The sequence below is a fragment of the Oncorhynchus nerka genome, linkage group LG6 (genome assembly GCF_034236695.1).
Source record: "Oncorhynchus nerka isolate Pitt River linkage group LG6, Oner_Uvic_2.0, whole genome shotgun sequence".
NCBI classification, from domain to species: domain Eukaryota; kingdom Metazoa; phylum Chordata; class Actinopteri; order Salmoniformes; family Salmonidae; genus Oncorhynchus; species Oncorhynchus nerka.
The window spans coordinates 30,002,209-30,127,038 of NC_088401.1; the positions used below are offsets into that span (position 1 = coordinate 30,002,209).

Genomic DNA, 124,830 nt, shown 5'->3' on the forward strand with positions numbered 1-124,830 from the left:
GTCGAGGATCGGTAGAATAGTCAGTTTTACGAGGTTATGTTTGGCAGCATGAGTGAAGGAGGCTTGTTGCGAAATAGGAAGCCGATTCTAGATTTAATTTTGTATTGGAGACGCTTAATGTAAGTCAGAACCGTCCAGAGTAGTGATGCTAGTCGGGTGGGCGGGTGCGGACAGTAATCGGTTGAAGAGGATGCATTTAGTTTTACTAGCGTTTAAAGACAGTTGGAGGCCACAGAAGGAGTGTTGTATGGCATTGAAGCTTGTTTGGAGGTTTTTATAAGAAGAGCCAGATGTATACAGAATGGTGTCGTCTGCGTAGAGGGAGTCACCAGCAGCAAGAGCGATATTTGATATATACAGAGAAAAGAGTCAAAAATTTAACCCTGTGGCACCCCCAGAGACTGCCAGAAGTACGGATTGCAGGCCCTCCGATTTGACACACTGAACTCTATCTGAGAAGTAGTTGGTGTACCAGTCGAGGCAGTCAATTGAGAAACCAAGGCTATTGAGGCTGCCGATAAGAATGCGGTGATTGACAGAGTCGAAAGCCTTGGCCAGGTCGATGAAAACGGCTGCACAGTACTGTCTTTTATCGATGGTGGTTATGATATCGTTTAGGACCTTGAGCTTGGCTGAGGTGCACCCATGACCAGCTCGGAAACCAGATTGCATAGTGAAGAAGGTATGGTGGGATTCGAAATGGTCGGTGATCTGTTTGTTAACTTGGCTTTCAGAGATTTTACAAAGGCAGGGCAGGATGAATATAGGTCTACAACAGTTTGCGTTTAGTGTGTCTCCCACTTTGAAGAGGGGGATGACCGCGGCAGCTTTCAAATCTTTTGGGATCTCAGCCAATACGAAAGAGAGGTTGAACAGCCTAGTAATAGGAGTTGCAACAACTAGAAAGAGAGGGTCCAGATTGTCTAGTCCAGCTGATTTGTAGGGATCCAGATTTTGTAGCTCTTTCAGAACATCAGCTGTCTGTATTTGGGTGTAGGGGAAGCGGAGGGGACATGGGCAAGTTTCTACGTGTGGTGCAGACCTGTTGGTCGGTGTAGGGTTAGCCAGATGGAAAGCATGGCCAGCGGGCAAAAAATGCTTATTGAAATGATCAATTATCGTAGATTTATAGATGGTGACAGTGTTTTCTAGCCTCAGTGCAGTGGGCAGAGGTATTCTTATTATTCATGGACTTTACTTTGTCCCAAAACTTTTTGGAATTAGTGCAACAGGATGCAAATTTCTGTTTGAAAAAGCTAGCCATAGCTTTCCTAACTGACTGTGAATATTGGTTCCTGACTTCCCTGAAAAGTTTCATATCGAGGGGGCTATTCAATTCTAATGCAGTACGCCACAGGATGTTTTTGTGCTGGTCAAGTACTCAAGTCTGGGGTGAACCAAGGGCTATATCTGTTCTTAGTTCTACATTTTTTGAACAGGGAATGCATTAGAAAGATGGTGAGGAAAGCTCTTTTTAAAAAAGCAACCAGTCATCCTCTACTGACGGGATGAGGTCAATATCCTTCCAGGATTCCCAGGCCAGGTCGATTAGAAAGGCCAGATCTCTGAAGTGTTTTAGGGAGCGTTTGACAGTGATGAGGGTTGGTCGTTTGACCTCGGACCCATTGTGGATGCAGGCAATGAGGCAGTGATCGCTGAGATCCTGGTTTAAGACAGCAGAGGTGTATTTAGAGGGCAAGTTGGTCAGGATGATATCTATGAGGGTGCCCATGCTTAAGGAAAAGACTGTGACTGATAGGTTCGTTGATCATTTGTATGAGATTGAGGGCATCTAGCTTAAATTGTAGGATGGCCGGGGTGTTAACCCAAGAATTAGCTTGTAGACCTCTTCGGCTAGCCGGAAGATGGGTTTAGCTCGAGGCTAACTGGTGCTTTCTTCGGGACAGAGGCGTTAGCCAGCAGTAGCCACTCAGGTTGCAGCCAGCTAGCCGGTGTAATGGTCCAAAGCTTGCGGTAGGAATCCGGTGATGTGGTAGAGAAAAAGCAGTCCGATATGCTCTGGGTTAATATCACGCTGTGCAGACTGGCAGGTATTGACCGAGCTGAAGCTGGCTGGTGTCCGAGTTAACGGTGAAGACCGCTATCAGTGGCTAACTGACTACTAGCTAGTAGCTAGTTAGCTGGCTAGCCTCTGATTGGGGTTCTGGTTCTAAAGTATAAAAACAGCAGATCCGTACCACATTGGGTTGAGGTGGGTTGCAGGAAAGTATATTCAGTCTGTAGATGGAAAGTGAGATTAAAATATATACGAAATATATACGGAAAAAACGAGGAAAACAACTATTTACACGGGACAAGACGGGACAAGACAAACACACGTCCGACTGCTACACCATCTTGGTTCAAGATGTTGCATTATTTTATGGCTGGTTATGACACATGCATAAGAGTGTCAAAACCCACATTTATTTAAAAAAATCCCTGTTAAGAAGTTGGCTTTCATTTGAAAGTTTTTCTTTTATATCCTTTATTTTTGTTGTAATGAATTCATTACAGTCATGTTTTTTTCATGTTTTTTTGTAGAAAATACACTTTACCAAACGCCCTAACAAAAGAAGCTATTTGGACATAAATGGACATAAATGATGGACATTATTTATGGGAGTGCATTCTGATGAAGATCATCATATGTAAGTGAATATTTATAATGCTATTTATGACTAATGTTGACTGCGCAACATGGCAGATATTTCTTTTGGCTGGTTTGGGCTCTGAGCGCAGTTCTCAGATTTTGCTTCTTTTTTTTTTTTCCGTAAAGATTTTTTAAAACCTGACACAGAGGTTGTATTAAGGAGAGGTGTATCTGAAGTTCCATGCATAACACTTGAATTTTCATCAACATTTATAATGAGTATTTCTGTGAATTCATGTGGCTCTCTGCAATATCACTGCATGTTTTGGAACTACTGAACATAACACGGCAATGTAAAATAAGATTTTTGGATATAAATATGAACTTTACCGAACAAAACATACATGTATTGTGTAACATGAAGTCCTATGAGTGTCATCTGATGAAGATCATCAAAGGTTAGTGATTAATTTTCTCTCTATTTGTGCTTTTTGTGACTCCTCTTTTTGGCTGGAAAAATGGCTGTGTTTTTCTGTGAGTTGGTGGTGACCTAACATAATCATTTGTGGAGCTTTTGCTGTAAATCATTTTTGAAATCAGACACTGTGGCTGGATTAACGAGTGGTGCTTAATACTTGTATGTTTGAGAAATTTGATTTGTGAGATTTTTGTTGATTTGTATTTGGCGCCCTGCAATTTCATTGGCTGTTGGCGAGGGGTTCCTAGACAGGTTAACTTGCAACAAAATTTACTTTCTGACTAAATTTGAAACTTATATCTGCAAGTGTAGCTACACTCTTACCTGTAAACATGGATGAACGCTTCACGGCAGATTGGAACTATTTAACTCTGTTTTGTTTGTAGTTACATCTTGTTTGGCCAGTGTTGTGTCAAGTCACTCTGGTTCACCCTGACGGTGGCGTGTGCAGAAAGAAGCCCATCACTTTTTCCAGCTGATCTGTTGATTGCGCCTGCTACATTCATGGCTTCAATGTTTTGAGAAAAGTAGCAAAACTTTTGTTGTTCTCGATGGCTAATGTTATATATATCAAAAACGGCGAGGTAGAAAGAAATGTCAACACATACTGAACAGCTCACATTATAGAGAGAAGCATGCTACATGGCAGACCAATCCAAACTTATCTCCTGGTATGTCCAGCCCAGCCATTATCTCAGCCAATCATGGCTAGCGGTAAGTAAGGTTCCTTGCTTTTTCTATGGCTAAACCAACTAGGCTCGTAATTTAATCATTTTATTCTCATTTATTAATGCAATACAAGTTTGTTATTAAGGCATATGAAAGTTCACATGTTGATAAAAAAATACATGTTTACGTTCAAATGTGAAGTGGTGACGTGCGACATAAGGCTAGTTTCCTGAAACGAGTCACATATATTTTAAAATGCTTATACAAGCAGTAAAACTGATTGCTACATATGACTAATGCATTGGGTAATAAATGTTGAATTGTTTTGCCACTAGAAAAGGTCAAGCTATTACAGGTATTCTTATGTGATGAAAACCACTATGTTTTCAAGCTTGCGCTGTCATAAAACATGAAGTGAGTATTCAATCCCCAGGTTTCTCTCCTTTCTATCTGTTGGCTTGATGAATACACACACCACGCTGATTCCCACGCTCTAAGACGTTGAATTATTAGAGAAGGTGAATACACTCTAGGTCCTGTTGATTGGAATACATTCATACTAAATGTAAACAAAGTAAATAATAGGAGATACTGTTGAATATGTTATCATTGACTAAATCAGCTACACAGGTATAACATGCTGCCTAAATCCATACATTTTTCTACTTACTTCTGGGGATGAGGAGCTTGATGGTAGAAATAAACTTTTAGCTCTACTGTTAAAATGTTTAATTCCCTTAGCAGTTACCAAGTAAACTGTGATGAAGGATGATGGGGTCCTTGTGTCTTTATCTTGATTTGAGTTTTATCATTATCTGGAGACAGCCGCGTTTTTAACAGAAAACAAAATAAATCGTAGTTAGGGTTAAGGGTCTTCCATGGAAACTCATGAAACTCATGTACTCACTGAAAAAATCTTAAACAGCCATAATGTGGAGGATTTTTTTAACAGCCCAAAGAGTAATCTAACAAAACCTCCCAGCATCTGTATCCTCAAAAGCAAACCAAAGAGCCCACAAATAATTTATTTGTCACAGCTGCAAATTATTCTCCTTTCATATCAGGCACTCAACACCTGGTAGGGGTGGGTGTGTATAAAACCAGCCACTTAATCTGTGAAGACAGAGAGTGAGGAAATGAATAACGTATGGCAAAGTTGCTAAGGAACCATAGCATGCATTGAATCCAGGGTAATTAACACTGATTAACAATGCTGGATATTGATTAATATTTTAACGAAGAGCTGGGTTTAGAACAGGAAAGCCAAGATATTGTCTGACTAGGCTCTTCATCGTGTTGACAACACCCTTCATGTTATTTATTTTAGAATGCTGAGAAGCCGGAGTTTGGAGGATACATTGGTACGGGTGTTTTTAGGCCCGAGATGATGTGGAGGATCCGGCAAACAGCACCAATATATCCTCCAAACACCGTCTTTGAGGGAATTATCACATACAACAGTTTACCAACATATTCAAATAGTGATTGACATATTTTCATTTTTATTTTGAGAAATGTATCCATACTATTTCATCCTTCCACGAGATATAGTCCCGACACAAATCTAGGGTTGCTACCCAAGCCGGCTGGTCATTTGTTCTATTGGTTCTGTTGCCAAAGACTGTTGTTACGTTGTTTTGTTTTAAATCTATGTTCTAAATGTTCCATTGCCATGATGGCTGGCAACTTTCTTATCCCTTGCTTGCTAGCTAGCCAACTTTGGCTAACACTGTCACATCAAACAATGCAGTCAGAATAACAGTAAAGTAGCTGTATTTGCATATGTTCAAGCTGTTTTCTAGTCATTTTTGGGGGGATACATCCAGAACAATGAGCTAATGATGTGCGATTTCGCCTGGCACAGAACATTTGCTCTCTCGCCAGGCCACTGTTCAGAAGAGATAGCCAACTACACAGCTAACACAATCACTTCAAACTGAGGCTGGAATGACCGCAAACTAGCTGCATTTCGTTTTTCTATTGACATTTCTTTGTAGATATCCATAAGAAATGCTGATTCATGATTTCGACTGGCTGAGAAAAGCTGCCAGCCTGTATGTCTTGTCCCGAGTCGTTCATTACCAAGGTTATGACATATCTCCGCTGTAAAATTTCTGTGGAATTTCCAACACATAAAAACAAGAAGTGATGCAGTTAGTGTTTCGTCAACTCTTAGCCAGGAGAGACTGGCATGCATAGTATTAACATTAGCACATCTATTACAATGCAGAGCAGGACGTGCCACTCTTTTCTGGGCCAGTTGCATCTTAACTAAGTCTCTCTTTGCATCCCTTGACCATATGACTGGACAATAATCAAGATAAGGTAAAACTATAGCCTTCAGGTGTTGCTTTGTGGAGTCTGGTGTCAAAAAAAGCAGAGCACCTCTTTATTACGGACAGACCTCTCCCCAGCTTTACATTTATTGAATCTGTATGTTTACAACCAAATCAAATTGTATTTGTCACATACACATGTTTAGCAGATATTATTGCTTGTGTTTCTAGCTCCAACAGTGCAATAATATCTAACAATTCACAACAATATGCACAATACACACAACCAACAAGTAAAATAATAATTAAGGAATATATAAATATTTGAATGTGCAATGTCGGAGTGGCATAGACTAAAATACAGTAGAATAGAATACAGTAATAACATATAAGATGAGTAAAGCTAAAATATGTAAACAATATTAAAGTGACTAGTTTTCCATTATTAGTGGGCAGTGATTTCAAGTCCACAGTATGTGTACAGGGCAGCAGCCTCTAAGGTGCAAGGTTATGTAACCGGGTGGAATCGCCTAGTAATGGCTATTTAATAGTCTGATGGCCTTGAGATAGAAGCTGTTTTTCAGTCTCTCGGTCCCAGCTTTAATGCACCTGTACTGACCTCGCCTTCTGGATGATAGCGGGGTGAACAGGCAGTGGCTCGGGTGGTTGTTGTCCTTGATTATCTTTTTGGCCTTCCTGTGACATCGGGTGCTGTAGGTATCCTGGAGGCCGGGTAGTTTACCCCTGGTGATGCATTGGGCAGACCGCACCACCCTCTGGAGAGCCCTACCGTTGCGGGAGGTGCAGTAGCCGTACCAGGCGGTGATACAGCATGAAAGGATGCTCTCAATTGTGCATCTGTAAAAGTTTGTGAGGGTTTTAAGTACCAAGCAGCATTTCTTCAGCCTCCTGAGGTTGAAGAAGCGCTGTTGTGCCTTCTTCACCACACTGTTTGTGTGGGTGGACCATTTCAGATTGTCAATGATGTGTACCCCAAGGAACTTGAAGCTTTCCACCTGTTCCACTGTGAACTGTCAATGTGGATAGGGGCATGTTCCCTCTGCTGTTTTCTAAAGTGAACAGAGAGTACAAGTGGGGGCTGAGCACCCATCCTTGTGGAGCCCTTGTGTTGAGGATCGGTGAAGTGGAGGTGTTGTTTCCTACCTATATGTAATAACAACAACAAAAATATCCTGGCCTAATAATGTAATAAATAACACACTAAAAAAACAAAATATTGCAAAGTTGTTTAGTAGCTAGAAGCAGAGCTGCCCTATCTGCCGGTCCCAATCATTTAGAATCCCTAACTTCTTCAAAGCCACTCTATTTATTACCAGATTCAGCTTAGGTATACAATTTAGGGAATGATTTGTACCAAATAAAATGCTATCAGTTTTAGAGATGTTCAGGACCAGTTTATTACTGGCCACCAATTCCAAATTTGACTGCAACTTAAGGTTTTGTGACTTCATTAGCTGTGGTTGCTGACACGTATATGGTTGAATCATCAGCATACATGGACACTAATTCTTTGTTTAATGCCACTGGCAGGTCATTTGAAAGAGTAGAGGACTTAGAGAGCTGCCCTGCGGTACACCACACGTTTCATGTTCGACATTAGAGAAGCTTCCATCAAAGAAAACACGCTGAGCTCTATTAGATAGAGAGCTCTTAATTCACCATATGGGAGAGGTTGAAAAGCCATAACAGATGCAGTACCAGTCAATGGTTTGGACAACCCTAGGATTTTTCTTTATTTTTACAATTTTCTAAATTTCCAAAACAATGAAATAACACAAATGGAACCGTGAAGTAAGACGCAGTACTCCATGAGTCGCCTTGGTCAAATAGCCCTTACACAGCCTGGAGGTGTGTTTTGGGTCATTGTCCGGTTGAAAAACAAATTTTTGTCCCACTAAGCACTAACCAGATGGGATGGAGTATCACTGCAGAATGCTGTGGTAGCCATGCTGGTTCAGTGTGCCTTGAATTTAAATAAATCACCAGAAAAGCACCCCCATACCATCACACCTCCATGCTTCACAGTAGAAACCTCACATGCGGAGATCATCGGTTCACCTGTTCACCGTCTCAAAAGACACAGCAGTTGGAACCAAAAAATCAGATTTGGACTCATCAGACCAAAGGACAGATTTCCACCGGTCTAATGTCCATTGGTCGTGTTTCTTGACCCAAGAAAGTCTTTCCCTCTTATTGGTGTCTTTTAGTAGTGGTTTCTTTGCAGCAATTCGACCATGAAGGCCTGATTCACGCAGTCTCCTCTGAACAGTTTATGTTGAGATGTGTCTGTTACTTGAACTCTGTGAGGCATTTATTTGGACTGCAATCTGAGGTGTAATGAACTCATCCTCTGCAGCAGAGGTAACTCTGGGTCTTCCTTGCCTGTGGCCGTCCTCATGAGAGCCAGTTTCATCAAGGCGCTTGATGGTGTTTGCGATTACACTTTAAGAAACTTGAAAAGTTCTTGACATTTTCCTTATTGTCTTAAAGTAATGATGGACTGTCACTTCTCTTTTCTTATTTGAGCTGTTCTTGCCATAATATGGACTTGGTCTTTTACCAAATAGGGCCATCTTCTTAATACCACCCCTGCCTTGTCACAACACAACTGATTGGCTCAAATGCATTAAGAAGGAAAGAAATTCCACAAATGAACTTTTAACAAGGCACACGTGTTAATTGAAATGCATTCCAGGTGACTGCCTTATGAAGCGGGTTGAGGGAATGCCAAGAGTGTGTAAAGCTGTCATCAAGGCAAAGGGTGGCTACTTTGAAGAATCTCAAATATAACACACATTTTGATTTGGTTAATACATTTTTTTGGTTACTACATGATTCCATATGTGTTTTATCATAGTTATGTCCTCACTATTATTCTACAATGTAGAAAATAGTACAAATAAAGAAAAACCCTGGAATGAGTAGGAGTGTCTAAACTTTTGACTGGTACTGTACATTTTCTCAACAACAGATCATGGTTAATAATATCAAAGGCTGCACTGTACTAACAGTACATCTCCCACAATCTTCTTATTATCAATTTCTTTCAACCAATCAACATTTGTCTCAGTGCAGTACATGTTGAGTGCCCTTCTCTATAAGCATGCTGAAAGTTTGTTGTTAATTTGTTTACTGAGAAATAGCATTGTATCTGGTCAAACACCATTTTTTCCAACAGTTTCCTAAGAGCTGGCAGCAAGCTGATAGGTCTGCTGTTAGAATCCGTAAAGACCACTTTACCACTCTAGCGAAATGACTTTGGCTCCAATCCAGCGTTGACAAATACTTTCCTCTAGGCTCAGATTAAAGATATGACAGATAGGAGTGGCTGTAGAGTCAGATACCATCATCAGTAGCTTTCCATCTAAGTTGTCAATGCCAGGAGGTTTGTCCTATTTTTTCCACCTCTCCCACACTAACTTCAAAATTTGAATTTACAATGCTTTTCTTTCATTATTTTCTTTTGTATGCATGAATATGATGGCTTACTGTTTGTTGTCGGCATTTCTTGCCTAAGTTTGCCTAAATGATAACATCAAATGGTTTTGTGATGAATAAGCCATCTGATTCGATGAAAGATCAAGTTGAATTGGTCTTTCTGCTCATAAAAAAAGTACTCAAGTCTTTGGACTGCTTAAGCTCAATGATGAGAGCACACTGAGCGAGAAACGCATGACAAGTGCCCGGTTCTCTATCGAAGCGTTCCGGGGGAGGTAAGCGGGGTTCTCTTGAAACTGGGATGACCGGTGAGGCAGCGCCGCTAACAGCTGGGCTACTGAAGGGCTGTGAGATTACCATCGTGGTAGGCTGCCTCCTAGACAACCTGCGGAATTGCTCCAGGAATGAGTTCAACGCTTGATCGTGGTGTTCGGCCAAGGTCTGGACCCCTTCCACAAGGCCACGAAGCAACTCCTCATGCCTACCAATGGTGGCTCCTTGGGAAGAGATGGCGTTGCGAAGCTGGTCCGAATCTGCGGGGTCAGTCATGGTCAGTTCGTACTATTACGTTTAAGGTAAGACCCAGGTAAAGACAGATTCGAAATAACAAAAGTTTATTATTCGAACAGGGGCAGGCAAAAGGACAGGTCAAGGGCAGGCAGAGGTCAGTAATCCAGATAGGTTGGGCAAAGGTACAGGATGGTAGGAAGGCTCAGGGTCAGGTCAGGCAGAGGTCAGTAATCCAGATAGGTAGGGCAAAGGTACAGGACGGCAGGCAGGTTCAGGGTCAGGGCAGGCAGGAATAGTCATAAAGGTGAGTTAAAATAGGATTTTATTTGCTTTACAAACTTATATTATTAGAAGCTGTGCTATTTCAATTGGATCTACTTACACTACACTCTTAGAAAAAAGGGTTCCAAAGGGTTCTTCGGATGTCCCCATGCGAGAACCCTTTTTGGTTGCAGGTAGAACCATTTTTGGTTCCATGTAGAACCCTCTCTTGAAAGGGTTCTACATGAAACCCAAAATAGTTCTACCTGGACCCAAAAAAGGTTCTTCAAAGGGTTCTCTTATGCTCCTATGGGGACAGCCGATTAACCCTTTTAGGTAGTAGTAGAACCCACTTTTGTTTTTAAGAGTGTAAGATCAGACAATCATGGGCAGCTGATTAGCATGTCTCTTGAGGAATCCAGTCTCAGTGAGACCTGATGCAGAGAAAAAACATGAATGATCATCAGCAAAGCTAGTACAAACCTAGCTCTTACAAAACTGATTAGTAGGAATCAATACACATTGAAGATCAGAGTATCAAAAAAAATAATAATAATACATTTTGCACACAACTTACTGTCAATGACTATGGATTCAAGGAGGGGTGGTTCTGCTCCCTCCTTTCCCTGGAATGGCAGAATAGATCACTGGTAACTAAGTGGGTGGCCAAGCACCCAATGTCACAGGAAGGCCAAAAAGATCTTCAAGGTCAACAACCACAAGAGCCACTGCCTGTTCACCCTGTTATTATCCAGAAGGTGAGGTCAGTACAGGTGCATCAAAGGCCATCAGACTGTTAAACAGCCATCACTAACATAGCGAGGCTGCTGCCAGCATACAGACGTAAATCACTGGCCACTTTAATAAATGGATTTAATAAAAGGTATCAATAGTCACTTTAAATAATGCCACTTTAATAATGGTTACATATCCTACATTACTCATCTCATATCTATATACTGTATTTTATAACATCTATTGCATCTTGCCCATGCCACACGGCCATGGTGCATACATATATTTCTATGTACATATTCTTATTCCATCCCCTTACATTGTGTGTATAAGGTAGTCGTCGTGAATTTGCTAGATTACAGTGGTTTGCAAAGTATTCACCCCCTTTGGCATTTTTCCTATTTTGTTGCCTTACAACCTGAAATCAAAATCGATTTTTTTTTGTGGGTTTGTATCATTTGATTTACACAACATGCCTACCACTTTGAAATATATATTTTTTTATTGTGAAACAAGCAAGAAATAAGACAAAAAAACAGAAAACTTGAGCATGCACTATTGAGATTGAACTATTCACCCCCCCCCCCCCCCCCCCAAGTCAATACTTTGTAGAGCCACCTTTTGCATCAATTACAGCTGCATGTCTCTTGGGGTACAGGCTCAAACACAGTCACAACAGGCAGACAAAAAAATCAAAATTGTATCCGTAAAGTTCATAGAAACATGTCAAACAATGTTTATATTCAATCCTCAGGTTGTTTTTAGCCTAAATAATCGATAATATTTCAACCAGACAATAAGGTTGTCAATATAAAAGGTAAACAAGAAAGCCACTTTCTCTGGTCGCGCGCATGAAAAAGCTCTGTGACACGGCAGGGTCCTCTCATTCAGACTGCTCTTACTCCCTAATTTTTCAGAATACAAGCCTGTAACATTTTCTAAAGACTGATGACATCTAGTGGAAGGTATGGGAACTGCAAATTGAGTCCTAAGTCAATGGATACTGTAATGGCATTGAATAGAAAACTGCAACAACAACCAAAATCCTACTTGATTTTTCTCAGGTTTTCGCCTGCCAAATCAGTTCTGTTATCTTTTTATGGCTGCAGGGGCAGTATTGAGTAGCTTGGATGAAAAGATGCCCATTATAAACGGCCAGCTCCTCAGTCTCAGTTGCTAGTATATGCATATTATTATTAGTATTGGATAGAAAACACTCTAAAGTTAAAGTTTCCAAAACTGTCAAAATATTGTCTGTGAGTATAACAGAACTGACATTGCAGGCGAAACCCTGAGGAAAATCCAAACAGGAAGTGGCTTCTATTTTGAAAACTCCATGTTCCATAGCCTCCCTTTGCTCCATTTAAAGGGATATGAACCAGATTCCTTTTCCTATCGCTTCCTCAAGGTGTCAACCGTCTTCAGACATGGTTTCAGGCTTTTATTTTGAAAAATTAGCCAGAACGATAACATCACGTCAAGTGGTCACATGAGTTTTGCTTGCGCAACAGTTTTGATAGGTATTGCTTTTCCCTCTCCTACTGTGAAAGACATTTGAGGTTGATATATTATCGATTATATATGTTAAAAACAACCTGAGGATTGATTATAAAAAAACGTTAGACATGTTTCTGTGGACATTTTGGAAACTATTTGGAATTTTCGTCTGCGTTGTCGTGACCGCTCTTTCCTGTGGATTTCTGAACATAACGCAACAAACAAACAGAGGTATTTTGGATCTAAAAAATTATCTTTATGGAACAAAAGGAACATTTGTTGTGTAACTGGGAGTCTCGTGGGTGAAAACATCCGAAGATCATCAAAGGTAAATTATTAATTTGATTGCTTTTCTGATTTTCGTGACCAAGCTACCTTTTGCTAAGTGTACTTAATGTTTTATTGTGCGATCGATAAACTTACACAAATGCTTTAATTGCTTTCACTGTAAAGCATCATTTCAAAATCTGACACGACAGGTGGATTAACAAAAGGCTAAACTGTGTTTTCCTATATTGCACTTGTGATTTCATGAATATAAATATTTATAGTCATATTTATTGTATGTAGCGCTATGCTATTCAGTGGTGGTTGATGACACTTATCCCGATATTGGGATAGCAGCCATAACAAGTTATACTCACAGACATTATTTTAACAGTTTTGGAAACTTTAGAGTGTTTTCTTACTAATTATATGCATATCCTATCTTCTGGGCCTAAGTAGAAGGCAGTTTAATTTGGGCATGCTTTTCATCCAAAATTCCAAATGCTGCCCCATACCCTAGAGAAGTTAACACAAGGGTATGGTTAGGGTGCAGTGTTGTTCCCTGGGGTACAATAAGATCGAATGTACACTTCACAGCTGCACATATAAACTCACATGGTACACCTCGGTACCTTGTAGGTATGGGAGATTTTTCTACCCAGTATTTAGAAAATAAGGTATGATCATCACTGCACTTTAAAATATAGGTGGGGCAATGTAGTGGTTGAAGCTCATTAGCATATTTGGGTGTGAGGTAAGAAATGTGTATTTGTGCCAACCGTCAGTGGAAGTGTTGGAGCAGTTTAAGCATTTAATGGTAATGGTAACTCCCTTGACATTGTGCTGCAACATCTGCAATAGAATGTGCTAGTAACGAGTTACACTTTAAGGAGGTTATTGTACATTTTCCAGAAACTTAATTACAACTTGTTGCCAGACGTTGCTGTGAATTTGTCATTTCTTACTAGAAAGAACTTGACAGTTGTTATGTTTGATACTGGATCTCTGAGGCATAAATTGAAATCAAGGAACAGCTAACTTCAAAGCAGTGTGCCGATGCGTGTATCACTTTATCAGAAGTACGTCCAAAGCTTTGTTTGGTCACGTGCTTTTTCAAACCGTGTGTTGCAAAATGCGAGATCCCACTGATTTTGCTGTGGTTCCAGTGCTTTCTTCAATTAACCTCTCTGTGATATGTGGGATTGTAGCGTCCCACCTCGCCAACAGCCAGTGAAATTGCAGGGCGCCAAATTCAAAACAACAGAAATCCCATAATTAAAATTCCTCAAACATACAAGTATTTTACAACATTTTAAAGATGAACTTGTTGTAAATCCAGCCACAGTGTCCGATTTCAAAAAGGCTTTACAACGAAAGAACACCAAACGATTATGTTAGGTCAGTACCTAGTCACAGAAAAACTTAAAAGTCACAAAAAGCAGAAATAGAGATACAATTAATCACTAACCTTTGATGAGTTTCATCAGATGACACTCATAGGACTTCATGTTACACAATACATGTACAGTATGTTTTGTTCGATAAAGTTCATATTTATATCCAAAAATCTCAGTTTACATTGGCGCGTTATGTTCAGTAGTTCCAAAACATCCGGTGATTTTGCAGAGGGCTACATCAATTTACAGAAATACTCATAATAAACATTGATAAAAGATACAACTGTTACGCATGGAATTTTAGATCCACTTCTCCTTAATGCAACCGCTGTGTCAGATTTCATAAAAACTTTATGGAAAAAGCACACCCTACAATAATCTGAGTACAGCGCTCAGACAACAAAACAAACCATACAGATATCCTCCATGTTGTGGAGTCAACAGAAGTCAGAAATAGCATTATAAATATTCACTTACCTTTGATGATCTTCGTCAGAATGCACTCCCAGGAATCCCAGTTCCACAATAAATGTTTGATTTGTTCGATAAAGTCTGTCATTTATGTCCAAATACCTCCTTTTTGTTTGTACGTTTAGTACACAATCCAAACTCACGAGGCGGGGGCAAGTCCAGGCGAAAGTTCAGATGAAAAGTCATATTACAGTTCGTAGAAACATGTCAAACGAAGTATAGAATCAATCTTTAGGATGTTTTATCATAAATCTTCATTAATGTTTCAACCGGAGAATTCCTTTGTCGTAGAAATGCGATGGAACGCAGCTAACTCTTACATGAGCGCGCATGATCAGCTCATGCCACTCTGTCAGAGCCCTGACTCATTCAGCTCTCATTAGCCCACACTTCACAGTAGAAGCCTCAAACAATGTTCTAAAGACTGTTGACATCTAGTGGAAGCCTTAGGAAGTGCAATATGACCCCATAGATACTGTATATTCGATAGGCAAAGAGTTGAAAAACTACAAACCTCAGATTTCCCACTTCCAGGTTGGATTTTCTCTCAGGTTTTTGCCTGTCATATGAGTTCTGTTATACTCACAGACATCATTCAAACTGTTTTAGAAACTTCAGAGTGTTTTCTATCCAAATATACTAATGATATGCATATATTAGCAACTGGGCCTGAGTAGCAGAAAGTTTACTCTGGGCACCTTATTCATCCAAGCTACTCAATACTGCCTCCAGCCATAACACGTTTTAAGGGGACAAGGTGGCAACTCTCATTTTAATACACCAATTGTAACATGATATTCTCTTACCTCATTTAAATAAGTACCGCCTTGTAACCAACATCCAAGAAGGCGTGTTTTAAGAGGGGCGTGGTTTATTTAGCTACTCTACTGATGCCAAAATTGGACTGTAGGGTGTCAGCAAATATAATAAAAAGTTAAGCCAATGCATATATGTCAAAGATTATTATACAGTATGTTTCCCATTTCATCTGTGTCTGGTTACTGGCATGCTAGGTCTTCAGCCAGCATGGAACAAAAGGGGGAGGGTTGTTTAAAATTCAGACACAGTTATCAAGTCAACACATCTGTCACTGCTGCTGTGCACTGTATCAAAAGAGATATGCCAAACGGGTGATGTATAAAAAAAAAATTGAAATGCATATCACTGATGCAATTTTAGTGTTTGAGTTGCTTTGTGTATCACCAAATTTGTTAGCAGGTAGTTTATTCTGGGCACCTTATTCATCCAAGCTACTCAATACTGCCCCCCAGTCCCAAATAAGTTAAGCTGCTTTCAGAAATTGACCTCTGGATATCATACTTATACATCTAGTTAGGATTTTGTACATGTGATTACACCTGAAAACTAGCTTAGAAGGTAGAGAAGGGAACTTTGGAACATTCAGAGACATGAGGTTGAAGGCACGCTGTCTTGAAAATAGTTTTACGTGAAACCACATTTTTTCACTGTTGTTACGATCATTTGTTGTAGTTAGTATTTTGTATATTTAGTATATTATAAGCTTCGGTCTTCAGCTTCGGTATTTGAAATACAGTGCAGAAAATGTGGTTTCACATCAAACTATTTTCTAAATAGTTTGCCTTCAACAGAATTTGACCTCACGCCTATGAATGTTTCATAGCTCCCTACTCCATCTGCTAAGCTACCTGTCAGGTGAATTTACGAGTATAAATCCTAACTATATTTGTAAGTACAGTGTCCAGTAGAGGTCAGTGTTTGAAAGCAGTTTGGAATCCAAAAAGCACCCGAACCACAGCAAAATCAGTGAGATCTCGCATTTTGCACAAAAAAAACGGTTTGAAAAAGCACGTGATCAAACTAAGCTTCGGACTTCATTGATGACTTACTTCTGATAAAGTGATACACTTTTTAAAAGTTAGCTGCTTAGTGATTTTGACGCATGCCTCAGAGCTCCAGTGTCAAACGTAACATCACTGGCTGCAGTAAGTTACAGTGAAATTTTACAAAAACCCACTTGCAACTAGTTGATAGCAAGTTATTGAAAATGTAACATAAACTTCCTTTGAACCAGCTGACATTAAGCTTTTGGAAGAAACACCGTAACCTTCTAACAGTGCAGCTCTTGATTGTCACAAGTTCTTACAAAGATTTCAGAACTGACATTCCTCTTCTTCTTTGGGATTTGGTTGGTGGATCGCATCCAACTTTTAGGTGCACACACCACCACCTACTTTACTGGAATGTGAGGCCAGTCACACCCTACCAACATTAAATTATCTTAATTAGTCCTGTTCCTCTAAACAAGTGAAATATCGTCCTAGACATCACCACCTACACTCATTAAAAACCCACTAACTCTTTCCACTACTTTGACCCCATCTGCTCCTGCACCCTGTCAACGGCCTCGGAGGTCAGGGCACCACCCCCCAACACACTCTGTAACTCTTCTGAAGTCAAATCTCACAAACCCAAATACATCTCTGCAGCTGCCACCACTACATCTATTTTCTGTGATTTTGCGTTCCATTTCGGCGGTACAGTTGATAACCATTGCTATAAACGTTAAGAAGCCAACGTTACTGAAACATAAATAATTTGTTGCCCTATCCCTCTGTGTTGGCACTAATCCACTCCTCACTCCTCTACCTTCTTTACTGTCTCAGGATGACACCTTCTGCACTACTCTGACTCTGGCCACTTCAACCTGCCTCTCTCACACCGGATACTTCCGCTCACCAGCAACATGGGCACCCCTACAATTACCACACACAACTTTATCCACCAAAACTACACGATCATCTGTCCCATGCCCTCCAGCACACATCTTGGAATCTCCTTCCTACACACTCCTGCGACATGAACATAAACGTTGCACCTGAAACACTGCAGTGGATTCGGCACAAAAGCTCTAACAGGATAACTGACATATCATGACATGACTTTGTTGGGTAGAGACTCAAAAGGACTGGGAGTGATTCCTCTGTTTCACAACGCTCCCCAGCGGGTCTGCGCTGCACCAAATGACGGGGTCACAAATACCAGGAATCTTCAACTTGAATTTCTTCATCTCCACACTTATCGCTACCCCAGAAATCACTTATTTCAATGGTTCCCTGTTTCTAAGAGCAAAGCAAGAAACAGATCTTGACCCAAATTGGGTGACATGGAGCACCTGCCTCCTTTGATCAGAAGAGACACAAACAAATATCACAAGTCCACTACAGGTTACCTTCACTGATTCAACTGCACCAAACTCCTTCCTTTCTCACCTACCCTGAAACTACAAATGGATCCCCCCAAAATCAAGTGTCTTCTTTCTCCAAAAATGTCTCTCCTACTGGACCAGATTCTTCTTTATCATGTCCAAACTTGGCGGGCCTCATCGCACGTACTTCATCCTCACTCTCGTCAGGTTCCATCTCTGAGCTACTGGAGCATGTATCCCTCTTTTTGCACTTGATGCCAACCTTCCCTACCACACCACTTCCCCCTACACTCAGCTCCTTCTCAGCGGTCATCACTGCACCTGCCACCGCAGTTAATTCACCCTCACACTCTTTACGTTCAACTTCCTTCTGTAGCTCTTCCGAAAGTTCTGGGTTGTCCTTCATTCCATATTCACTCAAAATATATTCCACCTTGTTTGTTGTTGTCTGCCATCAGATATTCCAGAAGGCTTGTGCAATCCCGCACTCCATATTTTCACATAATATCTTCCACTTTCGTCCTGTCCTGTCCACCATCTTACCATCTGATAATACTCTTGGCAAAAGTTCCTTAGACCTTCATCAATATAATGATAAACCACTTAATCTGGTACAACATTTGGACTGCCAGTTGGCACAAATACAACATATTTTAGACCATGCCCCTAAATGTGCTAATGAAAATGCGATGGAAGCCCGTTTAACTCGGTACATGGGAATTAAACGGCAAAAGTACGTTTTATGTGCACTACGTCATCATGCACAGCCTTTTATGCGCAAAAAGTTAGTTTGATAAAAACATTGCTAGTGGGAAAATGTGCATATAGTTTTATGCAGATCTTAGAATATTCACATAAAAATATGTTGCAAATTTAAAGAGTCATGGCCCCTGCAGGTATTGTATAGTTCCAAGTTCATTTCAGGGACGTCCCCAACAAAAATGTTAAAACATTGTGTCATGGTCCCCTGGATTACTTAAAACTCAACCTCACTTGTGAATTGAACTCACAACCTCTTGGTTGCTAGGTACCTGAATGTATTGCTGCACCACCAGGTCTGTGGACATAAGAGATTGGCTGTACATATAATACCAATAATACATTATTGCACTTTGCCTACACCAAAACAATAAACTTTCTCAAATGGTTATACCTAAACTCTTAAGGTTCCTTAACTCTTGCCCAATAAAGAATCTTTGAGTTAAGTGTGGGGTTCTTGACATGGCATCTACGGTGCTACAGAATTCTAAAAGTTTCTTGAAATGTATGGAAGCCTGCAGATGTGTCCCTTTCATAGCACACAGCAAATTGGCCAGTTTTAGTGTAGATCTTTCAGTGCAACATTTTAGTGTTGATTCAATAGTTAAATTAGCACTGTAAAGAGTTAAATTAACACTCTGGTGTAAAAGAACCACCGTGTTGGTCAACACCAGAGTTGAACCAAAATAACACACATCATTATCATATTTACCAGCATGCTCTTTAGCTGGTAGATTTTTTAAAATCGTTTGTTTCAATATCAATGTTTTTGAATGTACATTGATTGATTCATTAATCTCATGCTACTCAAATATAAATAAAATACATGTTTCTAAACTATTCCAATCTGTTACTTGGATTTATTTCACCCATTACTGAAATGGTTGTTCTAGTTTAGATGTTTAAGGTAGTCTCAAAATCGTTTATATGCCTAACTCTGGTGTCCTTTTCAATGCAGGTTGTGGATGTATAAACATTCCATATGTTGCATATTCACACTCCAACAGGGATTATGCATCACTTTGCAAACCAGCATGATGTGACTTAAAGGCCTGATTATAAATAAAATTATACATTTCAGGCCACGGTATTCAGGTAAAACTAGACCCTCAATAGAAGGCTTTTTGAAATATGTATTTTATTGCCTTGCAAAATAAAAAATGTATGGCAACATATTCATGGCAACATATTCACTTAGGAGCTCACTTGATGAAGAAAATGAATGAGTGAAACAACCATTTCTATGTCACGTGCAAACAGTCATTGGTGGTATTGGTAACTGTACAATTCACTCGCTAAGGCACCCTGAGAAATATGCAAATAAGGGTAAAAACCTCACAGCAGGGCTATTCAATTCCCGTCCTGGAGGGCCAAAACATGTCTGGTTTCAGATTTTTGTATGGTTCTTCAAAGAACAATTCCATTTATGGTTCTTTAGAGACCCTAAAATGGTTCCGCTATGGCATCAGTCTCAAGAACCTTATTTGGTTCCAACTTGCAGCTGTATTTTTAGGAGTGTATAAACAACACATTGAAGGTCTTAGTTCTATAAAAGGACAGTATGCTGCTGTATTCTGATTACAATGAGTAAAAAAATCAAATGTACTGTGACCACACTTGGGACTGAGCCTTAACTAGGTTTAGAATTTAAAACAACCGGACATTTCCTGCTTAGGGCTGTTATGGTGACCATATTATCGCCACACTGGTGGTCACAAGTCATGACTGCAGTCAAATTCCAAAAATTCAAGGCCTATCTAAGCTCTGATACTGCTGATGGTCATTAGTAGTCTACCAAACGTTCTAACCGCCTGGTACTCAGCACTCAACTGTCCCTTTAATCATTTTGACATCACTGCAAATATTTTCAAAAATCTAATCAAACACTTCATGAGAGCCCATGAGCTCATGTTGTACAACATTTGTATAGGCTATGCAATTGCATGAGAAAACAGAGTTTTGATGGCCTCTATTAAAAATAGGAGGATCCCATCAGCTTTCTATAGGCCTAGTATATTTATCAACTTTCCTAATAAGCACATTGCTTTGCTTTACAACAGGAGTATAGCCTATCTGGCTTGCATGAAAATTAACCCCCGGGAAAGTGTCCTGCATTCGCTATTTAAGTGCATAGATTACAAAAAAATTCCACACGTCCCTGTTCTAAGACAGTTGCATGATAATAGTCAATTCTAAATCAAAACTAATTTCATACATATATTATTTAGTACACGGTGCATTTGGAAAGTATTCAAACCCCTTCACTTTTCAAAATGTTGTTACGTTACAGCCTTATTCTAAAAGTGATTAAATAAATACAAATTCTCATCAATCTATACATAATACCCCATAATGACAAATGGAAAACAGGTAATTTTTTTGTGTGCAAATGTACAAAAACATAAGACTTGCTATGAGACTTCAAATTTAGCCTAGGCGCATCCTTTTTCCATTGATCCTCCTTGAGATGTTTCTACAGCGTGATTTGAGTCCACCTGTGGTAAATTTAATTGATTGGACATTATTTGGAAAGGCACACACCTGTCTCTATAAGGTCCAACAGTTGACAGTACATGCCAGAGAAAAAACCAAGCAATGATGACGAAGGAATTGTCCGTAGAGCTTTGAGACAGGATTGTGTCGAGGCACAGATATGGGGAAGGGTACCACAAAACGGCCACCCGGCCAAACTGAGCAATCGGGGGACAGGGCATTGGTCGGAGAGGTGACCAAGACCCAGACGGTCACTCTGACTGAGCTCCAGAGTTTCTCTGTGGAGATGGGAGAACCATCCCGAAGGAAAACCATCTCTGCAGCACTCCACCAATCAGGCCTTTATGGTAGAGTGGCCAGACGGAAGTCAATCCTTAGTAAAAGGCACATGACAGCCCACTTGGAGATGGCCAAAAGGCACCTAAAGTACTCTCTGACAATGAGAAACAAGATGTTCTGGTCTAAATGACAAGTGTCACGTCTGGAAGAAACCTGGCACCATCCCTACAGTGAAGTGTGGTGGTGGCAGCATCATACTGTGGGAATGATGATTGAGGGAAAGATGAACGGAGTGGTTCTTGATGAAAACCTGGTACAGTGCTGAGGACCTCAGACTGGGGCGAAGGTTCACCTTCCAACAGGACATCGACCTTAAGCACACAGCCAAGACAATGCAGGAGTGGCTTCTGGACATGTTTCTGAATGTCCTTGAGTGGCCCAGACAAGAGCCCGGACTTGAACCCGATCTGACATCTTTGGAGAGACCTGAAAATAGCTGTGCCGCAACGTTCCCCATCCAACCTGAAAGAGCTTGAGAGGACCTGCAGAGAAGAATGTGAGAAACACCCCAAATACAGGTGTGTCAAGTTTGTAGCGTCACACCCAAAGAAGACTTGAGGCTGTAATCAATGCCAAAGGTGCTTCAACAAAGTACTGAGTAAAGGGTATGAATATTTATGTAAATGTGATATTTCAGTTTTTTATATTTAATACATTTTCAAAAATGTCTAAAAACATTATGGGTTATTGTGTCTAGATTTTTGAGGTAAGAAAGCTATTTAATACATTTGTGAATAAGGCTGTAACATAACAAAATCTTTCCGAAAGCACTGTACATACCCCACCAGACTTGCCACCAGGGAACACTGCACAGACCACAAGTCCAAAGCAAATGTAAGGCAACACACTGTATTGTATAGAGACATAGTCACATTGAACACTCTTCCATCTCAAATTACCCAAGCAAACTGTAAAACCAAAAAAACCAAATAAAACACTACTTCACAGCACATCGCCTCTCCCATAGCTGACCTAAATAACTGTATATGTCTATGTAAAGTAATATGTTTCTCCTAAGTGTTTTGTCAGCACAGGGACTTTTGTACTTCGATACGTATTTTAAATGTATGTAGCTGTCCTTGAGCTGTTCTTGTCTATTATTGTTCTGTATTATTTTGACCCCAGCAAGAGTAACTTCTCCTTTTGCAACAGCTATTGGGGATCCAAATAAGATCCTATGAAAGGGACACATCTGCAGGCTTCCATACATTTCAAGAACCTTTAAGAATTCTGAACAACCGTAGATGCCATGTCAAGAACCCCACACTTAACTCAAAGGTACTTTATCGGGCAAGAATTCTCTAAGGAAGCTTAAGCTTAAGAGCTGTGGAATAACCGTTTAGAACCTTCATATTTTTCAGTATATAGAGAAGATGCTGCACTGAATCAAATGAGAAGATGAGCTGGCTGGCCTGAATTCCTGGTTCCAGCACACAGTATACTCTGGGCACATTGTGTCAGTCTGTTAGGGAGCAGTGGTACCCCCCTGCCACCATCACCAGGTGTGTGGCACACCATTTTCTGAAGCAACATGTCATGCACATCATATTATATTGCATCACAAGGCACTAGACAGCTAAACCTTAAAATGTGTCATTTTTCACAAAAATATTTAACAAGGGTTGCCGTGTCATTGAAAAAGTAGATCGCAATCTTTTGATTTGGAATGGACATCTCGCCTGGTGAAATTCGTATTTGTCCTTTTGAGCAAGGAGTGTCTGTCATCACCAATTTCAATCATTCCAAGAGAATGCATTTGACAGAGGGAGCAGGGCTGGAGAAATAGACTTAACGTTGACCTCTATGTCTGAGTGAAAATAATAAGGATACAGAACTTGTCTTGATTGACAGGGCTAGTGTTGAGAACAAAGAAATGATTATATACAAAGGTCATGTTGGTTCAATTCAGATTTCAAATGACTGTCGCTATGTGTTTTGTGTTTTAAAGAGCTTTCATGGCTCAATACTGTCTGGTATAATATCTCACACTGGGTTGTCATGGTGCACTAGCTAGTTTCTCTGAAAATATCTCCTGTTTCCAATCTTGCTCAGTGGGCAATATTACATTGGCTGTCACATTGACTATACCTGATAAACAGACATACAAAACACAATCTGAAGGGTTAGAGCAATTGTTCGTAACCATGGGTTACAATTTCATCAAAGCTGCAAGAATACAATTGAGAATACCATTTGTCTGTCATATGTCCAGGCTGTTACCGTTTTCTGATAACGTTTTTTTAGAGTAAGTTGACGATTCAGTCATAACCATCTCTCACACAAATATGTGTGTATGACATAGTCAGAAAATCAACATATACCAATTGTCTCTCTTGCGTGAACTCTAACCCAAATCTGGTCTCTCAACTGTCACAGACTGCCATAAGAGGTTAAGACATGTCATGTCTTGTTCAAGCAGCATTATGTAGACTGTTTGACACATAGTTCCAGAGCTTAATTCCCCTCCCCCTTATGCTATGCTGTTGAACGATTCCTTCCCTTAGGCTCACAAATGACTGTGGAAGCTTCCCTGCTGGTGCCATAACGACAGCTGGCACCCGTGCACTCTGCCACAGCAACAGAGGTCATCTGAGCAGACAGTTCCCTTACCTCACACTTCATTGGGCTGCCATAGTTACATAAGGACGACGGCAGAGATGCTTGAGCAGATCACTTTTGTCAGCATTTCAAAGTGTGTTGCATTAGGGTTATTGTCCCACTTGCGACAACATGTCAACTGCATGAACTTTACACAAATCACGTGATCAAAGGTCATGCAGTTTTGATGCTTCTTACCAACTGCACCATGCTGGCATCACCTGCATCGTGGGAGGCACAATTTGTCAACCAATCATTAGGGTGTTTTTTTTTTTAGCAACGTGAATGTGGCCAAAGACATGACTGAAACAGGAAACAACGTTGCTGCATTTCTAAAGCTACAGGGGATACAAATGAAAATTATATTTGAGACCTCTTTCTAACCAATTATTGTACACATTCCATTTTCAGTGTGTGATATGGGGGTATAGAATAGTTTATTTCAACATTTATATTGAAAAACGTTTATAAACAATAGAAGATGTGTTGACACTGCCATGTTGATCTGAGCCTTGCTACAGTGTTTGACTTTCGGCTGTTGCAGATGCACCTCCCCGACTTAACACGCCGACTTACAATTTACAAGCGTAGTGTTCAATGCACAACGAGAGGAACTCCAGGAGTCTCCTGGGGAGGAGCACAGCACACTATGTTTCACCTATCCAAGTCATCCAACCCCAATCTAGAAATTCTAATGCATTGACATACTAAGGACTCATTCTCATTCTAAAAAATTGAGGAAGCGTACACATGTATTATTCATCAAACCTTGATCAAAGCCCTCATTTTGTATATCTATGGAGTTTGCATAATTTGCAAGTTGTTGCAATATATGAGTATTTTTGGTCTTGTGGTTTTCTTTCTCCATAAATACTTCCATGAATCGACCAGTAGGATTCTCAGCTTATTATCTGGGTTTGTTTACCTAGTGTTGTTTTCTGAGCCACAGCCACTGTTGGATTAGCTCAGACCTCCAAATGGGTGTGTGTACTGTATTCCCTATGCTGGTCCAATGCAAAATGCATCGTAATAAACACATTGTCAGGCGAATGTGAAATGAGAACTGTGTGAGTCTGTTTAATTTTGCATGATATTGCTCCGGTTGCTGACTAGGTGAATTTGGCTGGTGTTTCCCTCTGGACTACAACACACACTGCATAACCAAAAGTGTGTGGACACCTGCTCGTCGAAGATCTCATTCCAAAATCATGGGCATTAATATGGTGTTGGTCCCCCCCTTTGCTGCTATAACAGCCTCCACTCTTCTGGGAAGGCTTTCAACTAGACGTTCGAACATTGCTGCCGGGACTTGCTTCCATTCAGCCACAAGAACATTAGTGAGGACGGGCGCTGACGTTGGACGATTAGGCCTGGCTCGCAGTTCGCGTTCCAATTCATCCCAAAGGTGTTTGATGTGGTTGAGGTCAGGGCTATGTGCAGGCCAGTCAAGTTATTCCACACCGATCTCAACAAACCATTTCTTTATGGACCTCGCTTTGTGCATGAGGGAATTGTCATGCTGAATCAGGAAAGGGCCTTCCCCAAACTGTTGCCACAAAGTTGGAAGCACAGAATCATTTAAAATGTAATTGTATGCTGTAGCGTTAAGATTTCCCTTCACTAGAACTAAGGGGCCTAGCCCAAACCATGAAAAACAGTCCCAGACCTTTATTCCTCCTCCACCAAACTTTACAGTTGGCACTATGCATTGTGGCAAGTGGAGTTACCCTGGCTTCCGCCAAACCCAGATTTGTCCGTCGGACTGCCAGATGTTGAAGTATTATTCATTGCTCGAGAGAATGCGTTTCCACTGCTCCAGAGTACAATGGTGGCGAGCTTTACACAACTCCAGCCAATACTTGGCATTGTGTATGGTGATGTTAAGCTTGTGTCCGGCTGCTCGGTCATGGAAATCAATTTCATGAAACTCCCGACGAACAGTTATTGTGCTGACGTTGCTTACAGAGGCAGTTTGGAACTCTGTAGTGAGTTTTGCAACCAAGGACAGACGACATCTATGCGCTACAGCACTCGGCGGTTCTGTTCTGTGAGCTTGTGTGGCCTACCACTTCGCGGCTGAGCCCATGTTGATCCTATACTTTTCCAATTCACAATAACAGGCTGGCTATACCGCTAGTGTCGCGTGCAAGAGCATTGCAAAATAAATGTTGAAATCTATATTATAAAATTATTGCACTCACACTGCTCGCACGCACCAACGAGAGTCTGCGTTGCCAAGGGCTAAAATAGAAGTCAGTTCTATTTCTGACGCAGATCGCGCTGTAAGTCCTGCCTCTCCCATATCCTCATTGGTTTATAGAAGCAGGTACCCACGTGCCATCTCCTCATTGGTTATACCCACGTGGGTGACTGAAGACAAACGAGGTCAGTGGCGGTAATGCACTTAATTTATGAAAGTTGCCAATCGCAATATAAAGTCAAGAGAAGAAAAAGCCTGGAAGGATGAGAGATGACTAGAAACGATTCAGTTGACCGTTTTATGTGTGGATTAATTGGTTGAGTAGAGGACCTTGTGCATTTCAGGTAAAATAACAACTCAATGTTTATATCCCAGGACAAATTAGCTAGCAACAGCAAGCTAGCTAAATAGGACAAATTAGCTAGCAAGTGCAAGATAGCTAGCTAAATTGCCATAAATATTTAATGCTTTTCAAAATTAATATAATTGGTTCAGAGTTTGTTTTGATATTTTAACCTGCGTGTCGTGATCGCATTTGGTGTTGGGGGACAAAATACATTTATGCACGATGGCGCACGCGCACACCCGGTTTGGGTTCCATGTAACTGACTTGTTGGAAAGGTGGCATCCTATGAAGGTGCCACGTTGAAAGTCACTGAGCTCTTCAGTAAGGCCATTCTACTGCCAATGTTTGTCTATGGAGATTGCATGGCGGTGTGCTCGATTTTATACACCTTTCAGCAACGGGTGTAGCTGAAATAACCAAATCCACTCATTTGAATTGGTGTCCACATACACTATATATACAAAAGTATCTCCCTCTCTGTCTCCTGCTCTCCCCCTATTTTCCCCTACTGGAAGGGTGAGATAATTGTATGCCTCAAATAGTGACATCCTGCATCTCCTGTTATATATAAAGCAACAGGAAGTCACATTTCTTAATACAGTCTTAGAAAAGATGGTTTAAAAAGGATTCTTCAGCTTTCCGCATTGGATAACCCTTTTAAGTTCTAGATAGAACCTTTTTCGGTTCAAAAAAAATATATAATAATAATAACCAAAAATAATTCTTCAATGGGTTCTCTTTCTTCAATGGGAACCTTTTAGGTTCTAGATAGCAAAAAATGCCTAAGATTGTATAACTCAAAGTCAAAGAGAACACACAGGAAACTTGAGGTCATTCCACCTGGACTCTGTAATAGAAAGTACTTCCAAAACATTACATATATTAATGACCAATGTGAAGGATGAGAGATGGATCACTTATCACTGTGTCTCATAATGGCAGTCGGGGGAATAACAAAGTAATTTAGATGATCCTAAGCGGATTACAGTGGCAGCGACTGTGCAATTAATCGTAATTTTGGGACAACATATGGCATAGAAAGTACAAACAGAAAAGAACCAATGAGAATAGAGGGAGGGAGGAAGCAAGAAAAAATTACTCTACAGCTCTCTTCTTCTCTCTCTGTCTTTCCTTCTTTTCTTTCTCATATCTCTCCCTCCCATTTATTTTTCTTACTGACAATCCCTCCCTTATGATCTCGGTCCTGCTCTCCCACCAGCCTGTGCAACATTATTACTTTAGAGCACAAAGGAAAGGTCATAGCATTAATGCACAAAATGGCAGGGAATCCATCTCCTGAATTTCACTAGGGCCAGGACAATACTAGTATCACGATAGTCGTTAGTATCGTAGCAAGGAAATCAAACATGAAGCGGATTTAACTTCTTTAGGAAAACAGCTGTAATGTTGGAAACAAACACCATTATGTTGTCATCCTGTCACATGTCTTTATTTTCCAAGCTATAGCACAATATTTTACATACAGCAGGTTTATAAAGGACCAAAGAGTTTGGTCTGCTTCTTGTTTTCATTTATATATTGTGATTATGGCATCATCACAGCCCTACATTTCACTATTACAACTTTGGGAAAGTCTCACATGTTCTAAACATGACAACTATTCTGCTGAAGAAGAAAAAACTTAAGCTAACACGAGGCTTTTGAATGATTTGATATTAATCAGGATTTTACAACCCTTTCCCTCACTCACACACTCGCACACGCACACAAACACCAGCAAATAAGTAGGCTGTAGCCTGAATATGTCCTCATCAGAAGACTACCTATGTATAAAGTTGGTAATAATTTGAAATGCAGAACAATGTCTTTTCAGATGTTTTCTTACTCCATTGCAGGCTCATTAATAAAATATGCCTCTCCAGGCAATGTGTGCAAGCTTTACTTTGATCAGTTGTAAATACACAGTCACGCTCAAACACCTCAAAACAAACACATGCACACGCATATTTCATTGCAGGATTTACTTTGTTGACCAATTTGAATCCAGGCAATACCTCAAACGAGACATATTTGTGCCCAGCAGATGTTGTTTGGAAAGAGCACAGAGACAACACAACACCTCGCTGACTAGAAGAGCACCGCATTAGTGTGGCATAACTTTGGTGATTTATGACAGGCAGAAGTGCTGACCACAGACTCTAAAGGGGATGATAAAGCTAGAGCACAAGGTATGGATCATAAACAAGGTGTCTTATTGACTTATTGACCTTCTGACACCTTTGAGTTATTTTGTCCCTGGACCTCAGATAAATGTTGATCATTGACCTGAAGTGAATTTGTATAGGGAAGCCCTTTTTTAGATCAGAGGTCAATTAGTATATCTCGAAAGCAGTACCTTTATCTGGATGATGCGATGACCTGACACCCAACACAAATTAACATAACATTGGAGCATAGTATGTTTGGGTGTGATAACACAATTTCTCAGAAATCTAAGTATTCCCTTAAGGAAAAACCACATGAATTTCACGTGATTTAATGTTAAGTTAATGTGATGATGTGAAAACATGTGATAATATAAAACTACATGTGAGAAAATGTGAGAACATGATCTCATGTTCAGTTAATGTGAAAACATGGGGATGCAAAATGTAAACGCGATAACATGAAACTACATGTGACATGAGCACGTGAAAACACAATCTCATGTGAAATAAATGTGACAACATAGGTATTGAAAATTTCAACATGAGATACCATGACACTACACATGTGGCAACATTTGAGCATATGTGCAAATACAGGTGTCAAATGTAATTTAGAATATTTTACTTTAAAAGGCATAATTGGCATTAATTAAAATGTAACAGTAATGGTCCACTGCAGGTTTTTTCTATTTCCTGGTTTGTTCCAGGGACATCCCCAAGGATGTTTTTCCGACATTCTGTTTCATGGTCCCCTGGAGGTTTTTGTCTAGTTGCTGTGAAAATACGATAAATCTACAACTAGTTACTATATTTTTACAGCTACATGCAGGTGTTAACGTTAAAGGACAGTATTCTGATTATTCAAATCAAATCAAATCAAATTTTTATTTGTCACATACACATGGTTAGCAGATGTTAGTGCGAGTGTAGCGAAATGCTTGTGCTTCTAGTTCCGACAATGCAGTAATAACCAACAAGTAATCTAGCTAACAATTCCAAAACTACTACCTTATAGACACAAGTGTAAGGGGATAAAGAATATGTACATAAAGATATATGAATGAGTGATGGTACAGAGCGGCATAGGCAAGATACAGTAGATGGTACTGAGTGCAGTATATACATATGAGATGAGTATGTAAACAAAGTGGCATAGTTAAAGTGGCTAGTGATACATGTATTACATAAGGATGCAGTAGATTATATAGAGTACAGTATATACGTATACATATGAGATGAATAATGTAGGGTATGTAAACATTATATTAGGTAGCATTGTTTAAAGTGGCTAGTGATATATTTTACATCATTTCCCATCAATTCCCATTTTTAAAGTGGCTGGAGTTGAGTCAGTGTGTTGGCAGCAGCCACTCAATGTTAGTGGTGGCTGTTTAACAGTCTGATGGCCTTGAGATAGAAGCTGTTTTTCAGTCTCTCGGTCCCAGCTTTGATGCACCTGTACTGACCTCGCCTTCTGGATGATAGCGGGGTGAACAGGCAGTGGCTCGGGTGGTTGATGTCCTTGATGATCTTTATGGCCTTCCTGTAACATCGGGTGGTGTAGGTGTCCTGGAGGGCAGGTAGTTTGCCCCCGGTGATGCGTTGTGCAGACCTCACTACCCTCTGGAGAGTCTTACAGTTGTGGGCGGAGCAGTTGCCGTACCAGGCGGTGATACCGCGTGAAGTTTGTGAGTGCTTTTGGTGACAAGCCAAATTTCTTCAGCCTCCTGAGGTTGAAGAGGCGCTGCTGCGCCTTCTTCACGATGCTGTCTGTGTGGGTGGACCAATTCAGTTTGTCTGTGATGTGTACGCCGAGGAACTTAAAACTTACTACCCTCTCCACTACTGTTCCATCGATGTGGATAGGGGGGTGTTCCCTCTGCTGTTTCCTGAAGTCCACAATCATCTCCTTAGTTTTGTTGACGTTGAGTGTGAGGTTATTTTCCTGACACCACACTCCGAGGGCCCTCACCTCCTCCCTGTAGACCGTCTCGTCGTTGTTGGTAATCAAGCCTACCACTGTTGTGTCGTCCGCAAACTTGATGATTGAGTTGGAGGCGTGCGTGGCCACGCAGTCGTGGGTGAACAGGGAGTACAGGAGAGGGCTCAGAACGCATCCTTGTGGGGCCCCAGTGTTGAGGATCAGCGGGGTGGAGATGTTGTTGCCTACTCTCACCACCTGGGGGCGGCCCGTCAGGAAGTCCAGTACCCAGTTGCACAGGGCGGAGTCGAGACCCAGGGTCTCGAGCTTGATGACGAGCTTGGAGGGCACTATGGTGTTAAATGCCGAGCTGTAGTCGATGAACAGCATTCTCACATAGGTATTCCTCTTGTCCAGATGGGTTAGGGCAGTGTGCAGTGTGGTTGAGATTGCATCGTCTGTGGACCTATTTGGGCGGTAAGCAAATTGGAGTGGGTCTAGGGTGTCAGGTAGGGTGGAGGTGATATGGTCCCTGACTAGTCTCTCAAAGCACTTCATGATGACGGAAGTGAGTGCTACGGGGCGGTAGTCGTTTAGCTCAGTTACCTTAGCTTTCTTGGGAACAGGAACAATGGTGGCCCTCTTGAAGCATGTGGGAACAACAGACTGGGATAGGGATTGATTGAATATGTCCGTAAACACACCAGCCAGCTGGTCTGCGCATCCTCTGAGGGCGCGGCTGGGGATGCCGTCTGGGCCTGCAGCCTTGCGAGGGTTGACACGTTTGTCGGCTGCAGTGAAGGAGAGTCCGCATGTTTTAGTTGCGGGCAGTGTCAGTGGCACTGTATTGTCCTCAAAGCGGGCAAAAAAGTTATTTAGTCTGCCTGGGAGCAAGACATCCTGGTCCATGACGGTGCTGGTTTTCTTTTTGTAATCCGTGATTGACTGTAGACCCTGCCACATACCTCTTGTGTCTGAGCCGTTGAATTGAGATTCTACTTTGTCTCTATACTGACGCTTAGCTTGTTTGATTGCCTTGCGGAGGGAATAGTTACACTGTTTGTATTCGGTCATGTTTCCAGTCACCTTGCCCTGATTAAAAGCAGTGGTTTGCGCTTTCAGTTTCACGCGAATGCTGCCATGAATCCACGGTTTCTGGTTTGGGAATGTTTTAATCGTTGCTATGGGAACGACATCTTCAACGCACGTTCTAATGAACTCGCACACCGAATCAGCGTATTCGTCAATGTTGTCGTCTGACGCAATACGGAACATATCCCAGTCCACGTGATGGAAGCAGTCTTGGAGTGTGGAATCAGATTGGTCGGACCAGCATTGAACACGGGAGCTTCTTGTTTCAGTTTCTGTCTGTAGGCAGGGATCAACAAAATGGAGTCGTGGTCAGCTTTTCCGAAAGGAGGGCGGGGCAGGGCCTTATATGCGTCGCGGATGTTGGAATAGCAATGATCCAAGGTTTTTCCAGCCCTGGTTGCGCAATCGATATGCTGATGAAATTTAGGGAGTCTTGTTTTCAGATTAGCCTTGTTAAAATCCCCAGCTACAATGAATGCAGCCTCCTGATATATGGATTCCAGTTTGCAAAGAGTCAGATAAAGTTAGTTCAGAGCCATCGATGTGTCTGCTTGGGGGGGAATATATACGGCTGTGATTATAATCGAAGAGAATTCCCTTGGTAGATAATGCGGTCTACATTTGATTGTGAGGAACTCTAAATCAGGTGAACAGAAGGACTTGAGTTCCTGTATGTTGTTGTGGCCACACCACGTCACGTTAACCATAAAGCATACGCCCCCGCCCCTCTTCTTACCAGAAAGATGTTTGTTTCTGTCGGCGTGATGCGTGGAGAAACCAGCTGGCTGCACCGTCTCTGATAGCGTCTCTCCAGTGAGCCATGTTTCCGTGAAGCAAAGAACGTTACAGTCTCTGATGTCCCTCTGGAATGCTACCCTTGCTCGGATTTCATCAACCTTGTTGTCAAGAGACTGGACATTGGCGAGGAGAATGCTAGGGAGTGGTGCACGATGTGCCCGTCTCCGGAGTCTGACCAGAAGACCGCTTCATTTCCCCCTTTTTCTAAGTCGTTTTTTGGGGTCGCCGGCTGGGATCCATTCCGTTGTCCTGGGTGAAAGGCAAAACACAGGATCCGCTTCGCGAAAGTCATATTCTTGGTCGTACTGATGGTGAGTTGATGCTGCTCTTATGTTCAGTAGTTCTTCTCGACTGTATGTAATGAAACCTAAGATGACCTGGGGTAACAATGAAAGAAATAACACGTAAAAAAACAAAAAAAACTGCATAGTTTCCTAGGAACGCGAAGCGAGGCAGCCATCTCTGTCGGCGCCGGAAGACTGAAATAATATTCGGACTCAACCTCACTACCTCAAAGTTGCTAGCTACCTGAAGTTCCTGCTGCGCCACTAGGTCTGCGGACATAGCCGAATGGATATTCGCAAGAATACATTTATGCACTTAGCCTAAAGTTGCAGTAATAATAAAGTAAATATACAGTTGAAGTCAGAAGTTTACATAAAGTCATTAAAACTCGTTTTTCAACCACTCCACAAATTTCTTGTTCACAAACTATAGTTTTGGAAAGTCGGTTAGGACATCTACTTTGTGCATGACACAAGTAATTTTTCCAACAATTGTTTAAAGACAGATTATTTCACTCACAATTCACTGTATCACAATTCCAGTGTGTCAGAAGTTTACATACACTAAGTTGACTGTGCCTTCAAGCAACTTGGAAAATTCCAGAACATGATGTCATGGCTTTAGAAGCTTCTGATAGGCTAATTGACATCATTTGAGTCAATTGGAGGTGTACCTGTGGATGTATTTCAAGGCCTACCTTCAAACTCAGTTCCTTTCGCTTGACATAATGAAAAAATCCAAAGAAATCAGCCAAGACCTCAGAAAAAAATTGGATATCTCCACAAGTCTGGTTCATCATTGTGAGCAATTTCCAAACACCTGAAGGTACCACGTTTATCTGTACAAACAATAGTACATAAGTATAAACACCATGGGACCATACTGCAGTCATACCACTCAGGAAGGAGATGTGTTCTGTCTCCTAGAAATGAACATACTTTGGTGCGAAAAGTGCAAATCAATCTCAGAACAGCAGCAAAGGACCTTGTGAAGATGCTGGAGGAAACAGGTACAAAAGTATCTATATCCACAGTGAAACGAGTCCTATATCAACATAACGTGAAAGGCCGATCAGCAAAGATGAAGTCACTACTCCAAAACCACCATAAAAAAAAGCCAGACTACGGTTTGCAACTGCACATGGGGACAAAGTCCGTACTTTTTGGAGAAATGTCCTCTGGTCTGATGAAACAAAAATAGAAATGTTTGGCCAGAATGACCATTGTTATGTTTGGAGGGAAAAGGGTGAAGCTTGCAAGCCGAAGAACACCATCCCAACCGTGAAGCACGGGGCTGGCAGCATCATGTTGTGGGGGTGCTTTGCTGCAGGTAGGGACGGGTGCACTTCACAAAATTGATGGCATCATAAGGTAGGAAAATGATGTGGATATATTAAAGCAATGTCTCAAGACATCAGTCAGGAAGTTAAAGCTTGGCCGCAAATGGGTCTTCCAAATGGACAATGACCCCAAGCATATTTCCAAAGTTGTGGCAAAATAGCTTAAGGACAACAAAGTCAAAGTATTGGAGTGGCCATCACAAAGCCCTGACCTCAAACCCATAGAAAATTTGTGGGCAGAACTGAAAAAGCGTGTGCGAGCAAGGAGGCCTACAATCCTGACTCAGTTACACCAGCTCTGTCAGGAGGAATGGGACAAAATTCACTCAACCTTTTGTGGGAAGTTTGTGGAAGGCTACCCGAAATGTTTGACCCAAGTAAGACAAGGCAAAGCTACCAAATACTAATTGAGTGTATGTAAACTTCTGACCCACTGGGAATTTGATGAAATAAATTCAAGCTGAAATAAATCGTTCTCTCTGCTATTATGCTGACATTTCACATTCTTAAAATAAAGTGGTGATCCTAATTGACCTAAAACAGGGAGTTTTTACTAGGATTAAATTTCAGGAATTGTGATAAACTGAATTTGAATGTATTTGGCTAAGGTGTATGTAAATTCCGACTTCAACTGTATACATCAACTTAAAGGTGTTATTTCTATAAAATGACAGTATGCTACGGTATTCTGATTTTAATTCCTGTATAATCTTGCACTGTGGCCACAATTGTGACTTAGCCTGAAAAGGGATTTAAACTCATAACCTCTTTACAGCTAGCAACCTGAAATGTCCATCTACAGTGCAGCTACACCACCAGATCGGCAAGTGTGAAAGAGATATGGCCACAATCTTATTGGCAAGAATGCATTTCTGTACTTTGCTAAAAGCTGCCCAGAATCAAAGTACATCATTGTCCAATTATCACCACCAAGGTAACATCAATGTAAAACTAGAAGTGCTCAAGGACGCTTGACTTATAGTAGGGCTCTCCAACACTGTTCCTTGAGAGCTACCGTCCTTTAGGTTTTCAGTTCAACCCTAATCTAGCGCATTCTAATAAATAGCTGGTTGATGAACTGAATCAGGTTAGTTATAACTAGTGATGTTAAGTTTGATACTGGAGCTCTGAGGCATGCGTCGAAATCGCTAATCAGTTGACTTCGAAGCAGTGTGCCGATGCCTGTATCATTTTATCAGAAGCACATGATCACCGACTTCCAAAGCTTTGTTTCATCGAACAACCACCTGACTAGTTTGCTATTGGTTTCAGTAAAAGACTAAAAGGCTACTCTGTGCACGTACTACAGCATGTGGGGCATTATTCTTCTGGGCTCTAAATTCTTTTGACCAGCAGGTTCCACTAGTGTACATTGTGTTGATCGAAGCCTCGAGTAATTAACCTATTGTCAACACAATTGGTAGGAAAGCGTCAATGCTTCACAAAGCTTTGTTTCCCCATCACTAGTTATAACTGGGGTTGGAGTGAAAACCTACGGGAGGGTAGCTCTGCAGGAACTGGGTTGAAAAGCCCTAAAGTAGAGTATTCATGAATTCTTTGTGGATTTGAACTTGCAATTGTTTGGTTGATGTTTCTGAAGTGCCACCAGGTTCATACTAATTGCTTGGAACATATATTAACACACTCTCAAAAAACAAGGGTATGGTTAGGGTACACTACAGTGTTTTTATCTGGGGTACAACAACAAGATCAAAGGTACATTTCACAGGTACACATATGAACTCACATGGTCCAATTTGGTACAATGGTACATTTTTCTACCCAATATTTGGAATATAAAGTATGATCATGACTGCTCGTTGTGGCTCATTAGCATATGGGGGCGTGTTCAGATATATGTGTATTTGTGCCAACCGTCAGTTGAAGTGTTGTAGCTGTTTAAGTGTTTGATGGTTATGCATGCATAGGTAGAGCACCTCCTTTGACACAGCCTATTTTGTAGAGAAATTGTATGAGAATGTGTCAGTAATGGGTTCACTGGGAAGAGATTATTGTTCATTTCCTGTAACTTAATGGCAAGTTGTTGCTGTGAATTTGTTATTTCTTAACTGGAAACTTATTATCAGTAAGCTATACTAAGCTACATGGAATGGTTTTAAGAAGGTCATACTAAGAATAATTTTGTTATTTGAGTGTTGACCACTTGAAGAATATAAAACAAATACATTAAAAAATGATTTGATTAAAAAAATGTTTTGGCGTAATGCTATTAGCCCAAACAAAGGCATTAAATAACAGATTCACAATACATGGAACAGATAGTCCCCCCCAAAAATCTGAAGTGTATGTTCTATATCTGAGAGATACAAGTAATATATATATATATATTTTTACATGTATTTAATCCCTTATTTTTGGCACTAAACTGTCTCCATATATACTTTCCATTAATTACCAGTTGGAAATGTTTCCGTCATCCCTCCCTAACAGCATTTTTCGACAGTTAAATGTAACATCAAAACATTTATTAATAAAAAGCAACCTATTAATATGTTTTTTTAAACTCTATAATTAGTTTACAAGCATGATAGCTGTACGTTTAGTTTATGGTTGAAGCAGCTTGTTGGGCATCAGTCAATTGGCATTTTTCCCAACAATTTCAAACCACGTGAATACATCCAACTGGTATTTACGAATCCACAACTGGTAAATTCCCACCTCATACATGGTTACGAATGTAGCTTTATATTTAATATATTGGGTAGAAAATTGTACCATTATACTAGATTATCTGCACATGTACCCTAACCGACCAGTACCATGTGAGAACCTATGTGTACCTCTGAAGGTACCTTATGTTGACCTTTTTGTACACCAGGGAATAATACTGTAATGTAACTGCAACTGACAGTGACAGTACTGGTCAGTTATATGTTCTTGGTAACAAACAACCATCTGGTGGCACTACTGAGACATTAATGCACACCAGACCAAAAGGTTGCAAGTAAAAATCCCAAGATAATTTACGCACACTTAGGGCTAGATTCAAGTCCTTAGGAAACTGTCCAGTTTTTTGTATGTATTATTTCATACATTGTTAGCCCAGAAAACCTTAAATGTTATTACATACAGTCGGGACGAACTAATGGATATCGTAGAGATGTCAACTTACCAGCACAACCAGCACTGCGACCAGGAATACAACTTTTCCAAAGTGGATCCTTTGTCTGCATCTCCCAGGGCATTTGATCTGATTCCAGAGGCCGACCCTAAACAACGCTGTCTGAGGAGAGGGTGCCGGAGCGGTCTTCTAGTGAGGCTTCAGTTGCGCACACACCACCCACCGCATCCGAGTATATTACTCGCTAATGTCCAGTCCCTAGTTAACAAAGTCGATGAAATTAGGGCAAGAGTTGCTTTCCAAAAGATATATCTGGGATTGTAACATACTCTGTTTCACAGAGACATGGCTAGCTAGGGACATGCTGTTGGAGTCCATACAGCCAAAGGGATTTTCAATGCATCGCGCCGACAGGAAGAAACATCTCTCTGGTAAGAAGAAGGGCGGGGTGTATGTTTCATGATTAACGCCTCATGGTGTAATTGTAACAACATACAAGAACTCAAGTCCTTTTGTTCACCTGACCTAGAATTCCTCACAATCAAATGCCGACCGTATTATCACCCAAGAGAACACTCCTCGGTTATCGTCACAGCCATGTATATCCCCCCGCAAGCGGATACCAAGACGGCCATCAAGGAATTTAACTGGAATTTATGCAAACTGAAAACCATATATCCTGAGGCTGCATTTATTGCAGCTGGGGATTTTAATAAAGCCAATCTGAGAAAAAGGCTACCTAAATTCTAGCAGCATATCGATTGCAGTACACAAGCGATTAACACACTCGACTACTGCTACTCTAACTTCCGCAATGCATACAAGGCCCTCCCCCGCCCTCCTTTTGACAAATCTGACCATGACTCCATCTTGTTGCTCCCTTCCTATAGCCAGAAACTAAAACAGGAATCGCCTATGCTTAGGTCTATCCAACGCTGGTCTGACCAATCGGATTCCACGCTTCAAGATTGCTTCAGTCACGGGGACTGGGATATGTTCCGGGCCTCAGACAATAACATTGCCGTATACACTGACTCGGTGAGCGAGATTATAAGAAAGTGTATAGGAGATGTTATACCCACTGTGACTATTAAAACCTTCCCTACCAGAACCGTGGACTGATGGCAGCATTCGCGCAAAACTGAAAGCACGTATCACCGCATTTAATCATGGTAAGGCGACTGGAAACGTGATCGAATACAAACAGTGTAGTTATTCCCTCCGTAAGGCAATCTAACAAGAAAAGCGTCAGTATAGAGACAAAGTGGAGTCGTAATTCAACGGCTCAAACACGAGACGTATGTGGCAGGGTCTACAGACAATCACGAATGACAAAAATAAAACCATCCCCGTCGCGGACATCGACGTCTTGCTCCCAGACAAATGTAAAAACGAATTTGCACGTTTGAGGACAATACAGTGCCACCGACACAGCACACTACCAAAGATTGTGGGCTCTCCTTCTCTGTGGCCGACATGAGTAGGGCATTTAAAAGTGTTAGCCCTCGCAAGGCTGCCACGTCCTCAGAGCATGCGCAGACCAGTTGGCTAGTGTGTTTACGGACATACTCAATCAATCCCTATCCCAGTCTGCTGTCCCCACATGCTTCAAGATGGCCACCATTGTTCCTTTTCCCAAGAAAGCTAAGGTAACTGAACTAAATGACGATGGCCCCGTAGCACTCACTTCTGTCATCAGGAAGTGCTTGAGAGACGAGTCAAGGATCATATCACCTCCACCCAACCTGTTACCCTAGATCCACTCCAATTTGCTTACCGCCCCATTAGATCCACAGACGACGCAATCTCCATCACACTGCACACTGCCCTATCCCATCTGGACAAGAGGAATACCTATGTTAGAATGCTGTTCATCGACTACAGCTCAGCACTCAACACCATAGTACCCTCCAAACCATCAATAAGCTTGAGACCCTGGGTCTCGACCCCACACTGTGCAACTGGGTCCTGGACTTCCTGAAGGGCAGCCCCCAGGTGGTGAAGGTAGGAAACAACATCTCCACTCCACTGATCCTCAACACTGGGGTCCCATAAGGGTGCGTTCTCAGCCTCCCCTGTACTCCCTGTTCACCCACGACTGCGTGGCCTTGCACGCCTCCAACTCAATCATCAAGTTTGCAGACGACACTACAGTGGTAGGCTTGATTACCAACAACGACGAGACAGCCTACAGAGAGGAGGTGAGGACCCTCGGGGTGTGGTGTCAACAATTGAGAGCATCCTGTTGGGCTGTATCACCGCCTGGTACGACAACTGCTCCGCCCACAACCACAGGGCTCTCCAGAGGGTGGAGAGCCCTACAATAACCACCCGAACCACTACCTGCTCACCCCGCTTCCAACCAGAAGGCGAGGTCAGTACAGGTGCATCAGAGAGATTGAAAAACAGCTTATATCTCAAGGCTATCAGATTGTTAAACAGCCACCACTAGCACAGACAGGTGGGTGCCTACCTACAGACTTGATATCATTAGCCACTTTAATAAATAGAACTCTAGTCACTTTAATAATGCCAGTTTAAGAATGTTTACATATCTCGCATTACATTTACATTTAAGTCATTTAGCAGACGCTCTTATCCAGAGCGACTTACAAATTGGTGCTTTCACCTTATGACATCCAGTGGAACAGCCACTTTACAATAGTGCATCTAGGTCTTTTAAGGGGGGGAGCATTACTCATCTCATATGTATATACTGTATACTGTATCCTTCACTATCTATTCTTTACGATCTTTTGCATCTTAGCCGTTCTGTCACTGCTCATCCATATATTTATACTTATATATTCTCATCCAATTCCTTTACTAGATTGTGTGTATTAGGTTTTGTTGGAGAATTTGTTAGATATTAGGTTTTGTTGTGGAATTGTTAGATATTACCTGTTAGATACTGCTACACTGTCGTATCTAGAAGCATTTCGCTACACTCGCAACAACATGTGTATGTGACCAATACAATTTGATTTGATTTTGATCTAAATTATCCTATAAATATCCTATAAAAAAGATCCTATAAATTTAAATGCAATTGCAAGTGAGGCAAGCCAAGTTAATTTGCAGGACGTGCCAAAATGTACCCAAGTGCATTGCGACTGACAGTAAATACAAAGCAAAACACTATTTTATTGTATTTTATTTAACCCTTATTTTACCAGGTAAGTTGACTGAGAACACATTCTCATTAATGTTGAATGTACCAAAAAATGACTAACATTTATCAGCAATGGCTAACAGTGTAGTTTCATATCATCACATGTTTTCACGTGGAAAATCCCATTATCTCACATGTGAAACAGGTTTTTGGAACACTTCACATGATCATGTTTTCAAATGTGCAATTCCATGTATAAATCACTATTCAGCTCAAATATGACCTCACATGGGATTTGAACTCGCAATCTCTGAATTTGAGGTACGCTAATGTTTCTGCTGCACCACAAAGTCTGTAGCATTTTTTTGAACATTCATTACCTATAATACATCTCTGCACTTAGCAAAAGAGTGCCATCTGCACTGCTATTTTAGTCATCAGTTATTCTGACTATTCTTTCATCATTGATTTAATTGACTTATTTCAGCAATTTGAGGGTTTTCTGTATAGATGTCTGTTGGTGTGCCATATTAAGCTGTTTTAATGTTACTCCTGAATCACTATGATATATATAATTGTATTTTTAACAGGGCTGAGATTTACCTTGAAGTCCAAAGTATAGAAATATAGGTCAAATCAATTACTGACGCAGACATGGTGGGATTGCAGAATGATCGGAATGCTGTGAGCCAAGAGGTTGAGTTGAAAACACTATGTTAAAAGCACTGTGTGTGTGTATCATAACAACACATTTTTGTTTGCAAGTCATTATCTTGAATCCACATATGAAAGGTTATGTGATCACAAGTGAAAGTCCACATGTGAAACTTCATGTAAAATAAAATGTAATTTATCACATACATGTTTAGCAGATGCGAAATGCTTGTGTTTCTAGCTCCAACAGTGCAGTAATATCTAACAATTCACAACAATACACACAATACATACAACCTAAAAGTAAAATCATGGAATTAAGGAATATATAAGTATTAGGATGAGCAATGTCAGAGAGGCATAGCCTAAATATAAAGTAGAATAGGCGACAGTATATACATATAAGATGAGTAAAGCAAAAATATGTAAACATTACTAAAGTGACTAGTCTTCCATTATTAAAGTGGCCAGTGATTTCAAGTCTATGTATTTGGGATAGCAGCCTCTAAGGTGCAGGGTATCGTAACCGGGTGGAAGCCAACTAGTGATAGCTATTTAACTATTTATTCTGATGGACCATTTCAGATCGTCAGTGATGTGTATGCCAAGGAACTTGAAGCTTTCCACCTGCTCCACTGCGGTCCTGTCGATGTGGATAGGGGTGTGCTCCCTCTGCTTTCCTGTTTCCTGAAGTCCACAATAGGCTCCTTTGTTTTGTCGACATTGAGTGAGAGGTTATTTTCCTGGCACCACACTCCCAGGGCCCTCACCTCCTCTCTGTAGGCTGTCTCGACCTTGTTGGTAATCAGGCCTACTAATGTTGTGTCATCTACAAACTTTGATTGAGTTGGAGGGGTGACTGGCCACGCAGTTATGGGTGAACAGGGAGTACAGGAGGAAGCGGAGCATGCACCCTTTTGGGGCTCCAGTGTTGAGGATCAGCGAAGTGGAGGTCTTGTTTCCTACCTTCACCACCTGTGGGCGGCCCGTCAAGAAGTCCAGGACCCAGTTACACAGGGCGGGGTTCAGACCCAGGGCCCCAAGCTTAATGATGAATGTAGGATACTATGGTGTTGAATGCTGAGCTATAGTCAATGAACAGCTTTCTTACATAGGTAATCCTCTTGTCCAGATGGGATAGGGCAGTGTGCAGTATGATGGCGATTGCATCGTCCATGGATCTATTGGTGAGGTAAGCAAATTGAAGTGGGTCTAGGGTGTCAGGTAAGGTAGAGGTGATATGATCCTTAACTAGCCTCTCGAACCACTTCACAATGACAGAAGTGAGTGCTACGGGGCGATAGTAATTTAGTTCAGTTACCTTTGCTTTCTTGGGTACAGGAACAATGGTAGCTATCTTGAAGCATGTGGGGACAGCAGACTGGGATAGGGAGAGATTGAATATGTCTGTAAACCCTCCAGCCAGCTGCATACTCTGAGGACGCGGCTATTCACGTTGGCCACGGAGAAGGAAAGCCCACAGTCCTTGGTAGCAGTCCGCATCAGTAGTACTGTGTTATCCTCAAAGCAAGCAAAGAAGTTGTTTAGCTTGTCCGGAAGCAAGACATCGATGTCCGCGACGTGGCTGGTTTTCCCTTAGAAGACCGTGATTGTCTATAGACCCTGCCACATACGTCTCGTGTCTGAGCTGTTGAATTGCGACTCCACTTTGCCTGTTTGATTGCCTATTCCCAGTCACTGTGCCATGGTTAAATGCAGTGGTTTGCGCTTTCAGATTTTTGCGCGAATGCTGCCATCTATCCACGGTTTCTGGTTAGGGTAGGTTTTAATAGTCACAGTGGGTAAAACATCTCCTATACACTTCCTGATAAACTCAGTCAGCGTATCCATGAATCCGTCTATGTTATTCTCAGAGGCTACCTGGAACATATCCCAGTCCACATGATCAAAACAATCTTGAAGCGAGGATTCCGATTGGTCAGACCAGCATTTAATCATCCTTAGGTACTTCATGTTTGAGTTTCTGCCTATAGAAAGGGAGGAGCAAAATGGAGTCATGATCAGATTTGCCGAAGTGAGGGTGGGGTAGGGCCTTGTAGGAGTAGAGCAGTGTAGCAGTGGATGAGTGTTTTAGCAGTGCGAGTACTACATTCAATGTGTTGATAGAACTTCGGTAGCGTTTTCCTCAAATTTGCTTTGTTAAAATCCCCAGCTACAATAAATGCATCCTCAGGATATGTGGTTTCCAGTTTGCATAAAGTCCAGTGAAGTTCTTTGAGGGCCATTGTGATATCGACTTGAGGGGGAATATACACGGCTGTGACTATACATGTGAAAATTCACATCATCACATTTAAAGTGTTCCAAAAACACATGGTGTTTCATGTGGAAATGTTACATGAAATCATTTCGGTTTTCCATAAGGGTTGTGTACCATTACTGTAAATATAATACACAAAGTGTAATATAGAATAAAGAGCACAAGTGGAATGTGAGAGTTTAAATTTCACAAACATTCAGAGCTTTCATTTCATTTAAATTAAAATAATTTTGAACAGACACAAAAGGTCTGGTTATCTGTCAACAACAGGTGTTGCCTTTTAAGGAGACAGATGTGTGGGTTTTCTCAGTAAATATAGATACAATAACACACACACAATGTAGATCTACACAGCAATCTGCTTCCTTTTCCCCCATATCATTATACAGTATTTCGCAGTGAGTCTCTTGAATGCAATTCGTACATTTCACGGTTGATTTCATATTCCTATCTACATTTATAGATATGCTTTTGTTTTTTTGTTGTTTTGTTTTTTTCGCAATCAACTTTAATGGCCCTGAAGATTGTTTTGTTATGGCTTAAAACAGTTACAATGTGTGGTTAGACACAATATATTTGTATTAAAACACCATTGTGTAAGTTGTTATTGGTCTTGGGGCACATCCAACTAATCTTTCAACTTGAGTGTAATATTTATGCATTTCTAATAAAACAGAGGCTACAACCCACACCATATACTCAATTTGACATATTAATTGTAAGTAGTAACTAAGATCACATTAAAGCTGTCAACAGTATCCATATCACAACATAATCATACTCCAATAGCTGCTCTTGTTTTGCAAAACCCTTCAAGCTTATTTCCTCATTTTTTCTGCTTTTTGTTTTTACAGTATTTTTTATATCTACTTTTCACAACATGTTCTCAACATGTTCTCTTGTGGTGTATCTTTCAACTGACTGGTCTTTACAAGCCACCCAGGACGGCTGAGGTTAAAGTTATTCCCATTAGGGCTCTATTTTAACAAACCTAACGCAATAGTAAATCTTAGCGCTGGTGGTAGTGCTATAATTCCAGGATGTGTCAGAAATATTTCTGCTATTTTCACAGCAAGAATTATGGGCGCAAAAGCTAGCGGTGGCGTGAAAGGGCTGGGGTTTGATGAATAACTAAGTTGTAGGTGTGACGAGGGCTTGTCCACTTACTGGCCAATCAACCTTTGGAGCGTTGGCAGTCAACATTGTTTTAATTGTCTTCAACGAATATAGGCATATGTATGTCTTAACGGTCCAATGCAGCCAATTTTATCTCAATATCAGATCATTTCTGGGTAACAATTTAGTATCTTACAGTGATAGTTTAATTCAAATATTTAAAAAATTAACAAAAATAGCTTCTTAGTAAAGAGCAATTTCTCAAGCAAGAATGTTGCTAGGACTGTTTGGGAGTTGTCTGAGTGGCAAGGGGAAAACTAGCTGTTATGGGCTATTAACTAATTTACCGCCTGGTGATGTCAACAGGCAGGCCAAAACTCCATCCCACCACAACAGGCTGACATTTCAGGCAGTCTTTTCAAACAGCTCTTACACTAAAAGGGCATTATCATAATTTTCACAATTTCACAGTATTATTCCAACCTCATAATGTGGAAATATATATAAAATATAGGAAATCACAGTTTTGACTGCACTGGGCCTTTAAAGCATCCCACTTCCCACTGAAATAAAAAATACTAGGCTCGAGTAAAATGTATTGTATGTCTGAATCACTTCTCAATGAGCAAGATATAGGCCTATCCACTGTTGATATGGCATTATAGGACTGAATAATTTAAAGGCCCAATAACAGCTAGTTTTCAGTTTCCCCTCCCCACTCAGACCACTCCCATACAGTCCTAGAAAAATCCTTCCTTGAGAAATAGTTTTTTGCTAAGAAGCTATTTTTGTTCATTTTTGACCATTTTAATTGAAAACAATCACAATAAGGTACTTAAGGTACTTAAAAATGACGGTATTGGGACTTGAAATAAGTTTGGAGGAGCTTCTCTTTGGTAACCGGGTGAGAGACACTCTTTGGAAATGGGGATGCATACAAGCGAAATTCATATGCAGGAAGGCCGATGTGAATTGTGAATCATGAAAAAGCATGACGGCAAAGTCATGATAAGGGCAAGGGTAAGGGTAGCCTATTGAGGGCTTGGTTTTTAATAGATTGAAATGGAAAACAAACAATTGTTACAGAAAAATAACTTAATGATGGGCATATGGACACATGTACATGGAGGGGGTTTGGTGCACATCCAAAATAATAACGGGAGCTGGATAAAATAATGTAGCCTACAATACATACATACATACATACATACATACATACATACATACATACATACATACATACATACATACATACATACATACATACATACATAAAAAGGGGATGTCCGCTCACTGTTTTGCTGCTCCCAAACTTGATATTTTAATAAAGCTTTGGTGACTAAGATTTATTTCAAAGCGGTCTCACAAGCCAAAACATATATTTATAGGGTGGAAAATGTCAGCGCACCAGTTTTTACATGCCGACTAACGTGTTTTTGACACTTCCGACCGCCTTAGCGCCAGCCGAGAATAGAGCCCTTAGCGTTACATTATGCAGTAAACAGCACACAGAATATCTGTCCACTCTAAAACTGACTGGGAGAGTGTGACACGAAGGATCAGCTGATAGCCCAACAAGCAAAGCTCTCTTCCAGGGACACTCATTACAATTCTCCCCGGGCTGCATTGTAGAACACAAACAGCTCTGCTCTCCAATGCCAACATTGGCACAATGGAGTGGGTGCTGTGTGAAGACTGCAGACGTGCTGAGTGGGAGTTTTATCAGGTCAAATAAGGTCAGCAGTGCAGTTTTTTTGGGCGGTGTAAGTTCGATCAAAATGTGCCCTAGTTCAAAAGGCCAGGAGTTTTTAATTAAAAAAAAAATTCCAGTAGCTTTCCCAAAATTCCCAGGTTTTCCAGAAATACTGGTTGGAATATTCTGTATGTCTTGCTTATTCGATCCTGATTCCAGAAATCTTCCAACCTGGATTCCTAGAGAATCTGGGAATTTTAGGAAAGTTACCAGAATTTTACAACCGTAGTTTACCACATCTACAGTACAAGGCTGAAGACAGGGTTGATGCTCACAGAGGCTCTAGATCAAGACGTGTGTTTTCACAAAGTTGTTTGAGAACATACTAGAGACTCTAGGAACTCCAGGAACAGGTCCAGGAACTCCAGGAACAGGTCCAGGACTCCAGGAACAGGTCCCTGGACACTGCATTTGATCAAGACTTCTAAGAGTACATGATGTAATAGATTGGATGACCATGGTCAGTCTTCATGGTTAAGGCTAGTAGAGGTGTGTGTGTGTGTGTGTGTGTGTGTGTGTGTGTGTGTGTGTGTCCAACTTGGGGGCAGACACCAGCGCTGCATGACCTTTAAACAGAGTGGCCCTTTATAGCAGAACAGACAGACCTTTAAGGGCCTGACATGGACACCTGAAATGAAAAAGTTGTCCCATCAGGATTGATAGGTATGCCATGCCCTGCTCCTTATTCATGCCGTCATCATTGACCGGTTGTACCTGAGAGCTCATTAAACTGAGATTCTGACCTGTTCAGTTGTTAGTCTGTGTAATAATCCAAAGGAATTAGTTCACAGAAGAAAATCCCCAAATATATAAGTAGGCCTTAGGTTGTTAGAAGCAATCATCCTCCCTTTCGTATGATGTTACATCCTGAAAGAATAAAATAGAAATATAAAAAATCCTGCATTTCAAAATTGTACACGATGTTACAAATTTGTAAGTGCCCAAGATCCTGTTCAATCTCTATAAAAGCATTGGATTGGTGTTGGCATGGGCTAGAGGGAGGTTGCATATATGAGTCATGTCCTTTCAAATCCATAAAGGGAAGTGAACAAGTGCACACTTAGGGAGAAAGGAAAAGTAATTGGGACATACAGTGCATTCGGATAGTATTCAGACCCCTTGACTTTTTCCACATTTTGTTACGTTACAGCCTTATTCTAAAATGGATTCAATTTGATTTTTAGCCTGTACCCCCGCACACTGAATCGGTACCGGTGCACCCTGTATATAGCCTCCTTATTGTTATTCTTATTGTGTTACTTTTATTCTTAGTTTTTATTTTAGTCTACTTGGTAAATATTTTCTTCTTCTTGAACTGCACTGTTGGTTAATGGCTTGTAAGTAAGCATTTTACGGTAAAGTCTACACTTGTTGTATTCGGCGCATGTGACAAATAACATTTTATTTTATTTGTCCCCTTGAAAAGGTCAAGGGGTCTGAATACTTTCCAAATGCACTGGACCATGAGTGTGGCTAGTGCAGGGCTCTCCAACCCTGTTCCTGGACATCTACCCTCTTATAGGTTTTCAATCCAACCCGTTGTAACTAATCTGATTCAGGTTATCCACCAGCTAATTACTTACAGGACGGTAGCTCTCCAGGAACAGGGTTGGAGAGCCATGGGCTAGGGAGTGACCGGGGTAGAGCCCACAGCCTATACACATCTCAAAGAACCATGGAACCTTTTAGGTTACAAAGCTAATGACTCGTGTTTTCTACTATTACCATGACTATGTGTAGTAGATGGCGATCTGTGAAACTCTCCCTTCAGCCTGAAGTGTCACCCAATGCACCATTAAAGAATGGTAGTGCAATGGGTTGAAACGCTTCAGGAGGGCGATCAAATGTGTTTGATAGGCATAGGTCCTGAGTTTGAGCCTTGGTATGAGCTGGATCATGGGAAAGCAGTACTTGCTAAGCAAACAGTCTGATGTAATTTACATATGTGGTGTATTGATGTGGGGCTTTGTGTTAAATGATCAAATAGTCAATCAACCCATGTAGGTATTATTTCTGCTTATATACTGTGGAATTGCTGTACACTACCTATTTTAACAGAATCTCATAAGAAAAGTGCTCTGAAAGAAAAAAAAAAACTAAACAAAAGATCATCCAAAAATGGTCACCTAAAGCACCCCTCGAAGCACAAGTAGGTGAGCATGAGCACACAACCAAACCATTTGTGGCTAAGCCATTAGTTGTTGCTGAGTCACTGGCCTTGAATGCTGACTCACATATTGAAGTAACACCGCAGATCCACAAAAGGTCACATCAACCATACTTCACTTAACACTCCATCTCAAACACTTAATATCACCACTCGCATGTTTCATTTTTACCGTAAAGTTTATCAGTGGACACATTTTTTGGTGAACAGAGCTGTCCTTGAATGTCATTCCTTGAGCACTACAAGCTATTTTTTGCACGTGATAATGTCATGAGATGTTCTTGTTTATGTCTGTAACTTTGATGGTATTCACATCTTACAGAGTGTGGCTTTAAAGAGAGAGCACACACCTCAAACAGACACAGTCCCGTGACACGGTCCCGCCCACTGAGTGTACTGCATGTGAGTTCTCTAAAGTCCTCTTAAGTGTGTCATCTCTCCTGGGCCTACCTGTGTGACAGCATTATTCATGGACTGTAAGGGATAGTGGGGTAAATTGAGCCACTCTTGTTTCTAGGAAAACATACACAAAATGTATAATTTCACCAAATATTTAGAAAGAGGCCATCATTTCATGGAGTCTGTGAAGGAAGTAACCACATGGAAAAAAGTGGTAAGCAAATGTATGTCCCAAAACAGATTTTCACCAAGTCAAATGAATCTATTGAGTTAGAGGTTTGATGATGCTTGTATCTAAACCAAAGTAGATGATCTAAAGATTGTTCTATGCATCAGTTGGGGTCTCTATAACCTTCAATATGAGGTCCTAAACCTAGCATGAAAGTGCATACTTGTAGCTGTGTGAGCTAATATAATCCAAATGTTTGCCTTGGGGTAAGATGAGCCAATGGTTGAGCCAATGGTTGAACCAATGGCAAGTTGAGTAAACTGAAAGTGTTCTTTCCAGATGTAATGCAAGGCATTATCGCTGGGATATGAGGTAACAACAGGGCCTGGCCTACGTAAAAAAAAAAAATTAAGTACAAAGCGTTTGTTTGGTGTTAAGCCTGTGTTAAAAGGTGCTTAAAATTGTTAAAATACAAAAAAAAAAGTGATTGTGAAAGTGTTGAATTGTGAGTGGGAAATCAAGATAGACATGGTTTGAAAACGGTAGTGGTAATATTTAATTCAGAACAGAAATGTGTAGGCGGCTCAATGTACAGTGGCTTGCGAAAGTATTCACCCCCATTGCCATTTTTCCTATTATGATGCCTTACAACCTGGAATTACACAATATGCCTACCACCAAATATAGTTTTATTGTGAAACAAACAAGAAATAACTTGAGTGAGCATAACTATTCCCCCCCCCCCCCCCAAAGTCAATACTTTGTCGAGCAACATTTTGCAGCAATTACAGCTGCACATCTTTTAGGGTATGTGTCTATAATCTTGGCACATCTAGCCACTGAGACTTTTGCCCATTCTTCAAGGAAAAACTGATCCATCTCCAAGTTGGATGGGTTCGCTGGTATACAGCAATCTTTAAGTCAGCCCATAGATTCTCAATTGGATTGAGGTTTGGGCTTTGATTAGGCCGTTCCAAGACATTTAAATGTTTCCGCTTAAACCACTCGAGTGTTGCTTTAGCAGTATGCTTAGGGTCATTGTCCTGCTGGAAGGTGTCCCAGTCTCAAATCTCTGGAAGACAAACAGGTTTCCCTCAAGAATTTCCCTGTATTTAGCGCCATTCATCATCCCTTAAATTCTGACCAGTTTCCCAGTCCCTGTCGATGGTGTCTCGGGGTGATGAGCGGTGTTGGGTTTGTGCCAGACATAGCATTTTCCTTGATGGCCAAAAAGCTACATTTTAGTCTCATCTGACCAGAGTACCTTCTTCCATATGTTTGGGGAGTCTCCCACATGCCCTTTGGCGAACACCAAATGTGTTTGCATATTTTTTTCTTTAAGCAATGGCTTTTTTCTGGCCACTCTTCCGTAAAGCCCAGCTCTGTGGCGTGTACGGCTTAAAGTGGTCCTATGGACAGATACTCCAATCTCAGCTGTGGAGCTTTGCAGCTCCTTCAGGGTTAACTTTGATCTCTTTGTTGCCTCGTCTCTTGGCAGGTTTGTTGCGGTGCCATATTCTTTCCATTTTTTAATAATGGATTTAATGGTGCTCCGTGGGATGTTCAAAGTTTCTGATATTTTTTTATAACCAACACTGATCTGTACTTCTCCACAACTTTGTCCCTGATCTGTTTGGAGAGCTCCTTGGTATTCATGCTTGCTTGGTGGTGCCCCTTGCTTAGTGGTGTTGCAGACTCTGGGGCCTTTCAGAACAGGTGTATAAATACTGAGATCATGTGACAGATCATGTGACACTTAGATTGCACACAGGTGGACTTTATTTAACTAATTATGTTACTTCTGAAGGTAATTGGTGGCACCAGATCTTATTTAGGAGCTTCACAGCAAAGGGGGTGAATACATATGCACGCACCACTTTTCTGTTTTTTTATATTTTAAACAAGTAATATTTTTTTATTTCACTTCATCAATTTTTACTATTTTGTGTATGTCCATTACATGAAATCCAAATAAAAATCCATTTAAATTACAGGTTGTAATTCAACAAAATAGGAAAGATGCCAAGGAGTACTTTTGCAAGGCACTGTGCCTCATACCCAGGGTAAGTTGTGCCAAGAGTTATGTTTTCCATACTGTAATGTTTACATTTATTCTGATTATTTTGAGGGATACCCAACATCCTGAAATATATGTAGATATATTTGTTAGAAAGAATTCTATATTTCCCTTGATGGAGTGATGTGAATGTAAAAAAAAATTGCTTAACTTACCCCACTCTTTCCTACCTGTTTTTATGTACCTCATATTCCTGGTAGAAGATGAGTGGAACTTTAAGAACATGAATATACTTTTTAATGCATGAACATGGCTGAGTTTCTGTACTGAGAAAGCAGAACAAATTCCAGGCATGTAGTCTAGCCGGATTGATAGGCATGCCTTTGAGTTTGGTAGCAAATTGATTCTATTCCCCCTGCCTTGTTGGTCTTTGGGCGCCACACTGTGGCTGATAATGCTACTACATCAATAAGTGTTGCTTTAACCTTTTAGCATGTTTATCACCCTCTTTCTGATAATCCTATTCTTCAACTTCTGAGAGAGAGAGAGAGAGAGAGAGAGAGAGAGAGAGAATTCAACAACTTACTGATCACCAGGGTATAATGTGACAAAAGATTCCTCTTTATCACTATTCCTTTCTGTCTTGAACATCCTAATTCAAGGCATCTTACTTCAGTACCATTTCCCATTCTCCTCCACACACTATTATGTACTCCGTTTGAATCCCATCCAAACTCCTTTATTGAGAAATATGAAGCTGCCAATCCAAGTGAAGCTCTAGCCACCCCCATCCATCATCCATGCTGTATTAATTTGAGACTGGCTGCCATTACGCTGAGCAGCAGCTCTGACCAATAGGAGATAATATCATGTTCATTACTAGCCCATATTGGGTGATGAATGCATATTCTAGTGGGATGGATAAAATACGAGGGTGCGTGAAGACTATTTATTTCTGCAATACAGTGTGAAATAAGCCTGAAATGTATGCTTTTCTTTTCTGTCTCTCTCTCTCTCAATCTAAATATAATTCCACGGGTGCTGCGGTTGCCATTTGAAGCTCCATTATTTTGAGGAGACATTATGTTGCGTGGGGCAGGTTTCTCTAACCCCGCTGGCCTGTGTGGTTTGAATTATCTCTGCTGGCTGGATGAGTGACTGTGAGAGTGATAGCGTCTGAGGCATATTAGATTAGTCAGCTTCTAATGCCTGTCTGAATAGCAATCGACAACATTTGAATATTTCTTAATGTGATGCTTTGCACTCTGACGCCCATGACAGGAACCAGAGGAAGGAAGAGAGAGGAGAAGAAGGAAGAAATACAGGCAGGACTGTTTGTTTTGACAGTTCCCTAGTATGTGAATAGGGGTTCAATTGAGAAAATGACCCGACCGGTCTCAATAATTTGGACATGGTTTTGATAATTATGTTTGTAGATACCGTACATGCATAACTCTCAGGGTGATGGTTGGCAATGGCAATAACTGCATAAATGGCAGAAATAATAATAGTACGTACAAATCAGTCACTGTAACAAGGTAAAACAATTATGACAGTTTGAGTTCATAAGTAGTATCAGCCCCAATGAGAGAACATCATTAGAATCTGTTTTTATGATATAATAACTGCAGTGAAACACCATCCCATCTGGTTTACGCTTAGTGGGAATATCATTTGTTTTTCAACAGGACAATCAAATCAAATGTATTTATATAGCCCTTTGTACATCAGCTGATATCTCAAAGTGTTGTACAGAAACCCAGCCTAAAACCCCAAACAGCAAGCAATGCAGGTGTAGAAGCACGGTGGTTAGGAAAAACTCCCTAGAAAGGCCAAAACCTAGGAAGAAACCAGGCTATTTTTATTTTACCTTTATTTAACTCAGTTAAGAACAAATTCTTATTTTCAATGACAGCCTAGGAACAGTGTGTTAACTGCCTGTTCAGGGGAAGAATGACAGATTTGTACCTTGTCATCTCTGGGGTTTGAACTTGCAACCTTCTGGTTACTAGTCCAATACTCTTAACACTAGGCTACCCTGCCACGCCAGGGTGGGGGGGGGGGGCAGTCCTCTTCTGGCTGTGCCGGGTGGAGATTATAACAGAACATGGCCAAGCTGTTCAAATGTTCATAAATGACCAGCATAGTCAAATAATAATGATCACAGGCAGAACAATGACCCAACACACCAAGAAGGAGAGTTATAAAGTCCTGCATCAGATGACCTGGCCTCCACAATCACCTGACCTCAACCCAATTGAGATGGTTTGGGATAAGTTGGACCGCAGAGTGAAGGAAAAGCAGCCAACAAGTATTCAGCATGTGTGGGAACTCCTTCATGACAGTTGGAAAAGCATTCTAGGTGATGCTGGTTGAGAGAATGTCAAGAGTGTGCAAAGCTGTCATCAAGGCAAAGGGTGGCTACTTTGAAGAATCTATATTCTAAAGTATTTTGATTTGTTTAACAACTTTTTGTTTACTTCATGATTCCATGTATTATTTCATATTGATGTCTTCACTATTATTATTTTCTACAATGTAGAAAATAGTTTTTTTAAATAAAGAAAATCCTTTGAAGGAGTAGGTGTGTCCAAACGTTTGACTGGTACTGTATATAATATACTGTATTACGAATTCTAACTTGTTGTGGCTAATGTTAGCAAGGTAGCTAGGTGGCTAACACCAGTTGGCAAATGTTAGCTAGGCTATGGGTTAAGGTAAGAGTTTGGTTAAAGGGTTAGGGTGAGGGGAATGGTTAGCTAACATGCTAAGGAGTTGCAAAGTTACTAATTAGCTAAAGTTGTCCATGATGAGAGTCAAACACTTTGGGTTGCGAGATATTCGTGTTATACGCCTGCCCATCCAGCCTGACCAGCCACCCTACTTTCATTGTTTCCCTTAATAAGTACCCTTCTGTCTTATACAACCATATCAAACGTAACATATGACACTAATTTGAGTGTTACAGATTTACGTTCACCATGTTAAAGATGCACTATGCAGAAATCGCTCTGCCATTTCCTGGTTGCTAAAATTCTAATAGTTCGCCTAATTTCTGTTTTTGTGACAAAACAAGCAAATCTAGTGTAGAGACTCATTGTACCATCTTAAATTCTGTGAAATATATTTTCCATAACCAAAATATTGTATTTTCAGCTGTTTGTAGCTGGTGTACCAAACCGAAGGTAAATGGTGCAAAAACTTAACTTTTGAATGGGAAGCATAGAAAAGCACACAGAAGTGGAACAGTAGATCTGTTCTTATACTTGCATTCAATGAGAATGACAGGTCTATAAGACATATTTCTGTGTGAATTTGGTGAGGTCTCCCAAAATGTTAAAGTACATATGTCAACTTTAAAGACGCACTGTGCAGAAATTGCTCCACCATTTCCTGGTTGTTAAACTGAAATTATGTGAACAATTAGAATGTCATGTGACAAAACAAGCAAGTATAGTGTAGAGAATCATTGTACCATCTAAACCACTGTGAAATATATTGATTAGTAATTGTATATATGTGCCCTCTGTTCACCATTTCTTGTTATTGTTCCCATGTTCGTTGGTCTTGTGAGTGCCTGTGCTTTGTTGTGTCGGCTTTCATGCTGCGTGTATTGCGTACTCGTTACTACGGGTCTTGTCTCGTCCCGTGTCTTGTTATTATGGGTTTTGTCCCATGTATTTATTAGAGGTTTAACCTCGCTCTTTTGTTTGGGTTACATCCTTGTGTTTTTGTATACGTGTTTGTTTTGAGCTTTGTCCCCGTGCCTGCATGGCATATTGTAATTTTGGGTGGAGTATTAAAACTCCCTATTATGTATTCCTGCGCCTGTCTCCAATAATTTATAAAACGTGATAAGTAGCAAAATGTTTTCCAACCGGGATATGTTTTACAACAAAAAACAATGTTTCTTATTGGACAAGTTAAATAAATGTTCAATAAATCCCCTCCCAGTTTCAGCCCGTTTCCTGCTGTTTTGTTCTAGTGAATACCTCCCAGAGGTACATGAATAAAGTGGATGTTTACATAACTTGTGGTAAACTAAAGCTAATGCTGACACCTATGGAGGCAACGTGTAACAGCATGTTTATGTTGTGCATATCATTACAATAATAACTACAAAAGTGCACACAAGCTACTGATAAACAAGTAATACTGCCCATAAGTATTTTAAACCCCAGTTTGAGAAATGACAGTGATGATACATGCATAAGTTGAGGCCCTGTCTTTATTTGGCATATGAATACACAAGTATGTTGTACATTGTTAAATCTCTGAACACAAATTAGCCCAAGACATACATGTAAATTCACTCACAAGAGACAAAGAAGTAGAAGCGTCATGCTCTCCCTTTGTGCGCACAACCACAGCGCACAAAAATAACACTACGGAGAGGCGGGAAAATAACACTACGGAGAGGCGGAAAAATAACACTACGGAGAGGCGGGACAGACATCAGACTGACAAAACAGCCGTTTCCCTGTCATTGCTTGCTTTGTGATTGATTCTCTAGGCACCTGCCCTATCTATAAATCACTAGAAAGAAGATGCATATCATTCGTTCTAGCGGAAGAAAGCTTTACAGAATGTTCTAACGAGAGAATTGAAACTTTTAAATGAAAAGAAGCTTAGTTAATTTATGAAGTGGAATAACACTGATTGCCTTTGGTACAGCTGTATATTATTCCAAACCGGTGTTGTGCCCCCCTTCACGTGAATGCGCACGCACTCAATTCTTCTTTTCTGCGACTTGCTTGCTAGTTGAGATTTCTGATCACATTAAGCTGCGTTTCATTTTATTTTATATGATGGTTTGATCGCAGGAAGGCACTAGTAATGTCTGCAGTTTTCGGTTTCGCTATTTGTTTCAAGTGTATTAGTCTATTAAAAATTAATTTTGGTTGCCTATCCTGATGTGAAGTGTGTTCCATAGAAAGTATTTGACTCTGATGTGGGCCACAGAAATGATTTGACTCTAGCCACAAAATTAAGGAAATTAAAAGGGGGGAGGATTTCGTGCCCTCTGATGTGTGCCACAGGAAGTATTAGACTCTAGTCACAAAAGGAAGTGGTTATTTCAGCAATAATAGTTTTCAGAGCCCTCTACTCTACTGTTCTCTCTACCCAGCCATCAATCCCCCATCCCATCGTGCTTTTCCCTCATGGCTTTTCCTACATTGTTTTTAGACTTTCTGTTTTAGTTTAAGAATGTAGGTACAGTAGTAATAATAAAATGATAGTAACAATAATAAATAAAAAATATTGTACTCTGGGCGAAAAATAAAGTTAACATGAGTGCAGAGGAAAGGGGGCAAACTAGATCCCAACTATCTAGGCCCATATATGATTTGAGGTCTCGAAGGGAAAAGTGCGGACTTGGAAGATGACAAGGGGGTTATCTTCTCTAAATAAGCATGGATCACCTGAGGCCTCATATAGAGGAGACTCGTCGGATCCCTCATAAAATAAATTCAGCAGCCTCCAGAACCACCACACCACCAGCAGCAGCTGCTACTGATATAAACAAATGTATGTATGTATGTAATCTTCCCAGGTTGATCCATCTTATATATCTCAGTACACTTGCAGGTACATTTTTCAAGGTGTTGCAGAGGCTTGGGGAGGAAAATATGTATATGTGCTGTTGTCTAAAATCGGCTCATATAAAATCTTTTATCGGGATCTCCACAGAACTGGTCCAAATATGGAGCTGGAAAGTGTGGTAAGACTTGTGTTGCACATAGAGTATATGTAAACAGTGTATGTGTGTGATTCATCTGCGTATTTATAAGGAAAACTTTAAATAGTTTTTCCAAGTAACAGATTGACCTTCACTGTCTTTCTTTTTTCTGTCAGACCATCATGTTCCATCTGGTGTGGAATTTTAATAGGCAGTCAACCGAGCAAGCTTTCTACATTAACACCTTTGAAATGACCGGCATTTGGAGGGGCAAGAAATCAAAATTTAAGGTTGGTTGGATTATTCTCATAATATCATATATTATATGTTATGTTTGACAGATGTTAAACTCCAGCAAATGTATCCTTGCTCTTTTAAAAAAATTTCAGATAGATCCAATGATGTACAATGAACACAACCACTGGACTGTGACGGTGAGAGCCGTTAAGGCTGTACTAAGAAATACATACATAATACAGAATATACATGTGAACACATACAGTCGTGGCCAAAAGTTTTGAGAATGACACAAATATACATTTTCACAAAGTCTGCTGCCTCTGTTTGTATGATGGCAATTTGCATATACTCCGTTATGTTATGAAGAGTGATCAGATGAATTGCAATTAATTGCAAAGTCTCCCAAAAACATTTCCACTTCATTTCAGCCCTACCACAAAAGGACCAGCTGACATCATGTCAGTGATTCTCTCGTTAACACAGGTATGAGTGTTGACGAGGACAAGGCTGGAGATCACTCTGTCATGCTGATTGAGTTTGAATAACAGACTGGAAGCTTCAAAAGGAGGGTGGTGCTTGGAATCATTTTTCTTCCCTCTGTCAATTATGGTTTCCTGCAAGGAAACACGTGCCGTCATCATTGCTTTGCACAAAAAGGGCAAACAGGCAAGGATATTGCTGCCAGTAAGATTGCATCTAAATCAACCATTTATCGGATCATCAAGAACTTCAAGGAGAGAGGTTCAATTGTTGTGAAGAAGGATTCAGGGCGCCCAAGAAAGTCCAGCAAGCGTCAGGACCGTCTCCTAAAGTTGATTCAGCTGCGGGATCGGGGCACCACCAGTACAGAGCTTGCTCAGGCGAAGACTTTTGGAGGATGGCCTGGTGTCAAGAAGGGCAGCAAGGAAGCCACTTCTCTCCAGGAAAAACATCAGGGACAGACTGATATTCTGCTAAAGGTTGGACTGTTGAGAACTGGGGTAAGATCATTTTCTCTGATATATCCCCTTCCCGATTGTTAGGGGCATCTGGGAAAAAAAGCTTGTCCGGAGAAGACAAGGTGAGCGCTACCATCAGTCCTGTGTCATGCCAACAGTAAAGCATCCTGAGAGCATTCATGTGTGGGGTTGCTTCTCAGCCAAGGGAGTGGGCTCACTCACAATTTTGCCTAAGAACACAACCATGAATAAACAATAGTTCTAACACATCCTCCGAGAGCAACTTCTCCCAACCACCCAGGAACAGTTTCTTGATGAACAATGCCTTTTTTTGCGGATTGCAGAGGTCTTGAAAAAGAAGGGTCAACACTGCAAATATTGACTGCATCAACTTCATGTAATTGTCAAAAGCCTTTGACACTTATGAAATGATTGGAATTGTACTTCAGTATTCCATAGTAACATCTGACAAAAATATCTAAAGACACTGAAGCAGCAAACTTTGTGAAAGTTAATATTTGTGTCATTCTCAACTTTTGGCCACGACTGTACACGTGTGTAACATGTGTGTGTATTTATGTGTGTGTGTAATATGTGTGAATGTAATACAGTACATCCACAGTAAAAACGAGTCCTATATCGACATAACCTGAAAGGCTGCTCAGCAAGGAAGAAGCCACTGCTCCAAAACCGCCATAAAAAAAGACAGACTACGGTTTGCAACTGCACATGGGGACAAAGATTGTACTTTTTGGAGAAATGTCCTCTGGTCTAAAGAAACAAAAATAGAACTGTTTGGCCATAATGACCATCGTTATGTTTGGAGGAAAAAGGGGAGGCTTACAAGCCGAAGAACAGCATCCCAACCATGAAGCACAGGGGTGGCAGTATCATGTTGTGGGGGTGCTTTGCTGCAGGAGGGACTGGTACACTTCACAAAATTGATGGCATCATGAGGTAGGAAAATTATGTGGATATATTTAAGGACAACAAAGTCAAGGTATTGGAGTGGCCATCACAAAGCCCTAACCTCTATCCTATAGAAAATGTGTGGGCAGAGCTGAAAAAGCATGTGCGGAGCAAGGAGGCCTACAAACCTGACTCAGTTACACCAGCTCTGTAAGGAGGAATGGGACAAAATTCACCCAACTTATTGTGGGAAGCTTGTGGAAGGCTACCTGAAACATTTGACCCAAGTTAAACAATTTTAAAGGCAATGTATGTAAACCTCACCCACTGGGAAGGTGATGAAAGAAATAAAAGCTGAAATAAATCATCCTCTCTACTATTATTCTGACATTTCACATTCTTAAAATAAAGTGGTGATCCTAACTGACCAAAGACAGGGGATTTCGACTAGGGTTAAATGTCAGGAATTGTGAAAAAATGAGTTTAAATGTATTTGGCTACGATGTATGTAAACCTCCGACTTCAACTGTATAGTCTGTTACAAGTCATGTAATGATTTACTGGCTATTGAATCACTAAGACTTCTCATACATAATGTATAATAAATCATTTATACATGCCTCCTCTCAGTCAGCAACAAGCTTCATGGAACATAGTCTCCTCAATTGACTCCACACTGAAATACTGAAATGAAAGTAACAATTAGCTGTCAGGCTGGGTCTGTAGCTCTATTTGGCATATAACACAAAACAATGTTAATTTGAAAGCGTTAGCTGGCTAGCTTATAAAGTGTCAAATTAAAGTACCATAGCTTTTTCTGTTTTGCTAGCTAGCTTACAAAGGTGCTCAAATTTGTTTAAACTTTAATTATCTAACCTGCAGTTAATCATATGACTTTGGTTTCATATATTTGAATAAAAAAAAGATGATGTGCTTACCTTAATACATTGAAAAATAACGTGCTTATTTGTAGGCTACTTGCTAGTTGGTTCAACCACCATCCTCTTGCATTGTCATGCTGGAATGGCAGTTTTAAGAGTGCATGCATTTATTAAACACGTGATTTCCTCTTGCTAGCATTTAGTTTGCAACAGCACAGGTTTGTATGAACCTTACTGTTTTCCACTCAGACCTAGGCAACAATGTTGCTAAATCTGAATTTGATCTTTGCCCTGCCATAGAGAGCTAACATGTCAGACGTCAACTAGCCATTTTTTCTGACCAGGTAAAATCATGCAGCAGCATCATTAATATGGATATACATGTCAATACAAAACAGCTGGAACACTTTTGTGTTTGATTTGACTGGGTTAGCGTTTGTTAGCTGTTGCTTTCTGAAATCCCCATTACACCCTGGGGTATGGATAGAACCCTCATGCTTCTTTACCTTCACTGGGTAAATGCACTGAGTGGACAACACATTAAACACCTTCCTAAATTTTGAGTTGCAACCCCTTTTGCCCTCAACAGCCTCAATTCATCGGGGAATGGACTACGAGGTGACAAAAGCGTTCAATAGGGATGATGGCCCATGTTGACTCATGCTTCCCACAGTTGTGTCAAATTGGCTGAATGTCCTTTGGTGGACCATTCCTGATACACTTCAATAATTCCCTATTTCTTCCAAAACAAGTTCAAATTGAAAAAAAAAATGTTGGTCTCCACACATTATTGTGTGCACCTATTGATGCACTTTCTACTGGAGGTTTGGCCCAATCTTAAACTACAAACCACTCCAATTCTGCAATGTTTGAGGGGTACCTTCTACCAACTGGTGTTTTTAGATATCTCAGTTTTTGATGGCATTCAGATCTGGACTCAATGCTGGCCACTCCAGAACAGTCTAACATTTCTTGTTAAATCATTCCTGGGTGATTTATTTTTGTGTGTGTGTGTGACAGAGACCTAGTTTTGGACACTGGGTTGCACATTGGACTCAAACACCTTGATAATCTGCTGATTTCATGATGCCTTGCATCTGCTGATTTCATGATGCCTTGCTACCAGAGGCAGCAAAACAAAGCCACAGCATTATCAAACCTCCCCCGCTGCATGCGTTTTAACCTTCTGAATGATTATATTGAAGAACGAAGGCAACTCTTATGATTAGGCTATATGTAGACCTCATGATTAATTTAACCAGTTAAATGTAACTAAATATAATCGATGTAATCCCCAAAAGTCTTAGCCTATTTATCATGAGGGCAATAAACAATAACTATTTTTGTTGTTGTTGCAGATGGCAAAGTTAAAATATTTGACTCTGGTGGCAAGTCCTGTCTTCCATTGTGGCTGACGGCATTCACCGCCATGCCTCAACTGCATTTACCGTCATGCTCTCATTGAAAACAATGACATCTGTGAAATATTACCTGATTGTCATAAAACAGCCACACATTTGGGCTCTCGTTTCTGCATGACTACATTTTGCACAGTGCAAAAGAGCAGTGTACAGGCACGTTTGCTTCAAATAACTTGTTCAGTGTAGGGTGGTGGGTGATTAAAAAAAAGATGTTTTTTTTAATCACCCATTTTGTAATTTGCTTGAACTATCTCTTTAAAATAGCGATGGAAGAAGACCCTGCTTGCTCCATAGGAGGGTTGGCAAATCCTGATCTATATTTCCCAAGTGCTGGGTGTTTGAAAATGTCCTTGTTATAAAAATTCATTAATCAAAATCACCCAACCTTCAAGAAAAATAAACAGGTGGTATTTATGCCTACTAGTTGAAGATCCTTTTCATCATCTTACTCTGCATAGACAGAATATGATCTCTGCCTACTATGTGCACAATACTAAAATTTAAAAAATGATATGTGAGGCCTGGAACATTTTTAATATCCAATGCTTATTGGTATGACTTATTCAAATTCTGTCCGTGAATGACTGCAAAAATACATAGCCTCATATCATTCATTTTGAAAGACACAAGTAGGCATATCAGATTTCAAATATGTGATTACACTGTCAAAATTGTGAAGAAGCCGAACAATAAAATAAGTGTGGGGAATAATAGTGTTCTTGCTGACAAGTACCCTATAATTGTTAGATTACATGTTAGATATTGCTGCACTGTCGGGACTAGAAGCAAACGCATTTCGCTACACTCGCAATAACATCTGCTAACCATGTGTACTGTATGTGACCAATAACATTTGATTTGATATGATTTTATCCCAATGTTAAGAATGAGAATTGTTCCAATGATCAGGTAATAGATAGATAATAAAATGTTGTGAAGACAAGACGACCCTACACCCTAACCAAATTATTTTTCTATTTATTTCCCCTCTAGAATCAGGTCATCCTACCTTCCCTGCTAAAACATAGTGTAGGTCTGTCTGCTGCCTTCTCCTTGTCACAGCCTAAATGTCAATTACCAAACAAGGGGACTAATGCAAGTGTGGATTAAATCACCTTTAGTACAAGCTGTCAAAAGGGACGGGAGTAACAGCTACATAATCGTGTTGACATTGTACATAAAAGAGCGCTACCTTGCTGCTCTTTTTTACAAGTTTAGAGGAGAACGTTCTCTCTCCATTCAAATCTAGATGGGCTTTTCTTTAAAATGCCCATCCAATCACCTTGATCCCTTAACATAACTAGACCTAACCTTGCATCTAAGGAGCATGAATGAATCCTATGATTTCTGATTAGTTCTTCAATGTGGCAGATAGTGTGGTCCAAAAGGGTTACTTCACTAGAATTCTTTAACATACTGTGAATAGTCAATGTCTACCTCGGAACTGCAGCTCAATTTCTTTCTCTCTCTTGCACACACAGTACTGTCGTCACACTGGAGAGACTTGGGTCACTCTGTTTTCATTAATATATAATCTGGGTCTATAAGTGTTGAACATCCAAAATATTTTCAGAAAATAAAGCTCAAGCACCAAGAAGATAAAAAACACTGCAATTTGACATACCAGGTATCAAGAAATTGACTTTTTGTCGCCCATCGATATTAAACTTACAGTATCATATTTATGCTAAAATATATTATGTTAACTAATAGCAAAGAAACGTTTTGGAATTGGCCTAATCAAGACCAAATTAGATCTGTGTGACATGATACCCCTTGGATGTATCATTTTAGAATGTCAGTATACTAGCTAGTACACAGTGCAGGTTTTAATCCTGACCAGAGGGACTGCTGCTGTGGATACAGCTCTTTCTGAACTGCAAGCCACTTGAGATGAACGTACAAGCCAGATACAAAGCTAGAACTTTTTTTCTCTCCTGCAGAAGCTTTAACTGCCTCAGGCACTGATTTTACAGCATCCACAAGAACCAAATTCAAACAATGCGCATTACAGTGCACATAAAATGCTAATCTTGCACTGTTTTTAATCCGTGCAGACACACCAGACTACTTTCCGCTCATGACGGATGCACCATCGTAGCCTTGCCCCACAAGATTATTTCTGTAGTCCAGAACATGTTTTTCAAGCCAATCAATTATCATTTTTGTGAGACCTGCTGCATCTAAGCTTTCAGCTGACTGAAAGTGGAACAAGCTTTTGTGGATGGCCCCATTTGTAATAGTACATCACAACTAAAGACATTTGTTATTTTTTCTTTAAATCTTTGGTTTCATCTGCAATTACACTAAAAACTTCACTTTCTTTTAATTCTCTTATTACTTCACTTTGTACCATCTCAGCTAAGCCCTCAAGAACTTTGTTCTGGATTTCGTGGCTTGTGTACTTGGCATTGCCACATGCATTCATCCTTTTCTCTGAGTGTCATGCTTTGCTATTTCTTCTAAGACTGTCAAAAAATGTCCCTTGTTGTGAGAGTCATTAGACTCTCGATGAACTCTGTGCCATATTTTGAGTGGCAGTTAATAGGAGCACATCTGCAATAGTTTTAATGTAAGTTCAGTTTTTCTCCACTTTCTTTTCCGGTCCTCATTTATGACATCTAACATTGATGAGTTGCTGTCAATAGCCCTGTTATTGCTGATTCCAAGCATACATAGCATTGATATGATGCTCTGCCTTCAAATGGAGCTTAAACCCAGAATCTTTAAACAGCCCCTTTTTTTCCAGTTACAAAAACCTGACTGTGATGTGAAGGCAGATTCATGTGTATTGAGCAGAGAAAAATGTCTACGGGAGAAACAATAAGTCAAATCTTGATTTACAGAATATTCAAGCCATGAATTGTCCTTATACCAGGAGCTGTTGAAAGGCCTGTTCCTAGTACCAAGCTGAGTTCTGGGAAATGTTTTTAAACACAGCTGTACAGGATCTTCTTCTCTGGATCTTGAAATATCTGAAATACACGTTAAATAATGTGTCATCTTTCTATGGAAATGTATAATTAAGGGATCCACAAGATTAGATACTAACAGCTGCTAACTAAAATGTGTAGTTTAAAGTTGGGTCATTTTGGAACAGCGTATCTGGTGCTCGATGACATCTCCAGGCAGCTCTGGCTCACTGTCTTGCTCAGAGCCAGAGGTCTCTGTGTCATCCCTTGATACATCTATTACATTAAAATAACACAAGAACCATTAGTGTATAATCACAATAAAAATGCCACAGCCATCAACAAGAACACACATGAACCACAACCAACATTTTAAAGTGAGGCTTAATCTAACAAAATCATCCATTACAAGCTGAAGCTAAACTTAAATTCTGAACTGGGCATGTGACTGACTGCTTGGTAGATGCTCTGACCTGGTAGTGGTAGACTGGGTCCTTGTGAAGTCTGACCACACTGACTGGACTAGCCTCATCAAATTGCTGAACACTGACAGCTGTAGCCTACTAGTTACCCCATATTAGCTAAACATTCGTATACTGTAACTTACGACACTGCACTGTATATGCGTGTATTACTAGCACAGATGTAAACAATGTTAGGCTAAATTGGTAACCGATCTCTCTTATATGATTAACTGTCTGTTAATGGCACCAAAGGTCTAACGTTAACTTACATAGCAACTCAACTTTCGTAAAAGTTTTCAGGAAATCTAAACCCGATGCTAAAACTTAAAATGTACTTCAAATACCATGCTTTTGCCAACCGCGAAAAGAGCTCGTGGAGCTGTAGAAATGTTCTTATTCTTCTGTATCTCGCAACCAACCAATATTCTCTCTTCCTCGATTTGAAAAAATGCGCCGCCGAACGTCAATGCTTCTTTCAACTAGAGGTGAAATGAGATGGCAATCAGCATCAAACTGCCAGTAGCGAATAAAATGTTGGGGTGGCCAATCAGATGTCAGGAGTGTCCAGTGCCACCCCGGACACACCTCTGGCTCCGCCCCTAGGTGCAGATGCTCCGATTTCAAAACGATTTGAACATATGAAAAGTTAAAGCACTGAATATACACTGAATTAATCAGTCAAATAAAATCAGTGCATTTAGATGCGTGAGATATAAGAGGTGTGGTGTGTGAGCGTGAGAACTGGATGCGTGTGTTTCACGAACAATGCGTGAGAGTTGGCCGCTGTATCCTACTTAAGGTCTTATCCCGAATAAGCTGTTTACATGCACCTTTGATATCCCATTCAGGAGTATCCCTGTATCCGTGAATAAACAGAATATTCCTGATTGAAGTTCATATGGGTTAAATGGAATAGTAACTGAAATATGGACACTCACTGTAGGCCTATAACCTCTCACATGTAATTTAATATGAACTCCTGCAGAATTATACATTTCTTGGAGTAAAATGATACAACAAATGTTCATTTTGTCTCAGGAACAGGAGTGGAGAAATATGATTTCTTTCTTTCAGCATCTCTTGAGAAAATGCGAAGGCGTGTGTAACGTGTTATCTTTGACACTGTTATGCAAGCTGACTAGTTCAAGCACATAAAATATGCGCCCAATATGAACTGAAGTCTTATAAACGTGCTTAATCATTTTCTCAGCTTTTAATTTCCTTAACACTGGTCAAACTGATGACATTGGACATTTTGCACATGACCAATCTTTCCACTGTTTTGGAGCTATTGCATTTTATCCCGGTCTCTAAATGAAACAGACAACTTTACCAGTGTTAACTATCGATGTAAGACATCATTCTGGTGAGCACTACTTTATTTAGTCTTCTAGGTCAACGATTTATGACAGAAGAGTAGTTGCATGTATTTAACTATAGTTGACAAATGGCCTACCAAATGTGCAAAATTATAATATGGCCTACCAAATGTTGGAAATTATAAGTAGAAACGTGTCTAAATTAGGAGTGAAAGTACCCAATATGTTATGTGGTTCAGTATGGAGTATCTGCAAAATAAATCTGCACAACACATATGATATGTGCAACTGAGCGCGTGGAGGTCGCAAAAAAGAACAGTAAACAAGAAAAGATGTTTACATGCCACAATATCCCATATAAGATATGCATATCCCAGGCATATTATCCTGGTTTCACATACGCAGGATACAAGCTTAATCAGGTTATTGTAAACGGGATATGATGTTTATATGCGTCAAATCATAAACAGAATACTTGCGTATCCCGAATAATAACGGATATTGGTGTGCATGTACATGTAGTCAATGAAAGGGGGAAGCATTGAGCTAGCCTGCAACTTCACTTCCTGGAGTAGCTCAAACTGCGCATGTTATGTCTCCATGCCATCTTAACCGACTTAAATTGTCATCAATGCTCTTCACGTAGGAATGAATGGTGTCACGTGATCGATGGCTTTGTCCGTTCATATACAGTCATTGTGGTGAAAGCAGGTTTTTGACTGAAAGCAAAGACTATCTATTATATTGAAGAGAATGTTGAGTGACAGCTCTAAAAACGGAAATAAATGTCCTCAAAGATGGAAGGCAAGCGAGAGGAGGCAAGACAGGGGGGATTCTAGCCAATGAGAGGTCAGATACGCTTGGAAACAACAGGCACAACTCCGATATAACGTTTTTTTTTTAAGTTACCGAAATGCAAATGATCATGCTGTTTAATCAGCTTCGTGATATGCCACACCTGTCAGGTGGATGGATTATCTTGGCAAAGGAGAAATGCTCACTAACAAGGATGTAAACAAATTTGTGAACAAAATTTGATACTTTTTTTGTGCGTATGGAACATTTCTGGAATATTTTATTTATTTTATTTCAGCTCATGAAACCAACACTTTACATGTTGCGTTTATATATATTTGTTTGTGTATACTAGTGCATTCTTAACATTTGATCAAATAAGCCTCACATAGCAAATGAGCAATTACATTTTTTTGTTGACCAAATTCGACTCTCATTGACCTCTATCTAAAAACTCTTCACTTCACGGTCTTATTTTCATGTAAAAATTTTGTAGGACCTCTGCTGAAAGCTATTGATTGGTCGTCCGCGAACAAACTGGTCTTTTTGAACGGCTCCTTTTGGTGAACGTTGGGCACCGAATCATATCGGTGAGAGACGTTCGTTCGTTTGACTCCCTGATTTACACACTGCTAGCCTAGTAGGCTTACTGCAGTTTGAGCTTCAAACAACCATTATCTGCAAATAAGTTACAAAATCATTCTCTGAAGATGGTAAATCCTCACTGCAGATACCATAAATAGTGGGGAGAGCACATCACTCTGGTCCATGCTCACTTTTAATAAGTAGTGAATATTTTTTTTTGGAGGCGATCTAATAACTATTTAAACGTGCATATCACGATCTGACATAAAGGTAGCCTACCCTTTGGGCTTTTACATTAAATATTCGATTTTTTTTTATGGTTCTAGGTCGATATTCAAGTTTTTGAATGAAGAGCCGTTTGGGAGCAAAATTATGCTACTCTTTTACGTGAAGGAGCCAAATGGTGCGGCTCAGCTAAAAGACCCCGAATGTCCATCACCACTAAAAGCACGTTTCTGACATCTGCCCTGCTCGTGATGGAATCCTACAATCACTGACGTCCCGGGAATATTGAGTGCTGACATAATACTGACTGGCGTGACCTTGACCAATAAGAACGAAAGGAAAGTTCGGGTCTTGTAAATAGAGCCGCGTCTATGTGCTAGTGGCAACTAGGAAGCTCTGAAATATCCGACTGCTAAATCGTTGTAGAAAGATGATCCAGAGTTTCCCACTTGGGAAGTATCATAATTAGCCAATAGGAAACTCTACGCAAATAACTTGCGTTATTTTAAACTGAGGTTCCTAGTTCTGACGAGCGCATGAACAAGTATAGGACAAGTATGAGTACATTTAAAATGGTAAGGGTTAGGGATGGTAAGAGTTATGGGCAAGGCTAAGGTTTAGGGTAGGGACTTCCCAAGGATCGTGCATAGCAATCCGTAACTGCATATGTGGTGTGTCTGAAAGTGGGCTTTGCGAAATAAATTGAAAGATCAACATTAGTGGGTATATGGAAACATACCAGCTAATTGGGCAGATTGGATGCCACTCAAGACAATTTTGCATGACTGCTTATTGCTTCCGTGTAGCATTTGAGCTAAACTGGTAAGGATAATTCACCAGGCAGGTTAGGATAACTAACCTAGAATGTTAGGAGAATTAGGTTAAGATTAGGGAAAGGGTTGGGCTTAGCTAAAAATACTACTAGAAACAGCAAGCTTCCGCGTAAAACGGTCTTGCCTGTCAACCAACCTGCTCAAATAGCTATTAGGTTTCCATAACCCACTTATGTGGATCCTCCCACTTATTTCGCAACGCTCACTTTCAGACACACTCCACGTATGCGAATAGGATGCTGAGCTGCCGAACAAGAAGCTCAGCCTAGCTGACCATTTTTACATAGATATTATTTCAAATTAAATTTAGTCCAGATAGGTCTACTTCGACTCTTTTCAATTGAAATAAGCTATTAGACTAATGCTCAAACAAAGCAGCATGTAAAACACATTTCACCACTAAATGGTGTTAACTAAATGTTCTCTATTATCACAAAATAGACTAGGCTCTATTGCTTCCTCCTTGATCTCAAAAGTAGAACATTATTCTTTCAAAGGCAAAGAGAAAATGGAAGTAGCCCATGCATCTGAAGTTAACATTTCTAAGTTGTTTTGGAATGAGACACATAAAACAATGTTCACTGGTGGTGGGTACCAATATCGATATGACCAAACCTTATCATGATATTGGGTAAAAGAGCATACATTAATGTTCCTGCAGGCACAAAACTACCTCACAGCCTACTACGGGTTTCCCATTGTATTCAAACTTTTGGGGTAGGTTAGGCCCCAAGAACATTCACACATGCCCTACTGGGTGGGTCTCTGTTGAAGGTTGTGGTTCTTACAGATGGAAAACGACCCCAAACACATATCAAAAAGTACTCAGGAATTTTCCAAGAAATGCTGGACTGTTCTGGAGTGGCCAGTGTCGAGTCCATATATGAATCCCATTGAAAACCTATGCCGAGATCTGAAAACAGCGGGCCAAACTTCCAGTAGAAAGGTGCAGCAAACTCATTGACAGCTACAAGAAGCATTTGTCAGCAGATATATTGGCCAAAGTCTGTGCAACCAAGTATTACTCTTGGGTGTAGGCAGAAACATCAATATAATCTACCCTTATGCTATAGAAACTACCCAGAAATAGATGTAGCAATATCAACAGCATCTGAAGAAATAGATTTCATCGTATTCATTTATTCAGTTTGAAATGTGTAGTTGTAGATTACTTTACAGTGGAGTATGGCTGAAGTCAGTTGTGTTTTAATGCCTATTTATCCCTCACAGGCCATCAGCCTGGCATTTGTAGACATTTCTACCAGAGTAATGACTTACACAGCTCTTAGATGAGCAAAGGGCCTTAACGGTACTTCTCCAGCAAACTCTTATTCTGGGTGCTTTTCTTAACTTCCTTTCAGGTGGTTCCTGCCTTCGTCATCCATGTCTTCATTTGGCAGCCAACCTTCCAACCAAAAATAGTATTGCGTTGAAAAATAAAAACAAAACATTATGTCCTTCATTAGTTGATCTTCTCTAGTATGCTATCAATTTACAAATGTTTTACATCAGCAAATAGCAGTTCAGTAGTTTGTTGACTTGCACTGGTTAGTGTGTTCTACATGTTCAGGTATGATTCTTTGATGATCGACAGTCAAAGTAAGACACAAAAACATTGTTGGCATTTCTTTAATAAACATATGACCCCCCAAAAGAAAAGAAAAACATTTTAGTACAAAAAGTATTTTTTGAAGTTGGGTTACATGTCTCCTTTTGTTTTACAATGGCTATTGGCAAAGGGCTTGTGGAAATTAAAGTGAACATGGCCTTCCTCTATCAAGTCAATCAGTAGCAGTTTTTTATCAGTTTTACTGCAGTCACCCATGTGCCACCAGTCTTTCAGGAGCCAATCCTCTTCAAAAACAAACCACCTTCAAGTCAGGAGCCCGATCAACTGAGCCCTCCTGGTTTCAACATATGCTTGGCCCAAAATTAAAAAACATTGGTAATTTTCTAAAGGTTGTGCAGATATAGCACTTAATTTCATACCTAAATCGTTCTCGCCTACTTTAGTCAGTAGTGCAAAACAGTTTGCTCGGTAGAAATTAAAAGAAAGGCTTGGGTACATATTTAAAAGCAATACCTAGCCTGGTAAATGTACACTCAAAAAAGGTAAAAGCTTAATTTAAAAGACAGTAGTAGAATACAAACAAAAAAACAATATGAAACGGTATGAGCAAAAAAAGCCCCCCCCTATACAACCCCCTTCTGCAACATACCCCACATTCCAGATACAGGAGGAATACAATGCTTCACACATATTTTTGTATTTATTATTACAAATCAAGTGTGCATTTCCAGATCCCTCTGGTCTAGCCTGAGAGGGTTTGGGCTCAGTTTCTTTTGAGTCCACAAGTCTGAGGTGTCCATCATACCCCGCCCATTCACTATGCCACAGCCAATCAGAAGGGGAGGTGTCGTCCTCGCATGACTGCTGAGTTCACATGTGGGTTGAAGCCAAGGGGCATAGGTGGGGCCACAGCCTGGGAAGGGGAGCTCCAGGACTGGCCCGGAGGAGGGATGGGCGGGGGAGGGGTAGCATGGTTATAGAGGTGGATGCTGGTGGGGTTGGGCTTCCCTTCCACAGGCAAGGAGGGGCTGTGATTGTACTCAAAGCGATGGTCTTTGTCACCGCTGAACACCATGCTGCTAACACCTCCACCTCTGCCTGAAGGGAAGGGCTCCTGGAGTGAGGTGGCCAGGGACCCGGTAGCCGAGGACTGCTGAGTGCTGCTGCTGAACACTTCCCTCAGGTTGTGGGGGGGTAGGCCACCCCCCAACATGTGGCCCATGTAGCAGTCGCCAAAACCTACAGGAGGGAAGGGTGGAGGGCGGCTGTAGTCACCGCCATAGCTGGGTCCTTCTGTGCCGGGGTGGGGTGGGTAGTCTGGCTCCGGGAGCCTTCCTCCCTCACCAGCTCCACCTGAGGTTGGCATAGGCAGCAGGTGGCCCGTCTTACGCGCCATCTTCTGCCGGTAGTCCAAGTCCTCGCAGCGGGGAGGGGGCTCGGGTGGTTCAGGGGGTCTCTGGTCGGGGGGGAGGATGGGTCTGGAGGAAACTCCGCTCCCCTCGGACACTAAGGGGGAAAACACAAGACATGATGTTAGTTCAAAGCAAAGGGATAGTTCTCGTCCTACTTTGCAAGTTCCGTGCTTTTACACCTGCATTGTTTGCTGTTTGGGGTTTTAGGCTGGGTTTCTGTACAGCACTTTGAGATATCAGCTGATGTACGAAGGGCTATATAAATAAATTTGATTTGATTTATTCTACCATAGGGATATCCAAAATGAAAACCATTGTGTACAGAATTTGAGACAGATAATCCTACTGGATAGTCACAGCAGTGGAATACAAGTTTATACACATTATTTCTGCTTGCAAAAAATGAGGTAAAAAATATGTCACAATATTCTCTATGAGTAGTTACCTGGCGAGACAGGGATAGGCTCTGGGGGCTGCTTTGGCTCAGAGGGTGGCGGAGGAGGTCCTCCTGCTGGTGCGTTTGTGCCGTCTGTATCGCCAGCTTCCTGCCTCTGCTGGGCCTGGAGGAGCTGGGCCAGTAGCATGGTGACTGCCGTCTGGGTGGCTGCCGACGCCTCCCCATCAGGCTTACCCTGCGATGCCGACGAGGGATGTGGCGATGGGGGCTTGGGCATGGGGGGCGTGCGGGGTGCTCCACCTGACTGAGGGAGCTTGTGGGGCTTGAGTGGAGGGTGTGGCTCTGGAGGCCGGTCGGAGTCAGAGTGTTCAGGTGGCAGGACCTTGGAGAGCTGCTGTAGAGTCTCGGGGTTGACCTTGGCAATCTGGGCCGGGTTGACAGCGCTCTTGGACTGGCCGAGCAGGTTGAGGAGAACCGCCAGCTGTTCCTGGGTCAGCTGGGAGTTGGGAGCTTTTGAGTCTACGGGAGACAAAAAATATATATTTAAGCAATTTACTAAAAAGTACCTCTTAACTCACTCCAAGTTGTTATTAGTCGTTGCAATATAAGCCATTAAAGTGAGTGTGTAACTGATAAGGTGTGAGGCCAGTAAGGAGGGGTGACTTTGCGGTACTAGACTAAAGGCCCATTCACTCACCCAGTAGGGCTGAGGCAGCCACAGGCTGGCCTTTGAGTCCCCAGGCGGAGGGAAGCCCTGGGGGGTGTTGCTACGACTGTCGTCTCCCAGCCCCAGCTCCTTACGGGGAGCCTTGGAGGCTGACAGCTCCTCTGGCATCTGCTTCTGCCTCCGCCGCTTCTTACTCCACAACTCATGGCAGTCCTGCCACAGGGGGAGACTGGAGGAGAGAGATGGGAAGAGGACAGGAGACAAAATGGAAATAGGAAGATCAAAGGGTGGGTCATCACAAAAATGATATTCTACAGTAATGAATCACAGACTATGAAGTAAAACGTCTTTGGCCAAACGTACTCTGGTGGGGGCATCTTGGTTGGGTCCACGTCTTTGAGGAACTCACTGCTTAGCGCCGCTTCGGCAGCGCAGCGCTTACTGGGGTCCAGCGCCAGCATGTGGTCAAACAGGTCCAGGGCAGAGGGTGGTATACTGACCAAAGAGAAAGATGAAGTGGTTGGTCAAACACAGCCAAAGGATAACAACATTATTTTCATACACCAATGATGAGCCCAATTACTGAATTCAAACAAGCAGATCGACTCACAAAGCAAACTCTTCTCGCAACCGGCGCCGGTACTGTTTCTTTGGTTTCATGGTGTTGAAGTAGGGCAGCTTGATGACATCTGGCCACACAGCGGGGCAGGGGCTGCCACAGATTCGACTGGAAGGGAGAAAAGCAAAAGGCCAGAGTAAAATATGCCCTAACAAGAAGACTGTCCAATGAGATAGCTGAAGGTCTTTCAGACCGTTAAAAGGGATGCTGATTATAAGAAATTGAGGGATTTATAGTACCCTTCTCCTCGGAACACAACGTACCTGATCAGCTCTAACTGGGCAAGCTCCTGATTGGCTTGGAAAATGGGCTTCTTTGTGAAAAGCTCCCCCAGAATGCACCTGATTAAAGACAAAAACAGGGTGAATGCATGATTCTCTTTATAGAACCATCTGTCCTCGGTTTAAGAATCATGAATATCAGCCAGTGAAACACCACACCTAATCAACTAAACGTAGGTGTGTCTCTTACCCGCAGCTCCACACATCAATGGCAGGTGTGTACCTCTCCTCCCCCAGTAAAAGCTCTGGGGGTCTGTACCACAGGGTGATCACCTTGTTGGTGTACGGTCGGCTACAAGACAGGGACAGAAAAATGCATAAGTATCAATAATATCATCATCCTCAACAAAACACATTTGAGACCAATATGCTTGATGAAGCAAAACAGTCATAACTATTGGCAGCAATCAACTCTAAGCCATATCGGGACACTTACCTCTCCTCAGAGTTATAAAGTCGAGCCAGTCCAAAATCTGCCAGCTTTATTTGACCCCTGGCGTAGAGAACAGAACACAGCATTAACGTGACATCCGACTCCTTTCTGTCAGACAATTCTACTGATTCCGCAGCGGATATAAATTGTTTTTCATTTTTGACTATCCTGGTCCCAGATCTGCTTGTGCTTTGGTGTGATAATGACCATAGGAGTTGACAAGACAGCACCGACAGACCTGGGACCAGCAGACTAGCTATCCTGAGCAGCACTCACTTGTTGTTAAGCAAGATGTTGGAGCACTTGATGTCCCTGTGCAGGAAATTCTTCTTGTGGCAGTAGTCGAGGCCCTCCAGCAGCTGCCTCATGAAGGACTTGATGTGGCTCTCGTTGAAATGGACCAGGCCAGACTCCAGCAGTCCCATCAGGTCGTGGTCCATGTATTCAAACACCAGGTAGAACGCACCTGTAAAAGAAGAACAAATGCATGGAGAAACAATCTAGACACATAGTCTGTATCCCAAATGGCACCCTATTCCCTATATAGGGCACTACTTTTGACCAGGGGTTCTCAAAGTGGGGTACCGCATCTAAAAATATTAAAACAATTAAAAATGATATATCAATATATATTTTTGTACATTTTGGCCAAGAGATCCATGGGATAAATTTAGGGGGTGTAATACAATGTAATATTATTAATCTACAATGTGTTCTTAATCCTGGGCAACATGGGCCTAGGAGGCTCACAGGGATATTTTCAATTTTTGTCGACCAAGTATAAAATGTGCAACTCAAATCGGCAAACTTCTATTCCCCCAAAATGTTATTTTAAAACACAAGACACATTGCAATTTAAGCTTTAAAACGGTTAAATGTTCCCTCTGCCTCAATGCAAAATGTGTAGAATTGGAGGATATTAGCTTGAACAACTGCAAAATTCTCTCCCAATGCCAAGAGGCGGGCCTTTAAAATGTTCCTTCCTAGGGCCTGAGACTTTGTTAATTTCCCAGTGCACTGCCAAAGACATAAAACTCCTTGTATGCTATTTTTATCTTACTACCTTCTTGCCCTTTGTGCGGTTGTCTGTGCCCAATAATGTTTGTCCCATGTTTTTTGCTGCTACCATGTTGCTGTCATGTGTTGCTGCCATGCTATGTTGTCGTCTTAGGTCTCTATGTAGTGTTGTCTCTTGTTGTGATGTGTGTTTTGTCCTAGATTATTTTATTTTTAATCACAGGCCCCCGTCCCTACAGGAGGCCTTTTGCATTTTAGTAGGCCGTCATTGTAAATAAGAATTTGTTCTTAACTGACTTGCCTAGTTAAATAAAGGTTAAAAAGATGATTCATCTGATTGCTATCACAAAAGGGGTCCCCTGCCCTAAAAAGTTATAGAACCTCTGCCATAGGGCTCTGGTCAAAAGTAGTGCACTATGTAGGGAATGGAGTGCCATTTAGGATGCAGAATGATAATTCAGTGGGTTTGTCATATGGACCTTTGTCGTTCTTGAAGTCCAGGGCGTCCTCCTTGTCAGTGACTATCTCCTTCATGTTGATGATGCTCTTGTGGTTGAGTTGGCGGAGGATTTTGATCTCCCTGATGGCGGTGATAGGGAAGCCCTCCTTCTCATTGTCGAGGCGCACCTTCTTCAAGGCCACCATCTCAGCTACACCACAGGGATAGAGATAAAGTAAAGGGGATATTAGAAGATAACTTTTCATACATAATAGTTACCTTGGGCATAGAGACTCAAATGTTAATTTAAGAGTTTGACAAACAGATGATTCTGTTTGGTTAAAATGTTGATGGTAAAATAATACATCGTAAGCATTTAGTCGTCCTCACCTGTATCTTTGTCTTTTGCCTTGTACACCTGGCCGTAGGTGCCTTCTCCTGTGATGCCGATGATCTCAAACTTGTCCACGCACCGTTTCCCCCAATCGATCTCAGTCTCCTTGATCTCCCCAAAGCGTGGGCCGCAGATCCTGGGAGAAAGACAAACCAACCAACAAGAGATTAGGTCAAGCAGTGGTTCTCAACCCCAGGCAGTAGAGCTTATTGAGGAGCATAGGCCATTGACGTGGTAGGGTGAGACATGGAAAGTCAAGGGGCCAGACATACTTGGGCCTGCGGCGAAGCGTGGTCTTCTTCTCGTCATATGGGCTGTGAGGGGAGGAGGCGCCTGTGGGTAGCTCGGGAGGAAGGGGCAGGTCGCTCAGGAGGTGGCGGGCCTTCTGACGCTCTGCTGGATTCTTCCCTGATAGCGATGGTAAGACGTCCTTCAAGCTGCACAGGGGAGGAAAATAAGATGAGAAGTTAGGCTATGGAAAGAGGGGGAGGCATGTATATGAGTGTGAAAAAATGTATGAGTTCTCTTAATTATAAAAAAAACTCTTTATTATGTTTGATTACCTGTCTGCTCCAGCTAAGTGCTCGAGGATGTTCGGGGGCAGGTGTAGAGATGTCAGTGTAGAGGCAGTTGGGGCAGTGACTCGTTCCTTCTCTTTGCCCTGTCCAGATGCTGGTACATTCCTCTTGTCTCGTTGCACCGAGGGGGCATCCTTTCCCTTCACATCTCTATCCTTGCTGGGCTTGGGGGGCTCTGTGCTCCTCTTAGAGGTCCTGTCTGTGGGGGACTGGGGCTGGCTCGACACAGGGGTCCTGGGGCCCTTCTTAGTGGCGTGGTTGGTTTTGGGGCTGGGTTGGTGGGAGCCTGCAGAGGGAACCTTGGTGGGAGTTGAGGTGCTACTGGAGCTCTTGGCCCGGGCAGCTGCCTCGGCAGCTTTGGCCTTCTTCTGCTTGCTGAGCTCGGCTGCCAGGCTGCTCTTGAAGGTCAGTGTGCTGGGGGAGAGGCTGGAGGGTCGGCTGCGGGAGCGAGAGTGGCGGTGGCGGCTGCGTGAGCGGGAGTGCCTCGAGGGGGAATACGGACTCCTGCTTCGAGACTTGCCAGATCTCCTGGAGAAAGGAGAGACACATGAATCTCTCATAGGAGAAAAGTTCCCTTTAAAGAGTGACTGCCTTTAAAAAGCAACAAATCCCTTTGAAAAAGTGTCTGTGTGGCATCGATTAGTCAGAAACAGTTATTCTAGTGTCGAAATTGACTACAAAGTGTAAGTAGGATCATTTTGGTCATAAAGTCAGTATCCTCAACAACAAAAGTAAAACAAGTTTGGAATATCCATGCATTATAACAGGTAAATGAAGGCTGGATTTAGATTGAACAATGTCCATTTCTCCTCCAACATGGGGTGAATAGCAGCTGTGATTGCTTTCTATCCAATACCAAAAACAGTGAGACAGACCTGCCCAGCAGCTGTCTTTTGTTTACGTAAGACAACACGTCACACATTTTCTTTACTTGAGAAATACTGCAAACACCTTAGATGTCAAATTGCACAACAAACATCCTCGGCAAAAACAACAAAATTACAGATTTCTTGAGTTCTTAGATTCATTATGGTTATTTTGAGGAAGTAAAATAGGCTTCCGTGTCTAGTGTCTCATGGTTGACAAATATCATTAACCAAATGCAGAGTCGGTCAGGAAACACACCAATAATTAAATCAAATGTTTCTAATAAGCAACAGAAAAACATGTACCAATTGGTACGCTGTGGCTCTTTAAATGTTCATACTGTCTAATAAGTGATGTTTTAGCAGACTACTGGAATGGCAAATAAACACTTTCAGTGGCATTGAAGGCATCATTACAATCTGAATCACAATCTAGTAAAATAGTTGTGCTAAATGCGTTTCACAATTCTTTGCTCACTTGGGTGATCCAGATTCTGCCCTCAAATTTACATCAATGTCTCTCAGTATCACTAAATTCAAAAAAATAAATGCATTCATGCCATTATTTTCTCCAAGAGATTTCATAAGGTGGAGGGTAACATCTATTAATAATTCGCTTTCAGCCAGTGCAGTAACATCTGATCAATTGCTTACCTTACGTCTGGACTTGGGCTCAGTGACTTTCGGTATGGACTTCGTGATCGCCGACGGGTACCGTAGGGACTTGAAGCAAGTTCTCCCTGTTCGAATGGACTATGTCGGCCATAACTTGGAGACCTGCGCCAATTGAATGGGCTCGTTGGAGACCGCTTTCTTTTGTTACTCGAGTATGAACTGGGCGACTTTGAAATGTTGTAGGCACCATAGACCTCAGAATCTCGGCTGTAGTATGTTGAAGTAGGGGACAGCCTTTTGTTCCCATAACTGGGACTTCTTCTAGATATAAACTGGTTATTATAACTACCACTGGGAGACTGATATCCATAGGAATACGATTTCCCATGTGGGCTGTCTGCCTTGAAACCAGGACTTCTTCTGTAGGCCCCGAGTTCTTCACGGTCATCTCGGTATGATTGTGGTGCATCCCTGTATGCAGACGGGGGCTCCTTTTCCGAACGTGTCTTACTTTTGTGCCGTTTAGATTCCTTTTTGTCCAAAGACATGGGGGCCAATGTTGTAGACGTCTTCTTGCCGTTACTGTCAATGTTTCTCGCACCGTCTCGGTTGTTTTTGGTGGCGCTCAGGCTACTACCACGATATTTCGAAGTATCCCTCTCACGGCTCTGGCGTTCCTTTCTTTTCGGTTCCTTCTCTTGTCTATTCCTCTCGGACGAACCACTGATTTGTTCATCCTTCCTGAGATGCAATACAGCCCTGTCTCTTCGAGACCTTCTCTCTGAGGATGTCGGTCCGTTCATGCTTGTGAACTCAACTTCGCTAAGTCGGTCGACCAAAATAGTAGCATGCGGTTCTGGTTTCGGCGAAGGGCTCCCAGAAAAGCGTTCTGATTGGGAACTCACATCGTCATATTCCACTAAAGTCCGAAGTTCACCTCTTCGTTCACTGTCTGGTTCATCTGGCGTATGCCATTGTGTTTTCCCCCTAGCGTGACTGTGTTTCTTTCGGATAGATGACGACCGCCTCTTCTCCCGGTGTTTCTCTCGGTGTGGAGTAGCACCGCTTCCAGGTTTAACGTTACTGCGCCGCTCCTGTCTGGCACTTCTCTGTGTCGATGGGCTTCTTCCCCGACCCTCGCGAAACACCTCCGGGTTAGGCATTTATCAAAAATATGTGATATATACCTTTGGTAATATTAGTTGTCTTTAGTGTTATGTTGCCACACAAAACATTTGCTACAAATTAGCTAGCAAGCTAAAGCTAACTAGCTAGTCACCAACTGGTAGTGAGCTATTCCAAGCGATAATCCATCGGATTCATCAACCAAGTCCATCCAATGTTTACCTCGAGATTAATTTCTGATAATACGAGAAAAATAAATCAGATCATTAGAATCCTGGTCTGCAATTCCAAATATTTGCTAGCTGGCTAGCCAGAGCTAACTAGCTAGCAACTGTAGCTAGCTAGGCAGTGTCTCGTAATTGCATTCCATTCCATGCTTAGTGTAGCAGGCCCAATGTCTCCTGCTCGAAAGGAAATGTTTCTTGAGTTATATCGCAGCTCACATCGGCTTTAAAAATATATTCCCAAAGTGCTGAAAATAAGGAAAAAACTTTCGCTTTTTAGGACAAACTTCTTTACGCTTGCCATCACACTCCAGTTTGGACTAACAAGGAAGTAGGTAGCTAACTAGCACGCAAACCGTAGCTTTCAAACTGAAGGCCTACTAATTCCGCTGTTACGTCCAATGATGTGCAGATCAGTGTTTACGTCACTACCAAAGGAAAACTCCTGACGCATAAGTTTCTCCACATTGGGAATGAAAATAGTCAAAATTAAGTAATTTTTTATTCCAAATATCATACTCCGTTACTTTGTATTACCTATAGCCAGGCCAAAATATACAACCCCTAGGATGCGCCAAGAAGTGGTCACAGGGCGAGAGCCAATAACACTGAATGTGTGATTTTGCTTGGAGGGGGGGGGGGTATAGCCTACATGTCATATGGGACCAACAACATATCAAACTATACTGAAAATATAAAACGCAAAATGCAACAATTAAATATTTTTCTGAGTTAAAATTCATAAGGAAATCAGTCAATTGAAATGAAATAATTAGGCCCAGATTTATTGATTTCACATGACTGGGCATGGGTGCAGCCATGTGTGGGCATAGGCTCACCCACTTGGGAGCCAGGCCCAGCCAATCGGAATGAGTTTCGAACATTTATAGGATTTAAAAAAAAATTCAGCTCATGAAACCAGCACATTACATGTTGCATTTATATTTTTGTTCACTATAGGTATATTAATAACTAATCCATTGACGCTTGAATTCCGATTTTCGCCCCGCGTCACCATTTGAGTGTCAGGGGGCTAGGCACAGGGAGGACTAGATAGGCTACAATTATTATTCCTCACTAGTCAAGATTATGCAACTAACCACTGCATGAGTTGACTTCGTAATTAAGCATTTCACTAGGTCTACACCTGTTGTATTCGGCACATGTGCCTAATACAATTTGATTCCGCCAAAACGAATGTTGGAAAGAGAACATATCCCATTAATGGGTCATTTTAGTTTGCAATGTCTACTATGAATATTACATTTAAACAAAATATTAAAATAGTCCATTTACAGCTGTTACATTGCAATAACAGAACAATCAGTGCAAGTCTCAGAATAAAAAGGGGTGGATTTGTTTATAAAAAATTATAATCACTTTATTTGTCTATCCAATAGCTCACAAAACATGAACTGAAAGGTACACAGCATTTCAATTATCGTACCCAGTAACAGTAAGATACATTAGTGTTTTTGTTAAGGATGTGAGTAAACAGACAACATAATAACTACACAATACAGGTATAACCAACATCCATATCGAGATTGATCTTCAGTTTGATAAAGCAAATCAAAGATAAATATTACAAATTGAAAGTAAAAGGATATTAAAACAAGGCAATACATGTGTACAGTAAAAAATAAAATAAATAAACTCACATTAAAAGTTTCCTGTAGAGAAAATTCACCTGCATTCACATTACTGCAACAAAATGTAATACAAAGTCCTACTTAAGTCTCACGAACCAGACCTGGCCTTGCTCAATTTGACCTGGCCCAGTCCATTGTGATTACGCCAAACAATAGGAAAATAAGTTAATAAAAACATTTGTCATTTGAGACAGAGTTACCAAGTAGGGGCTTGGACCCACGCATGTGCATACACACAAACAAACAGAACTTGATCTAGGTCAGTCAGAAAGCAAGGTAGCACCATGGAAGTAGATAATGGTGTGCTACAGAATTCTACAAGAGCGGGGGGTTCTAAGATGACATGGAATTGTTTTAAGGTCATACAATGGATCATTTAGCTATTTGATTTGAAATTTTAGGAGCCTTTTAGGTATCCCTAAAAAATAAATAAAGCATGACAAAATATTACACTTGGCCTTTACTACTATTGCCCATATAAACACATAAACGCAATGAATTATAAATTCATAAACGACAAGACAGTACAAAAATAAATCATAAGGAATAAAGTTTTGAAGTGTCTGTCCTATATCAAGGAGATAAGAAAGCTCAGGAATTAAACAACACATTTAACCCCTTATTTTTGTTGGCACAAAACTACCTCCATTCATTTGTATGGGTTACCTTTAGGACTGGTCCAGCGACACTTGTGGACGTCAAAGCAAAACACTGAGAACACCGTCATGTTCGTGAGTCTACGATTTTCTGGATGTCTCCTGGTTTGAAAAACAGCTCTGTAGCTCCGCCACTTTCCACTGCAGATGCGGAAGGGCGACATAGGCGGATGAAGTGGATTGAGACATAGCCCATGCTAGATCTCTCTAGCTCAAACTGACAGATTGATGGGATTTTTTAATTATGTTATTTAGATAACACACCGGTGCATCAATAGACTTGAGGGTTTTAACATCAAGTTATGTAAGACTGAAAAGTTCAAACTATCATGGGGTGAGTTTCCCAAAAACAAAGTAACTCCAGTAATTTCCAGATTTATATTAAAGTAGCATTCCAGTGTTTCCAGATAATTGATTACAAAACGAGTGAAGTTTATCTACCAATTCTTAAAAAATATGTTAAAAAAACAGCTTTGAGCAGGAATGGAGTGGGTGAAAACCAACAAAAAAAAATAATGAGTAGACAGCTGATTGGCCAGCTCATCATCCTTCATGCGGAAATAAAAAGCTTTTTTTTTTTTTTTTTTAACTGTCAGAAACACAATTGTGGTGGTTTTGAAGTGTTTATTCTCCAATTCATGCTTTGGCCAAAAATACGAGTATAGGCTGAGTCACGACATTATACGGGTATGAGTTATCAGAATTTTGAACTTTTAAAATAGATCCACTGGACAATTACTTTAAGGCTGTGTTTACACTGGCAGCAAGATTACGATCTTTTCCCACTAATTTGACCAAGAGCGGGGGGATTAAGCTCTTTTGCCAAATCAGAATTGGACTGCCTGTCTAAGGCTGTCTACACTTGACATTTACATGCAACTTCGCCTATCAGAATATGAACATCGCATTGAAAAAGACCGGTATAGATGCACAAAAGTTCAAGAGGTGGTCAGAGACGCATGCATGTGTGAATTTCTTCTCATTCTAGACCCAATCAGGCTACTGAAGGTGCAAGCAGTGGGCCACATCAGCACTCTGCCCACAAGTTTCCAGAAAACTTGTGTTTTGGGAGAGAAGCACCTTTTTTTTCATTAAATGTTGAAGGAAATACGTTCCTAGCATGTAAGAAAGGTGTTTGCTAGCTTCAATTAGCTAGTTGGCTCGCGTTTATTAGAAAAACAATGCTTTGTTTGGCTAGAGTTAAGCTAACCTGTAAGAAATCCCTTTAGCGTTGCTAGCTACAGTACCAGTCAAACGTTTGGACACCTACTCATTCAATGGTTTTTCTTTATTTTTACTATTTTCTACATTGTATAATAATAGTGAAGACATCAAAACTATGAAATAACATGTGGAATCATGTAGTATCTAAAAAAGTGCTAAATCAAAATGTATTTTAATATTTGACATTCTTCAAAGTAGCCATTCTTTGGCACTCTCTCAACCAGCTTCACCTGGAATGTTTTTTCAACAGTCTTGAAGGAGTTCCCACATATGCGGAGCACTTATTGGCTGCTATTCCTTCACTCTGTGGTCCAACTCATCCCAAACCATCTCAATTGGGTTGAGGTCGGGTGATTATGGAGGCCAGGTCAGCACTCCATCACTCTCCAGCCTGGAGGTGTGTTGGGTCAGTGTCCTGTTGAAAAGCAAATGATAGTGGGACTAAATGCAAACGAGATGGGATGGCGTATCTCTGCAGAATACTGTGTTCGCTATGCTGGTTAAGAGTACCTTTAATTCTAAATAAATCACTGACAGTGTCACCAGCAAAGCACCCCCACACCACCTCCTCCTCCGTGCTTCACGGTGGGAACTACACATGCCGAGATCATCCGCTCACCTACTCTGCGTCTCACAAAGACATGGTAGTTGGAACTAAAAACCACAAATTTGGGCTCATCAGACCAAAGGAAAGATTTCTACCTGTAATGTTCATTGCTTGTGTTTCTTGGCCCAAGCAAGTCTCTTCTTATTGGTGTCCTTAAGTAGTGGTTTCTTTGCAGTAATTTGACCATGAAGGTCTGATTCATACAGTCTTCTCTGAACAGTTGATGTTTCATCATAGCGCGTGATGGTTTTTGCAACTGCACTTGAAGAAACGTTCAAAGTTCTTCGTTTCTCTTTGCTTATTTGAGCTGTTTTTGCCATAATATGGACTTCTGTATACCACCCCTACCTTGTCACAACACAACTGATTGGCTCAAACGCATTAAGGAATGAAATTCCACAAATGAACTTTTAACAAGGCACACCTGTCAATTGAAATGCATTCCAGGTGACTACCTCATTAAGGTGGTTGAGAGAATGCAAAGAGTGTGTAAAGCTGTCATCAATGCAAAGGGTGGCTACTTTGAAGAATCTCAAATATATTTTGATTTGTTTAACACTTTTTTGGTTAGTACATGATTCTATATGTGCTATTTTATAGTTTTGATATCTAAACTATTATTCTGCAATGTAGAAAATAGTACAAATAAAGTAAAACCCTGGAATGAGTAGGTGTGTCCTGTAGCTTGCTGGCTAGTTACAGAGGTTAGCTGGCTAGTAGGCTACAGCCATCAAGTTGTCAGATTTATCCTGTTCCACCGTTTGCAGAATGCATACTGGCATTTGAATATAGCATGGGAAAAGGGAAACTGGACACAATGTGGACACATTTAAATGTAGTTTTAAATCAATATGCATGACGTGTTCTTAATTGCATGATCAGAACTCCATGATCAAAATACAAAAGCTGAATGAACTGTCAAGTCTAGACATGGCGGGTAAGAGTTAAAGAATTGAAGTAGCAAACGTAATGTCTGAAATGTAATGTCTATGATGAAATTCCAATAACAAGGAATTCAGTCAAAAGGAAAACATAATTTGAGGCTCAGAAAAAAAAGAGGTACTCCAAGCATTGCATATAACTGTTAATCTAGGTGTGGGGATAGTCTACTTCAGGGTTTTCCCAAACTCTGTCCTCGGGACCTAAAGGGGGGCACACGTTTTGGCTTTTGCCCTAGCACTACACAGCTGATTAAAATAATCAGCTGTGTAGTGTTAATGCAAAAACCAAAACGTACACCCCTTGGGGTACCGGAGAATGAGTTTTGGAAATGCTGGTCTACTTGTTCCCAATCACAATGGACATCAAGGCATCAATGTTAATGAGTGTGATGACTAGAGAGGAAGAGGTGAAGTGAGAGGGTCCCCTCCCGTCAATTTCTCCATGTGGGAATACAGTGATAAGCAGTCTGCCTGCCTTCCCGCTTTTGGAACAACGGCTACCATTGTTAGGGGCGCAGACAAGACCATCTCGTCATTATGTACAGTACCTCCTTATATATTATGTACAGTACCTCGCAACATCACCTTGCCAACCAGGAAAGGTAGAGGAGAAGAGATCGAATCAAATGCTCGCTGTGGTAAACATGAACTTCTGGCGGTTACTGAAGCCAATGTGGCATGTTGAATACATTTTCTCCGTACGAGTTTGGCTCTAACATTTGAACCGCTTTGGCTATAAGCTATTATTATTATTCCCCTCTATGATGATCACAAGCCAAGTTAGAAGGGAATGCCACAAAAAACAAAATTTGTCCCCCATAAGAAGTTGAATAGCAATGTCATGGAAAGGCTATCCTTAGAAGGGCTCTGATAAGCCAGATGGTTCTGCTTCGGTTTGCCACAGTGTCGTGCAGTACGCCCGAATTAAAACCCAGACAGTCATATTGGTGCCATAATCTCCAGATACGAGGTCTAAAGGGGATAAAATGCAACCGAGGTGGTTTGATGAACCATACTCTTCAAGTAACCTTGCTGGAGACTTGAATACTTGTGTTAGCTTCCTGAATTCATCCCAATGTGCCTTAGCTAAGTGGGCTAACAGTCTTCTGACATGCAGGAGACCTGGTTCGAACCCAGTCAGTCACAAGAGCCAGATTAAATAGGGAGTGGAAAGGCTCGACAGGGCTATTGAACTACACTGCTCAAAAAAATAAAGGGAACACTAAAATAACACATCCTAGATCTGAATGAATGAAATATTCTTATTAAATACTTTTTTCTTTACATAGTTGAATGTGCTGACAACAAAATCACACAAAAATGAATCAATGGAAATCAAATTTATCAACTCATGGAGGTCTGGATTTGGAGTCCAAAACCACACTACAGGCTGATCCAACTTTGATGTAATGTCCTTAAAACAAGTCAAAATGAGGCTCAGTAGTGTGTGTGGTATTACCTCCCTACAACGCCTGGGCATGCTCCTGATGAGGTGGCGCATGGTCTCCTGAGGGATCTCCTCCCAGACCTGGACTAAAGCATCCGCCAACTCCTGGACAGTCTGTGGTGCAACGTGGTGTTGGTGGATGGAGCGAGATGTGCTCAATTGGATTCAGGTCTGGGGAACAGGCGGCCAGTCCATAGCATCAATGCCTTCCTCTTGCAGGAACTGCTGACACACTCCAGCCACATGAGGTCTAGCATTGTCTTGCATTAGGAGGAACCCAGGGCCAACCCGCACCAGCATATGGTCTCACAAGGGGTCTGAGGATCTCATCTCGGTACCTAATAGCAGTCAGGCTACCTCTGGCGAGCACATGGAGGGCTGTGCGGCCCCCCCAAAGAAATGCCACCCCACACCATGACTGACCCACTGCCAAACCGGTCATGCTGGAGGATGTTGCAGGCAGCAGAACGTTCTCCACGGCGTCTCCAGACTGTCACGTCTGTCACATGTGCTCAGTGTGAACCTGCTTTCATCTGTGAAGAGCACAGGGCGCCAGTGGCGAATTTGCCAATCTTGGTGTTCTCTGGCAAATGAAAAACGTTCTGCACGGTGTTGGGCTGTATAAGCACAACCCCCACCTGTGGACGTCGGACCCTCATACCACCCTCATGGAGTCTGTTTCTGACCGTTTGAGCAGACACATGCACATTTGTGGCCTGCTGGAGGTCATTTTGCAGGGCTCTGGCAGTGCTCCTCCTGCTCCTCCTTGCACAAAGGCGGAGGTAGCGGTCCTGCTGCTGGGTTGTTGCCCTCCTACGGCCTCCTCCACATCTCCTGATGTACTGGCCTGTCTCCTGGTAGTGCCTCCATGCTCTGGACACTACGCTGACAGACACAGCAAACCTTCTTGCCACAGCTCGCATTGATGTGTCATCCTGGATAAGCTGCACTACCTGAGCCACTTGTGTGGGTTGTAGACTCAGTCTCATGCTACCACTAGAGTGAAAGCACCACCAGCATTCAAAAGTGACCAAAACATCAGCCAGGAAGCATAGGAACTGAGAAGTGGTCTGTGGTCCCCACCTGCAGAACCACTCCTTTATTGGGGGTGTCTTGCTAATTGCCTATAATTTCCACCGGTTGTCTATTCCATTTGCACAACAACATGTGAAATGTATTGTCAATCAGTGTTGCTTCCTAAGTGGACAGTTTGATTGACTTGGAGTTACATTGTGTTGTTTAAGTGTTCCCTTTATTTTTTTGAGCAGTGTATATTCCTAAGGGGGCAAAATAACGTTTCTTTTGTGACCTTCCCTTCTAACATGGGTATGAGCATCAGAGGGGAACAGAAAGCCCATCTGCCAGAACCTGAGAAATTGAATACATGAAGCATTGATTAACTACACCCACAAATGGAGCAAATGTACCTCTGTGTTCAAGAATGTTTTTGGGAAACGTGTCGTTCAGTACAAACCGTCATGCAAAGTAGCAAAAGTTGAAACAAATTGAACACATGCAGTCAATAGAAGATGGGGGTGTTCCGTCAGTAAAAGATGCCTGGTTATTCTTTAAAAGTGCTTTCCTCGCAATATTAAATAAGCATGCCCCATTCAAAACAAATGTAGAACCAGGAACAGATATAGCCCGTGGTTCACTCCAGACCTGACTGTCCTTGACCAGCACAAAAACATCCTGTGGCGTACGGCATTCGCATTAAATAGCCCCCGCGATACGCAAATATATAGGAACACCTATATAGGCTTTCCACCCGGCCACCCCTACCCTGGTCAATAGCCCTGCACCCCCCACGGCAACTTGTCCAAGCCTCCCCCATTTCTCCTTCACACAAATCCAGATGGCTGATGTTCTGAGAGAGCTGCAAAATTTGGACCCCTACAAATTAGCAGGGCTAGACAGTCTGGACCCTCGCTTTCTAAAATGATCAACCGAAATTGTTGCAACCCCTATTACTAGCCTGTTCAACTTCTCTTTTGTATCGTCTGAGATCCCCAAAGATTAGAAAGCTGCCGCGGTCATCCCCCTTTTCAAAGGGGGAGACACTCTAGACAAAAACTGCTACCGACCTATATATATCCTACCCTGAATTCCACCGTACTTTCTCCGCTATGCAATCTGGTTTCCGAGCTGGTCATGGGTGCAGCTCAGTCACGCTCAAGGTCCTAAATGATATCATAACCGCCATCGATAGACAATACTGTGCAGCTGTATTCATCAACCTGGCCAAGGCTTTTGTCTGTCAATCACCACAGACTCAACAGCCCTGGTTTCTCAAATGACTGCCTCGCCTGGTTCACCAACTACTTCTCAGACAGAGTTCAGCGTGTCAAATCGGAGGGCCTGTTGTCCGGTCTCTATGGGACTGCCAAAGGGTTCTTTTCTCAGGCTGACTCTTTTCTCTGTATACATCAATGATGTCGCTCTTGCTGCTGGTGACTCGCTGATCGCAGACGACACCATCCTGTATACATTTGGCCCTTCTTTGGACACTTAACCTCCAATGCCATACATACAACTCTCCTTCCGTGGCCTCCTATTACTCTTAAATGCAGGTCAAACTAAATGCATGCTCCTCAACCGATCGCTGCCTGCACCTGCCCGCCCATCCAGCATCACTAGCCTGGACGGTTCTGACTTAAAATATGTGGACAACTACAAATACCTAGGTGTCTGGTTAGACTGTAAGCTCTCCTTCCAGACTCACATTAAGCATCTCCAATCCTACCAATCCTTGACTTCGGCGATGTTATTTACTAAATAGTCTCCAACACTCTATTCAGCAAATTGGATGCAGTCTATCACAGTGCCATCCGTTTTGTCACCAAAGCCCCATATACCACCCACCACTGCGACCTGTAGGCTCTCGTTGGCTGGCCCTCGCTTCAAACTCTATGGTGGCAGAGATGGTCATCTTTGGTGCATAGCCACAAGTCACCGGTTGTGACATGAATCAGGGTCATGTTCAGAGAAACCTTTGGAGGTACTACACAAACTAAATATTCAGGTTTCAAATGTTCTGTTTCCCTGCCTATTGAACACAACCTAGCTCGCCAAAAAATGTGCACTATTTAAGAAAAAAGTTCACGGAGGACCTTAAAGAGCGACTGACCCTAAAAGCAACTTCTTCTGGGAGTCCCATATGGCTGCGCACAATTGCCCCAGCGTCGTCTGGGTGAGGGGAGGCTTTACTTGGCTCTAGCAACTTCTTGTGGCAGGCCAGGCGCCTGCAGGCTGACTTCGGTCGTCAGTTGAACAGTGTTTCCTCCGACACATTGGTGCGGCTGGCTTCTGGGTTAAGCGGGCAGGTGTTAAGGAGCGTGGTTTGGCGTTCCATGTTTTGGAGGACGCATGACTCGATCTTCGCCTTTCCCCGAGCCGGTTGCAGCGATGAGACAAGATCGCAATTGGATATGACTGAATTGGGGAGAAAATGGGGGGGTAAAAAAAAAAATGGCCTAAGTAGCATCGATATGAGTCAAACATTTATTCTAGTGTCAAAATGTACTACTAAGTGTATTGGTCCAAAACTGATATTTGCAAGACGATAAAAAATAAATAAAAATGACATCTTCATTCCGTGACAACAGTTTTCCGTGGATTGGGTTTATTTTAATCCTGTCCACAAGTCAGCACCCAAGTAATCATCAATTCGGAGCACAGCTCCACACTACCTGATCATAATGCCTATGGGGCTAGTCAGGGACATTTACATTTATTTAACTAGGCAAGTCAGTTAAGAATAAATTCTTATTTACAATGACGGCCTACCCCGGCCAAACCCGGACGACGCTGGGCCAATTGTGCGCCGCCCTATGGGACTCCCAATCACAGCCGTATGCGATACAGGATGTGTACATGGGACAATCTCCAATTTTCAATGATTTAAAAACTTCAAACCAACTATAAATTGTAGAAATTCATATACAAATATTGAAAGCATTTAATGAGAACTAAAATGATGTACATTGTGTAACTTATGGACGGTCCCTACTAGAGGTCGACCGATTAATTAGGGCCGATTTCAAGTTTTCATAACAATCGGATATCGGTATTTTTGGGGGCGGATTTGCCGATAATTTTTATTATTGGCGTTGAAAAATCATAATCGGTCGACATCTAGTCCCTACTATTCCCAGAGATAGGCTATCCAAAGTCAAACCAACTTTGCCAAGGTAGCACACCAGCCGGCTGAAGCTAATTGGCTAACTCTTCCCATCTGTGAACACACAAGAGACACCTACATCAAACCAGACCGCGAAACCAACTCCAGTTTGAATTCAGTCATGGAAACTAGCATTTCTTAATGAACCAAGTCTAAAACAAGGCAAAATTAGGAAGTGTAATAGCCCTTTAAGACCAAAGATCTATGACATGTTTAGATAGAATCCAGTTGACCCAGTCTGTAACAAGTGGGTCTGAGGCAGCAGTAATGGAAAGGACTTGGTGCTATAGAAACCAAGAGAGAACGTGACAGAGAATATGGTGATTCCTGGTAATGCTCCTTAATTACAGGACCTAACTTTTCCAATGGAAAAAGTAAATGAAGTAAAGGACAGGTAAACTGTCAAGTTTCACACCCTTCTACCATAATGAACGAGAACCCAAAGAATTAGTCTTCTCTCCAAGAATGAATGAAAGGGAGTGTAAATAATGAAACTGATTCCCCTCGCAACAGAGGAGAACAAAGCTTGTTAGTGTGCTTATGTACACGATTTTGAAGTTTTGAAAACTTAAGAGTGTATGCATCAATAGTACACCTGGCTTTTTGGTTTATTTTTAAAATAATTCAGTGCCTGACTAGTCCTGGGCCTAGAAAGAATATACAATAGTGATGAAGGACATGCTCCTTCAGAAAGTATGATCAGCTTAGCCTATAATAATACACTAAACCAGATTTGGCACCTCTTACAGTAGCCTACAATTAGAAAAATATAACTCAATTGATTAAACAATTTCAATATGACTGAAATATGTATTCTAATATCTATCTTACAATATAGTAATCTCGGTTTTCATTTGAAACCTGTTTTGTCATTGCTTCGCTTGTTTGTAGCATTGCACATTTTGTAGACTATTTTTATTCAACTATGAAGTTAACTGTTCTAGCTGTTCTACAAGTGGTCTGAAGCAGTAGTTAGATACAAGTGTTTTCAAATGGAAGTTAGTAATGATGGTTTTGTGAAACAGCTCTGAGATTTAACGATGCTCCTACGAAATTTCTATCGAACTTAGCCTTAAGATGCTTTTGGGAAACCCAACCCTGGAGGCATGCAGGCCTTTTCCCTCTCATTCAATCAGGTTAATTGGTGTCAAATCATTTCAATTGGAAATGGTCCCTCAGAAGTAGGAAAATGTTCTGGGTTTGGGGCTGTCCAAGATCTCAGTCATAACATGACCATGGTCTTGTTGGGTATGCTTACATTTAAGTTCTATTCACGTAAAAAAAAAAGTATAAAAAAAAAATCGAAATCAGCCTACAAAGAGCCAAGCCCAATGTTTTCACCACAGTAAGTCTGTGCCATCTCTAACATGTGATCCAGAAGAACTAAAGAGGCCGCAGGTTTGAGGAGTGTCAGAGCATAGAGGATCGATTGAGCAACAAGGATTATGGGACTGCCAAATCTGTCCATGAACCACTTGCCACAGTCAGTGCCACTCACCTTTTGTTAAACCAACCAGTTACTTCTGATCCAAGACTAGAATCCCTGGGTACCAGAACCAGGAGTAAGGGGCTTCTACGGGCACAAATAAAATGCAAAAATAGTTGAAATATTTATATACACAAAGCAGTTATCACTGACCCCCTTGTCACTATAAAATGCAGCATCTCTCCCTAATCCTCTTGGCCAAACTTTTCCTTTTCTTCTTGCCGTTTTTCTCTTTACTGTCCTCCATCTTCCTCGCTCGGATCTCTCTCATCAGGTCAAAGAATACCTGCAAAGACGAGAATAAACACAGTCCATCTACAGATATGGCAACATGTTACTATGTAACATCCAAGACAACCTTCTCTGCAGTTTGTGACTGCAGAGGAGCTGAGCCCTGGTTGATAGATGCAACCCATCTGGCTCACCTTGTCGACATTGGCACGGGTTTTGGCAGAGGTCTCCACGTAGCACACGCCCCACTGTTCAGCACGCGCCTTGGCCTCTTCCGCGCTGACCTGCCTCCGGTCCTCCAAGTCAGACTTGTTCCCCACCAGGAGGAAGGGTGCACTCTCATCCTCCTTCACCCGCAAGATCTGCTCCCTGCAGAGCAGAGCCATTAGATGACAGTGGAGCTATGACATGTAACAACTATGGGACTATGATATGTAACTACATGGAGTTGTTATGCTGCTCAACCTGAAGTCTGCTGTAGCTGCAAACGACTCTGCCTCAGTGATGGAAAAGACACAGAGGAAGCCCTCCCCACTGCGGAAGTAGTTGTCCCGGATGGCAGCATAGTCCTCTTGTCCCGCAGTGTCCAGGATGTCTATCTGGACCTCCTCCCCATCCAGAACTACCTTTTTCCTATAGCTGTCCGCTTTGGTTGGTTCATAGTCCTCAACAAACTAAGGGGGTGGCATCAACAGACAATAAATTACTACCAAGTGAGGTCATGCACACAATTGCAAAATTGGGGAAATGAGATCAGCCTAGATCAAGGCTGGCCAAAATGATGTTTGGTTTAGACCACCAGAAGGTTCCAGGAATGTATATATTTTCTTGTCAACTGAATGTGCCGCTTAGTTCATGGGGGTTACTCATGTAACTGGTTCTGATATCCACCAAAGAGGTTCGTACAAAGAGCGGTTCCTGTTCTCTTCATACAAATTTGGCTTTAACTTTTGAAAGGTTGAGACACTCAGGAACATGGGTGTCTCTACAGCACTCACCGATGGCGTAGGTAACATAAGGAACTTGAGTCCTGAACATCCCACTTACCAATGAAAATAGTTACAGCATTACCATATTCAAGTCATTTGCCATTTTCTAATTAGCCTTAGGAACGTAGACATATTGCTGCAGTTTGTGCTAAAGTAGTTAAAGGCAATATAAAGAAATATGTAATTGTGTGTATATATCAGCCTAGAACTTCCACATCGGTGCATCCCTAATGCAAACATCTAAAATCAGAGAATGTAGAAATTATAATGGACCAATTAAGTCAATAGTTTAGACAACTCTTTTCAGGGTTTTTATTTGTACTATTTTCTACATTATAGAATAAAGCTCTGACGAAGGCCGTGAGGCCGATACGTCAGCTTATTAAAGATCAGTGATACTATCAAAAGCAGTGTGCGGTTTCCCATTTCCTTCAGAATAATAGTGAAGACATCAAAATTATGAAATAAAGTGTTTAACTGTATATATTTAGATTTGTTTAAGTCAGAAGTTTACCTTAGCCAAATACAGTTAAACTCAGTTCCACAATTCCTGACAATAGTAGTAAAAATTCCCTGTCTTAGGATCACCACTTTAATTTAAGAACGTGATATGTCAGAATAAGATCAAAGAGAATCATTTATTTCAGCTTTTATTTATTTCATCACATTCCCAGTGGGTCAGAAGTTTACATACTAATTGAGTGTATTTGGTATCATTGCCTTTAAATTGTTTAACTTGGGTCAAACGTTTCAGGTAGCCTTCCACAAGCTTCCCACAATAAGTTGGGTGAATTTTGGCCCATTCCTCCTGACAGAGCTGGTGTAACTGAGTCAGGTTTGTAGGCCTCCTTGCTAACAAAAGCTTTTTCAGTTCTGCCCACAAATGTTCTATAGGATTGAGGTCAGGGCTTTGTGATGGCCACTCAAATACCTCGACTTCGTTGTCCTTAATTTGCTCAATTATATTTACTTCGCTGCTATGGCCTATTTATTGCCTTACCACCTCAAGCCATTTGCATACGCTGAGAAGTTGTTCTCAACTGGCCTACCTGGTTAAATAAAGGTGAAAATAAAAATACTAATAACTGTGATAATTTTGGTCACTATAATCGTGATGAGAAATGTTCATACCGTTTCATCTCTACCACACTGTCTGTGTGGGTGGACCATTTCAGTTCGACCCTGATGTGTACACCGAGTAACTTGAAACTTTCCACCTTTTTCCACTGCTGTCCCGTCGATGTGGAAATGGGGGTGCTCCCTCTACTCTTTCCTGAAGTCCACGATCATCTCCTTTTTAGTTTTGTTGATGAGGTTGTTTTCCTGACACCACACTCAGAGTGCCCTCACCTCTTCCCTGTAGGCTCTCGTCGTTATTACCACTGTAGTGTCGTCTGCAAACTTGATGCAGACATCTGCAAGCTCAATCTCTAGCGCAATCTCTGTAAATGCCATGTCTGTAGGTCTCTGTGTTTCACTCTCGCTTTGTGTCGTAACCTCTCTTTTGTTTAAGCACCTCATAGCACTTCGTCATCATCTGTGAGTATTGTTTTTGGTTATGGTGTTTGTTTGTTGCTGGTGGGAAAAGGGGGAAACCAAGACAAGTCGCCCATGGGCATACACTACCCGTAGGTGAACTTTGTTAAATACACTAGTTAGAACTGGGCGGACCACCCACTGTATTTTTGGTTAGTTAGTTAGCTGTTGTTAAAGTAGGCTAGTCTAGCTTAGGGGTGTTTTGGATGCTTATTGTTTCTTTCCTTGGGTCCAGCTCAGCCCCTTTTCCTGCTCCCCCCATTACCGTGTGTTTATAAATAAACCTAGAGTTTGACGGTAGATTTCTGTTGTCGTGGTTATTTCGTTCACACTTTTACTTTGTCACAATAATAATTTGCATGAGTTATGTTACGGGTCTCATTACCATCCCCCCTAGACTGTCGGGCCAAAAGGGATTCGTAACATAATCAACAGACTGTGCAGCCTTCCAGATGTGTGGTTTGACTCACACCCCTGCCTGCTCTACAGTTAAAGTGTACTTCATGGCTAGTTGAACTTCATGGCCACTTATGTTACGAATCCCTTTTGGCCCGACAGTCTAGGGGGGATGGTAATGAGACCCGTAACATAACTCATGCAAATTATTATTGTGACAAAGTAAAAGTGTGCACGAAATAACCACGGCAACAGAAATCTACCGTCAAACTCTAGGTTTATTTATAAACACACGGTAATGGTGGGAGCAGGAAAAGGGGCTGAGCTGGACCCAAGGAAAGAAACAATAAGTATTCAAAAACACCCCTAAGCTAGACTAGCCTACTTTAACAACAGCTAACTAACTAACCAAAAATACAGTGGGTGGTCCGCCCAGTTCTAACTAGTGTATTTAACAAAGTTCACCTACGGGTAGTGTATGCCCATGGGCGACTTGTCTTGGTTTCCCCCTTTTCCCACCAGCAACAAACAAACACCATAACCAAAAACAATACTCACAGGTGATGACAAAGTGCTATATGAGGTGCTTAAACAAAAGAGAGGTTACGACACAAAGCGAGAGTGAAACACAGAGACCTACAGACATGGCATTTACAGAGAGATTGAGCTAGAGATTGAGCTAGAGATTGAGCAGTCACGCAGTCGTGGGTGAACAGGGAGTACAATAGGGGGCTGAGCACGCACCCTTGTGTGGCCCCAGTGTTGAGGATCAGCGAAGTGGAGAAGTTGTTTCCTACCTTCAGCACCTGGGGGCGGCCTGTCAAAGTCCAGGACCAAATTGCACAGGGCGGGGTTGAGACCCAGGACTTCAAGATTAATGATGAGCTTGGAGGGTACTATTGTGTTGAATGCTGAGCTGTAGTCAATGAACCGCATTCTTACATAGGTATTCATCTTGTCCAGATGGTATAGGGCAGTGTGATGGCGATTGCATCGTCTGTGGACATATTGCGGCGGTATGAAATTTGAAGTGGGCGGCAGGTAAGGTGGCGCTATATGATCCTTGACTAGTCTCTCAAAGAACTTCATTAAGACTGAAGTGAGTGCTATGGGGCAATAGTCATTTAGTTCAATTACCTTTGCCTTCTTGGGTACAGAAACAATGGTGGCCATGTTGAATCATGTGGGGACAGCACACTGGGATAGGGAGATTGAATATGTCCGTAAACACATCAGCCAGTTGGTCTGCGCTTACTCTGAGGACGCGGCTAGGAATGCCATCTGGGCCTGCAGCTTTGTGAGGGTTAATGCGTTTAATGTCTTACTCGCTTCGGGCCATGGAGAGGGAGGGCCTGCAGTCCTTGGTGGCGGCCCTCGTCGGTGGCACTGTTATCCTCAAAGAAGGTGTTAGTTTAGAAGCCAGATGTCAGTGTCCAGGACCTGGCTGTTTTTTTTTTTTTTGTAGTCCGTGATTGCCTGTAGACTCTGCCACATACGTCTCATGTTTGAGCCATTTTAATTGCAACCGCACGTTGTCTCTATACTGACGTTTCACTTGTTTGATTGCCTTGCAGAGGGGATGACTACACTGTTTGTATTCAACCATATTCACAGTCATCTTTCCCTGATTTAAATGTGGTGGTTTGTGCTTTCAGTTTTGCTGGAATTCTGCCATCTATCCAGTTTCTGGTTAGGGTAGGTTTTAATAGTGACAGTGGGTACAACATCTCCAATGCATTTCCTTAAACTCACTCACCAAATCAGCGTATAAATCAATATTAGTCTCTGAGGCTGCCCGGAACATTTCCCAGTCCGCGTGATCAAAAACAGTCTTGAAGTGTGGATTCCTATTGGGCAGACCAGTGTTGAATAGTTCTCATCATGGGTACATCCTGTTTTGAGTTTCTGCTTATAGGACGTGAGGATCAAAATGGAGTAGTGGTCAGATTTGCCTACGGGCCTTGTATGCATCGCGGTAGTTACAGTAGCAATGATCTAGTTTATTGCCTGCACGAGTGCTACAATCAATGTGCTGATAGAATTTAGGTAGCCTTGTTCTCCAATTTGCTTTGTTAAAATACCCAGCTACAATAAATGCAGCTTCAGGAGATATGGTTTCCAGTTTGCATAAAGTCCAGTGAAGTTTCTTGAAGGCTGTTGTGGTATCTGCTTGAGGGGGGATATACATAGCTATGACAAACGACGAGAATTCTCTTGGGAGATTATATGGTAGGCATTTGAGGAATTCTAGGTCATGTGAACAAAAGGACTCAAGTTCCTGTATGTCACGATTACACCATGACTCATTAATAATGAAGCATACACCCCCACCCTCCTTCCCAGAGATGTTTATTTCTAATGGTGTGATGCATAAAGTATCCCGGTGGCTGTACCGACTGACAACATTTCCTGAGAGAACCATGTTTCCATGAAACAGTATGTTACAATCCAGGATGTCTCTGGAAAGCAACATTTGCCCTAATTTAGTCTACCTTGTTGTCTAGATACTGGACATTGGCGAGTAATATACTTTGAAGCGGTGGGTGGTGTGCACACCTCCGAAATTCTAACCAGGAGGCCGGTCCTATGAAGCATTTGAGTTGGTCTGCTTTTTCTGAGGCTGGTAACTCTATTGAAGTTATACTCTGCATTAGAGGTAACTCGTTCTTCCTTTCCTGTGGTGGTCCCCATGAGAGCCAGTTTCATCATAGCGCTTAATGGTTTTTGAAAGTCTTCAAATACAGTGGCAAAGTTCTTGAAATGTTCCGTATTGACTGGCCTTCATGTCTTAGTAATGGACTGTCGTTTCTCTTTGCTTATTTGAGCTGTTCTTGCCATAATATGGACTTGGTCTTTTACCAAATAGGGTTATCTTCTGTATACCAACCCTACCAACACAACACCACTGATTGGCTCAAAAGTATTAACTTTTAACGAGGCACACCTGATAACTGAAATGCATTTCAGGTGAAGCTGGTTGAGAGAATACCAAGAGTGTGCAAAGCTGTCATCAAGGCAAAGGGTGGCTACTTTGAAGAATCTCAAATACACAGTTGAAGTCGGAAGTTTACATACACTTAGGTTGGAGTCATTAATTCAATTTTCAACCACTCCACAAATTTCTTGTTAACACTGGAGTGATAGATGTGCAGATGATGAAGTGCAAGTAGAAATACTGATGTACAAAAGAACAAAAAAGTTAAAAACAATATGGGGATGACCAGTGAGATATACCTGCTGGAGCACGTGCTACAGGTGGGTGTTGTGATCGTGACCAGTGAGCTGAGATAAGGCGGAGCTTTACCTAGCAAAGACTTATAGATGACCTGGAGCCAGTGGGTCTGGCGACGAATATGCAGCGAGGGCCAGCCGACGAGAGCATACAGGTCGCAATGGTGGGTAGTATATGGGGCTGTTAGGAATATTATGAATAAATGACTTAACAATATTCTCATTTTAAATGGAACTGTAACTAAGTAAACTTACACTGTTTTATTATATCTGATTAACAATATGAGTTCATAAGGGATTGTGTGACACGGACAAGGAGTAATTAAATATAACGAACACCATTCCATACTAGTCTGGAGAGGAGTGGGTTAAGTAAGCAGATAGGGTCGTTAACCTATGGTTGAACCGACGAAACTGAGCTCTGGGGTGTTTTAGATAAGGAAGTGAGTGCATTCCTAGGTTCTCTGTTAATTAGAACTGTCGGCTAAGTGGTGATCGATAATGGTGAGGGGTCAAGAGTTAATTCAGTTATGTTGTGTGACCTGTGAGTGTGTTAATGAGTTGGAATGAACTGTTAAACTCACTTAATTCTAGGTCGGGAGGAGGAGATTCATTCTAGAAGCAATGAAATTACGTCATGTTATTGTATATAAACTGTTGCTCGTGGTAACGTGGCAGCGCGCTCAGAGAATAAATTCTGTTACCTATTATTGATAAGACTGGTCTCCGTCTATTTTATGCAAACAAGAATCTTACAAATTCTCAAAATAGATTAAGGGAATTCAATTAATGAAAACATATTGGAATAATTAAATTACAGTAACAGGGGCTTTGGTGACAAAACGGATGACACTGATAGACTACATCCAATTTGCTGAGTAGAGTGTTGGAGGCTATTTTGTAAATGACATCGAAGTCAAAGATATGTTTGGCGGCTTGAGTGGAGGCGGCTTTGTTGCGAAATAGGAAGCCGATTCTAGATTTAATTTTGGATGGAGATGTTTAATAGTCTGAAAGGAGAGTTTACACTAGCCAGACACCTAGGTATTTGTAGTTGTCCACATATTCTAAGTCAGAACCGTCCAGAGTAGCGATGCTAGTCGGGCGGGCAGAAATCGGTTGAAAAGCATGAATTTAGTTTTAGTAGCGTTTAAGAGCAGTTGGAGGCCACGGAAGGAGTGTTGTATGGCATTGAAGCTCGTTTGGAGGTTTGTTACAGTGTCCAAAGAAGGGCCAGATGTATACAGAATGGTGCCGTCTGCGTAGAGGTGGATCAGAGAATCTCCCGCAGCAAGAGCGACATCATTGAGGCTGAAGAAATTTGGCTTGCCATCTAAAACCCACAAACTTTTACAGATGAACAATTGAGAGCATACTGTCGGGCTGTATCACCACCTGGCACGGCAACTGCACCTCCCACAACCGCCAGGCTCTCCAGAGGGTGGTGCGGTCTGCATAACGCATCACCAGGGGCAAACTACCTGCCCTCCATGACACCTACAGCACCCAATTACAAGGAAGGCCAAAAAGATCAAGGAAAACAACCACCCAAGCCACTGCCTGTTCACCCCGCTACCATGCAGAAGGCGAGGTCAGTACAGGAGCATCAAATCTGGGACTGAGAGACTAACAGCCATCACTAACAGAGAGGCTGCTGCGTACAGACTTGAAATCATGACCAATTTACTAAATTGATTTCTAGTCACTTTAATAATGTTTACATATCTTGCATTACTGCTATCATATGTAAGCTACCATTTTTTTTAAATGGTTCTTTAAAAAACAAGGACATTTAAGTGACCCCAAACCTTCGCCCATTAAAATAACACCAAATTGATAATAAATACAGTGTAGACATTGCTAATGTTTAAATGACTACAGTAGCTGGAAATGGCAGATTTATGGAATATCTACATATGCGTACCGAGGCCCATTATCAGCAACCATAACTCCTGTGTCACAATGGCATGTTGTGTTAGCTAATCCAAGTTTATCATTTTAAAAGGCTTATTGATCATTAGAAAGCCCTTTTGCAATTATGTTAGCACAGCTGAAAACTGTTGTTCTGATTAAAGAAGCAATAAAACTGGCCTTTAGTAGTACTAGTTGAGCACCTGGAGCATCAGCATTTGTGGGTTCGATGACAGGCTCCAAATGGCCAGAAACCAAGTCCTTTCTTCTGAAACTCGTCAGCCTATTCCAAGTGAGAAATTGCCAAGAAACTGAAGATCTCGTACAACGCTGTGTACTACTCCATTTCAGAGAACAGCGCAAACTGGCTCTAACCAGAATAGAAAGAGTGGGAGGCCCCCCGAGCACAACTGAGCAAGAGGACAAGTACATGAGCGTGTCTAGTTTGAGAAACAAACGCCTCACAAGTAATCAACTGACAGCTTTATTAAATAGTACCAGCAAAACCCCAGTCTCAAGGTCAACAGTGAAGAGACTACTCTGGGATGGATGCTGGCATTCTAGGCAGAGTTGCAAAGAAAAAGCCATCTCTCAGACTGGCCAATAAAAATAAAAGACTAAGATGGGCAAAAGAACAGACACTGGACAGAGGAAGATTGGGGGAAAAAAAGTGTTATGGACAGACTAATCTAAGTTTGAGATGTTCAGGTCAAAGAACATTTGTGAGATGCAGAAAAAATAAAGATGCTGAAGTGCTTGACGCCATCTGTTAAGCATGGTGGAGGCAATGTGATGGTCTGGGGGTGCTTTGGTGGTGGTAAAGTGGGAGATTTGTACAGGGTAAAAGGGATCTTAAAGGAGGAAGGCTATCACCCACTTCGCAATGCCATACACTGTGGACGGCACATAATTGGAGCCAATTTCCTGCTACAACAGGACAATTACCCAAAGCACAGCTCCAAACTATGCAAGAACTATTTAGGGAAGAAGCAGTCAGCTGGTATTCTGTCTATAATGGAAAGGCCAGCACAGTCACCTGATCTCAACCCTACTGAGCTGTTGTGGGAGCAGCTTGACCATATGATATGGAAGAAGTTCCCATCAAGCCAATCCAACTTGTAGGAGGCAATTCAGGAAGCATGGGGTGAAATCTCTTCAGATTGCCTCATCAAATTGACAACTAGAATGCCAAAGGTCTGCAAGGCTGTAATTGCTGCAAATGGAGGATTCTTTGACAAAAGCAAAGTTTGAAGGAGACAATTATTTCAATAATTTTTTTAAATTTATAACCTTGTCAACATCTTGACTATATTTCCTACTCATTTCATCTGTTTTCATGGAAAACCAGGACATTCCTAAGTGACCCCAAACTTTTGACCGGTAGTGTATTTTAAACCATCTTAAAATGGTATAAAATACAGTATATACACTACCATTCAAAACACTACCGTAAATATACACACACATACACATACTTATTCAATCCCTTTACTTAGATGTGTGTATTAGGAAGTTGTGGAATTGTTAGATATTACTGTACTGTCGGAACTAGAAGCACAAGCATTTCACTACACTCGTAATAACATCTGCTAACCATGTGTATGTGACCAATAAAATTTGATTTGAAGTAACAATCACATCAACTGTTCAGAGGAGACTGCATGAATCAGGCCTTCGTGAAATGCTGTTGTAGCCATGCTGGTTAAGGCTACCTTGAATTTTGAATAAAATCACAGCGTGTCACCAGAAAAGCACCATCACAGCTCCATGTTCCACGGAGGGAAACACACATGCGGAGATCATCCATTCACCTACTCTGCGCCTCACAAAGACACGGCGGTTGGAACCAAAAATCACAAATTTGTACTCATCAGACCCAAAACAATTCCACTGGTCTAAATGTCCATTGCTCGTGTAAAGCAAGTTTCTTCTTATTGGTGTCCTTTAGTAGTGGTTTCTTTGCAGAAATCCAATCATAAAGGCCTGATTCATGCAGTCTCCTCTGAAAAGTTGATGTTGAGATATGTCTGTTACTTGAACTCTGTGAAGCATTTATTTGAGCTGCAATCTGAGGTGCAGTTAATAAAATGAACTTAACCTCTGCAGCAGAGGTAACTCTGGGTCTTCCTTTCCTGTGGCAGTCCTCATAAGAGCCAGTTTCATCAGAGCTTGATGGTTTTTGCGACTGCACTTGAAGAAACTTTAAGTGATTGAAATTTAGCAGATTGACTGACCTTCATGTCTTAAAGTAATGGACTGTCATTTCTCTTTGCTTATTTGAGTTGTTCTTGTCATATTGGTCTTTTACCAAATAGGGGGTGTATACAGAAGATAGCCCTATCTTGTCACAACAACTGATTGGCTCAAACGCATTAAGGAAAGAAAATCCACAAATTAACTAGGCACACCTGTTAATTGAACTACATTCCAGGTGAATAAATCATGAAGCTGGTTGAGAGAATGCAAAGTGTGTGCAAAGATGTCATCAATGCAAAGGCTGGCTACTTTGAAGAAAAATATATTTTTATTTGTTTAACACGTTTTTGGTTACTACATGAATCCATGTGTTATTTCATAGATTTGATGTCTTCATTAGTATTCTACAATGTAGAAAATAGAAAAATAAAAAACCCTTGAATGAGAAGGTGTGTCCAAACCTTTGACTGGTAGTGTGTATGTATTTTCTATTTTTTTGGCCCTCGAGCCAAAACGTTTAGTCATCTCTGGCCTCGAAAGTTGGATGTAGGCCATAAACATCTGTTATCCAGAAGAAAAGTAGGCCTTCCAAAACAGCCAACAAAATATGCTCTTCTGACAAATATTGTTTCTTACCTCGTCATACATGAACTGCAGAGTGAGGGCTGACTTCCCCACTCCACCACTGCCCACCATGATCACTTTGTGGAGGGCCAGAGAGTTCTGCCCTTTGGGCTTTGCTGTTGCCATGGTGGTTCACTCCAAGTAAAGAGGGTTTAAGGAGAGCAAGAGGTTCGGGAAGAAACCAGGAGGGGAAAGGGAGGATCTGAGGGTAAGCCAGATAGATAGAACAGCAACCTCCAACTGCAACGTGAGGCAGATTGAGCTTGTCCCCTAAAATGAAAAAATAAATAAAAACAAGACAATGTATTTGATGTACTGCAAATCATGTTATTCACACTGCTGCATTGTACACTACCGCCACAAGGGTGTGCTCCCACAAGGAAGTGCTCCCTCACAGCAGTTAAAACAACTTGGCTGGATCAGTGAAACTGAGAATTTAGAAATGACTTAAGAGAAATACTTATCGAATGCAATGTATTCAGACCCCTTGACTTTTTCCACACGTTGTTACGTTACAGCCTTTCTAAAATTGCTTACATTTTTTTCCCTTCAATCTACACATAATAACAGTGCAAAACCAGGTTTTTATTATTTGCCCATTTATAAAAATGAAACAGAAATACCTTATTTCCATAAGAATTCAGACCCGTTGCTATGAGACTAGAAATTGAGCAACGGTGCATCCTGTTTCCATTGATCATCCTTGAGATGTTTCTACAACTTCATTGGAGTCCACCTGTGGTAAATTCAATTGATTGGACATGATTTGGAAAGGCACACACCTGTCTATATAAAAAGATCCCACAGTTGACAGTGCATGTCAGAGCAAAAACCAAGCCATGGGGTTCGAAGGAATTGTGCGTAGAGCTCAGACAGGATTGTGTCGAGGCACAGATTTGGGGAAGAGTACCAAAACATTTCTACAGCATTGAAGGTCCCAAACACAGTGGCCTCCATCATTCTTAAACAGAAGTTTGGAATCACGAAGACTCTTCCTAGAGCTGGCTGCCGGGTCAAACTGAGCAATTGAGGGAGAAGGGCCTTGGTCAGGGAGGTGACCAAGAACCTGATGGTCACTGACAGACCTCATGAGTTCCTCTGTGGAGATGAGAGCATTTCAGAAGGACAACCATCTCTGCACCAATCAAGCCTTTATGGTAGAGTGGCCAGAAGTTAGCCACTCCTCAGTAAAAAGGCACATGACAGCCCCACTTGGAGTTTGTCAAAAAGGCACCTAAAGAACTCAGACCTTGACAAACAACATTCTCTGGTCTGATGAAACCAAGATTGAACTCATTGGCCTCAATGCCAAGCATCACGTCTGGAGGAAACCTGGCACCATCCCTACGGTGAAGCATGGTTGTGGCAGCATCATGCTGTGGGGAAGTTTTTCGGGGACTGGGAGACTAGTCCGGATTGAGGGAAAGATGAACGGAGCCAAGTAAAGAGAGTTCCTTGATTAAAACCTGCTCCAGGGCACTCAGGATCTCAGACTGGGGTGAAGGTTCACCTTCCAACTGGACAACGCAGGAGTGGCTTCAGGACAAGTCTCCGAATGTCCTTGAGTGGCCCAGCCTGAGCCCGGACTTGAACCTGATTGAACATCTCTGGGAAGACCTGAAAATAGTTGTGCAGTGACACTCCCCACCCAACCTGAGCTTGAGTGGATCTGCAGAGAATTATGGGAGAGAATCCCCAAATACAGGTGTGCCAAGCTGGTAGCATCATACCCAAGATGACTCGAGGCTGTAACCTCTGCTAAAGGTGCTTTAAAGTACCGAGTAAAGGGTCTGAATATTTATGTAAAATGTCCTACCTCGTACATTTTTGGTGCAAATGTATTAAATGATCTAAAAACCTTTTTTTGCTTTGTCATTATGAGGTATTGTGTGTAGATTTGGGGGGGGGTACTATTTAATCAATTGTAGAATAACGCTGTAACGTAACAAAATGTGTTGAGTCAAGTCTGAATACTTCCCGAATTCACTGTATGTCCTAATTCCAAACAAGGATTGGTTAGCATTCAGTCCATTAAAAAGAAGAAATAGGACGCTGTAAGGGAAGCGAGGGAGACAGAATGTGTCAGGGAAATATGAGTATTAGCTAGGCTACAGTGGAATTCTAAGTGAAATGTCAAGTGCTGTATAGTGTTTTTGACTAGGAAACCATCGTAGTTAGCCAGTTCACGTTAGCTAGTTTTGCTGACGCTAAGCAAGCTAGCGTTACCTAGTTAAGCTAGTTACTGTAGTTAGCTACATAAAACTAGCTAGCTTCACATACTAAAACAACGAGGTGTACTGTAGCTAACTAGCTAAAACGACAAACTCAAGCTAGCTGGCTAGCTAATTAAGCCAGATGACTAACGTCAGTTAACTTGTTCTTCGAAGTGCGGTAGAAGGTTGGGCTAGCTAGCATGTATTGGAAATAACCTTACCTTGGGACACTATGGGCGATACAGGCTACAAAAAAATGACAGCTGCAAGCTGGTTTGAAGAAATCGTTTACTTACCCTCTTCTCGCGATCCTAGCAACAAGAGAAGAGCTTGTCAAGTCTTCTTCTTTGTTATCTACTTCTTCTTCTATGATATCATGGCGGTCCGCAATCAATCGTTTAAGTCATGCCGCCACCTACTGTGCTGGAATGTAAAGATTAATCATGAGCTGCCCAATTCTGTACAACCATGAAAATAAAAATAAAAACCAAATAATTCCTTAACTTCTACCACACCCTCCCCCCTCCCATTAAACACTCCACCCGTAGGATTGTAAAGCATGTCAACAACCATTTCAACAGGAACATCTGTTACCCCCAATATTTATTTTGCTGTGTCTGCAATAACCTTCAACCTGGAATTTCTGCTTTCCACAACCCAAATAGTATTGATAACCTTACCAATAAAAGCTATGAACTCAATTTTATTCATTATCAAAGTGTCCTTTGACACTGCACATTCATGAGCACAAGATTTCTGAACAAGCCCCGAAACCATGCCAGGACCATCAGAAGCACCAGCCCCGACAGTCAGTACACTTACTACAGGTACATCCATGTAAGCTCCATAAATCCGCACTGTAGTTCTACCAATCTGTTTTACGGCCTCTGCATACGATACCTCGTGACTGATCTTATATCTCTGAGCCTCTCTCTGTACCTGGCATCCACCGAATGCTGCACTGTGTTCTCCCCCACAATTACAGCACTGAACCTTCACATTGCTCCCACAGTCACTGTAATCATGTTCCCCTTTACACTTGGCACATCTGTTCTTTCCTTTACATTGAGCAGCTACATGTCCCATTCTTTGGCATTTAAAACACTGCAGTGCATATGGGACAAATTCTCTAACATTGAAACCAAGGAGTCCTATCTGTACTTTTCTCAGCAAGACTTTCTCAAACCTCAGCATCACTGATAAGCTTTCACATCTTTGACCCTCTTTCCTACTGATCAACCTTTTGGCCTCAATCACTCTGCCGCAGTGATGACTCCCCTCAATCTAGCATAAGCACCAGGGACATGGCTTTTAAACGTCGTCCTATTAAGTGTTTCCATTTCTAAAATCTTCTCTTGCTGAGCTTGGCTACCAATGAACCGAGCTAATTTCACTTCACCTACCTCTTTCTCTACGGCATTAGTTAGATGGACAGAGTGTGAGGCCCTGTGGTCTCATCAAACACCATGACAACTTTCCACTCCGACACATCATTAATCTTGCTTCCTACCTTGGCCCTCTTTATGCTTTGTTAACTAGACGCTCAACTGCTTTCTGTATCTTGATCCCTCTTCTTCCTGGCTTTTCACTATCGACCATTCCGGCCCTTGACCATCATCCTCCAGCTCCATACCATCCGTACTGACACCCATATTGTTCGCATTCCAGCACAGCTGTTGCTTCACCAACTTTTCCTCCATTCCATCCGCACTACTCGCCACCATTTCCCATTCCCCGAACTATGGTTCAACTCTACACGCTTCACCAATCCGACCACCTCTTCTTTGGCATAATAGCATACGCCACAATTATAGGTGCATTCCGCCACCTACTGTACAAGTGGATAATAAAGATCCCAAAAAGGAAACAATGCAGGGTAAAGATCAAATAAATATATAACAATTCCATACAATATGAATCTGCTTGCTTTTCTGTTATAATCAAGTCCATACACAGGCTCAGAAGGATCCTGTGAGGGCGGGACATTTTCTGGCGACAGTAGTCCTTGCAGTGCTTCTGCCGGGAAGTCTTGGAGGCCCAAAAACTTCTTAGCTGCAGCTATAATGATGTCCAGCTGCTTGGGCTTCTTGGACATTCGTGCAGTACGATTAATAACTGAGGCTATAAATGCTGCAAAATCCACCTTCTTCACACTAAATGTATCCCGATAACTTGACTGAGGTAAACCATTTGCAACTGGTTGCGGTGCATCCACTGCCATATCTTCTTCAGAACTGTGGCCTCTTGCCCCTTCGACTCTCTTCACCGCCTCCACATAGGAGATGTGCTTTACAGCCACGATCCTTGACATACCAACGTCTTTCACAGCCCTCAGGGAATTCGGGAATGTGATCCCCACCACAGTTGCAACATTTTACATTCACAGGCCGTTCAATAACATATTCCTTCCTGCCTGCAAACATTTGACACGTGGCCAAACTTTGTACATTTCTTGTACTGCACAAACGCTCTTACGGCGTATCTTATATATCCCAGCTTTACATTGGATGGTAGATACTCTTCATCAAACATCAATAATAGAGATACACTTTGCTCAATCAACGTGCATTAACTACTCCTGTAATTCTTTGCCTAAGATATCGATTATCAATATCCAACGGGACGCCAGAGATAACACCTTTTACCTGTGCCCTGCTCCGAAAATCAAAGCTGTACACTTCATGCACCGATAATGTTGCGAGCCATAATGCACGTTCCTTTTGCTCTTTAGATACACACACAACATCAACACCACACCACTCCTGGTTACAATGAACAGCCTTATCCAAAATACATACTCCAACAAGCAACGATTCATCAGACTCGTTTTCCACGACAGTTTTATCCCTTTTTGTTCCATTCTTGGACTTCACTGTTGTCCACTCATCGTTCTCACTAACTGTCCTCAACTAATTAAATCTTCAAAAAACACTTCTCAACTCCAAACTCACTACACCAGTTTGAGCTTGGGACATTTTCGAATTGACTCTACACACTAGACGCGTGGATATATTTGAACGTTGAGGAGGAACACTGCCAAAATAACAAATAGATTATCTAAATAGCCTATTCACTACACGCCTATAAGGACAGTGTCAATAATTCCTAACACAACTCAGTTTAGAGAGCCTTGGCACAACATGTCACTCCAGCATAATCTCTCCTGAAAATGAGCGACCAGGGCCACGTTCAGTAGCCAAACGTTGTCGAACATTACAGATAAAAATGACATGAATAGAGCCAACATTAGGGTCGGCTCCAGGAATAAGTGACAAAGCAGTTACTTATGTCCCCAGGCCGCTAGGAACTCATTCCGGGTTTCAATTTACTGTTGCGAGTTAGAGTAGTAGAATACACAAGGTGCACCTTCGACATTTGGTTGTGCATCAGCAATTTTTATATTGGTATGTCGGTCACTGACAGTCACTCAATTAGCAATGTCAGCAAACAATTTCAAGATTGGTAAATTAGTCTAGCGGTACTGACCGGGCACAGAGGTCACGCCCACTCATATAGGTCATGCTCACTCATCAATCTTGAACATGGCATAAATCCTGGCAAAATGTGTAGAATTGCAGGAAAGTAGATTTAAAATGATCTCTGCCCCCTGGCAAAATGTCTAGAATTAACTTTAAAACCTAAATGTCTCTCCAGCATCAAGAGGGAGGCCACTAAAAGACCAATTAGCTAAAAAAATAAAAAATAATTGGGCTGTCTGTGTCAACACAGCCTAAATGGTCTGTGAGGCATGTTAGTTCTAGCTTACATAACATATTTATATCTGGAAGTTACAAACCGTTGTTTCCTGCTGAACGCACCCCAAGTATCGACCAGAACAGGCTAGAGGGATACTTCGGGATTTTGGCATTGAGGCCCTTTCTCTACCTCCCCAGAGTCAGACGAACTAGTGGATGACATTTTTATGTCTCTGTGTCCAGCATGAGGGAAGCTAGAGGTAGGTTCGCGAGCAAACACTAACATACTGGACACAGAGACATAAAAATGGTATCCATGAGTTCGTCTGACTCTGGGGAAGTAGATAAAGGACATCTTTACCAAAATTCCAAAGTATTAAAGCCTAACACTGTGATAATCCAAAATGCACATAAACTGTAATTTCATCATTTAACATTAATCTCACTAATTCATCAATACTTCTCAATAGTTATTTTATCAATGGTCAATGCAAAGGCTATTACATTTCACAATATCAGGACATAATATCACATAAACATTTAATGCTGCAATATGTAACTTTCTGGGCAACCCACTAAATTCACATAGAAATCTGTGTTGTAGATCTGTCATTCACATTGAAAGCAAGTTTAAGAAGTGGTATAACTGTTAAATTAAATTAAATTAGCATGTTTTACTTTCAGTTTTGTACAACAGCTTCAAACAGCTGAAAATACAATATTTTTGGTTATGGAAAATATTTTTCACAGCGGTTTAGATGGTACAATGATTTTGTAAACTATACTTGCTTGTTTTGTCACATAAATTGAAATTAGGGAAACTATTACAATTTTAGCAACCAGGAAAAGGCGGAGCGATTTCTACCTAGCACATCTTTACGGGATATAGATATTAGGAAACACACCACTCAACATAGAACAGGCCTAATGAAGATAACTTAATGTGGGTAGGCCGTGACTGACCTCACCTAAAAGTTGGATGCAATCCGCCAATCAAATTCCAAAGAAAAACATAGAACATTATTAAGTGCCTGCACCTGCTGGATAACTATGTGGGTGTGACCAGTATGTGAGCAATCTGCAGCAAATCAGTCCAATCTACAAACAATCCACAGTGAGTGAGCTACAGTTTGGCGATATGCAATTTATACTCTAATTTAGAGTATACTTAATAATGACTAATAATTTAATTTAGAGTCTCTAAATAGTGTTACAATTGGAATGTGCTTGAAATCGTTAGACAAATGAACAAACAGTCTGTGTTTGGCGCTAAAAGAAGGAATGGGGTGATGCAATAATGTATATAAACCCTGGATGTGAATAATATGTATTGGCCAATGAGAGTCTGAAGCCACTGGTAGGCCATATTGGCACTCCCCAGATGAGGAAGTTCTCCACAGGTTTGAATTAATTATTTAAATGTTTCAAGGACAAAATTACATCATTTTTTTTACTGGGGACAGTAACATTAAATATATATTTTTAAATGTACTTGTTTTAGATTCCCCCCCCCCCCCATTTTGGTTAAGCTCAAATTAAATATAATTGAAACATTAAGGTGTCTGTAAAATAATTACTGAACTTTTCTTCTTTTTTTTTTTACATTAATGCATTTCTATTTATCCAGTAGCATACCACCCTGCATACCACTGCTGGCTTGCTTCTGAAGCTAAGCAGGTTTGGTCCTGGTCAGTTCCTGGATGGGAGGCCAGATGCTACTGGAAGTGGTGTTGGAGGGCCAGTAGGAGGCACTCTTTCCTTTGGTCTAAAAAAATATACCAATACCCCAGGGCGGTGACACTGCCCTGTGTAGGGTGCCGTCTTTCGGATGGGACGTTAAACGGGTGTCTTGACTCTCTGAGGTCATTAAAGATCAAATCAAATTTATTTATATAGCCCTTCGTACATCAGCTGATATCTCAAAGTGCTGTACAGAAACCCAGCCTAAAACCCCAAACAGCAAGCAATGCAGGTGTAGAAGCACAGTGGCTAGGAAAAACTCCCTAGGAGGAAACCTAGAGAGGAACCAGGCTATGTGGGGTGGCCAGTCCTCTTCTGGCTGTGCCGGGTGGAGATTATAACAGAACATGGCCAAAATGTTCATAAATGACCAGCATGGTCAAATAATAATAATCACAGGCAGAACAGTTGAAACTGGAGCAGCAGCACGGCATGGTGGACTGGGGACAGCAAGGAGTCATCATGTCAGGTAGTCCTGAGGAATGGTCCTAGGGCTCAGGTCCTCCGAGAGAGAGAAAGAAAGAGAGAATTAGAGAGAGCATACTTAAATTCACACAGGACACCGGATAGGACAGGAGAAGTACTCCAGATATAACAAACTGACGCTAGCCCCCCCGACACATAAACTACTGCAGCATAAATACTGGAGGCTGAGACAGGAGGGGTCAGGAGACACTGTGGCCAAACAGGAAGGATATAACCCCACCCACTTTGCCAAAGCACAGCCCCCACACCACCAGAGGGATATCTTCAACCACCAATTTACCATCCTGAGACCAGGCCGAGTATAGCCCACAAAGATCTCCGCCACGGCACAACCCAAGTGGGGGCGCCAACCCAGATCCCATGGCACTTATCGTAAGAGTAGGGGTGTTAACCCCAGTGTCCTGGCTAAATACCCATTCTGGCCCTCAAACCATCACGGTCACCAAATAATCCCCAGTTTACAATTGTCTCATTAATCCCCCTCCTCTCCCCTGTAACTATTCCCCAGGTCGGTTGCTGCAAATGAGAACGTGTTCTCAGTCAACTTACCTGATAAAATAACGGATAAATAAATAAAAAATATAGTTTCCAAAATATATTTCACAACGTGGGGAAGTGCCAAGATGGAGGATCAGTGGCTTCAAAACAGCTCCCCCTGATCGTCACCTACTGTGGGTATTTAAATCATTAGTGTCATGTCCCAGTTGGTGGAGCTCTTCCTGTGCGTATCATCACATACACTTTTTTTGTTTGTTGTTGACCTGTTTCAGAGTAGGCCTATTTTAGAGGAAACACAACAGTTTATTTCATTCTGAAACCGCATGGGCACCAACTTCTGGTTCAAGATATAATTGAAGATGGCAGGTGAGAGATGTGCTTGGCTATTCTGATAAATTAATTGATACAGCCTGAAACGAATGACTGTAACATCGTGTGAACGTTCCTCGCGAGCCAGTGTTAAATTTGAACTTTTTCTACTGGTTGTCCGTGGTGGTGGACCTTCAGATGATCGAAATATCCACGGTAAACAATTGTTTACCCAAGTTTTTAGAGCGCTGGTACTGAAGTAGAAATGTCTACGGTCATCTGGCACATGCGTAAAAACCATGTAAACACCTGCAGACTTCAGTTAGTATGCGTGCATGTAGGCTACTTCCATCTTTTGCACCTGCTTTTGGTCATGAGTAAACACGTGTGTACGTGTTGCATGCATACTAACGGAAATCGGCAGTTAATTACATGGTTTTACGCATGTGGCAAGTGATAGAAACTTCAGCACTGTGTGCAAAAAAAATGTGTAATCCATACTTTCCTGAGGATATGTCTCAAATTGGGAGCGGCTGAAGGACAAACTGTACAGCCAACTGCTAGAGTAAGCTCAAATATAATTTTATTCAACATTCTGGCTTTTAAAGAACAGTTTTTCAGTCATTAGTTTTGGGTGTATACCAACTAATTGTACATTACAGCCTGATTTAGTCAGACTAGTGCTTGGCGAATTAATGTAATTCAGAGAGGGCAATACCGAGGTAAATATTCAAAATATTGTAGTTGAGGGAAGCAATTGAACGCAGATATATAGCCAATAGAGGCTCAGCCTTGTTTTTGACCCCATTCACACAATGGCAATTGTTATTTCCAGTCTGCTGTCTTGTTTGATGTCGCCATCCAATGTATTTGTATCTTAAGTACTTAATCTTCTGCCCATCAGTGGTTGGGAGTAAGTCCTTCATTTCTGACCTGCACTCAAAATATGCAGAAAAGACATGGAATGAGACCTTTAAACTGGTTCGTAGGTGTATGGTAAGTATTAGTGAAATATTTCTGAAACGTTCCTCCAATGTCATATGTTTCCCCTAGCCCAGGTTCAAGACTGAGTTTCTCAGTCTAGCAGTATAACACCAACCCACCATGCAACTTCTTTACCAATCTGTTTCTGTGCCTGTTTGGCAACACTTTTTCCCACGTCAGAGGAATTGGTAATGCATCATTTGCTGAGCAGTGCCCGTGTAGAAAATAATTGAATCCAATTGTTAGACGTCTTTGCCTGACGAAGGTCAAGTTAGGATGTGTCAGTTATCCTGTTAGAGCTTTTGTTCTGAAAATATTTGTTTTGGTTTTAGGTGCCAAGCTTAAGTTATGTTGCAGCCATTGTGTATGACGGAGATCCCTAGATGTGTGCAGGAGGGCATGAGACAAAGGCATGCGTAGTATCGGTGGGGGTGCCCATGGGGCTGGAGATCTGAGGTGTCCGGTGAGAGAAAGGCAGGTTGCGTGTTCCAGGGTCAGAGTAGCACAGAAAGCAGTGTAGTGTGTGTTAGAGGAAGATGGGTACAGAGTGAGGGATCCTGAGAGGGTTCCTCTTGAGTACGCAGAGAGGAATGGGAATAATGTGGGTTTCTTAGCATTCATTGCCGTTGTTGTCAACTGTACTGCAGAAATGGGACTGTAAGTCACAGAAAATGGAGGTTGTGGTGGCAGCTGCAAAGAAGTACTTGTTATTGTTAGGTTTTACTGCAAAATAGTTGCGGGGGGGGGTTGAGTGGTAAAGTTCTGTCCTCCCAGACCATTGGCCGGAATTGAATGTAGGGAAGGCCATGGCTGACCTCACACTCCAGTACAGTAGGTGGCAGTGTGTGCACCTAAAAGTTGGATGTGAGCCACCAACCCAATCCTGAAGAAGGTGTGCTCCCAAGGCAATAACACAACATGGAATCCATGTTTGGTTTTGATTTGACGGTGGGGTGTTGGCATCTAACAATTGGATTGAATTATTTCCTGGGCACAGCTCGTCGACGCATTCCCTACTGTCCACTGACCACAGATATACCCTCCGACATGGGAAAAGCGTCGCCAAACAGGCAGACGCGGGTAGATAAGTTAAACATTGGTTTAGTGTTTTGCTGCTAGACCGAGATACAAACTCGATCCAGAACATGGACTAATACTTCAACTAGCTCTTGGTTCTCAGTTGAAGCTCTTCTAACTGCACTGCCAATGTGTGTAACAGTCCTCACGCTCTGTCTACACGTTAATCAGTGTGAACAGAAGCTTCGGCATTGCTTGCTGTTTGGGGTTTTAGTCTGGGTTTCTGTATAGCACTTTGTGATATCGGCTGATGTAAAAAAAAGGCTTTATAAATAAATGTGATTGTTTACCCTATAGTCATTTAAATTTACACCACTCCCAAAGTATGGTAAATAAATCCATATGCACTACCGTTCAAAAGTTTGGGGTCACTTAGAAATGTCCTTGTTTTTGAAAGAAAAGCAATGTTTGTCCATTAAAATAACATTGATCAGAAATACAGTGTAGACCTTGTTAAAGTTGTAAATGCATATTGTAGCTGGAAATGTTCTTTTATTTAATGGAATATCTACATAGACGTACAGAGGCCCATTATCAGCAACCATCACTCGTGTTCCAATGGCACGTTGTGTGTGCTAATCCAGGTTTTTTATCATTTTAAAAGGCTATCATAATAAAAACCTTTTGCTATTATGTTAAACTGTTGTGCTGATTTAAAGAAGCAATAAAACTGGCCTTTAGACTAGTTCAGTATTTGGAGCATCAACATTTGTGCATTTGATTACAGGCTGAACATGTCAAGGAACTTTCTTCTGAAACTTGTCAGTCTATTCTTGTTCTGATAAATGAAGGCTATTCCATGTGAGAAATTTCCAAGAAACTGAAGATCTCATACAACGCTATGTACTACTCCATTTCACAGAACAGGACAAACTGGCTCTAACCAGAATAGAAAGAGGAGTTGGAGGCCCTGGTGCACAACTGAGCAAGAGGACAAGTACTTTAGTGACTTGTTTGAGAAACGGACGCCTCACAAGTCCTCAACTGGCAGCTTCATTAAATAGTACCTGCAAAACACCAGTCTCAACGTTTACAGTGAAGAGGTGACTCCGGGATGCTGGCCATCTTGGCGGAGTTCCTCTCTGTGTTCTTTTGGCCATCTTAATCTTTTCTTTTTATTAGCCAGTCTGAGATATGGCTTTTTCTTTGCAACTGCCTAGAAGGCCAACATCCCAGAGTAGTCTCTTCATTGTTGACGTTGAGACTAGGCTTTTGCGGGTACTATTTAATAAAGCTGCCAGTTGAGGACTTGCTCCAGATACTCAACTAGTCTAAAGAATGCCAGTTTTATTGCTTCTTTAATCAGAACAGTTTTTGTCTGCTAACATAATTGCAAAAGAGTTTTCTAATGATCAATTAGCATTTTTAAATAATAAACTTGAATTAGCTAACACAACGTGCCTTTGGAACCCAGGAGTGATGGTTGATGATAATGTGCCTATGTAGATATTCCATAAATCAGCCGTTTCAAGCTACAATAGTCATTTACAACATTAACAATGTCTACACTGTATGTCTGCTCAATTGTTATTTTAATGGGGGAAAAAATTATTTTCTTTCAAAAACAAGGACATTTCTAAGTGACCCCAAACTTTTGAACGTTATATAAACTCAGCAACAAAAACAATGTCCTCTCACTCTCAACTGCGTTTTATTTTCAGCAAACTTTATCATGTATATATATTTGTATGTACATAAGATTCAACAACTGAGACGAACTGAACACGTTTCACAGACGTGATTAACATAAATGGAATAATGTGTCCCTGAACAAAGGGGGCGGGGGGCAAAATCAAAAGTAATAGTCAGTATCTGGTGTATCTGGCCACCAGCTGCATGAAGTACTGCTGTGCATCTCCTCCTCATGGACTGCACCAGCTTTGCCAGTTCTTGCTGTGAGATGTTACCCCACTCTTCCACCAAGGCACCTGCAAGTTCCTGGACATTTCTGGGGGGAATGGCCCTAGCCCTCACCATCTGATCCAACAGGTCCCAGATGTGCTCAATGGGATTGATATCCGGGCTCTTCACTGGCCATGGCATAACACTGACATTCCTGTCTTGCAGGAAGTCACGCACAGATTGAGCAGTATGGCTGGAGGGTTATGTCAGGATGAGCCTGCAGGAAGGGTACCACATGAGGGAGGATGTCTTCCCTGTAACGCACAGCGTTGAGATTGCCTGCAATGACAACAAGCTCAGTCCGATGATGCTGTTACACACCATCCCAGACCATGACGGACCCTCCACCTCCAAATTGATCCCCTTCCAGAGTACAGACCTCGGTGTAAGGCTCATTACTTTGACGATAAACGCGAATCCGACCATTACCCCTGGTGAGACAAAACCGCAAATCGTCAGAGAAGAGCACTTTTTGCCAGTCCTGTATGGTCTAGCAACTGTGGGTTTGTGCCCATAGGCGACGTTGTTACCGGTGGTGTCTGTTGAGGACCTGCCTTACAACAGGCCTACAAGCCCTCAGTCCAGCCTCTCTCAGCCGATTGCGGAAAGTCTGAGCACTGATGGCGGGATTGTGCGTTCCTGGTGTAATTTCGGAAGTTGTTGTTGCCATTCTGTACCTGTCCTGCAGGTGTGATGTTCGGATGTATCAATCCTGTGCAGGTGTTAAACGTGGTCTGCCACTGTGAGGACGATCCTGTAGCGCTGTCTTAGGCGTCTCACAGTATGGCCATTGCAATTTATTTGTCAGACAGGGTCCTGAAAAAGGGACGTTTATTTTTTGGGTGAGTTTTGTATATCTCTCTGCAGAGGCACTTTATAAAGGGATAGTGCGAGACTTCAGCAATTATGCTTTTCTCTACTTACCCTGAGTCAGATGAACTCATGGATACCATTATTGTCTCTGCGCGCAGTTTGAAGGAAGTTACTACCTAGCGTTGGCGCAATGACTGGAAGTCTATGGGAACAGCTAGCATGCTAGCTCTTCCTGTAGAAATGCTTGTTAGAGATGGCTCGCAAAACTACCTTCAACTTCCTTCCAACTGCACGCATAGACAAATGGTATCTGGGCTTAATTGCCAAAAAACACATACTATCCATTTTAAGATCAATGACAATTTACAATGTGTAGGCTATTTGTAGCAAACAGAATGAGCAGTGGTGCGAATGAGAGCCACGATCACACAGGCACCACTTGCTCCTCATCTCCCTGCAGTGGCTCTCATCACTTATATCTTTGATATTGATATATATCACTCATTCATATCTTTATGTACATATTCTTTATCCCTTTACACTTGTGTGTGTGTGTATAAGGTAGTAGTTTTGGAATTGTTAGTTAGATTACTCGTTGGTTATTACTGCATTGGCGGAACTAGAAGCACAAGCATTTCGCTACACTCGCATTAACATCTGCTAACCGTGTGGATGTGACAAAAATATGATTTGATTTATTGTCAACATAATTACATTTTCATACATTTTGGAGTAGAATGTCTGACATCAGTCATTCTACCCCCAAAAATATCCTGGGGGTTATGCCCCGGACACATTTTGCTGCAGGGGTTAAAGCGACCATATATTGGAGTTCTTTTTCATTTGAAAGTAGAGGGCCTTATGTTACCAGAACCGTATTGCGATTAAGAATCGATTCACGTTTAGATGGCGTAGTTGGCTGCCAGAACCAGTTTACCTCTGAACATTACATATAAGGAAGGGTCTTGGATGTTAATGGAGTAGGCTAGCCTTCACTCCTTAACAGTACATCTTGGACTAATGTTTCACCAAACTTGTCTTGAGGACAAACATCCGTGACCGTTCAGCTACAAGACTTGAAATGCCTTCCAGATGTTGGCATTCCAAGATGATTTTTAGCCAGATTAGTATAACTCTACATAAATGACTGGTCCCTTATTTGACTGAGTAACTGGTATGATCTGTCACCAAAGGGAATAATTTCCAGGATTAAGTGCCACCCCCTTCCCAACACATTACCCAGATCTATCATTGTTTAGATTCAACGTCAGTGGGGGTACAATTTAAAAGCTCTTGTTTGTCGTTTTAGAATGGGCTGAAAGGTTTTTGGAATTGTGTCAGTTGGACACTGCTTTCTGGACTCTGATGAATCTATCTTGATCCATCCATGGCCATTGTCCAGTTGCACTCCATGACTGGGGATGGTTGTGTGGCCTCGGAAAGAAGTTCAGCTTGGCAGCAGTCAGTCTCCAGGGCCTGTTGGGGGTGGGGTTGAGTGGTTTTGGGCGGACAGGGATGTGCGGTCCGAGGGGATAAGGCAGCTGGAGTTGGGCCTGGGCCATCTAGATGTCTGCCCTGAATAATGCTGCTCAGTCTTAAGCCCTAAGTTCATTCAGTTCCTAAAGACTCTCAAGAGATGCACTTTCTCAAACTCTGTCATAGTATGTAGTAAGTGCTTTCTATCAGGATAATTGAGCTGCTCAAAAATGTGTTAATCTGTATTTTATAGGACAAATCGAGAGGTGACACCAAACCCTGTGAACCACTGATTAGGTGTCTGAAAATACTCCATGAAGCACTGAATGGTAAACAAAAAATAAGCTATTTGTATTCACAACATCAGCTAAGTTCAATCTTCTGCATAGACTAGTGTCAGATGTAATGCACTCCATTCCAGTTGAAGGTCATCATACAGAATTATGATTATGGTGTCTGCCATTTGTTGTATGGTCACTTCACTCAAATTAGAACTTTTTATGAAACATTTCCCAAACCGTTTTCTGTTCCAGTGTCGTCTTTGAGCGCCATGGTATCACGGTTGGAGATAATGGCCAAACAGAGAGGGTAATATGATAATTTTGTAATCTGTTTTCATTCGGTAATATAATGCCTAGACTTTGTGTCCCTCTACTGGATAATCCAGGGACCTCTACCCATTTGAATGCTCCAAATCTGTGCAGCATCTTTTGAGTTTCCTGATTTTTGGATCGAAAGATTCTTAGGCCTGTACAGTATGGAATTCATTTGATGCTATACACTAAATAACCTCCATCGCACTCTTGGTGTTTTGCAATGGCATTTCTCATTATTGAGCCTTGACCTCTGTTTTGTACAGGATGGGGTCCCACCTGAGCCCCACTGAGACAACCTGTTACCTCACAGCTGACATGTTCTACCTAGAGGTCCTACTGCTGCCTGGGGGAGAGGTGGAGGATGTGAAGTTGGCCCAACATGGAGAAGCCCCTGTGGTATTAGACTGATATTGTTTCATTCCTATATAGGAAAACATTTCGTAATGTTTCAAATTACTCCTGTTACTCAAGCCAATGTTTTTTGTGTGTTACAGTCAAGCGAGTCACTTCTTCAACTGCTAAAGTAAGATGTAATACATATGGTCTGACTAATACAATTTGTCAACTGAAGTCACCTGACATTTATTTTACCAAGTTCTAACAAAGTATACATTGTTGGCACTTCAGATTACCCCCATCTGTTTATTACTGCACAGGTCAAAGAAGTTTGAAGAATTCTCAGTGAAACTGAAAGGCCTTTCCTCCCTGTACAACATCCCTGGAGACAAGTACTGCCTTTTTACCACTAGTTGATATTCAATGTCATTGGTTAAGCGGCATGATAACAGGACATATCTTTTAGTGAGACCAAGATCAAGGTCTACACAGCCCTTCAGTTCTTGGGGAAAGATCTACAGAAGATATCCCATTTGCCAAGGTTAGTGAAATGTAATAAGAATGGCCGAAGTTGAATAGAGGGAATTTTGACTCCTGCATTTTGCTGTGAGAATTAAATAACCTAGAGGTTGTCTAGAATGAAATCCTATATCATTGTGTTGAAATATTCACGTTTTTTTCTCCTTTCAGAGCATTAAGGGAGTGCAATCTTCAAGTGGACATGATTCTCAATGGCAGGATTGGCTATCTTACGGCAGGGAGCGAAGGCAGGTTACTAATAAAGGGAGCAAGACCATTAGCCAGAAAGCCCCTAGTCATTTCTTTAGCTGCTCGATCACCCTCTATGACTAACAGAAATATGCTTTTTTTGTGTGTCTGTCCTATTCAGGTATCCCAATGACTATCCAATACTACATCAGCCCTTCTGACATTCTGTTGGAGATGTCCGATTCAGGTATGTTTTGGAACAGTCGCAACTGCATTTGAATGCTGTTTCTTAAAATATATATAATTAAGTACTGTTGTGTTCTGCTATGGAGTTGCAGAAAGGGGCAGTGTTGGCCAGTTGGCCTTGGTGACAGTGGGGCCAACTGACTCTACACACAAGCTCCAGATGGCATCTGTCATCCCACAACCACCTCAGCTTGACGCCCAGGGGTAACTATCTCAATGTCATTATATTACTATTTTCAAATGATGCATTGATATCTGAGGTTTTCTAAGACATGGAATTCCCCATATTAGGATGAAATCCCACATTAAGACAGCTATGCTAATAAAGAGCTTGAGTTTGTGTTTTTTGTTGTTGCAGTCTACCATTGTTCAGTCCTCTCTGTGAGGTGCTCTCTGAAATGATGCCAGCCTGCTTCCAGCTCAAACTGCAGCCACCCCTACCAATGCTCTCTTCCTTTGTTGAGAAGCTCAGCCAAATTACAGGTTTGTATGCTTTGATACTCCTTTTTTAGTAAGATTCAATTGTGCTTATAGTCTTATCTGTGAATAAGTGGGTCTTCTTGCACTGTAATTCACATTGGGATGATACCAGACACATTTCAATTGAACGCGTCGTTGTACAACTTCCTTTCTTGTGATCAAACTGCTACTGTTTCCTAGATGTTGCCATAGCTGATGCTGACCTGCAGTGGGCACCTTTTCCCCAGTTGATGATGACCTTATTAGGGGAGAATGGTGGCAACAAAACATGGGATGGCCAAGATGCCCACTTTCTAGTGGTTTGTGTGTATATATGCTTAAACCAAAACAGATTTTGAATGCTTACGGATTTATAATTTTGCTCTACAACGTATATCATACTGGCACTACCGGTATATCATTGACAGCTGTGCACAGTAAGACCTACACCACTTTCTTCTACTCAGCATTCCATCAAAGGTAATCATTTTGACACACCGGTCTTCTCCATCCAGCCCCTCCCAGGTAAAGAGATACACAGCTATGTGCTGCCGGGGGCTGCATGGGAAGAAGCTGCTCTGATGGGGACGCTGATGAGTACCATTCCCTTTACCCACCCCGCCCATGTCCCTGCCCTACTGGAGCTGCTCCGCCACCAGTGTGTAATTAACACTCTACTGGCCAGCTGCATTACCTCTCTCAGGCCTAGCCCAGGTAAGTGAGCAACTGAGCATACATCAGGGTTCTAATCCTACAATCCCCAAATGTCACAGAATACTATTTAGTTATTACATGGATGGTATCTAATGTGTCATAAGGATGCAACCATTCATCAGATTACTTATGTCAAACTGTTCATATGAGTGAACATTGTTGACTTGGCTATAACCAAACCCCCTTTTCTAGGTCCAGTGTGTGACCTATACTGCGAAGTCCTCCCTGAGTCAGGTTCCAGCCTCTCTGTGACCTTTCACCTATCTGACAGTGACTCTCTATCTGTTTGTGAGTATTTGTTATCTCTACTCTGCAGGGGTCAGTTTAGCAGAATCACAATACAGTATGTTACACTCCATGTTCTCTACTCAGGGTTTAGTGTGGTGTATTGTTGTCTTGCAGTGCTGGTGAATGTGGCAGACTCCCGGAAGCTCACCTGCAGTCTGTTTGCAGTGGGGTCAGAATCCATGGATGAATATGTCTCCAGAGTCCTAAAGAGGTTTAGGGTGTATTCTCCCACTAGATCCATCTTTTCTCAGTCCTACTGCTTAATTTTGTCTCTAGGCAAAGACCACATTCTTACACTGAGTATTTACTTCATGAGTTGTTGGTTTCATGTCTTCGATATTCATCGTCTTGCTCTTCTGATTCAGATGTATGTCTATTCCTGTGACCATGCGTGCTTTGAATCGGCGGCTGTCCAAGAGGACCTGTGGAGAACCTCTACCTGCATGCTCCACCACCATATCCACTGCAGATGTCAGCCCTGCTTCTCCTCTCCCCATGTCCTGTGAGGCTGACGGCAGTCTCTCTTCTGGCTCTGGCCTGGAGTCCATTGGCATCCCTACTACCTCCTCTACCGCTGCCGTGTTCTCCCAGGATGCAATGGGGCCAGATACCACCGCAACGGCGGCAGAGTCTGCCTTCTGTCTGTCTGTTGCTGAAGTCAATACAAACCCTACTGCCAACCCTTACCCCTGTGCCTCGGTGTGTGTGTATTCACATTGGATGCACAACAACCATCTCCCAGAACTTATCTAATCAGTTTAATGCGTGACCCTCAAAGGGGTTCAAATGTTTACGTGATATTTTTATTGAATGTTTTAAAAAATAAAGTATTTTGACCTATTAGTTGTTTTGAGGTAGCCTTCACATCAGCATAATAGGCTTTTAAACTATAAGTACTTTATATTAAAGTAATTGTACTGCTTATAACTGTCCCTGCCAAAAACATATTTTAGAAAATAAGCAAGCCCTTAGCACTGTTACTTTGTTAGTGGGCTTCAGACGTCAGTGTGTTAAACTTCACATATTACTCTAATTTATGACATGTAAACCTTAGACCGTAGCATGCACTGTGCATGCATTTGTAATTGCTTTAAACCACAATATGAATGGTGTGTATTTCTAAAAACTCCTCTCTCTATCGTTGTGTGCGGCGGTATCAATTCTTAGACCAGAGAACCGGTTAGTTACAACTGTTTTTATGGTATTGGCTGCAGTTTCCTTTTATTTGTTTTATTTACCTCTCACGCTCGCCTGCACGTGTGTCAGTAAAACTCTTAAATTAAGGATGTAGAACACATTCTTGGTGTGCATTCCAGTGTGGCAGCAATGGTTTGCTGTAAAAGGTTTGGGGGCTTGGCTTTTGATCCCTTCAGAGACAAACAAAAATCAAGTAGATTGAAAAAGAAATTAGCAAATGGCAACAGCTTATCTTCCTGTGGTCCGACACAAAACATTAGACAAACAATTTAGTAACTTAGACATTACAGACTTGAATGCATACATTACTATACACACAAACTGACTAGAATGTTCATTAGGTACACCATTCATGAATGAAAATAGATCACGCCTACAGACGTGTCACGTGGCGGTAGCTTGCTATATAAAATAGGCATGAAGGCATTCAGTTACTGCTCGATTTGAATGTAAGAATGGGCTAAAATTAGTAACCTAAGCGACTTTGAGCTTGGTATGATCGTTGTTGCCAGGCGTGCCGGATCCAGTACATCAGAAATGGCCGCCATCCTGGGCTTTTCATGCACAATAGTGTCTAGAGTTTACCGAGAATGGTGCGACAAATAGAAAACATCCCATCAGCGGCAGTCCTGTGGGCGAAAAGCGCAAGAATCGGGAAAGCTAACAGGCGGACCACAAACAACGCAGTACAACACTAGTGTGCAGAAAGGTGTCTTGGAACCTACAACTGGATGGACTATTGCAACAGATGAGTTCCACTCCTATCAGGTAAAAACAAGAAGCAGCTCCAGTGAGCGAGCGTTATCGTGCATACATTTATTTTGTCCCAACACCTTACCGCTACACCTGGATATCAGCGGAGCCTTGTCTGGCAGTGAAACAGTTTACTGCATTAAAAAAAAAAACACTGGCTGACTTGCTTAATAATCAAATTTGGTTTCTACTTATGATTGAAATGTACAAACTATGGCATAATGGGACGACGAGTGGTTGAGGCAATCCATAATTTTGATTAAGACAATGAGCGAGCTAGGACGAACGTAGTCAATATAACTATTTGTTCAGCACCTTTGAAATGTACAGCGACAGAATTCAGAACATGGGCCGTTCTTACAGTATTCTACCTGTATACCAAGTCCGATTAGTAGGATAAATAAGGGGGGCATATAAGCAGACAATTAAAGCTCTTACAATATTTGATGGTGACATTTCTCTAAAACAGGCTATATGCTACAGGTGCACCACCAAGTCAGAACAGTAGGCTAAGTTATAAGGGGAAAGGCACATGGGCTACTAACAGCTTACTACACAACATACAGTTAGTATTAGCTACAGTATACATATCTCCCTTGCATGTTAAATCAATTATGAAGCAGCATACAAGACATTTTTTAACTCACCTTGTTGTGCTGTGCTCACTTTAACAGGCTTCATGGGCAAATTTCTGTCATCGAACTTTGTCATCAAAGTCTCGCATTCTCTGGATGTATGGTGCTCTCAAAACAACTGGGAAATAACAAGGTTGAATCATGATGACGTTAGGGATCTTCAGATCGAAGCTCTAGAAAGAGGCATGAGTTCCTGACTTCCAATTCTGAGTTGGATGACCGTTCAAAACATTTTTTCCCGGTCGGAGCTCTTTTTTTTTTGTTCTTTTTTTTTGAATCCCCAGTTGTTTTCGATTCTGAGCACGGCAGACGTCATGCTGGATTGACAGCATGGCCCACTTTGAATGTCTATCCATTTAAGCTTGGAAAAAGAGATCCTTAGACCTAGACTTGGACAACACACCCACTCCACTGAATAGCAGGCTAGTGATTGCAATGCTTACAGTTAGCCACTGATTCCTTCCAAAACACTCATTGATGAATATGCGATTTCCAAATTGTTGTGTAATGTTTGTTGCGTAATGGCGGCAGGTAGCCTAGTTGTTAGAGTTGTAACTGAAAGGTTGCAAGATCGAATCCCCAAGCTGACAAGGTAAAAAGCTATCGTTCTGCACCTGAACAAGGCAGTTAACCTACTGTTCCTAGGCCATCATTGAAAATAAGAATTTGTTCTTAACTGACTTGCCTAGTTAAATAAAGGTAAAATATATACACTGCTCAAAACAATAAAGGGAACACTTAAACAACAATGTAACTCCAAGTCAATCACACTTCTGTGAAATCAAACTTAGGAAGCAATACTGATTGTCCACTTAGGAAGCAACACTGATTGACAATAAATTTCACATGCTGTTGTGCAAATGGAATAGACAACAGGTGGAAATTATAGGCATTTAGCAAGACACCCCCAATAAAGCAGTGGTTCTGCAGGTGGGACCACAGACCACTTCTCAGTTCCTATGCTTCCTGGTTGTTTTGGTCACTTTTGAATGCTGGCGGTGCTTTCACTCTAGTGGTAGCATGAGATGGAGTCTAAAACCCCCACAACTGGCTCAGGTAGTGCAGCTCATCCAGGATGGCACATCAATGCGAGATGTGGCAAGAAGGTTTGCTGTGTCTGTCAGTGTAGTGTCCAGAGCATGGAGGCGCTACCAGGAGACAGGCCAGTACATCAGGAGACGTGGAGGAGGCCGTAGGAGGGCAACAACCCAGCAGCAGGACCACTACCTCCGCCTTTGTGCAAGGAGGAGCAGGAGGAGCACTGCCAGAGCCCTGCAAAATGACCTCCAGCAGGCCACAAATGTGCATGTGTCTGCTCAAACGGTCAGAAACAGACTCCATGAGGGTGGTATGAGGGCCTGATGTCCACAGGTGGGGGTTGTGCTTACAGCCCAACACCGTGCAGGACGTTTGGCATTTGCCAGAGAACACCAAGATTGGCAAATTCGCCACTGGCACCCTGTGCTCTTCACAGATGAAAGCAGGTTCACACTGAGAATATGTGACAGTCTGACAGTCTGGAGACGACGTGGAGAACGTTCTGCTGCCTGCAACATCCTCCAGCATGACCGGTTTGTCGGTGGGTCAGTCATGGTGTGGGGTGGCATTCCTCATGTGCTCGCCAGAGGTAGCCTGACTGCCATTATGTACCGAGATGAGATCCTCAGACCC

At 41.7% G+C, this 124,830-nt stretch overlaps 3 protein-coding genes and 1 long non-coding RNA gene across 16 annotated transcripts; 1 reads left to right on the top strand and 3 right to left on the bottom strand.

The window, feature by feature from the left end:
* Positions 1-63,728: 63,728 nt before the first annotated feature.
* On the bottom strand, positions 63,729-64,803 carry LOC115131104 (uncharacterized). The gene is made up of 2 exons (XR_003863887.2): positions 64,678-64,803; positions 63,729-64,145 (listed from the first exon to the last, which is right to left on the bottom strand). It is a non-coding gene; the product is annotated as an uncharacterized LOC115131104 (long non-coding RNA).
* Positions 64,804-69,703: 4,900 nt separating this feature from the next.
* Positions 69,704-79,265, bottom strand: cdk13 (cyclin dependent kinase 13). The gene is given in 15 exon segments (XM_029661323.2): positions 69,704-71,166; positions 71,518-71,988; positions 72,167-72,217; positions 72,220-72,365; positions 72,500-72,631; positions 72,747-72,863; positions 73,019-73,096; positions 73,227-73,328; positions 73,473-73,529; positions 73,746-73,935; positions 74,966-75,136; positions 75,316-75,455; positions 75,592-75,756; positions 75,883-76,425; positions 77,418-79,265. Coding segments are annotated over 15 exon segments (4,161 nt in total). The 5' UTR covers positions 78,542-79,265; the 3' UTR covers positions 69,704-70,492.
* Positions 79,266-80,082: 817 nt separating this feature from the next.
* Positions 80,083-104,650, bottom strand: ralaa (v-ral simian leukemia viral oncogene homolog Aa (ras related)). Of its 4 annotated transcripts, none has more exons than XM_065019484.1 (7): positions 104,544-104,650; positions 102,047-102,304; positions 91,617-91,825; positions 91,346-91,520; positions 91,143-91,206; positions 90,933-91,007; positions 80,083-82,674 (listed from the first exon to the last, which is right to left on the bottom strand). In XM_065019484.1, exons 2-6 carry the CDS (start codon positions 102,158-102,160, stop codon positions 90,952-90,954), a joined length of 618 nt encoding a protein of 205 aa, XP_064875556.1. In that variant the 5' UTR covers positions 102,161-102,304; positions 104,544-104,650; the 3' UTR covers positions 80,083-82,674; positions 90,933-90,951. The 4 variants fall into 4 exon arrangements, 2 of the variants coding, with proteins under 2 accessions (XP_064875556.1, XP_064875555.1); XM_065019483.1 differs by having other exon boundaries at positions 80,083-89,488; XR_010464075.1 differs by having other exon boundaries at positions 90,933-91,206.
* Positions 104,651-110,849: 6,199 nt separating this feature from the next.
* zgc:111976 (mediator of RNA polymerase II transcription subunit 1-like) lies at positions 110,850-121,417 on the top strand. 10 transcript variants are annotated; one of them, XM_029661332.2, is made up of 17 exons: positions 110,850-111,032; positions 111,880-111,971; positions 117,481-117,556; positions 117,761-117,815; positions 118,087-118,219; positions 118,318-118,346; positions 118,480-118,551; positions 118,626-118,700; positions 118,850-118,926; positions 119,049-119,114; positions 119,200-119,317; positions 119,472-119,596; positions 119,774-119,892; positions 120,088-120,286; positions 120,479-120,574; positions 120,689-120,785; positions 120,940-121,417. In XM_029661332.2, exons 1-17 carry the CDS (start codon positions 111,026-111,028, stop codon positions 121,325-121,327), a joined length of 1,824 nt encoding a protein of 607 aa, XP_029517192.1. In that variant the 5' UTR covers positions 110,850-111,025; the 3' UTR covers positions 121,328-121,417. The 10 variants fall into 10 exon arrangements, with proteins under 10 accessions (XP_029517192.1, XP_029517195.1, XP_029517193.1 ...); XM_029661333.2 differs by lacking the exon at positions 110,850-111,032 and adding an exon at positions 111,452-111,540; XM_065019487.1 differs by lacking the exon at positions 110,850-111,032 and adding an exon at positions 115,104-115,323 and having other exon boundaries at positions 111,882-111,971.
* Positions 121,418-124,830: the final 3,413 nt, after the last annotated feature.

What these genes read in the sequence shown, in the direction of transcription:
- ralaa (XM_065019484.1), bottom strand. Translation starts at nt 102,160, where the DNA reads ATGGCAACAGCAAAGCCCAAAGGGCAGAACTCTCTGGCCCTCCACAAA. An exon ending in TGCAGTTCATGTATGACGAG is followed by an intron (nt 91,826 to 102,046) that starts GTAAGAAACAAT and finishes CCACCCCCTTAG; the next exon opens with TTTGTTGAGGACTATGAACC. An exon ending in GCAGCTACAGCAGACTTCAG is followed by an intron (nt 91,521 to 91,616) that starts GTTGAGCAGCAT and finishes TCTGCTCTGCAG; the next exon opens with GGAGCAGATCTTGCGGGTGA.
- zgc:111976 (XM_065019487.1), top strand. Translation starts at nt 115,150, where the DNA reads ATGAGCCTGCAGGAAGGGTACCACATGAGGGAGGATGTCTTCCCTGTA. An exon ending in ACTCCATGAAGCACTGAATG is followed by an intron (nt 117,557 to 117,760) that starts GTAAACAAAAAA and finishes TTTCTGTTCCAG; the next exon opens with TGTCGTCTTTGAGCGCCATG. An exon ending in AAGATGCCCACTTTCTAGTG is followed by an intron (nt 119,893 to 120,087) that starts GTTTGTGTGTAT and finishes TTCTCCATCCAG; the next exon opens with CCCCTCCCAGGTAAAGAGAT.